Here is a 140,422-nt window from a genome sequence, read left to right on the forward strand (position 1 = left end):
TTTTTCTCTCAAATTATTTAAAGTGTTATAATATCCACCCTTATAGCAAAGTGCAGTGTTATATTTTAGGTACTATAAAGCAGTAAATTGTTTTATGTGATATTAGTTCATAGTATAGTTGGTGAGAATATAAGTAAACCTATAAATGCTTTAAGATCAAGATTTTTAAAGGTATTTATAGGAGGATCAAGGAGAACACTTACAAAATAAATGAATGTAAGTGAAATTTTTCTGCAATCTAGACCTTTGGTTGACTTATGGCTAATATGAAGGCATATAAAAATGATTGTAAATATGGTTGAAGGGAAATTTTCATTTCGCTTGTTTTTGTGTAAGGCCATTCCAACTAGAAAAGACACTAATAAAAATATTATGATATTTTGTTACGAATTAGATTTGCACTAATCCAGACGTAAGAAAATTATTAAAATTTAAATAGTTGTATCCTTAGCTTTGATTTCACCTAAATCGGAAGTCAAGATGAAAAGTTAAATAAAACAGTGGAGATAGGTCAGAACAGAGCATAATGGTAATATGCGACGTTGCGGTAGTCGTCAGAGGGTGGTAGACAGTCAAGAGTGGTGATGGACGACCATAGGGTAGGTGGCTCCTGGAGAAAGGTGGTGGCTAAGATTTGAAAGCATTGGAGGTTCTATGGTTATAATTTACTCCTAAAAAGATAAAGTCATCGAGCGGCTACGATAAAAAATAATGACGAAAATAATAATTTAGCTAAACTCAGATTTCTTCGATTCAATGATTATTATCAACACATGTTCATCCATATTAATAGGAGTAAAAATTTCTGGATCCACATACAGATTATCCATTTTATTTAAAATTTAAAATAATAAGAAAAAGCTAAGTAATTAATTTGACTCGATTTAACCCACTGTGATCGGATTGTAACACAGTTATAATAAAAGTTTTAGAACACTTAAAAACAAATGTGCTAAGGATTGCGATACTAAATTGTTTAATATGAATATAGATACGAATAGGATATCAAAATTTTATTTATAAACTCATACACAAATTTGAGAAAATAAATTAAATAAAGAAGTAGATTAGAGTTCTATAAAAAATTATAATATGTTATCTATTTTTTTTACAATGAGTAAATAGATAATAAAAGATACGGCTGACATATCTCACCAAAAAAAAATCTTAATTCTAATACTCTGTTAGAAAACTAATTGATTCGGAAACTTAAATTATTAAACAATAGACTAATAATAAATATCATAGCATTTAATACCAAATTATATAATGTAAGATTAATTGGTTCACTTGGCAGATGATAAGTATATATATATAAAAACTTTCGATTATTTTATTAATTAAAAAAAAGTCAATGTATTGTTCTTGCTTATACGGATAGAAGTAGAATAAGTCTAGTCAAAACTCGACTACTACTAATATGATTGCATTAGAACCGAACCAAATGCTACTGTTTGTAAAGAGAGAAAAGAAGAAAAGAAATCTTATGAAAATTAATAAACAATCCAGTGGAGAAAGACCTTTCACTAGAATTGGTTAGGATGAGCGTTTCAGAATTAGATGATTGGTAGGTGAGAAAGTGACTGTAGAGCTGCAGGCAATGGCATGTAGTAACCAAAATTATTCTTGAGGACAAAGCTAGCTTCAGTTTAGCTGGGTTTCCTACTAGAAGAACTCAATAAAAAGGCTACTTTTGAATCAAACTGTCAAATGAGCAGGAGAACTCAACTGAAGTGATGTCAATTCTGGTGGAAGTGTGGGAGCAGAGGGGAGCACTGCTGAAGGCAAGTGAGAGGCCTGGCTCTGCAATATTAGTAGTTGCTTCTAACTCAATTAATTCATCAAAATTCCAGTCAGTGAAGAATTAAAAGAATCATTGAAGACTGCAAGAATTTAATAACATCTTTTAACAATTTTGGGTTACAGCATGTATACCATGAGACTAATTAAGTTGCTCACTGGCCAGCCAAATTATATATATATATATATATATATATATATATATATATATATTTTAGTTTTCGTGAGACGATTCGGAGCTGTCTGAGTTTTAAACCATTTTTTCTAAAATTATGCTTGAGATTGTCTTATTCCCGGCCCACATAAGATGTATTTGGGCCTTTTTTAATGAGAAAAAAAAAATCCAACCTTCACAATGGAAAGGGTTTAGGGTTATTTTTCTTATCTTAGTTTAAATTATCATTAATGGGAGGGGGTTCATATTATATGAACAAGTTTCTGAGTTCAAATCTTGACTGTGCTGGTTTAAATTATAAACCTCTTTATATTAATATAATAATAAAATAACATCTTATTTTAATACTAATTTACTAATGTATAATTTTCTCTGCTCTTCTCTTTTATCTAATGTTTTTTATATTTATCAATTACTAATTTATATTTAAAAAAGACAACACTTCAATTAAAGTTTAGTGTTTTTTAAATTAAAGTTTAGTGTTTTTTATATTTATCGATCCGGTTTCTATAACGTAAGCCGGCTATCGAATTATCTGGTTTTGACGATAACTCTCTAAATTTTTTTAGGTTACAATATCTCCAAAATTTTAAAGCAAAATAAAACGACTAATTATACTCCTAATAAGTAAACAAGTTCATTAGCAAAATTAGTAAATTATCAAAAATAGTCTCAACTAACTTATATAATTTTTTAAGTAAATTACCCCATTGCCATTCCTATCTCAAACCGACTGCCCATTCCTCATCTCCCCACCTTCCCCTCCTCCCCCTTCCTTGCCTCAATTCAGCGAGCTTGCGAGAAGCCAAAGATGAGGAAAGGGGAGAGGGTGATTCCGTCGACAGAAATGGCGAGGGCGAGGGCGAGGACAGGCCAGGCGGTGAGGGCGAGTGCGAGTGAGTCCATGACCAAGGAGGGCATGCCCCGGCGCCGTTGCCGGATTCCCTTGATCGGCGTTGAGGAGGGCGAGGATTAGGCTCGCTGGTGAGGCGGTGAGGGCATCCACGGCCGAGGAGGGCGAGTGCCACAACCTTACCGATGTCGCCCCGGATCTCGTGCCTCGACGTCACTACCGGATTTCCTCGATTGTCGTTGAGGGCGAGGGCGTCCACGGCCGAGGAGGGCGAGGGCCACAACCTCAGCGGTGGCTTCGCCGCCACGGCCCTTGCCCTCGCCCTCCCCCTCGCCCTCAACGCTGGCCCCTGAGACCCGCATGCGCAGTGACCAATGATGTCAACGGTGAGGCGAGTGAAGGGGGAGGAGGGGAAGTTAGGGGTGGTATGCTTAGGGAGGATTAGATATGAAGGAAAATTAATTATCGTAATTTAATTAAAGGGTTAAAATAAAATTATATTAAAATCTCTATTAATTTGATTGAAATACACAACGATGACATCTAGATAACACACCGACAAAGAATGGAACTTATGAAAACTGAGTATAATTTATGGGGGTATAGACATAATTAAACTAGCTAAATTAGTATAAAGCGAGTATAGTTTAGGATGTATAGACATAATTAATCTAAAAAAATATAGTATGGAAGTTAATCTACACAGGTGAACATGAATATACCCAATCTTTGAGGGCAGTAGAGAAGGAAGGAAATGTAATGAGTAATTCGGAGGTGGAATATTGGAGCCACTGAAGTCAAATTTCTCTCACAGAATCCAATACTTTATTGCATGGATTGAAATTTGAAGGAGACGCCCAAATTAAAGGCGAAGGAATTCTCGTTCTTCCCGTACTTCTCTCTCTTCTTCTTTTTTTGAACTTTTTGAGGCATTAAGCATCTTCTTTTCGTTAAAAAAGAAAAAAAAAAGTGGTCTTCTATCAGTTATGGTTATATTCCTTGGTTAGACTATTTGCGGCATCTATCAATATATTCTGCTACTTCTAAATTTTCTTTTTTTATAATTCAAGAGTCCAAAGTCTAGATATTAGCCGAACAAAAACATTCCATCAACTTTTAGCCAATATACTAAATTGTGTAGTTTAGACTTCAAACCGTGTGCGTCGTCGGTTTATTACTCTGAATTAAATACCGTTGAAATATATTCTATTGCTTCGAATTAAACACCGTTGAAACATATTGCTCTAAATCATTGTGCTACCGAACTGCTCTTCCATGCAAACCGTACTCTTGAGCAATTAATCAAGTCATGTCATTGAGCCAAACTGAATAATAATTGTTTGGAATTAGAGTCGATCTTATGATCTTCTTAATCATGGAGAAGGTACTTACCGGTTCTATTAGAGCATGAGAATAATATTATACAAACAATTTTATCCTCTAGAGTTGCATTTTGCATCACAATTCTTCTTTTTGGGAACGAAGTGGAAGCTTAACGAAACCTAATTCAAATCTAAAAATACTCTAATAACAAAAGTCTCTTTAGACCATACGAAGTACTTCACCATTGACGCATTTGCCTCCCCATCTTTTAATCATTAGAATGCACTGTGCTAAATATCTTTAGCAACATACATGAAAGTTATGCTGGTTTCTGTGACATCATGCATATCCAAAGTGACTATAGATCACCTTATCCAGATGCATGAATATTGTTTCTCTTCCATCTCTCTGTTTGACTATGGAAAGAGTGCCTCTTGCTTTGATGTAGACACGGAACCCTGGGTAGAGAAAGATGATGTTGATTTCTTGTCAAAATACTAGTGGATCTTTAATCTAGTGCCACACGAATCATATTTTTGCAATTTGGTCAAACAACAAGTGAACAAAGATTCGATGTGAATCAACCTAGTGCAAGTCAATCCAAACAAAGGACTACGATAGCCCGACTCTAATCTTATGGACTCATGTCTCGAATCTCAAGCATGACTACAACTTATAGACAGTGCACAATTGTTATAGGAACGAGTTCTAAAGCACATCAACCAACATTATATTGAACTGCAACACTAAAAAAAGTACCCAATCTTAATAATAACTTTTCTACTTTTGATTGCAAAAAATTAAATCAAAATAATAACTTCTTTTTCTTCAACATTCTTAACACATCTTAGACTCTGGGATTCGTTTTGTGTGGCGTGCCTCTCCTTTTCAAACACAAGAATCCTCCTGGAACTTGAAGGAAAGTAAAAGAGGAATCCACCTGGGACCCCTAGGCAAAGATAGAGAGTCAAAGCTGGTCAAAGCTCAAACCCCACGGCCGGAATCCTCTCTCTTGCCTCGTTCAACGTCTGACACGTGTATGTGCAAATGAGGAGTGAAATAAAGAGACGTGTGTGAGAGAGAGAGAGAGAGAGAGTGGTATAATTAAACATGGCTAACTTGGATCTGGAAGGTATCTCTTAATTTAACACATTGCTATACCATTACTTAATTCTCTAAAATGATCTAAAGATGATAATTATATCCTTATGTTTTTATAAAGCAAAATTAACGTTTAAAAAATGGTGAAATATATTTTATCACCTTATATTTATGTCTAAAGTTACTTTATTCTATGACTAAAGAGTAACTATTAATTTTTCTGTTAAATTTAACTTTGCAACACAACTATTTTAATCATTTATGGCATTATCTTGTTTAACAAACATGATGAGAGTATTTTAATTACTTTGGCACCATTCAGTTAAATATAATAAAAAAAACTAACAATCTCACTTTAATCATAAGCATAGGAATTAATTTGAAAATTTTTAAAATACAGAGAGTAAAGTAATTTTAGATATAAGATCATAGTGATAAAATATATCTAGCCCCTAAAAAATACTGGATCTTTGCATATAAATACCCATGGCCTCACCTTCTCTTTTCTCACCAGCAGACTTGCATATTCTAGTCTTGCATCAGAACCAGTTAACATGGATGGCAAGGTAGAGTCCTCAGAGACACGTAGGTATAACATTTTGCTTCCATCTCTCTCTACATCTATCTATCTATATCTATATCTATATCTATCTATCTATCTATCTATCTATCTATCTATCTATCTTCTCTACATATTTTGCAAACTAATGCATTAGAAAAGAGTGCATGATGATTTTGTACAAGTTTGCAGTTTCATATATTCGTAACCCCTACATCTATCTATCTATCTGTACATATTTTGCAAACTAATGCAAAGAGTGCATGATGATTTTGTATAAGTTTGCAGTTTCATATATTCGTAACTTACTTGAGATAGGCAATCTAAGAGAGTAATCTTTCTGTGTATATATGGTAGTAAGCTTATGATTTTTTAACTGTCTAATATACCAAGAACGAATTAAATTCACAGTAGGAATTACTTGCCTGGGCCTTAAATTCTTCTTCTTCTTCTTCTTCTTCTTCTTGCATCATGACATGGATAAGTCGTGTATCAGCTGTGTAACTTCAGTGAACTCAAACTGCAGGAATAAGTGTGCAGCATGCTTCAGGCAGTACAACAAAAAGGAGCATTTGGTGGAGCATATGAGGGTCTCATTTCACTCAGTCCATGAACCAAAGTGTGGGATATGCCAGAAGCATTGCAGATCATTTGAGTCTCTCAGGGAACATCTCATAGGTAATGTAGCAATTAATGTAGCATCAAAGATCTAGTCCCTGCATGAGAAATGCATTATTCCTTTGCTCTGAATATTCTAAGACCCTCCTCCTTAATTGTAGGGCCACTGCCGAAGATTGAATGTGCTCAAATATTCAGCGTTCGCGGGTGCAACTTGTGCTTGAACATCTTCGACAGCACGAATTATCTTCAAGTCCACCGCAGAATGTGTCAACTCTCTTCTGCTGCCCCTGTACATCCTCTACAAAAAAATGTTTGATTTACAAGTTTATCTCTCTGTCTTTCTCAGGGATTTAAAATCCAGAGTTAAAAAGATAGTCTTCAATATATTAGAGTAGATTCCAACATTTCATCTTCCATCCAAGTAAAAAAACTTACTTCAATTTTCTAGCAGAGTTACCATTTCTTGCATGTCAAGATTCACCCTGCAGAGCTCCTTTGACAACAACACGCATGCAGGGATCCCAGGTGGTTGCTTTAGGTTGTAAGATGGTTGGAGGAGGAACTGATGGTTCGTTAGACCTCTGTGCAAGGGTTTGCCTCATAGGAGAAGATGAGAACATCATCTTCCACACTTATGTCAAACCCCAAATGCCGGTCACTAACTATAGGTGAGATAAGTCACCTTTTACAATTACTTAGACCAGGAAATAACTTAATCAGAAATATGAAAATGGCATCTACCAACTGTAACCAGTGAAATGTAATCATTCTTAAAGCAAGAGTAATACTTCTCATGTAATCTTTGCTATTCTAATATTTGAACTCCTCAGGTATGAAACAACAGGAATAAGACCAGAATATTTGAGAGATGCAATGCCATTGAAGCAGGCCCAGAGGTGGATCCAGGATTTCCTCTGCAATGGCGAACCGATATGGAAGATACAATCAAAGGGAGCGAAGGCAAGGATCCTTGCCGGTCATGGTCTAGATCATCAACTCAAATGCCTTGGAGTTGAGTATCCTGCATTACTAACTAGGTAAATGACATTCAGATGCGAGATGATTTTCTTGGCACTTGTGTATAGATGCATTGTTAGATCTTCTCATTTTATTTCAACTGATTGACAAATGATCATAGGGACACAGCCAACTATCCTCCATTAATGAAAACAAGCAAGCTCAGCAACTCACTGAAGTACATGACACAAACCTATCTTGGGCAAGTACCTCCAAACCTCTCCAACTGACACTGTAAGTCTATAACCATATTGAAAATACTAAATATGGAGAAAATTTTCCTCTACTAATGACTCAGGTATGAGATTGGCATACGAGATCCATATGAGGATTGTACTGCTGCAATGAGGCTATATAAAAGGATGGTTTTGCAAGCTCACCCACGGGACTACTCGTCTGGGTCAGGGGATGCCCAAAATTGTAAAAGGTATCCATTGTGGAGGCAAAGAGAATTTGAAAGGATGACACCAGAAGCCTTGCTGGAGATTTCAGCATCTGATTACTATTGTTGGTGCTTGGACTCTTCAAAATAGATCATGGAAAAGGAAATGATATAAGGATAAGAACTATGGTGCTAATTTCAGTCTCTCAATAACAAAGTCATATAATCGACAAGCATAAGTAATAATATCAGGGGACTTGGGTGCTATGAACTCCAATCCAAGCTTGATATGCACTGCTATGATATATTTTAATTCTTCTTTTGCACTGTATCTGTTCCACAATTTGTGAACGATGTAATAGAAAGAACTATAAAAGATATACTACATTACAGGTCATGTTAAATATTATAGTTCTTTTTTTTAAAAAAAAAAAAGAAATATCTTGTTGTCATTCACATTCTGTAGTAACTCTTCTAATTAAATGCAACTCAGTCAAGCAAGTTATCTGGTTGGCAAATAATTGCAAACTAAAACTAAATTGACGGAACGGCATAAAGAAAACAAAACAATGTCACCAAATTGTCACATGATCCAGGTTTCTGCTGTTATGATTTAATCCATGCATGATTGATTAACAAGTTTCATAACAAGTGCTCTTTTCTTGATTTTGTTTATGATGAAAGAGTCGGCATTTTTAAATCAACTTTTTAAGGTTGATGATTAGGTTTCAACTTGCAATCAACTTTCTAAGGTTGACGATTAGTTAATACAATCTTATTGACCTAAATTTAATTTTTGGATTCAAATGAAATTTATACAATACAGCTTTAGTACCACTGTCAAAGTCCAGTAACTACCTTTGTACATAGCCAGATAATCACATAACTCTATGCAGATCATAAAGTACAGACGTGTATAGACATGCAATTTGAGAATTCTAATTGAAGGACTCTGACAAAGAATAAAGAAAGTCTGAGATCCCTCACTGTCCATTTGCCAACGGTGGTCTTATGCTGACTCTAGTGGCCCTCGTTGCATGCCGGTAGAGCTTGACAAACTCAAGGCATTGTCTGATAATTGTTAACACCGTAAAGTGCGTGTCGAAGTCATTCTCGATGCATTGGGGATGGCGGATATTGAGTGTGTTACTAGGAGTGTAATTCTCGATGAAGTAGACACTGTCGGTTCGTGCTCTGAAAGAAACCTCCCGCCGCAGCTCTTCAGCTTGTTTCAGTGTCTTTATTGCTTTCTTATGAGTCAATACAACAACCAGATGTAGACCTGGAGGTAATAAATAAGATAAGTTGGTGAAGCTTTCGATGAATTTCAATCAACCAAAAGATGTTCTACATGGAGAAAATTGTTGAGGTTGGTGAAGCAGCAAGTATCGTGAAATCATTTCAATCAGCCAACAAAAGCAATGTATCACTCAAGCCTGTCAAATTAGATCAGGAACAAGGTAATAAATCAAGCTAGTTCTTCATCTATGTCACGTCAAACCAATAGGTAAATGGATGAAGTCATCAAACATGTTCTCTGCTAGGAACTTTCACATATCTGATCTATTGAAAAGCCAAGTGATATTTGTATACGTACTGACATAAAATTCGCATCCATTCTTATGCCAAGCATTCAGAAATGAACTATCATGTTTACTGGATGGGCATCAGAGCTAGGTACCCTGTAAGCTATAATACAAACAAGCATATAAGTGTATAGTGCAAGCGAGAGGCTGATAACTTTCCACTATTTAGCATTTTACTACAGGGCCTTCAACATACACGCAAAAAGCTTTCAGATGAACTAATTGTATACTTGTTATTTATTTTATTTTTTTTACTCGTAGGATATTATGCTTAAGTTCTCAGTAACAATCAATGAGTAGAAGTATCCATCACATGATAAGATCAAGATGAAGCATATTATTAATATAAGAGGATGAAACAAGTGTTTGATTTGTTCAGGGCCTAGATAATGAGAAGAAAAGAAGAAAAGAACCAACAGAGAGCAAATTACAAGTATTTAGGTGGGCTGCTTCCTAGAGAAATGCCGTAATATTCCGAAAAATTATGGATTTATCAAGTAAATGTGGCTGTTTGTCAAACAAATATTTCTTTTTAACTGTGAACTCAAATGATTACATGGCTAAAGCAACCACAGTTTTATGTTAGGCCATATATTTGCAAAGTAACAGAGAGAGCCATTATGAGACAAACTTAAGATATAATGCCAGCAACTGCGATCTCGATTTATGATCATGAACTAAATTTGAAAAAAAAAAAAAAAAAAGAGTGGCTCTTTGCAGCTAAGCTAAATGCAGGTAGTTATTTGAAAAAGGAAACGCAGAAAAAAAGAAAAAAAAAAAAAGAAGAAGAGAGAAACGCGTTTCCCACCTCGTTCGCGTATCACACCGGCGATATCCGGTAGCTTCCTCACCGCCATTTTCCGCTCCTTCGCCGGGCCCCCGCATCGCAACACCAAAACCACGCACTCCGGCGCCACCTCCCCTCCGATCGCCACCTCCACGTCAAGCCTAGTCAAGTCCGCCGCCTCCGGCAACGGCGGCGCGTCCACCATCTCCACCACCGCATCCTCCTCCCTTTCCTCCTCCCCTCTCTCGTCCGCCGCCACCGTAGCCCTAACCACCTGCCGCACCACCGTGCCGGCGCCGGATCCCGGCGGGGCCGTCTCGGAGCGGAGGAGGAGCGGCCCCGCCTCGCTGCCGAGGGCGCGGCACGCGGTGTTCACGAGCGAGCTCTTCCCTTGGGCGTGGAACCCGGCGACGAGCACCGCCGGCGGCGGCGCGGCGGAGGAGTTGGATTGGGAGAGGAGGAGAACGGCGTCGCGGATCTCACGTCGGAGTGAGGCGACGGCGGAGTCACGCTGGAGGCGGCGGAAGGCAAGGAGAGCCGCCACGCCGGTGGTGCCGGCGCCGGCGAGCTTGGCAAGTAGGGAGAGAGAAGGTCTCATGCATAGAATTTTAGCCGCCAGTTCTTACCGGAGAAGTACTAATACTAAATTGGGGATTGGAGCTCTTTTTAACCTTCTTTAAGCGTAAAAAAAAAGAATGTATCCTTTTTACATTTTCCCCCCAATAAAATCCCTTAATTCGTGTCCATACCCCCTTTTTTTCTTCTTTCTGGATAACAACTATAAATTCAAATACAAACATTTAATCATAGTTTAAATAGCACAGATTTTTCATCTATTTGCTAGTAAAATTTAATTCAAGTTATACACAATAAAAGCAAAAAATAATAATAATAATTTATAAGGGTTTACCGATAAATAAAAAATTTGAAGAGGGTGAAAATGCAAGAGAAAAGCTCCAGGTCAGCTCCAGGTCAGCTCCAGGTCATGGGGAAAAATGAAAGGGGAAAGAGGAATCCAGAGAAAATAAGAGCAGGGAGACAAAGGAAGAGATTCTTTGCCCCTCTTCTCTAAATTGGAGAAACTTTTATTCCATATATAATATGTTTTGCTTCTGAGGTGTACTTTGACATTCAATCCTTCCTGCACTTGAGATGCTTGCATGAACTTTTATGACTAGGAAAAGTAGTTCCCAATGTGTGGGATTAGTATTTAAGATGCTTGCATGAACTTTTATTCATAATTTATATTTTCTATATATATCTATAATTTAATACTTATTTATACTCTTTTTTTTTATTAAATTTTGTATAAAATATGTCACTCGACTAATTATACGTAATGGTGCGATAAAGTTATACACGTCTATAAGCAAGATTTTTATTATTTAGAAAATAGGTAAAATATCCTCCGGTATATTTAATCATTTTCTAATTTTCACTTTTTTTTCTTAAAAGTGGCGGGCGAGAATATATAATTCTATTTATACATCAAGTTGCAACTATTTAGATTCTCTCATTTTATTTTTATCTCAAAATAATCTTATAATTATACTTAGTTTAGTAACCAAACAATGACTTTATTATAATTTTATTTATATTTTATAGTTAAATAATAAAATATAAGTAAAGTTATAGAAGTTTCTTGCTTTGTACTTAGGAGGTGCAACTTTTATTTTATTTTTAAATATCCAAAGTAGTGAGAATATACTTTGAGAAACCTATTGCCTCAGTCCAATCCTTAGATTCCAATTAAGAGGCGTATGATTTGATATATCTTAGAAAGTTGTATTTATAGATATATTTTCTAGGCTAAAATTAAAAAAAAAAATGTGATCAAAGTAATCTTCTAGATATTCGATACAGGAGGAGGCCGTTAAAAGAGGTCGGAGATTAGGATTAGTAAAATTAAAATCTAACTGTAGCCATTAAATTAAAATCTAATAATTAATTTATATATAATATATATTAATATATATATATAATATTAATAAAATATTATATTTAATTTGAGCCTATCGAGCCAAATCTAAGCAAGTCGACTTCACAGCTCAGACTCGAGCCACCTAATTATTTTGATACCCCTTCGAATTTAATTTGTCAACTGAGTTAGAAATTCTAGAACAATTTCAGAGACAAACAAAACCTAAGTCCTTATTTTTTGAAATTAAGGAGCTTCATTCAGCTGGCTTGGCCCGAGTTAGCATGCTAACCCGGGTACTCATCCCCCAAAATGGTACATAGGTCGGAGGGAACCGGGCCAGCCAGATCCAACCTAATAGTGGCCCCTGTCACCTTCCCACGATTGGCTGCCCAGTCCGCCACTCTATTTGCCTCTCTAAATACATTAAGTACATCCCACTCCCCTGCACTCACTAAGCAAGTTTGGCATTCTACTATTACATTCTTAATTCGCCACCGAGGGCTCTTCTCATTTCGCAGGATTTGGGCGAGCTCCCGGGAGTCAGTCTCGAGGGATACTTGACTCACTTTGCCCAGAAAAAGTGCTGTTGTTTCCGGAGTGCTGTTGTGTCGTGCTCTATAGCACCCTAGTCGCACTCTAGAGCACCTCTGCCACGCTCTAGAGTGATTTGAGATGTCCCTCCAAATTGTCTCAGGTCCCACAAGTTTAACTTAGTTACAACCAAATCTAGGAGCTTGACACGTTAGACACTTTTGGTGGAATTTTAAAAGGTTCCGTGACAAGTAGCCAAGTAGGTCTTCCGATCATACTCGCACGTGTTGGAAATGACGCCATTGATTAAACCGGTGTTCTCCGGTCACTGGAGAGGAGAGGAGAGGACAACGAAGAGCCTAATTGAACGCTGCGCCTCGAAGTCGTACCATTACCCAAATTTTGACGGCTTTGATCATATTATTTCAGATCCTACGGCTAATAAATCATGCCGTTCTCCTTAAAGAGCGAGTTTCCGAAAGGTCGACAAGGTCTTTCCGTCTCTCTCCTCTCCCGAGATAGAAAAAGGAAAAAGGTAAGAATTCCGAAACCCTAGCTCTTCCGATCTCTTCGATAACCTGCCCGAAAGTCAAATTTCTCCAAATTCGCTTCTATATTACGGTTTTCTAATTTGGTTCGTGAGGCTTCTTCTTCTTCTTCTTCTTCTCTCTGAATCGTAGTCGAGATATCTTTATAATTGTTTACCTGATTGGCTATTCGGAGGTTCGAGCTTATGAGATTTTACTATCTGATCCTTATTTTCGCGTTAGATTGTTGTGATATTATACTTGTGCCTTCGTCGTGTAAATAGTACAATATGCTACTCAAAACAATGATAGTATTTCAAATTTTTTATTTTTGTTAATGGACTCGAGCCTATTTTATAGTATGAAAGGTGCTACATTGTTCTGATGCCCATAAATTTGTGGTAATCCTATGTATGATAGTATGTTGCTTCAGGATGAAGTATTTATGAAGTATCTCAGGATGACAGTATGTTGCTTCAGACATTCTTGATAACAAGATATGTTCTTTTTCTTTTTCTTTTTCTATATTTAGGTTTTCGTATTCTGAACATTGGGATTTTGTGGATCTCGGATTAGTTGAAAACTTTGCTGTACTATATAATAAAGGACAAAGGTTTAAGCGGTCATTAGTTTTCTCTGTGGAAATCTTTTTAGATGAAGAAAGTTAGTTTCTCTTTGTAGCTTTCTGAAGGGTATCAAGGAAATGGCTGACTCAAAGTCCGGTCTACGGAAACCAGTCTTTACCAAGGTGGATCAGCTCCGTCCTGGCACAAGTGGCCATACAATCACAGTGAAGGTGGTGGATTCGAAGATGGTCTTGCAGAGAGGACGATCTGATGGACCGCAAGGTCGGCGAACTGCCGAATGCTTGGTAGGTGATGAAACTGGAATGATCGTCTTTACTGCAAGGAATGAGCAAGGTATATATATTTCTTGCTACTCAGCCTGGTAAAGACTAGTATACGGAATGTATAGAGTGCAATAGTCTTATGAAACATTGAAATTACCTACAGAAATGATGGGTGGTGCATAGTGTATGAGTTTATTATTTTGTTGGCCTCAGACACCGTAATATTGAGATCTTTCTATTTATGTGGGTTATTTGTATTGGATATTTGTCATTGGAGGACTATCACAATTAAGCAGGAAGATTGAGGAAATATTTGGAGAGGGGACTATTTGTGATGAGCTAGAATGATACAATTAGAGTTGTTGACAAGTGAATCCATAATTGAAAATGTTAGTATACTTTTGAATGGTTGAGAGAAGGTCTCTAGATCTTCCAGTATCTTTAGATTTCTGGTTTATGCGCCTACTATTTTGTGTTTCTAGATATGCAAGAATGGAAACTTTGAACTTGTGCTGGGGTTGCAATTTGGTTTCACATGTAAAAGTCAGGTTTCCCATTCATTTACATGCATTGACAATGAGGAGATATAACTTATCCCAAAAAGTCATGAGATGTATGAATGTGATACAATTAGTTTCATAAAAATGTCATTCTATGGCTGGCAACTAGTGTGCAAGGATTGCCATGCCAAAGGCATGGGATTTGTCGACCTTGGCTTGCCAAAGTACGTATTGTTGGCACGTGTTGTGCTAAGCCAATTTGCTATTGGTATACTGAAATAGTCTTGACATGTTGAAAATATAAATTTTAAACAAAGGGCCTTAAAATAGGTTTTAAAGGCTAACATAAAGTCTTTTGACACTATATATTAGTGTAACATATGCAATTAGTTAAATCTCATCATTTTTCCTATTTCTTCTCCAATTTTATAAGTTAGGGCAATTAGTTAGGGCAAATAATTTTGGGAAAATCAAAATTTTCCTTTGATTTCTAAAATTTGAAGTATAATCTATATAGAGGCACCAAAATGCAAAGAGATATAAAAAAGGATGAGATAGACACCAAATTAGGTTTATTAAAAATAAGATATGCTGATATGCTCAATTTCTAGTTGCATGCATCGGCACAGGTGGCCGGCCATAAATACTCCCTTTGTATTGGTGCCAGTAATTTACTGGTGCCATACATATTGACCCATGGTGATGAACACGACAATCTGGCATCATGTGAAGTTTCAAATATAGCAGAGATTAGTTCTAAATTTCGAAAGTTTCATTAGTTTTTGACTGCATCTATCCTATTCTGGTCTGATTCTTTTTTTAATTTTTTTATCTGTCAGTGGCTTTCTTAAATTTGAATACTCTTTTAGGTGGGGATGAGAAAATGGCAATTTAAGTCAGAGCTTTTAGGCTTGGCTTGGCACATATATTAGCTTATTGAACTTGAACAGAGCTTGAAATGAAGCTCTAAATCACTGCTCACGCTTGCCTCTTAGCCAGTTAACTAAGCTGACTACTGAGGCTTTTGAGCCAAGCAAACCTACACAGACTTGCTTCTTAGCCAGATAGCTTATTGAACTTGAACAGAGCTTGAAATGAAGCTCTAAATCACTGCTCACACTTGCTTCTTAGCCAGTTAACTAAGCTGACTATTGACCCTTTTGATCCAAGCAAACCTACACGGACACAAAAAGAATTAAAGAAAAAAAAAGAACACTCATCTTGCTTCTCTTCAAGGTTGGCTTTCTTATACAAGAGCTAAAAATGTGGGCTTGGGTTTGCTTGATTTATAGATAAACCCACCTCAGTGATGCTTTTTGTAAGCCAAGCCTAAGCTATTCATGAAGAGCTGCTCATTGATAATGATACCTATTCATTAAGAGCTATAAGGTTGGCTTTCTTATATAAGAGCTAAAAGTGTGGGCTTGGGTTTGGCTTGATTTATAGATAAACCCACCTCACTGATGCTTTTTGTAAGCCAAGCCTAAGTTCTTCATGAAGAGCTTCTCTTTAATAATCATACCTATTCATGAAGAGCTGCTCATTAATCATACCTATAATATACACCAATAATTTTCCTTTGTTTTCTTTATCTGGTTAGATTGTGTTAGATAAGGTATCAATTATTTTGCAAGTGCTTTATATTGTTTTAGCACTTGCAAGGTTTTCGATTTATTTAATGATTGTTATTAGTGGTGGAGCTAGGATTCACCATTGGTAAAACTTGTAATAGGTAAAAGGAAAAATGATGGTCTACTTTTTGCTAAGACTTGTGATCTTTCTTGAATGGTTTTATATTTGGAATTGAAAACAATGGCAAGACATTGGTAAAATCTTCACAGTTATTAGAGTCCTAGTAAATTATCATATACTGTTGTTTAGATTTATAGAAAGTCTCTCAATTTTTCTGCAACTCAATTACATAAAAAATATTTTAATCAAACCTTTTTTATTCCTTATAAAAATAATAAAAAAATAAAAATTTATTCTTACAAAATCAATGAATTGGAATCTATGAATTTAAAAAGTAGTACAAATTACCATATACAATAATTTGTGATGCAATGTTCTTGATAATTGCTCCTTGTTTAGGAATTCTATTATACATTGTAGATCTCTCAACAGATATGGAAAGATCATGGAAAAATTAATTCAGATTATTTAGAGATAAAGATTATAAAAGATTTCTGATGAGAAAGAAATTAAATTTTCTAATCTTTTTGAAATTACTATTATATGTAAGGAAAGTGGAAAGTTTCAATTTATTAGAGAGAAATACAAATAAAAGATTTTTAGTATCTCTTTGTGGATAGAGATATGATAGAAATGAGAAAGAAATTAAAATGTCCTAATCCTTTTGAAACAAACTATAGGTAAAATTTTCATAATTTATAGAGGGCAATTGCCACAACCCCCCCACCAGTGATTCCCGTAATTTTATTCTTCTTTAGTGGATTTCAGCTGGGAATAAGTGAAGCACTAACAGTGGAGCCTTGTGCCTCATTTGAATTCATAGGTTTCATGAGTCCTAAGCTATTGGACTTTCTTTCAAGCAATCTCTGCTAAGGTCCATCATATGTTTCCTCTTTGATGAAGGGAAAAACGTTCTTATTTGCACTTTTCTAGTTTACCAGTCATCGGTTTCAGTAGTCGTTGTTCTTTCTATACTTATTTAGCAGGTTATGTCATATTGAATATCATCCTGGATGACTATTTTCTAGTATTTTTATCATATTTCCCTTTTCAAGTTAGAGGACATACTAGGATAACATAATTCTCTGAAAGGACATCTCTCTCTCTCTCTCTCTCTTAGTTTTTATTTCACTTTATATATTTATGATCCATTTGACTGTTTATATAGTTCCTTGTGATGCCTTTGTGAAGTATCATTGATTCCACATTTGCTTAATTTTCCATGAGCTCCTTTCGAGTCTATTTCTATGTATTGGAGCCTAAAGTTAATTACACAATGGAGCCTTGGAGTAGTTAGAAATGGTGCAATGACTTTAGGTTAAATGGGAAAGAAGAATTCATTTAGATATTATAAGATCTCACATTAGATGCATGCACCTCACCTGAAACTTTGCATTATCAGATATAATAAGTTCATCAACTCTATTAAAATTTCATTTTTTACAACATACAGTCGAATTTTGTTTTTGTGTATCTTATACTGCAAAAAATGATATATTTTTTTTTCTAAATTTGGGTTAGTTTGATTATTAATTGATTATCAGCACTCAACTTGCAAGTTGACGAGCTTATTTGGTACCCCCTACTGACTATTCAGAATTTTGAGGAAGAAATTGAGGTCAATTGAATATTTATCTGAATTTGAGCCTTATTCATGCCTAAGTTTCATTTGTTCCAAAGCTAAAGCTTCTGTTTTTACTGCAGCATATAAAACAACCAGAGTTTGAATCATTCTGCTGATATGTCAGAGAGCTTTTCATTGTGAATTTTTTTTTATATGTTCCTTTTGCACATTTCTACATATATTTCACATTGTGGTTGTGAGAGAATTTTGAAAAGGTTTATGGTTCTTCAATTTTGATGATTATAGAAATTGTCATCTCATTTATGCCACCTTTACTCCTCAGAAGCACGTTTACATATGCTTGGAAACAGTCATAATGTTGTGTAATTCTAATTGACTAAATCCTTAAATTAGATAATCTTTATCGCTTGCCAATCATGTGAACTGCATACTCAGAAAATTGCATGATACATTAATCAGTCTCCTCAAGACAGATTTCATGGTTTAATTTCATTATAATTTGGGAGTTGTTTAATTTCTTTCACTGCTTACTAATCTTGCATATCCTTTAGTCCCCGAGCTTCCTAGTGATGCTGACCATTATAAACTTCTAATTTTTCGCACTAAGCTAAGTTTTTTACTTTTATATTTACTATCATTATGATTGATTTTAGCTTTCATGGTTTTCTTCTCCCAGTGGACTTAATGAAGGCTGGGACAACTGTTATTCTGAGGAATGCAAAAATTGACATGTTCAAGGGTTCAATGAGGCTTGCTGTGGACAAATGGGGCCGCATTGAGGTCACTGATCCAGCTGATTTTTCTGTGAAGGAGGATAACAATCTTTCTTTGATAGAATTTGAGCTGGTTAGTGTCGTCGAATGATAATCACGTCGAAGTATCACGAGTGCCATCAGGAAGTCAGCCGTGACTCCGTTTTCTTTTAGAAGGATGGTATGCCAATGGAGAAAGCTCTTTTTAGGATGGAACAATTGGGTACAATCACAAGAAGGTACCGGCAGTAATTTGTAAGACACTCGGGTTGCAACTCTTACCAGTATAAAACCTATGGTCAGGCAGAAGATGGTGATTGCACCCTTCTATCTAATTTTTAGTTGAACGTAGCGTTACGATCTTAGTTATTTAATATTATACTGAGACTTCTAGTGCTGTTTACACATCGTAATTATGTCAATAAGTCCCTTTTCTGATTACTATGTCTTGATTTGCATTCTTTACTGTAACTTATTCTGTTCGCTAGTAATTTGTCACTTTATATTTTGAGAGCAAGGTCCGTAGGCAGGAAGGCGTACTTCAGTCCATTCCATATAAACTTCATCTTAAGATGGTAAGACTCGTGGTTATGTTTACACAGGCGTGGATTCAAGCTAGTATGGAATAATGGTTCTCCAACGTCAACAGGCACGGTCCATTGATTGACAACTTGGGAACTGCTCTCTTAGAAGCATACCCCCCTCGGAGGAGAAGGAAAGCGTGGGTACTCCTGGTGAGTAATCAAACATTATTATATATATATTCTCATATTGCAATTTTATATGACTTAGCATTTATATTTTATAAATTTAGTAGTAATATATTTTGATACTGTTTATATGACATTATTATGACACTCTTATTATAAATTCTCTCTTATATATCTTTAGATTTTTTAAAAAATAAATATATCTTTTTTTTGCTTCTAAAAAGAATTAAGACTTATTAAGTCTTATAATGTGATTACGGATTTACTGTGTTTCTAAGCCTGGAGAATAGCTCACTGTTAGTTCAGCGATGCTTGTGGGCTTACAAATGTGTAAGCCATTAAGTTCGTAATAAAATATGATTTTTTAAATATATTTTTAAACTGTAAACTAATTGATTTCATTTAATAAAAATATTTTAATCCAATATCATTAAAAGTCAAAAGTCATTTTGGTTCATTAATTTTATATATCATCTATTTCTATCCAAAATCAACACATTTTTTTAACTTTTCACATTACATAAAAAGTAAATCAGGAGTAAAAATGAAGTTAACTAAACACATTTACACTTAAAGACTCATACTAAACAATATCATATATATATATATAGTGTTTAAGTCATTCAAAATAGGGGCAAATAGAATTGGGATTTTAATATAAAGTACAATTTAAGTGTCTATGGGTGAATGAATCCAGTCCATACTATGGTTTTACAAGCTTGAGAAACTAGACCGGTTAATTCATGCAGGCTCATGAAACATATCATAATCCTAAGCTAATACAAAATTTACGTTTTGCATTCACCCTAAACCCTAAGCCTTAACAGCAGAAAGAGAACCACTAAACATCCAACAGCCCTCTTGCTTAAGGAGCCCTTTCACCATCTCCAGACCTTCCATGAGAGCAAATGGCTTCCGCGTTAAGATCCAAGTCGTTCTTTTGTGGCTCAGGCTTCTCATGAGCATTGGAGGCAAATCACATTTGTATCCACCACCTCCATCATGCAGATCACAACACTTTTGTCCTAGCAGTGTTCATACAGTTCCACACGCTTTAGATCACTCTCCAAATAGCAATGGTGGTACGTGAATGGGGGGCCCTAATACAGTATTAGTGATGGTTCTTTTGGATCATTTGGATCTTCTCTATTCCTCTTGCTTTGCTTTTGGTGGCCTGAGGAAAATATCATTACTGAAACCTTTAACTATTAAGAAATCAAAACGCAAATCTATAATAAGATATATATAGGATTCCTTGGTTGGGTTTGAATCCTAAAGAGCTTTTTTAGTGCCTAACATATGACAGTCTATAATATTGGCGAGAGAACGTGGGAAACAACCAACGAAATTTGGCATCTAAATCACAAGCAGTAGAGTTCATATACTTGTTTTATTTGCGTGTTTGAAGGTCAACATTTCACGCCCCTTTCATAGTTGTCTACATGGTTCTCCACTACGAGCTTTAGTAAATTATTCTCAATGATTTTAAGGGTATAATTAAGTTTGGAACTCTAAACTATAGCCTATTTTTATATAGATATCCTTCTCGTTCTTCTAACACTCAGACTCCCTTAATTATCTAATATCTCTCACTCTATCCCAAATGATGGGTAAAAGGTTAGAGCTCGGTTCCGAAATAGCTGAGGCCGCTGCTATGCAAGAAGACCTTCGCTTTTAAAGGACAAACATTGTACTAATATTTGGCTGGAGTCCGATTCTAAGGAGTCAGTCTTGATGATATTATTAATTTAACTAATAATTATCAAAATCTTATAATTAATCATATTTTTCTTCGAAGCTTCTGTCTATTTTGTTCTCCGACTCTAATCTATAAAGTATTTAGTCCTCTTTATTATAAAATAATCTCTCTCCCGACTCCCGACGGTGTTAATGAATTTTTTTAAAAAAAAAAACTAAGTTCGTATCTAATCTAATAGAACTAATGCTAATAAGCTATAGTTAACAATCCATAACCTGATATTTATCCATGGTTTTTCTATTCCAACTTTGAGTTCAAAATAATAGGGAGAAAACTTAAGCATGTTTAAGGTTGACAGTGATAAATACTAAAATAATTCTTAAAAGCAAAGGACACTTGCACTTTTAAGAAAAAACTTCAATAGTATATTTTTGATTTTTGGCCTTAATGGTTCTCCTTATTCATATATTAACAACTAAACATCTCATTTCTAGTGATTGTGATTACATCCACAACTCTAATATTATAAATTTAGCAACCCTATATACCGAGGGAGAAAGGAGGAGATAATAGAAGTTTAGAAAGAGAATAGGATGATAATATATGGAACATATTAGAGTTAATTTTTTCTTGTATTTTATGAGAAACTAACACACATTGTTTGGCTTAAAATTTTGTGTTCATGGTTTTATCAGAGAGTTTTCAATATTTATACTTTTGTATAGCAAACTTGCAATAGAGGGCTTAAATATTATTATTTTATGCCTCAATCTAACACACTATGTAACAATTTATAAATTAAAAGGCCGAGCTATGAAATATAATGGTTGAGTTTTACTAGTCCATTTTATACTAGCTAGAACCCTATGACGGCATTTGATTTATGTATAAGAGATATTTAATCATAAATTATGACTTATTTAAATATATTTTACAACTAAATATTTATTTATATATTTTTTGGTTAAACATTGCATAAACTAAGTTAAGTAATAAATTATGCACAAATTCTTATCACATGTAGAATGTACGATAAAGTTTATGCACGTTTTCTAAGTAAAACTTTAATACAATTAACATACTTATTTATAGTCAGTAAATAAACACAAATTTTTATATTAACTTTTCAAGGTAATTATCATATTTTACAATTAAATAACAAAATTTAAGTATAATTATAGATGTACCTAATTTATATTTAAGAAATATTTGTAAAACTATCCTTAGAGAACTTCATGCATGAACCAAATATATATATATATATATATATATATATATATATATATATATATATATATATATATCCATAGTATGAGTCCAGTATGGCCCTCTTATTTTTAGGATTAGCAGAGTTGTCTAATTACACGTTGTAGAAAGCTAACTCTCTTGTTAAATCTATAATTAATCTATGAACACATGATCCATAAAAAAGAAAAATAATTTGTTGCTAGTAACAGCAAGGTCTAAATCTATCTAAGAGAAGAATGAATACAGACGTGACAAATCAAAGTCTTCTAATGGCTCAAAGGGATCAACATGTACATGTGATATAGGGTGCTCCTGAAGGATTATCCTAAGTAGATTATGATAAGTCTAATTCTTATAGGATTAGGGTGCTCCTAAAGGATTATCTCCTATAAGTCATTTCCTTATCAAGATAACGATTTTAATCGCAAGTATAACTCTATCCGAGGGCATTCTATATATATAATGTGAAGGGGCTACAGTATTAAAGAGATACTATATCTAAAGATTATCTCTCTTATATTACTTTTTCTCTCTTCATAGCAATGTTTTAGCTACCATCCAAGCTTAGGATTTAAAAGATGAATAAGTGTGTCATTCTCACCCAATGGGGTGTTGTTCAATATCGATCATCAGCTCAGATCAAGCCAAATCGAGCCTAGACTGAGCCGCATTTTTACATCCCGAAGGGTAGATTTTATGAACAGGTATAATAATACAATAGTTATTACTTACTCTTTGATTTAATATAAAGTAGATTGATGAGATAGATATCGAGAGTAAATTTTTATTTGGGTTAGTGTGTAGTATAAGATATAATTTTGATAAAAAATATTTGTATTCCCGAGGCTATTCTAATATTTAGTTGTTATTCTAAAATAAGAAGTCATGTTTTAAATTAAAAAAGAGTTAATTATGAGATGAACGAGAGCTTACTCTTTTTCCAAACTTAGGAGTTGGTATGACATTTTATTTTTTAATTTCATCTGACTACTTGATGCATAGATTAAGATTCAATAAATAGAGATTAAACTACTAAAATTGAGAGATGAGATAAGTCAATTAAGTGGCTTTTCTTTGCAGAATCCAATTCTGAGATTTAATTAAGAAATAAAGACTTTGTCAATCCCTAGAGAGTGTGATATCCTAATCATCAAGTTGTCTCGATTGACCAAATGAGGTAGTTGTACTTGCTTAGTGCAGAAGCATTTATGAATCAATCAAATATGTTATCGAAGGGATATATGCTGCTATTTTAATTCTACGTTATTGTTGTTGGAATATAAATAAAATAAAAACTATAATTTCCTAACGGATTTAATCCCACTAAACTTACCCTGTCAATTAAATAAAAAAACACTTTTACCTACTTAAATCAAGCCCATTTCTTTGGTCTACAAAGAAAAGTTTGAATACATTTTTACCCTTGCCTACCAAAATTAACTTTACCCTCTTGATCTTTAGATTTTATATCACTCTATCTCCTTGTATTAAACTGCATATATAGACATATTTAAAAAAATAACAAAACTACCTAATGATAGTGCTTCTCTTAAATGAATATGTTCACAAAATCTCATGATGGTTTAATAATACAAACTAATATTTTAGGGGGTTAGATGATGTTTAAACCGTTAGCAAGTTATAAATTAGAAAATCTTGGTCGTCGTTAATTTGAGTTGAGATGAAAAATCTAACAGTTGCAACTTAGAGCAAAGGTACATGGAGACGTAGTAATATAAACGCAAGTGGGTTAACCAAAAATAAAATAAAAATCTAAGCATAAAAGTGAGAGGAAGTGTTGGAAACAGAAGTTAAAAATAATTTCAAAATATGACTACCTAGGTATAGAAAAAATTTGTATTACAACAAGCTTAATTTGCTTGATAAATGATTTTATACTCATCTCTAATTTCACTTTTCTTATCAAAAAAATCTGAAATTGTCTAACATTCTATAAAATTAACCACTTACCTTTTCAAGAGCAAATTAGTCTCTTTATTTCTTCTCTCTCCTAAGTCATTCAGAAATCAGAACAAATTTCTCTTCCATAAGATGACTTCCTATATCTTCACAAGACATGCATTCTCTTTTTATAAAATAAATGGAATGGAATGGGACCAGTAGGTCAAGTCATGTGTTTAGAATGACAATATTATCTCTTAATTGATCAAGAGATAGAATCATCTTGTTTTAAATATTCTGTTGGTATGGCAGCTCTATCAATATGCTTGCAAATTTGTATGAGAAATGTAAACAGATATAACAAGAGAACATTGACCTTGTACATAATCTTATGCTCAATAGAATATAATCCACTCTTTTGTACGCTGATAATAATGCACAGAACGATTTCAACACGTTCATAATCCTCTACTAAATCAACAGCCATGAAGGATTTGACCATACCAATTAATGACTATGTACATCTCTCTCTCTCTCTCTCTCTCTCTCTCTCTCTCTCTCTCTCTCTCTCTCTCTCTCTCTCTCTTTGTGTGATGCAAGTTGTGCCAAATGAGCTTAGGTTAAAGACAAAGGCAACGCATGCAGTGCTCCAGTTGTCCTTTAGGTGTGAAGGAATTGAAAAGTACTTGCATGATATTATATTTATATATGCCAAGTTGGATGGAAGAGAAGTTAATTAAAGCAGCACATAGGTTAGAGGAGCAGTCATGTGATGTTCCTTAACTACTACAGATCTATCTATCTATCTATATATATATAGTACACCCGTCAGGAGAAGTCTCTAGAGTAGTTTAACATATATTTGCAAAGGGCTATCAGCATCATTTGTTCACGGGAGATCATGTATCTTGATTAACTTGAGCATGTTATTAATTAGTGTATGTGATTAAGGATAAAGCATGGCCTACTGGATAATTAAATAAAGTGTTAATTAAGTCATGCATTAAACTCGCCCTCTCGTTTCGTTTTTTTCGATTCCTCCTCTCCTTTCCAGACCCCCATGGGGAAGCCTCCCAAGAACTGGGCCCACACGAAAACGCGGTTGGCGTACTCTTTATATATAGTACTGCTCAGCCACTCCATTAACACCCAACCACAACTGCAACAATCTCCTCTTCCTCCCTCGTTTCAACTGTCTCTAACTTTAGTGTTCTTGGCTTCTTCTTCTTCTCTCTCTTCTGTAGTCTTCTTTTGGCTAATCGCTAGCTAGCTATTTGTTTTGAGAGGATAAAGATCTCTCTATCTCTAGAGAGAGAGAGAGAGAGATGAAGAGCAGTGGAGGTGGGGAAGGAAAGATGGAGAGGAAGACAGTGGAGAAGAACAGGAGAATGCACATGAAGAATCTATGCCTAAAGCTCTCCTCTCTCATCCCAAAGGATCAATATAACACCTCAAAGGTACCTTACTTATGATTCTTAATTCTTGCCTCTTTTTTTTTTTTTTTTAAACCAAAAAAAAAATCTTGGCAAATAAATGACCAATAATTAATAATGTGCTATGTATGATACCCACTTTTGCTAGCTAAATTTAGTTTGTGCAGTTGAACTTGAAGTTGGTCATAGCTAGATTTAGTTCAAGTTAATATTAAAGGGAGTGAGGATGTGAAGAGTGATAGCATAGAAGAACAGAAGGGCCAAAGGTTTTTATATGCTTATGCTTCCTCTATTGGTAGATCTATCTAGCTCTCAGCTTCAATTTATTTTTATTTTTATTTTTATTTTTCGCTAAGTTTGGATGATTGGATTGATCAGCTCTCTTTTTGGTCCTTTTGTTCTCTGACTTCTTATTGCTCTTTGCCCCTCTCTCTCTCTCTCTCTCTCTCTCTCTATACATATTTTATCTATCTAATGATTAGTCTTTGGACTCAACCTAATTAAAAAAAATAATAATATTCTATCACCATGTAGCTAGCTTGGTTTAAATTTACTTTATAAACTAAATTTAAAGATACTCATTAGACATAAAATAATAATATCAATCAAATTTTAGATGATAAATATATAAAATAAATATATACATTTATTAGATCTTTATCTATAAGTATTATTTTAAATGCGTTGAAAAGTTTATTCAATTATCTATAATTTTATCTCTTCAAATTTGATGTATAATTTCTTTGAATAAGATGAAAAATAATAATTTTAAAAGATTAAAACGACAAATAAAATGATTAGAGGTTAAACTCTAAATTTAGGCCTAACTATGTACAGTTGTATAATATAATTTGTCCTAAAAAAAATTAGATAATAGTAGTATATCTTGTCTTCTCATATCTTCCACTTGGCTTTCATAATTTAATTATATTTAAAATTTTAATTTAGCATATAAAATTAAATGTATATATTTTTTTATAACCAAGTGTACATAATTTTATGTATACGATGCACATTAAAGTCTATTTATAAATAAATAAAAAAAACTAAATACAATTAATTACAAACCACTGCAGAGACAAAGTTACAGCTATGGGTTACCATTTCTATTGCCAGAAATTATGCTGCCACCCATACTAGGGTAGCGTTACAGGGAGCAATATATAATTATATACATCACCACTTGGACAATTGTAGCATGAAATCAATTAGAAAAATAAAAGAAAAAAGAGCAACGATATATGAATAATAATAATAATATTTGGGAATAAATTTATTCGCCAACTACTTCAGATAACTAGGAATTATTTTTTATTTGCTAAGTTTTAAATGCCCTCGGTGCTGTTTCCAGCTCTGAAAGAGACTTAGATTTTTCTTTTTCTTATTCGAATTATTTTAGTAAACTGATATAAAATTTAGACTTAGTCCATGGCAATTAGTCTCCTATCATGAAAAATATTGATGTATTAGAGGGCAGGTTAAGACATGCATGATATACAAGTAGTTTTTTAGGCTATTTCTTTTCTTTTTAAATGTTTAATAGTTGAGATCCATTGTTACTCCCATCTTGAGTTGTAGAAATTGTCTGAATCTTTTTTTGATGTGATTTAGGACACACTGACACAAGAAGATCACTTGGTTCAAGCTGCATCATACATCAAGAAGCTAAGAGAAAGGATTGAGAGGTTGAAGGAGAGGAGGGAACTGAACGCAAGCATCAAAAGGATCAACAGGGATATCAGCAGCGAGATGATGATCGGATTCAGATTACCGGTGGTCGAAGTACGGCACGACGACGCGAACCTGGAAGTGGTCTTGGTAAGCAGCCTTAACAAGACGTTCGCCTTCCATGAGGTGATTAGTGTTCTAGAGGAAGAAGGTGCGGAAGTCATTAATGCTAGTTTCTCCGTCGTAGGCGATAAGATCTTCCATACAATTCACTCCCAGGTATATATATTTTTTGTCACTTAGTCTATTTAGTTTGTAGAACTGCAGCATTAGAAACCTTACAGTGCTTTATTTTTTAATTTCTTTATGAGTCTAGTGATCAAGGAGAGAGATGCTAATTTCTGCTGCGTTTTTCTGCAGGCTATTAGCTCTCGGATCGGCGTGGAGTCCTCGAGGATATTGGAGAGACTAAAAGAGTTGATTTCGTGATCATCGTCTACAGACTCTGAGCAAGAATGTAGGAGTTTGAGATGGTATACAGGCAACCATAGCGTACTGGAAGAACAAATTAATTGATCACTGGATAGCTTCAACTATTGACTTCAGTTCAGATGAAGCTCTCGGGCCGGCTCCCTTGTTACTTTGCATATATACCTTCCTCAAAGTGGAGAAAGAAAAGAAAGCGAGGCTTGCTTCTCATGTAAATTAATCTGAAATCTTTTCTCATCTGAACTGTTTGGTTCTATGAACGTAGTTGAGATAAGCTTGATTGATCCATGCGTGAGCAATACTTTAGAATCCTCTATTTGAATGATGGATGGAAGTAGAAAAGGTTAAAAAGTTAAAAAGATCCATTAGAACACTGCCTTTGAGGTCACCAGATCAAAGCCTTTTGTGAACTCTTTGCATTGCATCCCTCAACTCCTTGCTGCTCTAGGGCTCATCGAGTCCGGGCTAGATTGTCGACCTCTACAAAACTTTGTGCCTTAGCCTATTCTTTTGCTCGCTTTGTGAGGAGATCCCAAAACGCAATCATCTAAACATTCACCGTCAAAATACACATGCTCCTCACGTAGGGAGTACCTATCTAATGCTCATATGATCCGTTAGTTAATATTTCCACAAAGTATTTAAACAATAATACTTAATTTTACTAAGAAGAAGAAATATATTCGAACAATAACTATAAAAAACCAAAATAGGAAAAATGTATTCAATTATAACTAACAATTGCCAAAGAAGTGACTGTAACTACATGTGAATCATAGGGCTATGTTTTTATATATCATAAATCTGTAACTCAGTCCAAAAGTGAGTTAAAGATAATAAAAAATATAGCAAAAGAATAACTCATGCTTAAGAGTACGAAAACAATGTGCAATCCAAATGACTAGTAATTAAATCTTGTTCATGTACTTTTCATGGCTTATGAAATACTCTGTATCATGTGTCATATTATATTATGCATTAATTTATATATCATACTATAGGCTTACATAGAGCTTCAACTAACTATTGCACATCATATCTTAATTAAGCTCACACCGAGTCTCAACTAAATATCACACAATCTATTATAAGCTCGCACAAAGCATTATAAATCAAGAAGAGATATGAATAACTAGCAAAAATATCACCCATACATGCCTATTGAGTATTGACAATACATGTGGTGGGTTATTTGTAGCTAGCAAATTAAAGACCCATGCTATAAGCCCATATCCATTATCTTTATCATCACCGTACACAACATAAGTAGAGCATAAGACAAAAAAAAGGATGTACTAACCCTACATCACTTAGTACCGCTAGATCTATAATTTGTACCTTTTATATATATATAATTTTTTTATCATAATTATTAAGCATATTTAATATATCTAATTAAAGCACACATGATTCTACGATATGTGGATCATATGATAAAAAAATATAGCAAGCACAAATGCAAACAAATATGAATGTAATGAATACTATGAGTGTTGCATTATAATAATACTCATATTTGTCATATTAAAGTTTACATTATCCCTAGATTACGAAAGATTCACTTGTTAAAAAAATATATCTAGAATATGACAAGCTCTACACAAATGTTGGGCTCCTTTGATAAAAGTTTTTATATTTATTTGTCTACGTCCTAATTAATAATATTTTTGGCAGTCTTCTTCCTCGGTGTTTTCCTCACGACGCTAGGGTATGCAACAAAAAGACGAAGAACAGCGGGGCGACAGCAAGGGCAATGTGAAGCTTTGCAGTGATCCATAGAAGACAAAGGGAGGGGTGTCGTGTATCACATCCTTGTGCCATGTGTCAGTTCAGTTCGGCACACCCTATGTTGATCGGCATGATAATCTTTGCCAAGAAAGAAGAAAGCGTTAAAAGCTTTATCGAAACACAAGAGGTTGCTAAACCACCTAACATTAGAGAAACAACTAGAATTCGATTCCAACAAATAGAGGGAGTCTAGAAAAACGAAGATGTAAAGGACTTGTTTGTTAGATGGGGAGTAACGACATATCCTCTATGGCCGGCAACACGAGGGCATATCAAATAGTATCACAAGATTTCTCATGTAGAAGGAAATGTGTTGAAGGATGCGACTAAGATAAACGGTGTTTGAATGTGAGTTTGAAACTCAGATGTAGAAGGCTATATAGTGTAGCCTCTTTTAGAAGCTTGGATAACCCATGAAGGTTACCCACAAGATGAAGATTCCTAGAGCGATGCACATCGAGTTGAGGTCATCGTAGATGGATTTCTCTAATGAAAGGATAATAACAAAATAGAAGTCAAAATGCAACAAAGATTGACAAATTCTAAATTAACTAGGTGGAGAGAGTCGAGACTCCCTTGGAGATTGATTGACGCATTTGGGTTGCTTTGGTAATCCATCATCAACGTGCACATTACGTCGAACACTTATGGTAAGTAGGAAAAATAAAGGGCAAAAAGAAAAATCGGAGATGACAACCAAGGGAGAGAGGATGGATAGGGTTAAGAGGGGGTTTTAAAGCTGTGATTTGGGATCTCCTTTGCAGCAAATCTGGAAATGATGCGTGGAGTCATTACATTAAGTAACTGTTCGAGAGCCATTATTTTTCTACTTCTTATAGTATCAAGTATCAACATCTCTTCTTTTGACTTTTTTTTGAGAGTCTTTTATTTCTTCTTTAGGTTTTTCTTTCTAAGTTCCGAACTTGATTAGTTAGTCTTATTTTTTAATCTTAATTTTTTAAAAAATAAATTAGATAGAAAAAAAGATAAAAATATATTAAATCTATAAATTAGGTTATGGTCCCTGAATCTAACCCTCTCTGAACTCAAACCATACGGATCCTTACTTCCTTCGTTGCTTCCCACTTACTAATCTTATGGGAAACGACGCACTATTATGGAGTGAGGAACCACGGGATCTTCTGACATCTCTCTCCTCGATATTTGCAGGCCGTAGAAATCCTCTCTCTCTTTTTTTTGTTTTTGTTTTATAGTAACCATGATAATAAGGCATTAGAGAGGTTATTCATGGTCCAGCCCAATGCAGATACAAAAGCATAGGAAAGCCCAACATGGCTATCTACCTATAGAAGATCTCCAGGGCCAAACAAACTCTAAACCTGTAACATTTAGTGTGTATTAATTAATTAGCCGAGAAAGGGTTGAAAACCTTTTTAAGGGCACTTAGGCCCACCTCTCTTGGCCTTCCAGTTGTTGTAGCAGGAGCAAACTTGCTTGTCGCCATAGTATCCAGGAATCACACACAAGCACTTCCTGCAGCACTTCTGGCAGAAGAACATGCACGCCTTATGCTACTGCGTCTCTGCGCATCTCCTTGTGCACTCACCAGCGCACTCTACAAATTGACACCATAACCACAACCACAACCAATGATGTTAGAAGAGTAAAGCTTTTAGAAGAAGAAGAAGGAGGAGGAGGAAGTAGTAGTAACTCAAGAGAGCTTCTTAGGCTGACTATTGGGTCCCTTTTTATTAACTTCTCCTGCAGTACTCCCTCATGTGTCACCACCAACCTCAGATGAGAGACCATGGAGGCCAAGGTGAGAGGAGCAAAAGGAACAATGCAAGTAGAAATCCTCTTTCCCACCGTCCTCGTCTGTCTATTTTAAAGATTCTTCTTTATTATCTGGCCAGTAAATTAGTAATTTTCCTTATATTTTTCTCTCCCCCTACCCCTCTCTCTTCCCTCGTCATTTTGTTCGATGAATAAAATTTAACTTGACTGACCCACTTTTCTCAAATAAATAAATAACTTAATCTTCTACAGAAATTCCTCAATACTTTGCAGCCAAATCCTTGTAAAGAATTGACAGCCAATCAAGGCATAAATTGATCTAATTGGAAGCGGTTTTCTGCACATATGCACAAAAGATACGTAGACAATTTGGTCACGTTAAAGCGGGTTTCCATAATAATTGGATAACTGAGGTGGTAATTTGCATAAATTGACAACAAACTTTTACGGAAAAACGTGGGAGAATAGTTGACCGTTGTCCGGGCTTTCTAGGCTCGCATACGTAGCGCCTCTCACTAACACGTAGTTGACCGTTGCCAGACTCAACCCATCGCCGCCGCACCTCCCTGCTCCCTTTTGATACTTTCCACTCCTCAAATCGATATATCTCGCTTAAAAACAGGAAAATTCTTAAATTCGAATTGGATTCTCCCCCAAATTGAAAGATACCCTCTGGTTTGCGTCTTCTTCTTGATCATAATTTGATCCTAGAGAAATTTTAAAAAAAAGTTCTGGTGGAAATTAAGAGATCTTTCGAGTTGGGTCTTCTCAATTGGATAAAGAATTGAAGATATCTTTTGTTTCAGGTACGTGGATTTTTAGTATCATCTTCGTTCTATAAATTATGATACTCTTCTGAATTTTTTGGTATTTCTGGAAGAATTCGGCAGCACGCACTCTGATCTCTCTGTTATAGAAGATATCAAAATGGTGGTTTTGACACCGGGAGTCTTGTTGAAGCTCATCAATGGCATGAAGGCCGGAAACAAGAAGCCGATGGGCGAGCACCGGACCGCGGTCCTGCAGGTGACGGACATCCTCCCGATAGACCTCGACGAGCAGGATCTCCGGCCGAAGCACGGGTTCTACGTCAAAGTGTCGGATTCCTCGCACTCCATCTATGTCACCCTGCCATTCGATCAAGATGAGCTAGTCCTCAGCAACATGTTGCAGCTGGGCCAGTTCATCAATTTAGACAGGCTCGAGCCAGGATCGCCGGTTCCGGTCATCGTTGGCACGAGGACGCTCACCGGGAGACACCCCTTGGTCGGCGCACCGGAGCTCATAGATCACACCAAGTTGGGTTTTGAGGAGACGACGCCGATCAATGATCGGTCGCGAAGTGCGTGGTTTTCGTCATCAAGCTTGAGACCTGATGAAGAAAACTTACTTTCAAGACGCCAAAGTCGTCTTATTTCAAAGAATCCACATTCGACTGTAGGTACACCAACAAAAAACTTGTTTCAAAGTTCATATGGGCATCATTCGTCGACATTTTGAAAACGTTTCTTTTGTTCACAGGAGAAGAATTCAAGGTCTCGTGAACATAGGAGTTCTATTGGTGGTACCCCCAAAGCACTGAAAGGAAACCTTGACATACTCTGCAAAGTATAGTATCAGCTCAATCTCTTCATACTTCTTTACTAGATGCAACAAAGTTAAGATCTTGTGATCTTTCTAGGAGGCTATGCAGCAGAGAGAAGTAGCTCACAAGGTGGCTCTTCGAGCATTCCAGGATGCGTCTGCCGCTGAAACTGTGGTTAGGATCCTTAGGTAATGCCTGTTCACCTTGAGATTCTTCAACTCCCAATCTTAACATGCATTCGAAGGTATTCGATAAAATTCCATCGTAAAACTTGCAGAAATTTTTCAAAGTTGAGCAGAGATGCGAGGCCAGAAGCTGCAACTGCTTGCATTGATCAGTTCCTAAGTTTCCATCAAGAGATGGCACGAGCCGTGATCAAAATGGAGACAGTGCAAGCAGCTACTTCAATGGCTGTAGTAAGTGAAAGGAAGGAGATAAAGGCACAAGATGGTGTGGCTCATGATGATCACAAAGTTCTAATGTGCAGCTTAGATAGCTCAATCAGATTGGCGAAGAAGATAAGAAGTGAAGCTGGAGATTGGTTTGTGGAGTTCTTGGACACGGCAGTGGAATCAGGATTATTTAAGACAGCGAAAGGAATCATGGGTGATGATAAGAAATCACTGATGATCAGAGTCATCGAATGGCTAGAGATTGAGCAGAGCTATGGTAGCAAGAGACCTATTAATCCAAGAGCTTCACAGATAGCAAGAAAGCTTAGGATAAGGTCCAGGAATTTTTAATTTGCACTCAATTAACATCATCGTTCAACTACTTTGTTTTTTTATTTTTTTATTTTTTACATGTAACTGCAGAAAGAACCTGAATTCCTTCAGTGGGTTTAGTTGTATAAATTAAGTTGTCTGGTAGATATTTTGACAACAAAGAAATTATAGTTTATACTCTGTATATTTTAGTATTTATATTTAGGATCAATAACTTTTTGGTATATTCTTTCTCAATCTTATTTCATATTTTGACCATCTAATAATGCCCCAACTGATATAGACGTAGACTCTGGAGAAAGATGGTAGAAAACATGGATGGCCATGTCGGTGCACGGCACAAGAGGTGCCACATGATATCTCTTCTAATAGTTTCGTCGTTCGCCGTCGACCTTATTATCGAGCTATCTGTTGCCAATCGCTGCTGCTGCTGTCGTCGCCCAAGCACGTCGGGTGCCCTAGCCCGAGGGAGAATGAGAGATCGAGAGAGAGTAAGAGAGAGATATTTATGTTCTAATCCAGATTTGCAACTTCAATTTCTCTCTCACTCTCTCTCTCTCCGTCTCTCCTTCTCTCTCGGGCTAGGGCACCCAATGTGCTCGGGCGACGACGAATGTGAAGGCCAAGGTGAGTATCTCTTTTTTCTCTCTCCTCTCACAGCACGGCTGGCAAGTGCTGCGACATGTGTCAGCCGGTGATCGACATGGGGATCGTCGGTGCAAAGAACACACTATAAAAAAATAAAGATCAATATTTATAGAAGGATTAATAAAAATAGAAATCGAAGATTTCTCACCCAATTTGGGTTTATCAATCGGTCGATAACTCAATTCGAAATTGGAGGATTTCATATCCCAATTCCTCCACAAAGCCGAATTAAATCCAAGTTATTAATTTAAGCTAATTTCGATTTATTAGTCCGAATATAACAAACAAAAATTTTCAGATTTATTAATCCGAATCAAATAAAATTTTGATCTGCGTCACGAAACATTATTCGTTCGCATAAATCCACCGTTATCTCGTCCCGTAACGCCACAGCCACCAGCCGAAACGCCAGAGAACAGGACAAGCCATCACATTTCGGAAAGACGAAGATTAGAATGAGGAGGAGGAGAGGGAGTAGCTTGTGGTTGCAAGAAACCCCCACAGTCGAGGTACTTGGCAGTTCCTTAACTGGCTTACAGATTAAAACTCTTTTTTTAGCAACCCGTCACTATCCGCCAAGTACACGACTTCAGTAAAATCGTGCTTTTGAGGCTGTAGACGATCAGCTACCGGGAAGGTAAAAGAGATATTCCCGCTCGCAGTACATCCTCCTCCCACTTCTTTGGCGGCGTTCGGTTTGTCTCCTCCTCTCTTCGTCTCCATTCCCCTCCCCGCCTATAAATACCCCCACGAAACCCTAGCCTTCTTCTCCTCCACTTGTAGGGAGAGGGAGAGAGGGAGAGAGGGAGAGAGGGAGAGATTTCTATAGGGGGAGAGATGGGAGAGTTCTGCGGCAGCGATGGGGTGGCGCTATCGCAAGAGCAGGGGAGGACGGTGCCGTCTCATCCCGTTGACCGCCGTTTCTTGAAGCAGGTGTTCGATAACGTCCACGGGAACATATCTCTGGATCCGGTAATTGGAATCGCATCTCTTCTCGATGCTTCTTGTTTACTTTTGAATTCCATTTGATAAGTATTGAATTTGTGAGCTGACTTGGTTGGATTCGAATTGGTAAGGGTTCTTATTTGTTGTAGAATATACTTTTCTTTTTGACTTTTGGATTGGATTCTCTGTTTTCTATTTGGAGGACTATGAGATGGTTGGAGAACTCCTTCTTGTGCTGGTTTGAATTTTTACTCCTTTGAGCGGAAGTCTGGCTCCTAGGGCAATGCTGTATTTGTGTTGGATTTTGAATTACGAAGGGTAGTACAGGAAGGAGCGCTCTTTAGTTGTTCGATATCATGCTTCACTGCAATCTTTGGATTGTCTTGCTTTGGGTGTTGCTTTATTTACTTTTGTTTCTGAGTCTTGGTGCAATGAATTGTATATATATATATGTGCATATCTCTTGCTGCTCGTCCTTTATATTATAGCAGCAATCAGTTAAGTTTTAGTTGATCAAAGTCACACTTCGTAAAGTGCTAGAATATGTGTTGGCTAGACAATAGAGCGTTATGTTATCAGTCTGGTCTGAGACTACAGAGCACTAAGATACATATCTTCCACCATTTTCGCAGTATGCAGTTTCTCTCCCGAGTTATGTGTCTTCTCTTTCTGAAGATTTTTTTTAAGCCTTTAAGCTTTAACTTCTTTCATGCTTATTATTTACCCTTGCCAAAATGATAATGAGTACAGAGATTCTGTACCAGTCATCGCCTTCACAAACTAGAGATACTAATAGCTAATACCCTTTTTCCACTACTTCTGTTCTTCTTTGGCTTCGTTTCTGTACACCTTGTCTCTTTCCTATTACTTGATCTCCTCGTTATTTGACTATTGCAGCTCAGTTTGAAGTTCATCGATACTGAACAATTTCAGAGGTGATATTTACTTTCCCACGTGTTTTCGGCCCAATTCTTACATCAGTAATTGCTCGCTCACTACTCAGTGTCTTGTATGATTCAGGTTGCGGGATCTAAAGCAACTTGGTGAGTTGCACTAAACATTATTTTTAAACCAGAATATCTAACTTAGGGACATGGTCTGGGTTAAATAATAGTTCTAAAGCAATTTTTTCACTACCAAGAATTTATCTACCCATCTTTTGTGAAGTCATAATATTATTGGAGATGGGCTGGTAGTGTTCTTGATGATTTTGTGCAAAAACTTATCTTAATTGCTAATGTTGTAGCAATCATAGGCCTTTTCATAGTAAATATAACTCCTACTGAGGCCCATTTGATGAAAATTTTAGCTAATGATTCAACCACTGTGGATTATCTGTTCAATGATAACACTATATGTAATGAATCTTTTTTTCCTTAGTCTTTTACATGAGAATTGATGGTAACAGGTTAGATATATTTTTTAATTATTATTATTTTTTGTAAGGATATAATTTTAATTAATTATTTGTTGAGTATAAGGATGTTTGTCATAGAAGTTGTTTACAAAAATATGATGAGTTTAACACATTCTATATACTCTACACTGAATAATTACTTTCCTGAAAAGCATGACATTATGTGAACAGCATTAGAGTATTGCTAATTTGCTGTGTGAAGTTAAATAGAGCTGTTTCTGGCAAAGAACTTTACATAAATAGAGCTGAATTGAAGAAAAGTATTCATATACCCGACCTCAAATAGTTACAACTAGTGACCTCAAACAGTTATATGTTATGAAGCTGTAAATTTACAAAGATAATTGTCATATAAATTTTACTTTTATGATATTATGCATCCACTGGAAGATTGCCATTGTGAATGATGAGTTGTAATTATTATTCTCTTTCTATATTAGAATATACTGGAGTGTCAGGAAGAACAATTTCTTTTGTTATCTTAAATTTCTTACTCACTCTGAAAATTCTCTATATGTTTTCAGGTCTTACATACATGGTGTATCCAGGAGCGGTGCACTCTCGTTTTGAACATTCTTTAGGGGTTTATTGGCTTGCTGGGGAGGCGATTCAATCCCTCCAAAACTACCAGGTCTGAATTTATATATTTATTTTCTTCATATACCAGAAGATTCAAAATGTTTATTGAGGCACTACTAGTCTACTTGTTCTGTTTGCAGGGTTCTGAACTTGATATTGATCATTTCGATATACAGGCTGTGAAACTTGCAGGTAAGTAATCTGGAATAGTGGAATCTTATCATCAGTTTGTCAAGCAATTTAGTTAGTGATGGTCTGACTACCATATTTTTCAGGCCTTTTGCATGATATTGGCCATGGACCTTTCAGTCACTTGTTTGAGCATGAGTTCCTTCCTCGTGTCCTTCCAGGATCAAAGTGGTATCTCCCATTTCCATTGGTTTTACATTTTTATCTATTCTAATCCTATATGTTCAATTTAGATATTTCAAGGTTAGTTAACCAGACAGAACTATTAGTAAACTTTTCAAAGATGTTAAAGGTAGAAATTTGCCATTAAAAGATGGAAGATGGAAAAGTCATAGTAGAAGTTTAAACTTTTGTTTGAATAGATACTTAACTGTTCTTCGGATGTTCTCAATTTGAATTTTGAAATGTTCATCAATTAACATTTATAGACCTGAAATTTCTATGAATATTGAGTCCAAGATTCCAAAACCTGAGATTACGATTGGCCATCCGAGCAAATGATACATGTTGACCGCTCATATTAGATCAGACTATTTTTTAATTACATAAAATTTTAAATATTATTTAAAATACTGAAAAATAAATTCACTAGCTTATTATATTTATCTTTATCATGAGATTTATGCAAATTTAGTCCTTCAACTGAAATTCCGTTGTTTCTCTGTTTGAAGAAGCAAATGACTGATCTGAGATGAATGACATTTATTACCACATGGTCATGGTCATGATGATAATTCTGTACATAGCTTCTCCCGACTACCTTAACATTCTTCACATTCGCATAAACAAAAGAATTGTGTCCTTTAGTCTTTCCTTTTTGACTTGTACTTAGTTTTTACTTTTGTAGGACTCATGAGCAGATGTCAGTGCAGATGGTGGATTACATCGTTGATGAACACTACATCGACATTGATCCGAACAGCCTTAAGATTGTTAAAGTAAGATGGCGCTTAATCAGATCTATTGTAGAGAATAATACATTTGCACTAATGATATTATGGTCTATATCTTTGAATCTTTCAACAAGTTTATTTGTTTAAGAATTAGTCATTTAAGCAGAACCACTTGCTTTTGCAGTAATTATTGTATCTGTCGTGTGCACAATAGCAGGTGGTTTGCCTTTATCTGCTGAATTGATGCAGTGACCATAAATAATACACTGCAATTTTGCAACCTATTTCTGTGTTTGTTTACTTAATTGATGCAGTTACCAAAATATCTTCTTCTTTTTTCATTCTTCATTTTGTATTTTCCTAGTCATAGGGGCTAACTTCAAACTTATCTTGGCTATTACTTCCATGCTTGTTTTCATGAAATAACATGAATACCTAACGACCAAGTAAATGAAGTGTCTCAGAGAACAATTTTTGCAAAGTCAATGATATGACATTTGAAATTTTCTTCAGGAAATGATAATTGCAAGCTCTAACATCGCCACAGAAAAAGTATGCCGCTCCTTTATTCTCTGTAGGAAAATTGTACATTTTATAATACCTTCTTTGATTCCATGACTAAGACTGTATTGGTCATACAGAGTGCGAAAGAGAAACATTTTCTTTATGACATTGTTGCTAATGGTCGCAATGGAATAGATGTAGACAAGTAAGGGACTATTTTGATTTTTGACAAGATAAAGTGTGAGATTTTTTTATTTAAACATTTCCCTATGTTCTCAAGGCGTTCATTGGTTTAGGACATTGTGGGTACAGGTTTGATTATATTGGTCGTGATTGCCGAGCTTGTGGTCTTGGTTGTAACTTCCAGTTTCAAAGGTATTTTCTTGTCTTACGATTTCAGATTTGTTACTTGAGAAACTTGATTATTATTTAGCATGGCAACTTATTTCCCCAAACTTGACCCCCCTCCCCCCCCCCCCCCCCTTCCAATAGGTGTTCATGTATCACTTTCCTGAAACATTTAAGACTATTGTAATGGCTTTCACTATCTTTAACAGTTGTTTATCAGTTACTCTTTCTTGTTGAATGAGTTATATTGGTTCACTTAAGTTGGAACAATCTTGGTAAGGGGGACAATGTTCAGTGGAGCAACAGCCTTCAAAATCAGGAAAGAGCCAAAGATGGCTTATATTTCCAGACTGTTTCATCTACTTACCCTTCTTGACATGAAATGATATGTATAATCATGACACCTCAGATGGAACTTTCTGAATTTTGGAAATGGACACGTGTGCTCATTTTATCTATCTCAGTCCTAGTAAACAGACATGACTTAATAAAATTAAGAGAATTTTGTATGTCTGTAAACATGCATAGATGGTATTAAGCGAATCTGTCTATAAGGGAAGATACATTCTAACATTGACCCCTTTAGTAGCAGTCTTACTATTTAGAGTCACATATATGAAAATTTGAAGTAATTTAGGAAGTCATGCTTCATTTAATTTTTTTCTCTTGTAATGTCGAAAATGTCGAAAAAGTCTGCACTTCCAAACTCAGTATTTCCATATATTTAGTGAATACTTTTTGTAGTTGCTTATATGCATCTTAACTTCTCTTGCAGACTGTTGGACAGCATGCGTGTTATGGATGACGAAATATGCTACCCAGCGAAAGAATGTAAATAGTTTGTTAGACGTAAACAAGATTATTGTAATTCTTTTGTCTTATGGCCATTTTTGGACCCAGATCTTACCACTCACAAATTATTTGCAACTCGTGCTGACCTTCACCGGACTGTCTATACCCATGCAAAGGTGAAGGTACTGTCACCTTCTAGACATTCCTTCTAAGCACGCAAGTCGTGTGACCAGTTTATCTTCTTGTGTGCAAATGGACTTTTTAATAAGCTTGCTTATGTATTTTCTGATTTTCTCTTATATGCTATTTGTACTGCTACTAATATCTTAATAAAAGCACATAACTGTACACTATTGTGAAACGATAGTTGGATTACCCTAGATTGGGTTGAAGGAGAAGAGAGAGGAGAAGAGAAGAGAGGAGAGAAGAGAGTGGTGAGAAATATTTTGTATTTCACGTTTTATCAAAGAGGGGTTGACCCCTATTTATACAAAGTCAGCATGAAATAAGATAATTAGATAATTTAAATCTAATAACTCTAATACCCCCTCTCAAACTCAAGGTGGATCATAAACCGAGAGTTTGCCAACTAAATGCGCAAAGCGCGGAAGGGGAAGAGACTTCGTGAAAAAGTCGGCAATCTGCTCCTCAGTGCTGAGGTGATGGAGCGAAATGATGCCAGCTCGATATTGCTGTCGAGTGTAGTGCATATCAACTTCAATGTGCTTCGTCCTCTCATGAAAAACAGGATTTTCAGCAAGCTTTTTAGCACTATCATTGTCGACATGAAGATGAGTTGGAATGGGTAAGGAAACACCCATATCACTAAGGAGACGACGGAGCCAAACAATCTCCTTAGTTGCAGCACACATAGCACGATATTCTGACTCAGTACTGGAGAGAGACACCACATTCTGTTTCTTGCTACGCCAAGAAATCAGAGAATCTCCTAGAAAAATGCAGAAGCCAGTAGTAGACTTTCGATCAGACTTGTCACCAGCATAATCTGCATCGCAATAAGCTCGTAGAACCAAAATGGAAGCCGATGGCATGAAAAGAGAGCGAGTGATGGTGCCACGAAGGTATCGAAGAATACGTATAAGAGCAGTATAATGAGTAGATCGAGGAGCCTGCATGAACTGGGTGACAAGACCAACTGCATAAGAGATATCAGGCCGAGTAATGGTCAGGTAGACAAGCGCCCCAACCAGTTGACGATATCTAGTCGGATCTGGAAGAAGCTGACCGTCATCGGGCTGAAGCTTCACATGGAGCTCAACTGGGGTAGCAGCGGGACGAGTGTCAATGATAGTAGCACGACTAAGAATGTCTGTAATATACTTCTGCTGGGACAGCAAAAGACCATGGGATGACTGAGCAATTTCGATACCCAGAAAGTACCGAAGAGGACCAAGGTCCTTCATCTCAAACTGACTCTGAAGATGCTGCTGAAGGGAGCGGATCCCGGTTGAGTCATCTCCGGTGATAATCATATCATCGACATATAGAAGGAGGATGACCCGACCCTGTGTAGAAGATCGTAGAAACATAGATGGCTCAGAGGAGCTCTCCTGAAATCCGTAGGCTGTGAGAACACTACGAAAACGATCAAACCAGGCACGAGGGGCCTGCTTGAGCCCATAGATAGCTCGCTGCAATCGACAGATGTGACCTGGAGGAAGAGGGAAGCCGGGTGGAGGGTCCATGTATACCTCCTCGTCAAGAAGGCCATGAAGAAACGCATTCTTCACATCCATCTGATGTAAAGGCCACTGGCGACTGGAAGCAACAGCTAGAAGAGTGCGGACAGAAGTCATCCGGGCAACTGGAGCAAAAGTCTCCTCATAATCTATCCCATATTCTTGAGTAAAACCCCGAGCAACCAGACGAGCTTTATACCTGGCAATGGATCCATCAGGTCGATATTTGACCTTGAAGATCCATTTGCAGCTGACAGGCACAATGTCTGGTGGGCAAGGAACAACATCCCAAGTATGCATCTGCTGAAGGGCCTGAAGCTCATCTGCCATGGCCTGCTGCCACTCTGGAACTTGGACTGCCTCACGATAGGACCTAGGCTGAGGGGTGGAGTGGATGGCTGCAAGAAAAGTGTGAAACTGGGGGGAGTATGTAGTGGAAGACATCAGAAAGCCATACCAGTCGGGAGGACGATGCTCACGCTCTGGATAACGACGAGCGGGCGTAGGAGCCGTCATAGTAGAGGATGGGACGATCGGAGAGATACTACCAGGAGTGGGGGGCTCATTTGTGGGAGGAGGACAGGACCTGCGAGTATAGAAGTAGGGCAAAGTCGTCATGGGAGGGGGGTACTCCTCTGGGGGGGTTGGGAACTCAGCGAGAGAGTGGTCTGGTGGAGCAGAAGGAACTGGTAGTAAAGGCGTGTCGATGGGTAGAGAAATTTGAGGCATGTGGGATATTGATGGTGGGGCTGAACCAGGCACCTCGGAGGGGATGGAGGATAGGCTAGGAGTAGGGAGATCTAAAAAGGATAAATCCGATGGAGCTAAGGTATCAGTGCTAAAAAAAGGTATCTCTTCCAGAAAAGTGACATGACGCAATATCCTAAGACGATGAGCAGAAGTGTCATAACAACGATAGCCTTTATGCTCAGGACTATATCCTAGAAAGACACACTTAGCTGCTCTAGGGGATAACTTGTTACGTTCACCTGGAGGAAGAAGAACAAAACAGGTGCACCCAAAAACACGAAGATGACCATACGAGGGGGAAGTACCATAGAGACGATCGTATGGAGTCGAACCATCAAGGACAGATGATGGAGTTCGATTGATGAGATAGAGAGCAGTAAGAAGAGCCTCAGCCCAATAAGAACGAGGAACAAAAGCCTCAAAAGAGAAGAGCTCGAGTGGTCTCAAGAAGATGACGATGTTTTCGTTCGGCAACTCCATTCTGAGCAGGGGTATAGGGACACGACTGTTGAGGTAGAGTACCGGCAGAAGCATGAATGGACTGTTGAGGTAGAGTACCGGCAGAAGCATGAATGGAACGAAACTCAGAGGAAAGATACTCACGAGCACCATCAGATCGGAAGATCTTAATAGACCGACCAAACTGAGTATGAACCATAGAAGAGAAATCACGATAAATTTGACACACTTCAGAGCGCTGACGCATAAGGTAAACCCAAGTGAAACGAGAAAAATCATCAATGAAACACACATAGTAGCTAAAACCAAGACCCGAAGGGAGTGGAGCGGGTCCCCAAATATCAGAGTGCACAAGGTGAAAAGGGGAATCAGAGATATTTGTACTAAGAGGAAACGGAAGGGCCCGGTGTTTTGCCAACCTGCAGCCAGTACAAGGGGACAAACAAGAAAAATGACCACTGCCTAAACATCCAGACCGGGACAAGGTCTTGAGACGCTGACTCGATACATGACCTAGACGCCGATGCCACAAGTCTTAAGGAGAGAGAGGAGTGACTGGACAAGCACTGGGACGAGGTGATGGAAGGTGAAGCTGATCCAAGTAATAAAGCCCGTGTATTCGACTACCGATCCCAATCCTCTGGCCTGTAGACGGGGCCTGCACAACACAAGAAGTAGAAGAGAATGATACAGTGTAACCAGAGTCAGAGAGCTGAATAACAGAAATAAGACTCATGGTTAGGCCGGGGACAAGCCAAACATCAGATAAAGTAAGACAACTCGTGGGATCCGTGGTAGGAGTAATGTAACCAATATGAGAGATAGGGTAATGGGTCCCATCAGCTGTATGAACATGAGGAAGAATGATAGGAGCAGAGGTGAGGCTAGTAAAGATGGAAGGGTCACCAGTCATATGATGTGAGGCGCCAGAATCAAAAATCCAGGGCTTAGTCATACCAGAGACAGCAGATGCAGAAGTAGAGGCACCGGTGAAGCTGAGAGCTCCATGAATGAGCTGCTGAATCTGCTGGAGCTGCGCACTGCTGAAGGTGAGATTGCTGGAGTGATCAGATGGACTAATATTTGGTGCAGCGGTAGAGGAAGCTAAGTGATGACTCCTGTCCTTGCTTGATCCCCCTTTGCTAGAACGGGGAACAAGCTCAGGATGAAGTCGATAGCAGCGAGCGGCAAGATGACCAGGACGACCACAATGAGTGCACATAGGACGCGACGAGTGGTGATCTCGTCCAGGCACATGAGTGATGCGAGCAGCAGTCGAAATATCAGGCGTGACTAATATAGGAGCAGGAGCAACACCAAGCACACTCTCTATGGCTATAGAAGGTGGTGTAAGACGCTGCCTAAGCTCCTCAGCCTGTAACTCAGCTATAGCACTGTCCAGGCTTGGCAAAGTGGAACGATGCAATAAATGACGAGTCAAATCCCCAAATTCCGGACGAAGAGCATTTAGAAAATCCATTAGATGATCCTCGTCACGGTGGCGCTGAGCAGACATCGAGTCAGAGGGGTGGCTGAAGGTGGGCTCCATAGACGTAAGCTCACGCCATATGTCAGTCATGCGGGCGTAAAAGTCCTGGATAGAGAGCTGACCCTGTCTGACCTCCTGAGCATCGCGACGGAGCTGAAAACGACGCATCAGACTCGACTGAACAAATCGACGACTAAGATGAGCCCAAATGGCCTGAGCAGAAGACAAGGTCTGAAGCTGAGGTCGAAACGATCGATCAACCTGCAAGATGAGGTAGGTGCAAACCTCCATGTCACGTAGCTCCCACTCACCATATTCTGAAGACGGAACCTCCGACTGAACAGCCTTGGGTGTGTCAGACTCAGTAGAGGTCACAGTGGTGGTCTGAATGATAGTGCGAGGGGGAGCACATCCCGTGGAGATGCCGTCAATGTGCCCGAGAAGACGTCGCCCGCGGAGGACTGTCTCAATAGAGGATGCCCATGTGATCCAATCCTGCTGGGTGACAAGTAGAAAACCGACTAATGATACACTCTCACGACCGACCGGAACATAAGATGCCATTGGAAGGAACGACAATTGATCAGCTACCTTGAGAGTGATGTAAGATTTTCCACTTAGCCCACTCAAATCTTTCGTCGAACACCTGGTGAGCGAAAAGTTTTGAATAGAACAGCAGAAAGAGAGCTGAGAGTATAGTGAATTTTCGTCGAATACTTGGTGGGCAGTAGGTGAAAATATAATGCTGCAGGTGCAGAATCAAAGAACTTCAGAAAAAAACGTGCTGTAGAGGCAGGGAACTTTCGTCGAACACTTGGTGGGCGCTAGCCAAAACAGTGGTGCCGAGCTGTGCTGCTGCTGCTGCTGAAAACAGAGGCAGCTGCGACTACCGTTGTTGCTGCTGTAGTTGCAGGAACTCGCGAGGAAGAATGGATGTGCTGCTGCTGCTGAAAACAGGGGCAGCTGCAAGCTGCCGTTGTTGCTGCTGCTGCTGCAGTGGCTGCGGCTACTGCTGCGGTGGCTACGGCTGCTGCTGTGGGGGCTGCGGCTGCTGCTGCAGTGGCTGTGGTGATGGAGGCTGCGGCAATGGCTTCTATAGCATCAGCGAGCTCGAGGAGTGAGGCGGCAGCTCCCAAGCTCAACGATGGTGAAAAAAAATGATCCAAGAGGGAGATGACTATTAGATAGTGAGAGCTAGAGATCGGAAAGCTCTGATACCATGAAACGATAGTTGGATTACCCTAGATTGGGTTGAAGGAGAAGAGAGAGGAGAAGAGAAGAGAGGAGAGAAGAGAGTGGTGAGAAATATTTTGTATTTCACGTTTTATCAAAGAGGGGTTGACCCCTATTTATACAAAGTCAGCATGAAATAAGATAATTAGATAATTTAAATCTAATAACTCTAATATATTGCTTTATGTAAAGTCTGACATTTTTTTTTATATCCAACCCTGAACTCTCTTGCCCAAATTATATACAAATTCCCTGGAGAATCTTTTATGCTAATTTGCCTACATTTAGATTCACTGTATATACATTTAGCTATCACTTCTTTATAGTACCTGTTTCTTTGTATACTGTACAATACTTCCAAGTTCTTTTATTATTCTTTTAGGCTGTGGAGCTTATGCTTGTGGATGCGCTTACTAAAGCCAATGATTACCTAGAAATCTCTTCATGTTCTTTGGATCCAGCTGAATTTTGGAAGGTCTTATTACTTATTCACTGTTTTGGTTATATTTACGCACATTTGTACATTTCTTCAATCTTATGGATCTCTTTTATTTTGCAGCTAGATGATACAATATTTAAAACCATTGAAATAGCAGGTAGCAAAAAGTTGCAGGAATCTAGAAATATCATCCAACGTATTCGCCGAAGAGATTTATACCAGGTAAGCTCCTGTATGCTCAAACTTTGTTTCTGCACCATGTTGTCTGTCTTATGTATCTACAAGCAGTGTAAATTAATTGATAGGTTTTCTTTATGCAGGGCAGATATATTTGTGTACATAGACATACATACATACATTACACCCAACATATTGTTGTTGATTTTACAGCCACTTCCTCTCTTTTCTTCCACCACTGTTCTTTGATTGTTCTAATGTAAAAGACCATAAATCTTGTTCTGCAAAAGTTCTGGTGGGCATTGCATATCCTGGGCATTGTATATCCTAGTGAGTTCTGCAGCACTAATGAGATTTAATCACTTTGCATAACTATGGAGTTCCCTTCATATATTTTTTCCTTTTGTGGTATCAAAACCATGGAGAGCTTGATTTGGCCAGCTAATATCAACTTTTGAATTTTGATGTTAAAAGAAACAGAACTCTGGGCATCGTGGTTATATGAAAGAGCAAACATGACACTTTTTATTTTTTAATCAATTTGTAGATTGGCAGGTTAGTCACCTATGGCCTGTTGACAAGAGATGGGAAGAAAATCGTTGAATTAAAGTAGAACTAAATAAACAATTTTTTTTGTAAAGTATTCCTTATTTTAATTTTTTTTTAAAAATTAACAGAAGATTTTAGTGTGTACTAGATGAAAGCATCTCCTGAATATGAAAGTCTCAAATGAATATTGTTATCAATTCAGAGTTATTATGCTGGACAGAAAAAATGCTCACAAAATTTTTAATAAATTCATACTGATATAAAAAACATCAACTTCTAAAGCTGGGTTTGGCACAGGGGAAAGCCATCCTATTATGAAATCCTGGACAACTAAAATGCTTTAGGATTGGGTACTAGGATTGCATAAACTTTGAACTTTTGTTCACAAGGTTGAGCTTAGTGTTCTCCCAATTAGAATTCATGCCTCATATTGTAGGTAGCGAGAGACATGAGGCCTGCATGTATCTTGTGGAAGGGAGCAACATGAGCTTTTTGTGGCTATGTAAAACCTGAGTTTTGTGAGAGTTTAACAATTGACCATCATGTCTATGAGATATGTTAAAGAAATGCTGTTCAATTGGATATAATTCTATATTTTTAAATCTAGATATCATGCTGCTGAATTATGTTTTATGTATTTTTTTGATTTTTTAAAATTTGACATGTAGAGTTTCCGTTGTTGTCAACTCTTATTCCTAACTATAGGAATTGTGCTATTAGCAATTTTAAACTTTTCCCCCCTCTGCATCACAGTTCTGCAATGAGTATGCTGTTCCAAAGGATAAATTAGAGCATTTCAAGGCAATCACTCCGCAGGACATTATTTGCTCTCAGGTCTGTAAGGATATATTTTTGTTTTAGTATTGACCTGACTCACATCTTATATATCTCATTATAATTTTGCATCTTTGTAGAGAGCAAATGGAGTGCAACTGAAGGAAGAGGATGTTGCCGTTAGCAATGTCAAGATTGATTTGACTCGCGGGAAAGATAACCCTATTGAGTGGTACTGAACAAACACATGCTGCTTCTCTATGATGATTTTGTATCTTGTTTAGTTGGAATATTAATAACTTCATTTTCTTTCATGTGTCATGCACCTGTATCCAGCATCAATTTCTTCAAGGTAATTGTTGTCTTCACTGATATCTTAGCTGCAAACTTCTTGTACTTTCAAAAGATATTTTTCTGTTAGCAGTCAGAGGTACTATTGTTAGGACTGGCTTAGAGTTCTTTTATAGGATGGATCATGAGTTTTTTATTCATTATATATTTCTTCTTCACCTTTTCCCTAACAATGAATTAATTTTCTCAACTGAATTTTGTAATATGTCTAATCCCATGACTGATAAATATTGACATATTATATATCAGATGCTGATATCATCACAGTAAAAAACATGAAGGCAAGTTTTTTATTTTATTTTATTTTATTTGAAATGCTTAATTGCTTACAAGTTGAAACTTAAAAGTTAATATATGGAAGGACTCAAGTTACTTGGCGACCAGATACATTTGTTTATAAATCTTAGGTCTTTCACTAGATTTCCCTTGTGAAGATATACCTTCTGTCTACTTGACCTCAACCTGATGGATCATGCAAACAGGGTGTTTTCCTTTTTGTATGTTTCAATAGGATAAGTGCCTGACAAGCTGAAAATTTATTTCTTTTCGTGTGATTCTGCAGACTGATATTTTTAGCCTATGGCAGTTGGTCATGAGAGTAGTTTTCTGTCATCAATGCCTAAGAATGCATCTTGTCAATTGCTTAATCGCCAGCCTCATCTGTCAATACTACTTGATTAACAATTCTTGTGCTACCATTATCTTGAACCTTGTACATAAAAGTTGATTCAGTCAGCAGCATGAAATTTCTACTAAGATTGACAGACTGATTGCTTATAATTATCCAAACCTCACAACAGTTGGACCTTAGCTAAATTACTAGGCAATGTTATTTTGTGGCAATACATTACGCACTTTTAATGACCACATTTTTAAATATGAGCCCTTGGCTACCCTACTTTTCAGGTTTTTGAGATCTTGTACCTTAATAAGAGCTCTGTTGTTTGAAACTCTTGCTAAATATTTTTCTGGTATCAGGACTATGACAGCAACAAGAAGTTCTCCATCTCAGATGACCGCATCAGCCACCTTCTACCTACCTCTTATCAAGACAGGATTGTGCGGGTGTATGCCAAGAAGCCTGAGTTGGTTGGTCCATTTCACAGTTACACAGCACCTGAATCTGTTTCTTACTGCTCTCCAGATTCATCTTCCTCTTTTGCATGATTGCAGGTTGAGGCCATATCTGAAGCTTTTGAGAACCTGCAGTTGAGAATGTACGGCATCAAAGCACAAGTGCATGACACACCAGAGAAGAAGAAACGCCGGAGGTAGTCTCCCATATTCTTTTTTCTTTTCTGTTTCCTTTAGGCCTTTGTGTCCATATCATATAGTTCTTACTCTATTGTATACCAAGGAATAGTGTTTACCATCGATCATTGATATAGTTTACTGTATGGTGCAAAAGCTGTACAGAGGAACGTATCCATCCACATATAGCTATAAGATAATTTTCCACATTCTCTGGGGATGATCATGTGAGACATGATTTTAAGCCCATAAAAAATTGTGTATTACTAAGAAATTCTTTGATCATAATATTCAGGTATTGAAAGTATCACCTTATGTGATCCCACTTTTGAGAAGCTTGAATTATGTGGTACAGGCCTTCACAGAGTCGTTTTGGGTGTATTCTTTAACATTGATATTACGTTATAATTGGGCTGAGTCAGCCAATTTTCCTACAGGGATTCACAATGGGAGTTCAAACATTAATAACAGGTCGTCCCATTTCCAGCAAGATACACTGTAATGTTAAGAAACTTGATTGTTGCATGCATTTGCTGAGCAACCTCTAACATATCCTCTAGTCATCGTCACAAACATGGGAGGTAAAAGAAGATAGATGAACTCTTTTACTTGGAAAGAAGGAATTGTGAATGAAAGCTACAATCTTTCTTAATAATAAAAAAGCATGCCTAATCCTCAGATATCTCATCCCCATCTTGATTCTAGATATTTGACTCGAAGACTTTAAAAATCTACAACAGGGAAGCAGCACATTAAAATCTTTAACAGGGATATGGGTAATTATTAATGTGTATGTACTTTGTATACGTATATTTGGACCTATTGATATGATTACTAAACCGCATGTTTGTAAATGTTATTAAATAATTATAACCACGTCATATATATAAAAGAATATGAGCATGCCATACATACATACATATATATATATTGGCTTTATTATTATTAATTAACATTTGACTAGATTATATTTTCACCTCCTGCACTATAACTGAATATTACATATATCAAATGAAAACCTACAATTTGCTCCTCGTTTTTTTTTTAATTATTTATTTTGTGAAGGTCATTCATTTCCATCTGTTTGTTTTATTTGAAACACTAAGAACGTGCATCTTGGAGAGTGGATGATATTGTTATATCTTAAATCCAGATCAAGAAGATGATTGTATATTTTATTTTTCAGTGGTGTAGTAATACTGAGCATATTTCAAATGGTGAGACAATAATCTAGTCTTAATTTAGTCTTCACATGAAAGTAGATAGAAACTTAAAACAGGAAAAGAACACCGTAAGTAGAGCATGGGGACGACGCGGAAGGAACAGAGAGTGTACGTGGAATAGAATAAGACGAGTTTAGCGGGACCCATTGTAGTGATTGCACACGTGGCATCACTTCCCTCCTCATTTTGGGTAAAATTTCATTGCTATGATAACCCATAGTATTTTAGCTATTTTCATCTGTTAAGTTTATTCTGGATATATATATATTTATTTATATAATAAGCTAATCATCTTGTATAATATTTAACTAAAAGTTCTACTAAATAATGTTCGGTTATTCCTCGCAAGAGGTTTAGCTTACAAAAACTTGTCCATTATGTGCGAATAAAAGGTGGTATTTTCTTTGTTGTCAGGATTGATCGGGTTAGGAAAAAGAAATACTTTTGTAACCACGAAAGTACGATTTATAAGCTCTAATAAAAAGTAAAGTTGTGCGTCCTTTCTCTTTTATCCCTATGAGGTCACGTACGTTAACAGGCAACCAGTAAGTAATCACGTACAATGATTTTGTATGAGAAACCCTTTTTATTTTTATTTTTATTTTTATTTTTATTTTTTCAACGTTGCTCTCTTCTAATACAATGGGATGGGTTCGACGGTCTGCATTCTTTTTTGAGTTTGAGTAAAAGAATTAATTTTTATTGTTTTTAATAACATAAAAAATAAAAACTATATATTTTTCCATATAGCCCACAGACTTCCTACTTTGTTTTTATGGGCAAACTATATTTAGGTTTCACTTCATTTCTATCTTCTTCCACTAATCTCCTTTTAAGGTTTGTAGAAAATTAGTTCTATTACATCGAGACGGTCTTGTGTATATTCTCTCCACTATTAATACTTTACTAATATAATATATTTTACTGTTAATATGCGTATTTTACAGTTATGAAATATTTCGCCTATGTTTATGTACTACATTCAATAACCATAGGTAGGAAAGGAAACAAACAATGCACCCACTTAGTAAGGATTAGTGGGACCATTGGTTGGTTTTGAAATTTTGTTGTTTGTGCTATTTTAACTCATAGGTAGCTTATAGATTTTGTAGTTTATGCACATCTAATACGCAAATAGTTTACAATTTTCACAATTATTAGTCTAATAGTTCATGATTATTGACTGTAATTTGTGGTTACTATATATTATTTTCACATTTATATTTTCTGTTTAGTAGTTAGTTTAGAAATTTCGTAGTTACTTAGATATAATGCATAGTTATCAATACATTAGTTTGCAATTGTGGCATGTAATTCAAAGATAATGTATTTTACTTCTTACTTGTATTTTAGATATTGTAGAGCAATTATCAAATGCTTATATATTTATTAATTGCACAATTAGTTACTTAGTTCTTAGTTTATAATGTTGTAATTTGTAATTAATTTGTATAATTCATATTTATTAGTCCATAATTATCAAATATAATTTGTAGTTATTTGAAATATTACTTAGTAGATATTGAACTTAATCATCGTCTTTTTCTTTTGATGTATTATATACATGTTTGTCTAATTTCGCACTTAGTTTTCTTAGTCTTTGTTCAAAATTTTTTGTTCCTATGATTTGTGTAAATATTTTGAATTATCTACACGAATAGCAAAGACCAGAAGAGAGACTATTTGATCACGGTGAAGCTGAGTAGCAAAAATAAAAATAAAAACTAAAGATAGATGAAAATAGATAACTTCGATGAGAAAGCACAACCAATTCAAACTCTACCACACAGGAAAAAAGTTAAAAGTGATAAGGTGAGGAGCAAGACGAAGACATAATCTCTCTACAAAAGCCTAAAATATATGCTTAATAATATATATATATATATCCACATTCAGCCCATTACAATTTTCTTACAAGTTTTAGAATTTCTTTTTTTAAGCTCACTAAGGTTGCCATGTAATCACTTATATGATTCCTCATAATTGCTTGCATGGAAAATTGCCTTCGATCTCCCAACCTTACTCATGGCAACCTTCCGACCGCCCAACAACCCCGGCCGACCTGCCTAGGGCTCGAGGGCGAGCCATACAAGAGTAAGTCGAATTCTTATCTTATTTTTTCTTTCGTTTAACGTAATATATATTATAGTAACACACTGAAACTCTGAATTTTTTGTGTATATACATTTAAATCATTTTTTATATATCTATATTTTTAGTAATCTTGAACAACTGCTTATGCACTTTATTCATGGAATGAAAAAACTTATGTATTGCTTATAATCTCTCACATATATTTATTATTTTGGATTATATAGAGGAGTAAATTAATGACTATCTTTCTTATTTTTATACATATAACTTTATCATATCTCCCTACCTCTACAGTGAAGTTTCATGATAAACTATCACAAGATCTATCAACATCAACATGTGTATAAATGGTTTTTTGTTTGAGTGTATACAAGGGAAGAAAAAAAGCCTCCTCTTTGGTTTTTGCACTAAATGAATTAAACAAGGTGGAGAAAACCACTCTAAGAGAAGAAAGAGAAAGGAGAAGTGCAACAAACATGTTTGCCATCTTGACTCGCATGAATTATTTATTTTAAGTTCAGAAAAAGGAAAACACATAGAACCAGCCAATTGCATCAAACTTTTTTTATTAGATTAGACCACCTCGAATTCACATCGATATCAGACAATTATTATAAAACAAAGGTTTATTCCAAATCTTGTGATTCTCTGTAGCAGAAGGCAGGAGGGAAGCGACTAACACTTTTGAATCCTGTAATCTACTTGCAATACATAATAAAAAAACACTGGGTCATCGTCAACCTTCTCTCTCTCTCTCTTCGAAAAATGGAGACAAATTGAGTTGCAAGCACGTTTCCTTGCGAACCAGGGGAGAAGAGAAAGGATAGAGGACAATGTGATGCTTTTAAACTTCTGACAAGTTGCTATCTTGGATGCTGCGGGAATGCAGCATTTGGATTGGAAGTCGTTGGATTTTGGTTTAGAAGACTATTTGCGATCTGGGTTTGTGTTAGTTTGATCTCCTGGTGTGTGATTTTCGGAAAAGGTGGTACCTTGAGGGGTTTTATTTCAACAAGTTTTGGGTGTTTTTTTTTTTTTGTTCTCTTTCTTTGGGTATAGGGTTCTGCCATTGTTGTCTGTCTTGCTATATGATTCTTTTCAAGAGAGGTGCTGCAATCTTGTAAAAGAAAGTCGATAGATTTGGAATTTGCTATGTTATTCTGTTCTGAAGATTTATGTACATTTCTGGTGATAGAGAAGTTTACTGGAAATCAATAGCAGTTCTGGTGGTCTATTTAGTTTTGGAGTTCCTCTGGAGAAGAGAAGAGAAGAGATCTGGGTCATGGAGGTTTGATTTTTTCTCTATAGAATTTGTAGATTGAAGAGAAGGTAGTAGTAGTAGTAGTAATGGCCTCTGCACCAAGTTCCTCAGATTCTTCACCACCGCCACCATCACCTTCTGCCCTTTCTCCTCCTCCCTCTGATGCGTCCCCACCACCACCAGCATCTTCTGCTCCTCCGCCTTCCAATTCTTCTCCTCCTCCTCCGCCTCCTGATTCTTCTCCACCGCCACCTCTGCCGGATTCCCCACCGCCGTTAGCCTCACCGCCCCCTCCGGATCCCAATGCCCCGCCGCCAGTTTCCTCCTCTCCGCCTCCTCCCATACTATCGCCTCCACCGCCTTCTGATCCTCCTCCTCCTGCCGCATTGTCTCCTCCGCCGACTTCCGCTACTCCTCCTGCGGCATCGAGTCCTCCTCCACCGCCTCCACCGCCTCCACCGGATACCCTACCACCTCCACCATCTTCCAATCCTCAGCCGCCGCCACCGCCGTCGGACATACCGCCTACAATTTCACCTCCACCACCGCCATCAGCTCTACCACCTCAAAGTTCTCCTCCACCGCCAACTGCGCAGCCGCCGCCGCCTCCAGGGACTGCAAGTCCTCCTAAGCCTTCTGGGTCGCCTCCTCCTGTTCCTTCTCCCTCATCAAGTCCTTCAAACTCTTCTACCGGTAAAACTCCCCCTCTGCCTCCAGGCGGTCCAGCTACTCCAATCAGCCCGAGTTCCAACTCGTCGTCGGATTCTGGCGTCGTTCCAGGAAGTAGTAACACACCAGACAGTGGGCTTACCTCTGGAGCTGCTGCTTCTGTTGCCATAGTGGTAAGCCTTGTGATACTTAGTTTCGTAGGAGCAGCAGTGTGGTTTTTGAGGAAACGGAAAAAGCAAATCGGTGGTTATCATCCAGGGTTTCAGATGCAATCACCTTTCACATCATCACAAATGTCAGGTAACAATTCCTATCCTTCTCATCCGATTCTACATTTTCATCTTTCTTTTTCTTTTTTATTGATCTTGCTGAATTCTTACTGTCAGATGCTTGCAACTCTGAAAATGCAAAAGTAAATTTTTCGCTATAAGTCTTGTTAATTGTTTAATCAAACCAAAATGGTTTTCATCAGGAGAGTCGCCTTTCCCGAGGTCCCCCGCAGATCCTGTTTCATACAATTTCAGCACTGGAAGCCAAGGATACAAAGGCTCAATGACTGACATAAACATGGGCAATACAAAGTCATGGTTTACATATGAAGAGCTGTATGACATAACTAATGGCTTCTCACCTCAGAATATTCTAGGTGAAGGTGGATTTGGCTGTGTTTACAAGGGTTGTTTGTCTGACGGAAGAGAAGTTGCGGTGAAGCAACTCAAAGATGGTGGTGGACAGGGGGAACGAGAGTTCCAAGCTGAAGTTGAAATTATCAGTCGTGTACATCATCGCCATTTGGTTTCACTCGTAGGGTATTGCATAGCAGAAAGCCACAGATTGCTTGTGTATGACTATGTGGCTAACAACACTCTTCATTATCATCTTCATGGTATGATACATATATGTAACTTTTGTGATGAAAAGCTAGCATTATTTCTTTTTTAACTTCACAAGAAAGGAAATGTTAGCTTTGGATTTGCATTTGTAGCAAAAGGAAAGGCGCCTATGGATTGGGCAACTAGGGTTAAGGTTGCAGCAGGATCAGCCCGTGGTTTAGCCTATCTACATGAGGATTGTAATACTCTGTCTTGTTCTTTTATTATCTTAGTTTATTCACACTATCTACTTTACATGGCTTCTTTCCTCATCAGGTCATCCAAGGATTATACACAGAGATATAAAGTCGTCGAATATTTTATTGGATAACAACTTTGATGCTCAGGTCATCCTTCATATAAGACTGATCTTGGAAAATATGTTCTTAATGATTTTACCTATCATATTCTTTATCTTGTAATTGATTATGTCCATGACTCAGGTGGCTGATTTTGGGCTTGCAAGGTTAGCTATGGATACCGCCACACATGTAACTACTCGTGTGATGGGGACATTCGGGTAGGTGCATCATTTGAAATTGCTAAGGACTATGCTAAATGTCATGGAGCTTTTGACAATAAAAGAAATGACATGATTTTCTGCTTCCAGGTACTTGGCTCCAGAGTATGCATCTTCTGGAAAATTGACCGAAAAGTCTGATGTATTTTCTTTTGGGGTTGTTCTTTTAGAGCTCATTACTGGAAGAAAACCTGTTGATCAGTCCCGTCCTTTGGGTGATGAGAGCCTTGTTGAGTGGGTAAGCTTTAATAGTAGTTACTAGTTCGCCCTCTATATTTTACCTTCAAAATTTTGTTTGATTATCTAAAACAAAATACATGGTTTATGTAAGTTCACATATTTATCCAACTTCGTAATATGACTAGGAAGATGAGCACATGTAAAACTTGTTGAACAAAGTAGCTCATATGGTTATAAATCATGATAATATTTTATGAAGGCATAAAAAATAGTGGAGATTTAAATTTTCATTATGTATAGTTTTAAGAGCATATAGGGTCTTGTACCTGTTGTACATAAGTTACCCAATCAATCTAATGTTATGAGAAACAAATCCATATGCTTCAAATATATCACGTACAAGCATTCTATATATAGTTTCATGTAGTAGCACAATGACCAAGTGGAGGAAACCAATTCCAGTATAGTTCATTTTTCTTTTCCAATTTTTTCATTATTTTAATTTTGGTATTATCTCTCGTATCAATATTTGTATGCTTTTTCCGAGCAATACTATGTGCCTTATTAATTCATGGTAGGGGTGTAAACAAGTCGAGCTTGAGCAAGCTAGGGCTAGGTCAGCTCGGCTTGACACTAGTATTTTCTTAGCTCAAGCTCGAGACGAGCTACAAAAAGGCTAGCTCGACTTGATTCGACTCAAGCTCGAGAAAGCTCGAGCTCAGCTCTTTAGCTCGATGAGGAGGTTGGAGAGCTTGATGTCCCCATGGACAATGAGGTGGGAGTGGATTTGGTATTTACAGCGAGGGTTTTAGCTTTAGCATAAAATTAGCACAAAAAAGTTTTAGCATAAGAAAGCTTTGGCACAAAATTAGCTTTAGCTTTAACACAAAATGTAAAAGGACACAGTGAGGGATCCATTGTCCATGAGCTCAAGGATGAGGCAATATTGCTGGATGAGGTGGGGAAGTTGGTGTGGCAACAAACGATGAAGGGGGAGTCGGTGTGGAGGAGGATCTCGATGGAGGCGGTATTGCGGAAGAGGGGGAGTCAGTGCACAGGGCATAGATAGAGCAAGGGGAATTGGGCGAGATGGGAAGCGGAGTGGGGAGTTGGGCGAGATGACTAGGGCTTTGGATTTTAGATCATATATATACGCCATATCATCCGTTTGATCTTGGATCTAATGATTCTAATTTTTGATAACTCGATTATATATATATATATATATATATATATATATATATATATATATATATATATATGAAAAGCTATAGTATTTGAGCCTAATCAAGTCGTGCTCGAGCGAGGTCAGTCTAGCTTAACTCGACTCGATAATTATTTCGAGCCTAATATGCTGGCTTGGCTCAGCTCATTTAGAGCTTGAGTCGAGCTCGAACCGGATTCTTAACAAATCAAGCGCTCGAGCCTCATAAGCCAAGAGAAGGTTGCTTTTGATGAATCGTTGGAGAGCAGAGTGAGAGGTAGTGGAGGCAATGGTAGGTGGAGACGAGGACGGAGGCACCGCAGCTGCCGTCAAACGGTTGCGGCTAGAGAGATTGGAGAGAGATGCGGGCAGAAAATTTTTTCTCCTTTCAAAAGGATGAGGTGGCTGAAGAGATTGGGAGGGTAAGTTAGGATTTAAGGGATTTAGGGTAAGGTTTTTAGTTAATTTGTATATATATAATAGATTGACGAGTTCACAAGTCGACCCAACTCAATCCGTATACTTAAACGGGTCAAAATAAGTCAATAGTATAAACCTAAACATAACCCGATTATTAAATGGGTTAGGTGAGTAGACTCGTTTACGACCCGAACTTGATTATACTAAACCCAAACTCAATTAAAAGCCGAGTTATCGTGTCGGATTAAATTTTGTCACCCCTATCTGTAGCATATTTTTTCAAATTACTCATACATTTTTTATGACATGCAACACAATTACTCATATATTTAACTTAATGCATGTACGAAGCATTAGTAGAGTTACCAAATTCTCCAATTGAATTACAGTGGTGTTCTCCTTAAAGTCTTTAATCTTTATTTTCCTTGGAACTTGTTATATTCAATTGTTCTGGGACATCAGTGCAGCACCTTCACACTGTGCAAGAATAACATTTATGTAGAAAAGCTTGCTATTTGTCTTGGGACATGAGTTCTCGTAGTTCAAAATTGATTTACAGATAGTCAAGGGCAACTTACAAAACTAAAAAACTTGACCTTTAGATAGGAATAAAAGCTACCGATTTGTTGTGTGTAAAGAACAAACAGAGCCTTCTGATTGCTGAATGATTCTTGCAAAAATGTATTCATGATTGAGGTTGAGATAGTAACAGCGACTACTAAAATTTCTCCTGCAAAGTTACATTTGCCCTACTAGTGTTGATTTGACAACAGAGAACTTGGGTAAACTCTGAGCAAATTGTGTGTATCTATCAAATTGATTCTTTCAAGACACATACCTGGATGAGGTCTTCATTCTAGTCTTCGTTAAGGACCTTCTTTTGAGTATGCTAGAAAAGAAAATGACTTGTCTCGTGAAACAACTTAACTGATTCTGAGAACAGTAGCTAATCTGCTTTCATTGCATGGATCTTTTGACCTCTCTTTGATCGAACTTTATTAAGAATATCTCTGTCTAACTGTCTGTTCAAAAATTTTCAGGCAAGACCACTGCTGAGCCGAACGATTGAGACTGGAAATTTCGAAGAGTTGGTTGACCCTAGACTGGAAAATAACTATAATGAAGTTGAGATGTTTCGCATGATTGAAGCAGCTGCAGCCTGCATTCGTCATTCTGCAGCAAGGAGGCCCCGATTGAGCCAGGTAATACCTGATTATCGAAGAATCCAAAAAAAAAAGGGGGTTCCTGCAGGAAACTTTGATTAATTACATATAATTCTCTTTGATCAGGTGGTGAGAGTACTTGATACATTAACTGAAGCTGATATTAGTAATGGCGTTCAACCGGGCAAAAGTGAACAATTCAATGTGGCAAATACAGCAGATATCAGAGCACTGCAGCGGATGGCGTTTGGTAGCCAAGATTACAGCTCTGACTACAGCCATTCGAGTTTCGCTAGTCGAAGAGATTTTTGATCTGCTTCTCATCCACGTAAAGAGATAATTGATTTTGTTTTATTTTTATTTTGATATAGTCATTCTTTCACATACAGAAGCATGATGTATTATAGGTTTATTTTCATGGTTTTTTCTTTTTCCAAGTGGCAAGAAGTCTATTGCTTCTTGAATTTGTTTACATTAAAGATACATCATTGATCATATAATTATGCTGCCAAACTTGAGCCATCTATATTTGGTATTAAGTTTAGGGCGTAAGCTATTTCGGTAAAAACAAATCGAAAGTAGGTCTAATTTGATTAAAAACTCGAGAAAGGATGTGGAAATTTCTTTACAGTCTGGTGGCACTTGGCGACCGATGATTGGCTGATGATGCAGCAGCCAATCAAGGACTGCCAAGTAAACCAGACTGCAGGAAATCCCTACAGTCTCCTTAGGGAGCCAGACAAGCAACCAAACTTTAACGTGTAAGAAATTGATATCCAGGGCACCACCACCTTTGTCATTTGCTCCTCAAAATCCACCAAAGCTTACACCTTTTGATCCTTTTCCATAACATCCAAAGAGATGGATAAAATTCTTAGTTAAATTGAATAACTCCATGCGTTTATACACATAGGACTCTTGATTAAGGTGCACTCTAAAAGCTTAATCGACCATGAAAACTACCATCATGGATACCATTACAAACATTAAATACATCAATGGGGATGTATAGTCAACTAGAAATTAAGATGATATTTGGTTTCATGAATTAGATCTCTTTTAAATACAATTTTACAATAAAAGAAAATTCACTTATGCCATATTTTAGTTAAACATTGCATGTTTTTGAGGTAAAATTTTTATTACAATTAAAACAATACTTACTCATAGTTTAATAACTAAATATAAGTTCTTAGTCTCACAAGTGAAGCAGTTAAAAAAAGAAGAGTTATATATATATATATATATATATATATATATATATATATATGTAGAAAGTTGGCAAGGTGACTTTTGGTGCAGTTACGACCTCTAAATTAGGCTTGTAGAAAAATATTGCCTACTTCCATTTCCATCACACAAACCAGCTCATTTATGAACTTAGTTGGTCAACCCTTCTTGAATTATTATGAGATATGAAGACCACCTGTTTGTTTGTTTGTTTGTTTGTTATTTAATTAGAAAGGGAATGCCTTTCGTTACCAAAGAAGTTGTCTTAATAACACAAACCCACACGTCTTGACCATCATTTTGTAACATCTAAACTGCTACGATATTCTTAGTTGTATTAAGTAATCAATTATCCTAAAAAACTTGAGCTGTTATAGATAACAAATTAATAATATATTGCATAACTTAATAATACGTAATGGGATTATGACAATGTCAAGCAGCGTTATCCTTTTCAGACCTAGAATAATTCTTTTTAAGTTTAATAATATTTTGTTATTATTATTATTAGTATTATATTTTTATAAATAGATTAGACAACTAGATTAAACTTCCTAAGAGACATGCTTACAATGAGTTCAAAACATGCACATATAACTTTGTGATGAAAAAATTTAGTAAATATTAGTTTTAGTATTCATAAGATGATTCAAAACTTATGATCTCTAAGTAGAGGAGTGATAGGAATCGAGCTTCAAAGTTATAATTCGTAGGACAAATATGAGGGTATGAGTCATGGTCCAAAAGAAGGGCAAGAAGGTTGGCTTAAGGAATCAACCAAAGCAAACTGCTCAAAGACGTGGCATTCTCCCTCAAGTCACCTTCCCCTCCAAGCCTTGTATTCTTAAGCAAGTCTTGCGTCCTTCGTTACACCTCACCAGAAACTCCCTACGAAATGTCTCCTCCTCCTCCTCTTCCTCTTCTACTCAGTTCCGATAATGTCTGGCGCCGTGGAAGAGAGCGAATTATTCGCCGTCGACTGCGTCGTGGTATGCTGCTGCTGCCCCTGCTTGGTTCTCCAGCTCACAGTCTTCCTCTTCATCCGACTACCTCACAAGCTGGCCGTGAAGTCGAAGAGGACTTTCAGAATGCTGCGGAGGAGATCAAAGGGAGGTAGAGTCGTTGCAGAGGTAGAGCTGGAGAGGGGAGATAGAATGGTGGTGGACCAAGGAACGCATGCTCTTCCCTTTGAAGAGGAGAGATGGTTTCCTGATGAGAGGACATCATGGATAGAGGCTGACAAGGTATGGGAGGAGTTGGTGGTGGAAGAAGGGATGTTTTGGTTTGGGAGCTTCTGGGCAAATGGTGATCATTGACGTACTTCATAATTAAGATAAGGCTTTGTACATATGTAGAGTTAAAATGAGTTATATGAATAAGAAAGAGCAATTGAAGCAACTCATTAACCTTCTTTTCTAGAAGTATCGTTATTGTTAATGTTAGTTTTATGAGTTCTCTATACTAATTCTTATGTAAAGTTAAGCATAAGTTTGTAACCTTCTCTTCTTCCTTTTTTTCATTCCTTCCTACTCCTTCCTTCCCTCTTTCTCAAGACACCTTTTTAATTCCATAAAATAACTTCTCATTAATGAAAGCATTATGTGAGATCTCTTCTGTAATAATTAGCAGTGCATAATGTGAAATGTTTGTCCCAAAAGCCTTATGACCGACTTCTAATTCGTGCTAGTCTCGGTAGAATGATCATCACCAGCAGGAGCATCTCTTTGAAGAAGAAGAAGAATTGAAAGATATTATATGGTTCATTGATTATTGAATCAAATTTCTAGTTAATTTTCTACAAAACTGTATTGAAGGAAGTATTATACTGCTTTTAAAATTTTTATTTTCCTCTTTTGAGTAAAGCTAATCATGCAAGTTTAACTCCTATGAGGCAAATAAGGTGTAAGGAAGTGTGTTCACTAAGATCATATGAATTGTATACCTTTACTGTTTTGGTTTAACTATTATAGAACAGCCTTCCCTTTCTAATGTTTGCTTAAGATTATACTCTCTTTTTTTAAACCTTTTCAATAATAGTAGGAAACCAAAAGAAGGTAAAAAAAATATGGACTAAATGCACAAGTGTTATTTTAATATCTAAAATTCACTATATTATTCATATTGGTCAAGTATGATCACAACTTACTCTAGTTAATTATTTTATCACTGTGTGCAACTAAACTGATTTGAATCCAAGTTTAGCTTACCTATTATTTCTCCCCTATAGATAAAAATTATTTTTTGTTCTTTTTTTAAAGCTTAAGTTAAATTTATTACTTCAAAGTACTTGGCCCAAAAATGAAATGAAGATCAAGATTATCTACTGTTCCATAGAAACCTATGAATTTTTACTGTGTTTAATTAACAAATTAGCTGGTTGGCTCACACTCTCTTCTGAGCATGTTTGTTATATTGCCCTAATTTGTGCTCTTATTAATTCTTTTACAGTCAATTTTTATCTTCCAGACATGACTCTATGTTCATCAAATATCAGTCTCAGCATTCATGAAAAAAATTCAAATTCATGGGCCTTCTCATGGATTAGTAGGACTTTGACTGCTAGTTTACAGTTCTGACATACATTCTTTTTTTCTTTTTCTTTTTTTGTTTTGTTTTGCATATATGGCTTTCGGAAATCCTTTATTTATTTGTATTCCCTTCTTAAGTCCATATTAGCATTTTAGAACACAATTTTTGTATATATAAACTTTAATTGTTTCTCTTTGTTATAGGTATTCATCTTCGTTATTTCCAAAATAAGATATTTATTTAAAAAAAAAACTATTCTTGTATTCACTTGTATTCTAAAATAAGAGTGTAATAATTATCTTTGATGTGATATAAAGTGAACGAAAAGATATTTTATTTTTTTATGAAATTATCATATATATTTTTTGATTTAATATAAAGTAGATTGATGGGATATATAAATTAGTAATTGAGTTAGTGTGTGGTATAATATGTAATTTTGATGAATTGTATAGTGTATGTTATAAAATGTAATTTTGAAGAATAGTATTTGTATTTTAAAATGAAATTATTATGGTGTTCAGCTGTTATATTAAAATAAGAAAAAAAAGAAGTTATTCCTAAATTGATCGGAGGCTAAAATTCGACTTTTTGCATGAACACCCCCTTGGAATTAATTAAGAGTTAAAATTTAAATAATTTAGAATAAAATTAATCTTATTTAACTGTTTCATAAATTTATCTTAGTTAAGGGTAATTTTATCTTTTTCTATTAAATTATTGAGATCAACTTGATGAGTAATCGGGTATGTATCTATGCACATTAGCATATATTTTTGAAGATAATACATACAAATATCAACGGAAGCTAGAAGAGCAAGCTACAGTTAAATGTTGGGAGTTCCCTGGGTCTTGTGCATGGGGGTGGGTTGGGTAGGACTAGTACTTGATCGACCCATTGACTTGCATCTTCGTAGCAAGAAAAAGAGAGAAGGCAGGATTTGTACAAGTCAACGTGGAGCCGAAAGATGATCTCAAATAATCAAATCCTGTAACAATTAGCAGGTCAGGGAGAAACAACGAGGTCACTTGGTGTCATCAACAAACGCTGAACTATAAGACTGGAGTGAGGGCTATATATATATATATATATATATATATATATATTGTGTTGAGAAAACCATATCTATATATGTACGTGGTATTGGATCTCAGATTTGGAAATAAAAATAAAAAATAAAAAAGACAGTTTGAGGAAATTTCTGACAAGAAGATCATGTTTTGTTCTTGTAAATATGTTCACATTATCAAGATTTGTGCAGCAATATACCAGCTATGTTTCAAATTTTATTTATAAAAAGTTGTTTAAATTAATATTTCAACTGTTACAGTAAAGCTTTACTTTTATAAAAATGCTTATCTTGATAGCATAAGATGCTTCTGAGTTCATCATTTTATTTAGGACTACAGTAAAAAAAATATCTCAAGTTTGAAATGTGGTCTATTTTGGTAAATAAAAATTTAGAACAGGGTAAATTTAGTCAAAAACTCAGCAATATCTTCAAATCAGTTTTGACAAAGGGTGCACAGTGCTGGACCTAGCAAGTACTAGACTCAATCTGAAGTTGGACAGTATGCAAAAGAAATGTAGCATGTTCAATCACTTGAACAAATCGACTTCTGTTTGGATTTTTCACAGCTTAATGCTTTTGATGAAACAAAGAAATGAATGTCAACACTTTTATAGCGTTGTAGCCTACGAGGCCATAAACAGAGTGTACACTTCTCTTCAAGTATCTTATTCCATGGCAAGGGCTAAGTAGCAGTTGCAGTGAAAGATATCATGTTGAAGCACAGTTGAATCAATAGAAGCTTTCAAAAATGAAGAGGCTCCCTCAAGAACTTCTCCATCTGCTTTGCCCTAGTTTTTATCGACATGTCGAAGACCTTCTGCCCAAATTCAATCACCAATCCTCCAAGGATGCTGGGGTCAATCTACAGAAATGAAAAAAAGTTTAATTAACTTACTCTCGACAAAATTCATCCCACTTATCTGTGCAAAGTAACCGAAAAAGAACATAAAACAATCAAATTCAATGTCACGATGAAACAAATAAATGTTGGTACCAGAGAATTTTGAGAAAAAAATTGAAAAAGTTTTTTAAAATAAAAACAAGGAGAGTACAATACTTACAAATTGAGTCAGTACTATTGACTTAACTTCAAGTGTGAAATTTCATAATCCTCTTTTAACACTGAAAATAATGAAAAACAGTACACATGCAACATAATGGGTAAATGCCTTCCACTCTACTATACCAAAGGAAGGAAGGTGCATCTCATGTAATGGACGCAGCATAATTGGCAAAGTCCACAGAAGGTACTAATGTATTTGAATTTTGAAGTATGCTGAGAGAATTTAAAAAGTCACGAGAATTAAGAGAACCGTTTTTCCTGTGTATGCATGTATACATGAAATCAAACAAATACCTTCTGTTCAAGCTTGACAGTTTTCCCTTGTCCAAGAATATCTTGTAGGGTCTGCTTAAGTTCTTTTTCCTCTTCTGCAGGTAGCGGCTGCAATCACAATTTAAGATGAATGAATTTAAGTGGGGGACAAGCAAATATAACTAAATTGACAGCAACATCCAGGAACAAGTGACCATAAACTTACAGAGGTTTTCATAGTTTAATCACCTTGTTGGCAAAAACAAGATGAGGAAAGGAAGAAAAAACTCGCATATTTATGTGTCAAATACATATTTAACTCCATGTATAACTCACTAGAAGGTGGTAAAATTTTTTAGACATTATTAGCTCTATTCATGTATTACATGGTTCAAAAAAATTGTAAATGCTAGATTTTCAAAAAAGGCCAAAGAAATATCTAGAGAGAAAAGTGAACAGATGCACTATTTGTTTGATACTATAGTGGCAATTGCATAATCCATCATATAAAAGAACTGAACCGATAATAAAGTTCGACTTACAATGACGGATGTCACAATGACATTCACCTCGCCCTTGTGTGCCATAGTCAAATCAACAAAACGCCTTGCAATGCGCTCCAGATGTCTCAGCCTACCGCTATCCGCTAACACAGCTTCACATATTACAAGATAAAACCAAACGATAGAATCTTAAATTACTGTAAAGTAGTCCCTCTGCAAATTATGGACACTGAAATACAATGGCATTCTAATATTATCATCCTCAAGATCCATAAAAATTATAGGTGAAACACTTTTGCTATAAATTCCCAACTCTGGCAATAGCATTTATAAAATTGGAACAGAAGCATAATTCATTATACTGATCATCGAAGCAATTCCATTTCATATGACAAATTATATAAATAAGCTTAAAAAAAGAACCTGTTAGACAAACATCATAGTAGAACAGTAAGTGTCTGACATTTAAGGCATAAGTAACTGAAAGATGGCCTAACTGAGCATAATGGATGTAAAATAGATAATTACATATGACACCAATAAAAAAACAAAGAAAAGAAGGAACAAGATATGTAACACAAGCAAGTGGAATAAACTGAAATAAACTTCAGAACAGGAGGAACCTATAATTTCCAAAAAGAATAAATCACCTCACATGCATCTGATATTTTTTCATTAAATTGATCATTTCACACAAGCATTAAGTCATAAAAAACCCAATTTAAAAATTCCAATTAATCAATATTTTCATGCACTTCCTTTTAAATAAGATTGAGGTCATAGTTCAAAACATGTAACAAGAACTCCCTCTCCAATTAAAAAAAAGAGAAACAAATCAACCCTCCCATTGTGTCATATAGACATACTCCAAAGGTCAATAGGTGATAATATGCATCCAATGAATATGATGCATTAGGAATGCAAAGTAATCTGGTATTAATGGAAATTGGGAAGCAAATTAACTTTTATCACGTGAACTATCATCTCAAGGTACATAAAGCGAACTAGGATGTAGGAGCAACAACACAACTAAGAGAAACTCCCCTCAGATTTTCTCCAATTTATATGAGCTTCAAGGGTCAATACATCTCCACAACCTGCTTCTTCAGCCTAAAGGTTTATGTTGACCTTTCAAATTATTTTTATTTATTTTCCATTAAATTTTTTATTTTTTCCAGCTATAAAGTATATTATCTTGTAGAATGTAGAGTATACCAACTGACAGATTTAAGAACTTCAAATCTTGATTGATAGAAGAAAAGTTTCACTGTGAACTTTAATGTTTTTAGTCAACTTTGATTTTATTATAACGTTTAGTAAAAGAGTCCCAGTTTAATAAAAATTTGGATTGAGAAAGATACAGATTAGTTAGAATATTAATTTTGAGAAATATGTATCTATGGATGCTCGAGTATAAAGAAATACTTTTCTAGGCAATAAATCCAGATAATATTACTTACAGTGCAAAACTATTTGAAAATTCACATTTTTTCGGTGGATTACATGTTCATGATAACTAAACAGAAAATGGACAAAACAAGACGTTACTCTAACAAACATATGATTGTTGATTACAAAATGCTGATAAATGATTGACCATATCCAAGTATCCAACATAATGCGGTAATGGAGTATACATCATAAAAAGCATGATGAGTTCAATCTTTTACAACATTCTCTATTTGACTGTTTGTCAACAGTAAATGTTACCAAACATGTAACTGAAGCCAGTAACATAATGCCTGCAAATATTAGCATATCTGTAGCATTTCTTTTAATTGTTGGATGAGATATATCATACCAAATTATCCTCTTGCATAGCCTATTTGTACCAAAAGGGGTCTAAGTGCAACTAGATAGGACATACCCATGAAATTTTTGGTGACATTTGAAAACCCAGCTTCAGAAAATATTTCTTGTACTGCCTTTACTCTGGTCTCTCTTGGCACAGACAAATCCTTCATGAATTGTGAAAACAATGGACTCTTCTTAGAAGCGTCAACAATATCAAGGATTTCAGATTCAATCTTGTCCAACATATTTGCTTTGGAGGCTGCGAGGAATAGCGCAGAAGCATAATTTCCTGAACCGCCGAAGAGTGATAATGGCACCTGCAGTTATATGAGAAAAGCAACAGTGGAGATTAACATCAAACTGAGATTTGTCAATACAAAAAGAACAGATTGATTAAGGACTTCAGAAATCATTAAGTACTGTATCACCTACCGGATATATTGCCATAAAGAAACTTATTAATGAAAAAGGGAAAAAAGGTAGGACCATGCATTGCATGATGAACTTAGTCGTTTGACTAATAGAAGAAAAAAAAATCCTTTTAAGTTATAAGAATAACTACAATAAAAACAAACACACAAAAAATGTAACAATGTCACTAGAATACCATGTGGGATTGTGTAAACAGTAATAGGTAAAGTGCCTGATATTAAGCTTATACATATATATACATATGTATGTATGTACGTTCGTATGTAAGCTGGGTACGATGACAAAGTAAAAGATTGCACAGAAGTAAAAATTAATGGAATAAAAAAATAAACTATTTATGTACTGCCAAATAATTGAAAATAATAATCAATTCATGTTTCCAGGATGTAAATGTTTGAAAAGTATGATTTGATGGCTCAAAAATATCACACTGCAGTTTCGAGAGCAAATTCAAAAAAAAAGAAAATACAAATTATACAACAACAATAACGGCAGTAGGAGTACCAAGCTTGGATATATGGATCAATTTCTTCCATTATCTTCTATTTAGTATAAGGAATTTTTTTAAGTTAAATGATATAGTGTCTAATGTCTATTCTTGCTACATCTTGCCATGCCACATTTGGTGACTTGCTCCTCTTGACTATCATTATACCATGTGATCTCCATTGTCTAAATCATCTCAATCAATTCTTACAAAACTTATCTATAGGTGCTACCGTCCTAACTTAAATTACACTCAATTTGTATTCTATCTCATAAAAGCAACCTCTTATTCATCCATCTTAACATACTTATCAAAGCTAAGCCCAACTTTTGCATGCCTTGGTTCCTAATTGCCCAACATTCTTATCCATAATGCATGCTTAGTTTTATAGTTGCCTTATCAAAATTATCTTTAAACTTAAGGGTATCAAATAACACAACAAAGGCATTTCTCCATTTCACTGATCCTACCCTATTTCTATGTGAAATTCCACATGGATCTCCCCATATATCAAATCAAGAAAGCAAAAAAGAAAGAAGAAAGTTACACGGAAAGAACTGATTCATGAAAATTTTAGGCATCTCAGACCATGTCCTTAGATGGCCTTCTTTATGTAAGAACTATCTTTAATCAAAGAATTATTTGATTCCCTTGGTATCTTCTTTTCTTTATTTTAATAGGATTCCTCAATTATCAAGATCACCTTTCCATCTTTGCATTAGATCTCTTACTTCTCTAAATCCATCTTCCTTATTTCAACCATATCTTGTTGATCTTTAAACTTTTCTTCTTATTTGCATAAAATCTCTGATCGTCCAAGTTTTATCTTTACTAGGATGAGATCTCTCAAAACATGAACATATTTTTTCCCCCTGATCCCATTAAATGTTGTCAAGTGGCAAAACTTATAAATGCATAACATTAATTAGGGAAGTTTATAAAAAACACCGAACATTTTGCTTTTATTATCATTCACACACTACCATACGAATATTTATTATTCAACCTCTACATTTTCCTTTAAATTTTGGGAAATTAATTAAAAGCATCATGTGTTTTTCTTTTATTATCATTTACATCCTACCATATCGGTATTTATCAATCAAACCCTGCATTATGGATTTAATCCTCAATAATATCCTGAGTTAAATTTAATCTAACAACAACTTACGAAATAGAGAATATTCTGTTAATTTCATAATAAATAACTTAAATATTTAAATCACCCCTCTTATTTCTTCTCCTTCCTTTTTTTCTTCTCAATGCTTCGCTCTATCTGAAGAACCCTTCTTTCTCATTTCCAAGCCAACAAAACCCTTTCAACCCCAACCCTTCTCTAAGACCCAAAAGGCCAATCTCATGCCAAAAACACTAGAAACTTGTGTCTCCATAATCTGTGTGAAAGTTGCATCCTTTCACTATCTTAGGGTCGACAATGAGGATGAAAGAAATGTTCATCCAAAGCAGCTTGCAAGTATCAATGGTGATGGATCGTCATGTATGTTTAATGGAGATGATCAGATTGAAGTTCCTTTGTTAGAAATGGAGAATCTAGTTATCAATATACAAGACTGCTCATGTTGTTCAGAGTTACTTAGAAACATATCTATTGTGCATAGGATGATCTAAGGTAAAAAGATTGATCAGGAAACTAATTGTGGGATGAGTAAACAAGGAGGACTCAGTAAGATAAAGGATCTCCAAGCACCCATTAGTGGGTGATCTCCAAGCAGAACTAGAGAAGACCATCAAACCCAAGCTAGATTTCTTTGCCTGCATCAACTATTTGGACTCTGATGTCACCACCCTCATCTTCGGCGACCACAATCTTAAAGACGGAGGAAGTGGGAATGGGATCAATGTCATTATTAGTGGCACAACAATGCTGAGATCAATTTGGGGGCCAACGAAAGCAAAGAAGCGAGAAGGGAGGAGGTTGGTGGGGAATGACGCGAGGAGTAGAGAGGAGAGTGGAGGAGGTGATTGGAGTTGAGAAATAAAGGGCACATCAGTCATCTTGTAGCTAAAGTTAAGTTAATTTATGTATATGGTAATCCTCGATTAATAAAATTAATGTTGGGGCATTTTTGAGGAATAAATCCTTAAAGGTAAGGTGCAAATAATAATAAAAACAAAATGCAGAGCATTTTTAATCAATTTCCCCAAAAAATTTAATACCTTAAAAATTACCTGAGTTAATTTTCACCTAACAACAACTAACAGAACAAATAGTTTTTCCATTTTTCAAAAAGTAACCTTAATATCTGGTTGCCCTGTTACTTTTACCTTGATTTTGAAAAATTTACTCAAAGGTATTAAGGTCATTGTACATCTACAGTTAATTTATCTCACCTATAGTTATACTAATGGCATGTTGTTTTAAAGAAATTAAAGGTAAAACACAAGGGTCAAATGATAAATATCTATATAGTAGAGTGTGAATGATAATAGAAGCAAAATGTAGTGTTTCAATAAATTTCTCAATTTATTAATAACTAAAATACCTCATTACTTTAAGCAAAAAGTTGGTGACTTAGAGCAATCTTGTCACATGACTTAGATCAATCTTGTCACCATCATCAGAAGCATCTATCAATTATCTTGTGTAGAAACTCTCTTCAATGGATTGTGTAGAACATGCTCCTCAAATTTCACATGGCTTATCTTCTACCTAGATTTTAGTGTCTTTGAATTCCTATTCATGGACACTTATGCTGTTCAACTTGTCTGTGTTCTTGTTATGCGCAGTGATTTTGAAGCAGCTTCCCTCTTTCATTAGGACCTTCCCTATAAGTTTTGTCAGATCTTGATGGATAGAGGTACCATTCAGTAAAGAGTTCTGCAGAAAGAACATAAGTAGCTCCCACGTACATCTCCTTCCTTTCATCCTAATAGGTAATACTGTTTTTTTCATAGAATCAGGTATATTTCCACACTTCATTACAACATATATGCTCTTATTCTTTCAACTATTTGCAATAAATCTGAATCCCATCAGATGTCAAATAATTCAAAATAAACTCCTAGAAGATAACTCATTCCAAAAATTCACATGACTTCATTGGGCAAGAATGATCTTGGTCAAAAGAAATTCTTTTACACATTGAATAGAGTATAATTTCCATTTTACAGATTAATCACTATGACACAACAAAGGTAGCCAAGGGAAGTTCTCATACTGAATGTAATGAAGGACAAAGCTTGGGGTTGAATATTCTAAAGAGAAAATGTACCTGATGATTTTGATGTACAACTAAGGAATCGGAATCTAAGGAAAAAAATTGATTAGGAGATTAACGCAAAAGTAGAAGCTTCCTGGAACTGTGTTTCAGATTATAATTTTCAAAATTACATTAGACTATGAATTGGATGAGAAAATTAATCATGCTGAATAAGAATCACATACAACTGCCAAGCTTTATTAGAAAAATGCTATTCCAAAAAGCCAATTAGCTATATCTAAAGCAATAAAATAATATCAAGAAAAAAGGAAGAAGGAAAATGATAGTTGAAAGAGTCGCTCCTAGGATATCAGACCTAGCCAGCACATACATCACTAGCACGCAATATGAGAGAGTACCAACGACACCCTTCCTCTCGCCCCCTAATCTGCAACAGTCTGAAGGTTATTTGAGGCAAAGGAGGGACAAAGGAAGCTATTTGGGGAGGTCAAGAGGCAGCAGAGATGGAATTACAAGTGATGGAGAAGATTTCTGGCGGTAGAGCGTTTGTAGAGCTTGGATTAGCTGAGGAAAATCATCTAGTGAAATGAATCAATTTTTTTATCCTATGCCTCACACACAAGAGAAATCAATGAATTCAGAATAAAATCAATTCAATTCATTTTATGTCATTTTAACACCTTACATTTTCTTTTTCCTTTCAAAATTTGTCAAGCATTTGAGGAAAAAAAAATAAGAAAAACAAGGCAATCATAAAACTTAAAGTCTTAAACATTCAGATAAACTGCACCAAGTGACTGCTAGGACTGAAGATGCACAAGTCTCATCATTCTTCTCCAAAATCTCATATATTTTCAAGGATAAACATGTGGTGTATTATAAGTACTATGCAAAAGGAAAAACTTTAAAAAAAAAATAGACAGTATTATCAAAGTTTATAATGCAAGATTGAAAAATAAGAAGCAACCAATATAGACAAGGATAGTACTGACTACTTAATGTAGAAATGACCAAACTGTTGGGTGAAAAGAAGTCTTGGAATGCAGCACTTCACATTTATAGCTCAATTAGCATATCTCATAAGCTATCCATACCTTTTACCCCCATAGTTCGCGCAATTGTTTTGAATACTATAACCCATTACTAAACAATAGTCCATTAACATTATCAACATTTATTATGCAACTTCTGAGGACTTCAATTTAATGCATCTTTTGGCAGCTAATTCCGACAATCAGCTACATGAATATCCAATGTTAAGGAACTCAAATATTTGAAATGTACAGGTAACAGTGATTACAAAAAATTCCGTCATATTTTAAGACATTAATGAAAAAATAAGGATAACTAATTACCACTTTCAAGGTTTCAGAAAATAACAAGAAGAACTATTTATTATCTAAAATGCGGCACATAAAGAAAGGTCTCTCCTTTACCTTAACTTTTGCTTCAGTGGGCATCGTCTGAGTCGCAAAATTCCTCGAACTCTGCAATAAAAAAGCACATCCATCAGCAACAATATCACATAAAATAAATACATTCATAACGAACTCCTAATGAATCTTCATCTCAGTTCTCTCTTTAGCAGAAATCATTAAAAAATCAATAAGATCAAAATGCATCCATCAAGAATAACCGGAATTCCGGCAAATATTAGTGACCATCGAAGAGAAAGGGAATTGCAATCAAATCCCTACAGTTGGAATTCACCTCGGAGATCGGGAGATTAGGGTTTCGGGAACTCGGATCTGCGATGGTCCGTAGGGGGAGGGCGGATTCGGGTGCGAGCAGCTTGTGGAAGCGGGGAAGACCGGATCTGAGACTCCTCGAAAGCGCCATTTGAGGAAACCCTAGTCCTTCAATGCAGACGGCGAGGAGAGCAAAATGGAGTTGGGACGAAGAGAGGAAGTCCTTGAAGTCGGGGGAGATGGTATAAGTGCGTACGTGGCGAGCCCTTGGAGCAAGTAGCAAGGTTTTTGGTGTAGCGAGTCGTTCAGCTGATCGGTTGGTATTGGACCCGGTAACCCGGTAACCATTTCGGACCGGATCACTCCATCGGTTTCGGATCCCATATGAGATACCCGATAAGATACCACAAACGGCTCAGCTCGAGCCTCAAATAATCAAGCTGGCTCGAGCTCAGCTCGGCTCGGCTCGGCTCAATTAAGCTCGAAATATAATTGCACATAAATTCAAAACCATTAGATTCAAAGATACAAAGATTAAATATATCCTCTCTCAATCAATCTTCACTTAACTTTTTTAAAACTCTAATCTTGAATAATATATTGGAGAATTTGGATCGAGGCTCAGGTAGTCTTTAACCGGATTAATTCTTGAAAATTGGATTCCTTTAGATTTTTGTTTTCATTAGAAAACGATTCTTTAATGTTACTATTTTTGTTTTTATTTAAAAGAATGGTCAAATAAATGATAAGAGGAAGCAATCAGAAGGGCCACACTGAGGTCCTTTTTGTTTCATGAATTATCTTCTCGTTTCTGTTTGCATCTTAAGCAGAATCTTCTCAGAGTGACGTAGAAAAGATTTAGCTCCTGACACCCATTAATCCCTTTTTGTAGACAAACACCAAAATGGCCCCCCTCAACATGTTTGCTTTCTCCTTTCCATGTTGTTCTCCACTTAATCACAAAAGTAGGCTCCTCGCCTTTATGCTTTACTAATCCATCCTCTAATCCTTTTGACACATTCGTTAGCTTTACAACTCTACTAACTCCCCCCTCATACCATTCTATAGCTCAAGACACTCTCACTTTCTACTGAATGCATATGGACTCTGCGGCAGCGACAGCGACAGCGACGGCGACGACAGCACCACCGATACCGGGTGGGCTTCGACATGGCTCGGGATCCATTGGGCCTTTTTTCGCAGTCATATCTGTGGTGATAGTCCTCACAGTGATGTCTTGCGTCGTCGGGCGGATATGGGCGGCGCAGGCAGAAGGTCCCGATACGCGGTACGACTGCATGGCGTGGGCACGCCGGCGGCGCTGGCGGTCCACGTTAGGTCGTAGGAGTATAGTTCAGGAAGCGAAGGCAGCGGTGGCGGCGGAGCTGGATGCAAAGGCAGGCAAGGGTGATCATGCTGCTCTACCAATGCCACAGCCATGAGTTAGCCGGTGGTAGTTTTTACTCACAGGTTCTTGTTCATTTCCTATTGTTGTGAGGCCTTTTAACTTCATCAAATTTATGGTTTGTGAGTAACTGGACTGGTTCTTGGGTTTTGGAATAAAAGCTTGTAGTTATGCTTTCACTAGTTTGATGGCATGAAATTGAATCTTTGGTACAGAAATTGAAATGATTGTATTGCCAAGATTATTACTCATAGATAGATGCAAAATAATATCATGAATGCTAGGTGTGATGTCAGTTTCTGAGTTGATGGAACTTATTGAGCCACCTACCAATAAGATGCAGCCTTGTACTTGGAAAGAGATGTAAGATGACAAGGGATTCTTCATAGGAAAAGAATAAAGTAGATAGTTGCCAAGATCTTAAGCAAATGATAGTTGCAGCAAAGCAATTCATCATACATTTACAACTCCATGTTTCAGCTACAGATAGTATCAGGATAAATACTCAAGCAAACATATGAAGAGAAAAAGATAAAAAGAAGCAAAGACTGTTCTTGGCTTCTCTTTGTTCATTTGAAGAAGGAAATTTTCAGGAAGAGTTTAAAACTCGAATCCAAAACCAAAAGCTCAGTGTCACACAGTCTGCCAAATAATCATTTTTCCAAAAGGTCTACAGGGAAAGCCATTTCTTCCATTCATGATGATTGAACTATACATTCAAAACTAGCACAGAGGACCTAACATAACCATGGCGTTATCTGTTTACAATTAACTCAGGAGAATATTATAGAGTAAAAGGAGGGACATAGTGAACAAAGAAATTTTTTGTATAAATGAGGCCTGTGGGGAATTGTGGGGTGTAAAAATAATTAAATAATGCGACCAGAAAAGGGTCAAGAATCTAATTTACATCTCTCCTGTGGAGCTTCCTCTCGCATACCTCAAAAGGACCATACACGGCAGCATCACCCAGCACCTTAAAGCAATAGCATGCTTACAGATGCCATCCATGGGAGAAGCGCATCATTGGGCGTCCAGTTTGATGATGAACAAGGCATTGGTCCTTTTCAGCACGACCGGAGTTCAGAGCCAACAGGATGAGAGAATAGCTGTACAATGAGTGATGACGAATTCAGAGGAGAGCAGTTATGGTGAGTGAACTGCATGGTGGACCCTTGCTAACTGACTAACCTTTGCATCAAGACGGGCAGAGACTCCAACTGTTGTCGGCCTCACTGACCTCTGCCGCACTACATGGCAGTACTCAGGATCGTCAGCCCGCCCGTCAAACCGTATCCACTGAATCATGTTATGGTACATCGGGAAGAAGCGCATTTGAATCGCAGCATAGGCAATGTACGGAATAAGTGTAGCAATCACCACAAAGAGAGTCACAATCCAATAAGATGGCGCAGGGGCCAACCCCTCCACAAAAACCATGAAAGCAGTAGTCGAAAAGCTGGTTGGCATGGCACCATATATCAGGAGGAAGATGTACCAAAAAGCAATGCCACCCCAGATGAAGATGTGTTGTATAAGTGTGAAATAGCTCACTGAGAGTGCCATTTGACAGTTTACGACCCAGACCACACATGTGTACATGGTAGTCCCGAGGATGTCTAAGCTCACAACCTCACCACCTTTCCGGAAAGCCTGATGCTGTAGTGCATTTGTGCAGAAGAAGAAGATTATGATGCCACTGACAATACCATTCAACATCCAACCAATTATCCGGGCCCAGCTAAATAGGACGTTTTGCACACCTTCCTGGTAAAGCATGGGGAACTGCAATGTAGCAGACATAAAATTCAGAATGGACTTATTATATGAATGTTTAATAAGTGAAGGACGTTAAGAAATTGTGGGAGTTTAAAAACATAATATTAGGAAAGGTAGTACTGGTCAGGGAACTTATGTTCAATGGGAGTCTATTCACTGCATAGTTTCCATGCCATAGCAGGAATCAGACTTCTAGCAAAATCATCGCTACTTTTAATGGAAGAAATTTTCAGGTATCTTCGTAGAATGATAGTTGATGAACATCACTAGCCATATGACGCTTATGGTTGTACACTGAAAGATTGTTGTCTTTCTAAATGATAGGATAAGTACCTTTAGACAAAACCGAGCAGAAACATCCTGGTCAAATACACCCAAAGCAATCACTGGAAGCGAGGTGAAAAACACGTTATATAGTGACAGGAACCAATCATTATATGCAGGTTGCCCAGAGAATGAAGCATATGCCTCATACAAGAAAAGGGTGACACCAAATGTGAGGTTCTTGTAGAAGAAGTAACAGATCTGCAAAGCAGAATAAATTATTCGTCAGCACCTAGCAGTGAGAAAAAGGTGAGAACACCACCACACAAGAACAGCTTATACCATTGATGAGATCCTTCGGTAGCACCAATGCCCATGCACAAGCAGTAACCTCTCCAGAAACCGGAACTGAGCAATGGCAATGTCACTTGACATAACCGCCTGAAAATACGCATGCCCCAGGAAACAATTAGATCAACAAATGGCAACTAGCAATTGAATTTCAAAATGTTATCTTCTACTATTACAGGGCCAATTCTCCTTGAGGAATGGCATTATCCTTAATGGATCATGACAGAGGCATGCCCCCATGCAATGCATGTGCCCTGCAGTAGTAAGGAGATACCAAAATCAGATGTTACAGTACTAACCTGCATTCCTTCAGCACCACTGATTCCAATCCCTATGTCTGCTTCTTGAAGCATGCCCACGTCATTTGCACCATCACCAATTGCTAAAGTCACTTTACGGGTGCCTTCTTTAACAAGTCTAGTAACCTACATTTTTCAGAAAAAGAACACATTAGAATCGATATTAAGAAACTAAAAAGTATATATAGTTTTCAAAGGATTATTGAAACTCACAAGAGCTTTTTGTTTGGGGGAAGAACGACAACAGATGACTGATCCACAGCTAAGAGCAAGCTGTAGGAACAGATTCTTAGCATCATCTTCCAGAGCATAGGCAAGTGATTTACCATCAATTATCAAAGCATAGGATGCAGTAGTGGACGAACTCATCAGTTTCTTCCCCTCATTTATTTGATGCACAACACTCTCCTTTGATGCCTACAACACAACAAACTTTTTGTCAAAAAGGACTACCCTTGCAACTTCAGTTATCAGTTGGAAACGACATCTAAAGTATCTGTAGGTAAGAAAGCAGGGGCAGGTACAATCAGGACTCTAAGAACACCCAAAAATTAGGACAAGAAATTGTTTCAGTTACTGTGATCATTTCATGTTTTCATATTAGAACAATAATCGAGACATAATTTGGCAAGGTGGAATTAGTAATTTTGTATTAAAGTACAAAAATTTTAATATGGAATATCTGTAGACTATGGAGATAGAACTGAGCTCGTTGAAAACTGCCATCATTAATGGTTTCTACAGCCAAACAATATTATGGTTAAAATAACTTTCTTAGTAACAGTATTCTTGTCCACCACAATTTATCATGTTGTAGCGAAAACAATACTAATTAATAGAGAGTAATTCAACACAAATACACTTTCCCACAATAGTCAATGAAGTGATTATCATTTAAGGGTTAATATCAAATACTGTTTCTAATGGGAAATCACAAACAGAAGAATGATCATTTCTATCTCCCTCCCTCTTTCCCTCCCTCATTCTCGAAGATACCACATAGCCATGTGGGTAGTGTTCTCACAAGTGCACTAGCAATAATGAACTTCTAGGCATAATATTATTTAAACCGAAGGGCTGCAGCTGATTTACCTTTAATACATGAGAAATTATTTTTTTACCTTAGCAATGGCATCTTTGTTCCCACCCTTCTCCAGTGCAATAATATCTGCTGATTCCAAAGTGATGATTATCTGCTTCATTCCTTGTCTCAGTAGACTACAGGCGAAGCTGCAAAATTGTGATAAAGAAGAAAATTGTAAAGGAAATTAAATATGATCATACACTTCAAACCTCTGCTTGCATATGATAATAAGGAAACAAAGGCATACCCAATATTGATAGCAGTCTCCATCTTGTCGCCAGTCAGCACCCATATCTTGATTCCAGCTTGTGCAAGCTTGTCAATGCATTCAGGTACCTAGATTTATAAGAAGGAATAAAATATCAGTATACACAAGTTCACACGATTAAAAGAATCACATAGCTATCCTGGAAAGCCTTGGACTCACCCCATTTTGGAGTTTGTCTTCAACAGCAGTAGCACCAAGAAGAATCAGATCTCTCTCTATCATATCTGCAGCTTCCTCAATTTTGTCATCTCTATCAGCACTAACAGAATTTTTGGCTGACGTAAATCTTTTGTTAAAATTTTCATACTCCTTTTCATCAAGTTCACGATAAGCAAGAACCAAGGTTCTTAAACCAGCATCAGCATACTCATTAATGTGTTCCTTAGTCACTTCCTCATACTCACTTCCATTCTTAGCAAGCCTTCCAAACATTACACTGTTTATGTAAAAAGAAAAAATTAGTCTGATATTCTTACAAGAGAAGAGATAATGAGAACGAATAAATTCTCAGGCATTTAACATAGCTTCTCACTGACCTATCAGCACCTTTGCTTAGCAGCAGTAATTTCCCCTCCTCATCTCTAACTATCACAGACATCCGTTTCCTTGAGCTGTTGAACTCCAAGATATTTAAAAGCTTATAGGATCTGCAAAGAAACAGGCACATACTGTGAGAATATTACATCAATTGGAATTCAAAGGTAAGTTAGTTGAAATCTAAGTTTTTCTTACTTCCATGAGAAGAGGAAATTATTACCTTTCAACTATTCTGCCTGACCTGGGATCCAGTTCATGCAGAGAGATTCCCATCTGAGTTCTCCGATAAAACTCAAAACCTAGTTCTCTTGCTGCAATAACAAAGGCAGCCTCGTCAGGAGACTCAGCTTCATAAGAAATCTTCCCTGATTCTTCGTCTATTTCAGGTATGCAAGTGTGACAGACCGCCAATAATCGGAGAAATTTCTCAATGATATCAGAATGACGCTCTTTAATCCAATTCCCATTCATGACTCGTGAGTCCTTGAAATTAAATCCTTTAATTGGAGGTACTGTATCAACTTGATTCTCCTCAAATTCTTCTGGTTCATATATCAATGGAGACCCTTTTCTTCTAGCCATTGCTTTCTCAACTTCTGTGACACCACGGCCATAAGCAGTGCCAGCAATTGAACATTTAATGAACTCCATTGAGTTGCAGGTCAATGTTCCTGTCTTATCTGAAAGAATTGTATCAACTTGACCTAGTTCCTCATTCAAGTTTGAGGTACGAGCATGAGATGGCTTGTCTGAGTCCTCATGGTACATTTGCATGTCTCGGTTGATAAAAAGAGCCTGCAAGCTCTTGACTATCTCAATGGAGATATACAAGGAGATTGGGATGAAGTAACTATACAGCATCATTGCTGTCAAGAAGTGAAAAAATGCTGCAAAAGACGATCTCTTTGGATCAAAGTAGATATTAGAGTCATCCGGTCTAAGATACCATCGTTTCATCCTGCCATTTTTCAGGTCATTCTTGGTAAAAATTCCAAAGAAGATTGACCCGATTAAAGAAATAATGACCAGGGAAGCAAGCAAGAGGTAAATAATTTTATCCATCTTCCGTTCAATTTTGCTTCTTTTGGATGGTGGATCTGTGGCATTTTGCATAACTTTTGTATCATGTCCTGTAAAAATTACTATCCCATATATGTGGTCAGTGTTGCGCAATTTCGAGTCTCTAAGAAGAAGCTGCTGAGGTGAGAGAGGGTACTCTTGGTCGTCGATTTCTATGGTTCCAACAAAAGAATATAGATTCGCATTTGGGTCCTCACACTTGACTATTGCTTTGAAATTTTGAAAGTTACTTTCTTCTTGTAAACTTGAAGTTACCTCCAGCGACTGTTTCAATTTCAAATTTGTTTCTCCATCAAGGTTCATTGTCTCCACATAACAGATTGCATCTTCATAACTGGAAGAAAGCAAAATCAGGTCAGCAGGGAAGAAGTCATCTTTCTCCACCTTCACCAGATCACCAACTCGCAGATTCTTCCATTTTGTATACTCAAAGTTGCCATCCCCTCGGTGCACTTTGACCTTTCTATTGTTGACCTCATTATCCTGAATAAATAAATTGTTTGTTAAGCATTAATCTCACTAGTCTTTAAAATAGTAAGAAGACAGGACTAGCATTAGCAAAGGATTCAGAAGATTTCAATATAGAATCCCACATCCATTTGTGCAAGAAAAAAAAATAAACAAGAAGTCTGATTTCTTATTCTCTAGTCAAGAGACTTGGAGATCCATATCTTGTTAAATATCCTCAAGTGAAGCTAATCAAGTATGTATCTCCCATAAAAAGGTTTTCCAGACAGGACTCAATATATTAGAACAACATGACACAATATTGTCGAATTGTACCCGTGACACTCCATTTTAAGTACCAAATTAATATTCCCACTCTTCTAAACAGCTATCTCTCTCCTCCTCTTTTATGCATTAGACTGGTGGCCTTCCATCAATTTTCTCTCAAAAGGAGGAGAATGAAAAAGAAAAAAAAAAACATTTCTTTTTTTCTAGTTTTCCTAATTGTTCCTCTATGGAATCTGGGAACCTTCTGAGAAAATATAAAAACCAAAAATTATAGCAAAATAATCTCTTCCCACTTCCAATAGAATCTGTTTAAGTTTCAAATTCTGCAATTACACCACAAATATGCTGCATGCATTTACTATTGCTACCATGTCAGTAAACATGAAGATTGTCAGCAAGAAATCAAATGGTTACTTTTTCCATATAACAGCTGCATAAAGCTTTAAGTACCATATAAACAGAACTAAGACACTAAGATTCCTATATTCTCTTTTCCTTCGCTTATTAAAAGATAGGGTGAGAGAAAAGAAGAAAAAAACCTGTTGCTTCCTCCTCCGATCTTCAATACCCTCCTTCGCCATGGTTGCTCCGATCACGATGAGCAGCGGAAGAATCGCGCTCACTGCCGTGTAAGGAGCCAATGGAGTTAAAGCTAGACAACCTGTGATCAGGAAGTAAAAATTGGCAACCCTCCTAAACTGCTCAAACAAGGACTTGGGTATGAAGGTAGCCAACGTATACTTGGTGGTGGAGACATAGTTCCATGGATAGTTTAGGTTGGTAGCCTCAAAGCAATCCGGATCGTTGGCGAAAACAATCCGAGAGAATCCCGGGCCTCCAATCCGAGAGTGGTCGTCACCATATCTCGATCCACAGGCAAAACTGTATAAATTACTGAATCTAAACTTTCTTCTTCTCCTTCCAGTAGTCATATCCTCTTATATAAATCTAATGAGAATTGCAGGAGAGATTCCCAGATTACAACCTTGAAAGACCTTCAACCCCAAGAATCCACAAATATCTGCGAACTATAGAGCTCTGATAAAAGCCCAGAATTTGCTACCCCTCTCTTGATTGGTTTAAAAAGGAAAAAAAAATATATATTCCTCTCTATCAGAAGAACACCAAGCACACTACCATTAACCCACACGCAGCTGCAAAGGTCAAGAACAAGCAAAGAATGCCCTCCCTCTTCTTCTCCAAATCTAAACGACAATAGAATAGAACAGGTATCCCGACCAGGAAAAGGAGAGAATATACCGCCAAAACCCAATTTTTTTCCCCCCAACCAGCTTATCCGACAAAGACCCAGGCCCCAAAATCGCTCCTTTTTTATCTTCGAGGCACCAGAGATCTCACAGATTACCACCTTCCGGCCTCTATAAAGGACATGGCTCAGGAGAAGCGAGCCCTCTTCTTTGAAATCTTCGTCTGGGCTTTGGACAAGGTATGGAACCTTCAAACTGAGCTCCCAAATTCATCTTTGACTTGGACTTTAAGACGATTAGAGAGCCAAACTCATGTGGGTCTCTGGAGAAACTCTTCAAAACGTGCACGCGCTGCGGAATAATACACAAAGATCGAAACTTTCGGGTCTTCGGAACCTACAGCCAACTTCTAGAAGGTCAATGAAATCTATGCGGCTGCGGTCATTGCCGTTAGGCCCCAAATTTCTCTCGTTTTCGTTCTCCGAAACTTCTTCTCGTATGCAAGAGAGAGAGAGAGAGACGACCGGTGACGCAAAGGGGGAAAAGAAAACAATACGTCTCCAAACGATATTACAAAGATAAAAATAAAAAGAGAGAGAGAGCGAGAGATCTAATAATAAATATTTCAAAGAGGTGTTTGGATTGCAAAGGAGAGTAAAGGATAAAACTTTATATCACTATTTTATTAGGACATGGAATCTAAGTCTGGTAGTAACATAATCTTTTGCAAGCTATAAGAGTAAAATTCCAATATTTTAACATATCATATAACACCACCTCAGATAGGAATATACTCCTCTATCTAAATAAAGCTTTTTCTTAGCCTAGAATAGAAACTTAACGGTATCCCAATTAAACCGGTCATAGGATTGAAAAGAAAAGAGAAAAAACTTTGTTGTAAAAGATATTTGAGTTTAATAAAAACTTGTTCATATTTTCTCTTCTAGAAAAAAAAAAGAATAATTAAAAAGATTCTATCCAGTTTTTTCCCTGTCAATTGTCGCCTTCAATTAGGTGATGGTCTATTTCTTTCTTGACTTCTTAATTGTTCGGGCACGAGAAAAAAACATATATATGTCTGTTCGTAAGAAATTCTTAAGAAAAAAATAAAAAGAAAAGAAAAACCCAACTAGTTGACTTTCAAACATGACCATATATTTGAGAAAGAATTGACTTGATCTTAATAGATTTTTTCTCCCTTTTATATATATATATCATTTATTATTTATATAAATATCCTTCGAAAGTTGATATTTATTTATATAAAATCTCCAAGGATATATAAATAAATGAAAAGTTTAAAAGAAAATTTAAAAAAAAATCCCTAGATTTTTCTTAGGGTTTGCTTCCAAGACAATTTATTTTTGCATGTATTGGCTCAACACAGTGCTTAGTTTAAATTTAATTTTTTAAAAACAAATTAGCCTTCAATTAATGCACTTTTATATTGCACAAAGATCGAAATTTAAAAGAAAGATATTAGAAATAAAATAAATAAATAAAGAAATGAGCAGATGCAGCTGGCCCAGCTTTAATTAAAGTGTTTAAAAATGGAATAATCTATTACTCGAATTAAGTAGTTAAACACACGCTTAGGGTTATTATTATAACCCTCCCACCTTCTAATTCGGAAGCTAAAATTCTCAAAGGGAGTTTTTATTATGAACTTCTCAATTAAATAGTAATTATTAACTAATTCATAATAACTAAGTATTTTTAGGAGACATTAAAAGATAATGTTGAGTGTTAACACCTATTATAATGTTTCTTAGAGACTAATTATTTACCTTGTAACGTTAAAACCATAGCTTAAACTAGATTAATATATATATATATGTATAAGGGGGGAGGGGAAACGAAGCACGCCAATTGGCTTAATTATGCGCTTAAATTAGTCCTGCAGAGAATCCTAAGCCGTGGGGTGCGGGATCTACACGCTTCGTCATTTGACCAAAATACCCCCCGTCTATTCCACCCAGAGTGGCCCCTGAACCAGGGGTAGATTCGGAATTTACTTGGTATCGGGATCGTGGACGTCATAAATAAAAGAAACTCAGGATCCGGGTAGGTACGGGCGCCACGTGGCAGCCAACCGGTCCCGGGCGGCCAACGACCATGGAAGGGTAGTTTGGGGATTTACGGCCAACGACCATGGAAGGGTAGTTTGGGGATTTACGGGATTTTTGTGTGGAATAGTGTGGGAGGTAGCAAGTGGGAGTTAAAGTTTACGACCAAACTAGAATATTTTTTTTTTATATTTCCTTTTATCAAAATATAATATTATTTAAATTAATTATTAAATTGGATCTAATTCATTATAGCCGTAACAAAAATGCCGATCAGTTCAACGTCTTTATTGTCGGATATTCTTTTTATTTTTAGCCGCTAAAAGACTAAGTTAAAGAATTTATATATATATATATATAATACTGATCAATTCAATATTTTTTATTTTATAGTATGTTTCAATAAAGAAACTTTGGAACGGGGTTAGGGCTAGTTTGGTCAAAAACTCTAATAGGAGATGTTTTTTTATCCCGTTGGTCGGATAAATTAGAATTTATTAGAGCATTTATCCGCACTACTCTCAATTAGGGGTTAAGGGGAGTCGATAAAACTATAATAAACTATGGTTTAATTTGGTCTTATGTGGTTGGATTTTATCGAATGTTATCTATTTCATTATGAGTAATTAATGGAGGTGTTAAATAAGTTGGCCTGCCTGCCTTGCCTGCTTGCCTCATAAGGAATTAATTACATGTGACTATTTTGTGGCCAAATTAATGCCAACCCTAACCGGTTAAGCTTTTAAATCAGAATTATTTGTTATCTAAAAATATATAAAAGAAATTCTTTAATTCAAACCTAAATAGAGATAATTACTATCATAATTTTTTTACATTTATCTTCTAAATTTTTTTATAAATTATATTTATGTCCCGTAAATAACTTAAGATTTTAGAGCAGTTACCGGCGGGCAATTATTGAGAAGATTTTTAAAGCAAAACCATAGCTTTCACTTAGACTTTTCTTTTTTTTTTTCCTTTTGGCCCCAGGGTTTCACTTTCCAAATAGTAAGTATGAGGAAGTTTGCAAGAGATCAACATCATACATACATTTGGCATTGGTCCTTTCCCCACATATTGATGAAATAGGAATAAACTTAATGGCCACAATGGGCATGCACATGCATGGATGGAATAACATCATCTCAGGGCATTAGCCATTAAGGCTAAGAATATCCTTTCTCTATTTCAACAAACTAAATAGACCCACACAGAGGAGAAGATAAGAAAGAAAGAGAGGTGGTTCTCTTCCAGAAGAAAGGGATGCCTTGGTGGTGGTATCAATGGACAAGGGATCTATTCAGACTAAGACTAAGGGTGTAATTCTAATCTAACCTTAGAATTACAATAACTTTAATTCGAATCAAGCTCGGCTCGAAATTAATTTCGGTAGATTCATCTTGAATAGACTTATTTTTAAGTTTGACGGCCCTAATTCAGACTTCACATTTAACTAGATTTATAAACTCCGGTAGAAAAAGACCCAAATAAAATTTTCTTTTAAGCTCCAATGATCCAATAAGGGGCTTAGAGAAGAGGATAGGTGGGGATAATAAGCCAATGGTTCTAATTAAACTGTTGCTGTTATCCACCTTCCGTTGACTTTTTTTAAAGGGTTTTCTTTTTTCAAGTTGATAGAGGAGTGGGTAGTCTTTTTTTTCAAATTTATCTAGAATTAATTCTTTTTGAAAAGGATAATTAATAGTACCAACCGAGTTGAAACTAGATCAAAAAGGCCAATTTACATTGCCAAGATTTCTGGCTTTGACTTTTTGTTCTTGTTTTTTTGTTGAATATTCATTATTATTCGCCAAAACTCCAAATGTCAAATTTTGAAACAAAAATCAAAAATTTTTCTTCTAGAGACAAAAATTTAAACCAAACTGAAACCAAAACTGAAAATTTGAACCAAGGATTAGACTTTAGTAGCAGCCTCTATGATTAAACTAAGTGATAATTATATGTAGATCATCTGAATTATTGTTAATTTTCACATGACACTTCTTTGTTTATCTTTTGTAACACTTTGACTCTCTTAATTATAAAATCTCTCAGATACTCCTTTCGTTAGTTGCCGGTTTAATTTTTTATTAAAAAGTTGGGATGTTTATTATCAAAATTGCTAGTAATTCTTTCAAAATTGTCATTGTGGTTAATTTTTAACCAAATATTCCTGAAGATGCCTCTTTTAAGTTTAGAATGTAAATATTTATAAACGGTATTAGGTATAACATTGATTTGAAGACTAATTTATGCGAGGGTAAAATAGTCCTTTTCGGATCTAGGTTATGTTTTAATCATGATTAATTAGATTTAACTAACATAATGATATGATTTTTGAAGAGCAATATGATTTCGGTGGCAATTATAAAAAAAAAAATCTCTAAAAAAATATTACATGACCGTTACCTGATCAATTTTATGCGATCTTCGTTTAGGGGGTGTAATCATAATTAACTCTAGAACTAATTTAGTTTTCAAATCAATATCTTCCTGATGTAGAGTCAATTAAGGCTAATCTAGAAGCTCCACAGACACAAAAGTCGACATTAAGAACACAAATGATGCTACTATTCTCCATCAAATTAAAAGACAAGAGAATTTTAGGTGCATTAGACTCCCATTAGTACAAGCTTCTAGACAGGAGAGGAAATTCTTATTCTATTTGATCTTATTATGAGGTTGGATTTAATCTTATAATCAACTTTATGCCGAGGAGAATCTCCCATCTCGACGATGGAATGTGTTAAGGTTTAGGTGGGCTGTCTATTAAGGAGTTGCTTGATTGAAGAGGATTAGGTTTTGGGGGTTATTAATGTTGTTTTCTACTTCTAATTCTATTAATTTTGTTCAAAGAAGAGGTTTTCTCAAAGAAAATTGCCTGAAGAAAGACATCCAAGATGGTTGGAAAATATAGGTTCAAAAAAAAAATTAAAAAAAATTAAAAAATTGGCTCTTAGAAATAATGAAAATTTCGAGCCGAAATGGATTAGTTTTAGTTAATTATGATTAAAACAAAGCAAGGTCATAATCATGAGTCTTGTTAGTTTAATTCTTTACCAATAATTAAGTTATGATCCTGAGTTTTTAACAAATTCCGATGGATACTTGGAGTAAAATTTAATCCATTGTTGGGAAATTGATTTGATGTTCTTGTTTTTTCTTTCCCATTTTTTTTTTTAAATTTAGGGTTCTTATAAATGATCCATATTCAAGAAAGATGTTGCTATCTTAAAGCACATAAAACCATATGGCTGCTTAATATCTTAATACTCCTTTCATATAATCCATGATGAGCACACGTTATCAGGTTGAGCAAGACAATAATTTATTAGTGATTATTGACATCTATTTGTGAGCTTCAACAAGAATATAAGAGAAATATAAACTAAATTTGGAGGTACTTTTCATGTTAATTTTTTTTAATTAAAAAAGAAAGATTGTACTTCTAAGTGATTTAATTCAGGGATTGGAGATGATGTCCACACTTAGTATTATAATATATATTTTTCACTCAGCAGATAGGAAACTTCAATTTAAATAATTTAAAGGATGTACGACTACATCTACATGGTTGAAATAATTGAGCAGTTGTAATGCTTGTATTTATCATGCAATAAAGTCAACAGCAAACTAACAGGCTAACTTGCATGACAAGAATATTGAAAGGTTCTCGTCGTCTAGTCTTTGACTATTCACCATTATTGCAAATATTATAAGTCCCAGTTCCCTAAAAACCTTGATAAGATATTAGTGGCAAGATATGCAAAGGATTTATATAACCATTCAAAAGTCAAGCATGCATTTCATAATTCATAGTGTAATAAATACACGACAACATTGACCAGATGAGAGAGCTTTCTTTACTTGCATCTCCATCTATTTTGTTTATATTATCTATTGCAAGGACTCCATCAAGAGGAGTAAATGGATGCAGTGTTCTAGGGGTTTCAATATGGTGAAATAATGGATATCCATGTAAGAAGGGGGTAGTTAACCACCCTAGAAGTGAGTACCATGCAAGCCTTCAATTGATAATCTCTTGGGATGCCCTCATAAGAGGAACACTCCAATGCTGAAAGCTCTGCTACATGAATAAATAAATTCTATGCTTGTTTGAACAACTACAACAATCTTGAGATAATGAAATTAATTCATTTTAAAAAGAGAGGAAGGTAAGAAAGTGTCCCTGCTTATGCACCTAATCATCACATCAATATGCATTTGATAAGCTGATTTCTAATCCAAACATGTTTGCCATCTTTTGGAGCTAGAAATTGGAAGATTAGGAACTCAAAAGAAAGTGCCAATCTTGCATAAACTTCTTTTTTTTCTTTCTAGGTGATGATTAATAGATTCTAATCCAAAAACTGGAGGGCAATACATCACCATCTTGTTGGCCCATTTGCTGCCACTATAGTTACTTTACAATGTGAGACACTCAATAAAGTGCCAAAATAATGGCCAACTCCACCAACACTATAAAATTATAAAGATTAAGAAATACTCAATGAATCTTAGAATGGGTTTGGTTACCTGCACCTTCTATCCAGAATTCTGATGGCATCAAGAAACATAGTGGCATTAGTTAGGTGGTCTCATTCAGTGCAGCTCCATGTAATTGCCAAGAGGCTCATGTATTTCCTAACGCATCCAACTCCTGCCAGGGATTACTCTCTCAAATGTTTGATCAAGCTGTACTAGTTATTCCCATCAGAAAGAAAGCACCACCTCATTATTTTATCAGTACATTGACACCAACTCGTTATGTCTTATTATGCAAGCTATATGCATCATTTAGATACTCAGCAGGATACATTGTTGCAGCATAAAAAAATGCAGTGCAGAAAGAGTCAATCTAGTGGAGCCACTTTTCTTTTTCACAGAATATAAAAGGGCTTTTCTAAATAGTACGTCAGGTATAAGAAAGATTCTATCCACTGCTCTATCAGGCATATCAGAGACGGATGGTGACTTCACATAAACTGCATAAGATGCAGGCTACAAACAAAAGGAGTCGTTATTTTCTCCAAATCTCCACCAGAGTCTAGCAAGATCTCCTAGTGGAAGATTTAAAAAAAAAAACCTTTGAGATAAAACATAGTCTAGAAAAGTACTGCAAGAAGCTCAATCTAATCTAATTCATGTCATATTTAATTCTTTTAATTATGTCATTCAAAACCATCACCTGTGAACATACCATTTATGTAACACCGATGTCACTCAACACTGAGATTCATCAACTCCAATTTGCAGCAAGCATCAACTATATTGAAGAAAGCTGAAAGCTACAGCCTACTTGAAATAGATGACTGGTTTGTGATTAAGCCAATCTAAGAAAAAGCTACCGGTGGTGACACAAAGAAGAACAAGAGACTCTAAACATGATGGCATAAGAAAAGTGATAGCCAAAACGGAAAGTATTAAGTGGCCGTTTGGATCGTTGCATCTGTAAAAGTGGCGTCTACAGATGCAGCATCTAGTTAGAAAGTAATTATAGAGGCCACATATGAGAAATTGAGAAAATACCCCTTGTACATATTGAAAATATAGATTAAATGTTACAAAGAAGAATAAAAATCTCAGAACTTCTCCATAATTCAAGAAGCGCAATGGAAAACCTAGGTACCAATAACAGTTTGCTGAAGGAAGGTTTACTTATTTGTCTCCTTCCATTTTTATTCTACCAAGTAATAGTTACCAGCATATATCATTTATATCAAGGAGCTCTATCGACATATCATCCAATCATCCCTTCTTTTATTCTAGATACCAAATTGTCAGAGTGCAACATCATCCCTCCCTCTCTAAACTATGTACAAAACAGATATACAATATACAACTAATAAAACAATAAATTTTGATTTCTAAATTCAACATCTTCATATGCACACATTTACTATTATATTTATGTATTTCCAAATACAACAAACAAAACAGCACCTCAGAATTTCTAGACTGAGTGAAATTGCAAAGGAAAGAACAGTTCTTGATTAGTACTAAATTACTAATCATCCCAATGCATGAAGACAAAACAATCAGAATAGATTCTTGATTCTTATTAATTTTGAATCATAAGAATCAGTAAGTTGTAACCAGCGGGACAATTACAATAGGGCCCAATTAAGATAAACAAAGAGCTTCTTGAGAAACTTCTAACTTTGCCTTTGAATTCTCATTTGTCTGTTAATTCAAGGATGGCGTAGCATAGCTCGTTAGTTCATAATTTTATGTTTTAGCATCCATGAAGCATAAATCTCTATTGTCAATATGTTGATCTACAAGATTTCCTCAAGCTTCTGAATTGCTAGAAGAGCAATGACAATTACATGGTCACCTGTACAGAAAGAAAGAGAGAACATACTTGATGGTGAAATTAAGCATTAACTAATCAGAACAGATAAAACAAGGAAAAAAATATTAATAAAGAGTAATGATTACAGAAAAAATAAAAATGACTTTATAAACAAATAATGAGTGCATGAATTACAATACTGTTACGATAATAAAATTTGTTATCTTAGTGCCATTCTCTGGCTTCGATTTTTTGACCTACCACCATATTGATTATTGCATATAGATATGTATATAAAATTTACACTTGAAACAGTAAATAAATAAATGTCCAGTTATTGACTTTTTGCGGGCAAAAGAACTTTCCACATGAATGCTCTTTGCCTCCAGGTTATCTTTGTTTTTGTTTCACTCATTATATATATATATATATATAAAACTCGGAATATAGATATGTAACTTGCACTAGTTTGATCAAGTAATACTCTCTACATTTAATACTACAAAAACACATCATGTGCTTAACAAAAGAGGAAAATGCCAAACTAAGATACAGATGATCACCAAACTACCAAAACACAAACCAAAATAGAGGCACATACTTGAAGAATAGAAACCGCTTTAAAACTAGAAGAGGTAGTTTTGGCTTCTGCTTGCTTCGATGCTATTCTATGACCATCTGATGTTGCACAAACAGTTTTGAGCTCTCCTTTCCTCTCTACTATCACAGTACCAATTATTTTCCCGAGTATCTAATAGGAGAATCTTTTCTCTTGTGTTTGTGGTGTCTAGATTTTTTTCTGCTTTTCCCTTTAGATGATGATTTTTTCCCTCCAGATCTAGAGTGTTCATGTGTTTGCTGATCACTACTAGAATCAGTATTTGCCGTTCTGCTCCTGTGATGTCTCGCTCGACTTCTATTTCTTTTAGCACGACGACGCTCACTAGAAGAATCCGTATCTGGAGATCTACTTCTGCTTCTGCGATGCCTTGAGTGAGCTCTGCTTTTCTTAGCCCGATTCTGATCACTAGAGGAATCAGAATCTGGAGTTCTGCTCCTGCTTCGTCGATGCATCGACCTTTTCCTCTCAGATTTATGTTCCATTTTCTCACTTTTGTCATCTTTGATGTCTGAAACACTAAGACCAGTCACTGGAATATGCCCGTCTCCATTAGTAAAAGGAACTTCTAAATCGTGCCTTTTGATTGAAGAAGCACCAGCTTCGGCATTGTCTACAGACCTTGTTTCGTTAACCTTGCCCTTGTTTTTAGCTATACTGGAGTTTCCAAGTGCTGCAGTAGATTTGGCAGTTCTTGATGAGAAATCTATATCTCCTTTGCTAGCTGTTTCTGCGGGAGCCAAACTATGAGCCCTGAAAGCTGGGCCAGGTATATCAGACGGAACCTCTAGTCCCAGCTCTTTGCCCAAAGATTCGAGAAAATCACCAGCTACCAGACGGTTTAGGGTCATGTTAGCACCTTCATTGGTCTGCAGTGGATCAGCTAGTTGGCTAGGATTAGCATGATCCTCATCGTCATCTGAGTCGTCAGAGAAAATGGCCTGCATCCATGAATTGTCATGTATACATCGTCCACATTATGCCAGGTCATCATAAACAGTAAAACATTAAAGTTGACAATTTGGAGTCATCATTATGCAACTTCAGTAAGTTAAAAGTAAGATACTGAAGAAAATTGTTGTCACAAATAGTAACATATAAAAAGAAGGGGCACATAAAAAATATTGGGAACCATAATCGCCAGCCCAACCATGGTAAATACTACCTTAAAAATTATCAATAAGCACTCAAAAGCATCTTGGCATAAAGAAAGATAAGTACCTTATACAAATCCACTGGTCTCTCAACATTCATAGCACTTGGCTCAATGTCAGACTCCTCCATGGTTAGTTCTTTCTCAGCCTGTTGAGATCCTGATTGAGATACATGCAAGGAATCTCTATTGGCTTCTTCGGCCTCATCTGTCTTTGAACCCTTGACAGATTCTGTCATAAAGATAAGGGTATCCACTCTGCTTCTCGGTTTTTGCAATGGGGGTGGCTGCAAATAGGAGAAAGCAATTTTGATTAGATCGACTAGAAGTTGATAAAGTATTTGCGTAGTCAGCAGCAACAGACACTATTAACTTTCTTCTATTAACACCAATATTTTGCAGAGCAGGAATCACTATTAAAAAAATTTGTCTGAAACAACAATTTAAAAATAATGAGATGAATAGCACATTAAATTGAAGGATTTTTCACAAGATCTGCTTATGTAATAACCAGTCACTTGTGCATCTATTATTATGCCACATGAGATGGAATATGTCTATATTTTTAACTGCTAGGTCCTTACAACATATTATTGGTTGATGACTAGCCTGGTACAAAATCACCAACAACATCCTACTTCTATTCAGAGAATAATTATAACTGCCACAGTACTAAGGATAATAATTATCACAGTACTACTTGGGCTAAGGCAGAGCATTTACTTTTAGTCACAAACCACCAACAAGTGTGCAATTTATTTTTGCCCTTCACATCCAATTTTTCACTGAGCTCTATGAAACAGTATTAGTATCTCATACGGATCCTAACACGCATAGAAAAAATGAATTAACGCTTCCTGTTAACATTGGATAAATAAGAAGTTTAGATCTATTTCATACATTTGTTCTCACCACCTTTACTAAGTTTTGGCCTGCATTATAGTAACGATATATCTCAAAGAATTTCCATATCTACATACTCATATGCTAGATATAAAAAATAAAGACCAATTGGTTAGTAATATCAACTGTGGCATCAACATGCAATTTGATGCATCACGACTTGACTGTGTGCAATTTACTTATGCACTTGCCATGCAAACTAACGGAACACAAGTATTTTGAGCACTATGTGAGGGAAGTAAAATTAATATGTTCCTTTTGTAGAGTTTGTACTATTTCTTCTAATGAGCAGTTAGATTTTCATTTAATAGTTCAAAAGTTTACCTAATAGTAAGGCTTACAATAGCTCTGATGCAAATCAACTTCTATTCCTTTGCTCCACCCAAAATCTACTTTTTATGAAGTTTCAAACTACCCGAAACTACCCTTCTTTACCAATAGAAAGTCCAAGGATGGGAAGAATGCAGCATTATCCACAATACTTAAAAGGATATTTAGATGGCTCTAATCGATGATAACTTGAAGGAAGGAGGCCAGAATTACTTTCACATTACATGACGCCCTTAGCCCTCCACATACGAAAGAGAATACCAACTCAAATTTGAAAACAGAAAATGCAACAACAGTAAAGTCGGAACATAGGAAAGATACATGAGGGGAAAACAAAAGTTAACTAATGAATTATTTGTCAATTTAATATGTGCGCTGTCATGAAGAATATAAAATTCCAATGACCCTTTCAATAAGTAATGCACAAAGGAAAGAATTAGGTAAAGTCATTGTTTTGAAAAGCAGCCCTGCATATGTATTATGCAGTCCTCATATGAGATTTAACCACAAATGAGAACCACATACGCATATGCCCCCGCATGTTGATCGCCAACAATCGCATATGCACCCTCATATCCATATGAAAGTGCTATGTTAATATCGAGATATTCTAGCACTTCATAGTTCATACTTATTTTTTATTGATTAATTTTGTTGGTGTAACTAATCATAATTCAAAAAATATTTATTGAGTAATTATATAATTTATAGTAGCATTATTAACAGAGAGAATATTATGAAAATGATTCTCCGTATATTATTTTGCAACTTTTACTTAGTCATTAGCTTGTTATGCTAAAACATCCAATATGCGAGATAGGTCTAATATTTTTATTGCTAGACTGATAAAAATAAATCAACTATATCTGCTTGGCCAGGAATTATGGCCGGCATAGAAGTTTCTTGTGCCCACATACCACATAGGCACTATGTGGTCACATGACTGCCCACATACCGTCGACGCTTTTCGTAACATTGGGTAAAGTATTGGTTGAGAATTTATAAAGCAATATATTCTACTGAAACACTCATTAACAATAAAAAAAATAGTGAAATACCTTCCCCATAAAAGGATCAATAATATCAAATCGCTTGCATAAAATGGGTGAAGGTCGCCACTGGAACTCTTCTCTCCTTGGATACTTCACCTTTTCATCAATCTGAGGTTCTCCATGTTTTTGTTTAGTATGTTTAATCGACATCGTAAGTCAGTCTTGTAAAGCATATAACAAGAAGTAAATGATGCAAGCAAAGCAAGAGGTTTCCTACCATTACCTCTCTAGATGATATGAACTGCATATCTCCGATTCCAGGCAAATCCTTGAGCTGCTGACCTGAAGAGAGGCCAGTTTCAGTATTCCATTTACCTTTTTCAATTGCCTCAACTGCAGCCTCGAAATCCAGTCTCTCACGAGCACGATCGCCCTCTGACATGGAATTAGCAAGTAAAGACTGTGCAGAACGAAGACCGCCTTGATACTTCTCCTTAAGAAATTGTTCAAATCTTTCTTGCTTTGCAGGGTCACTTTTAAAAGGCTTTGCAGATTCTGATGATCCGCCCTATATTCCAACAATACAAACTAAGTTCCATTATTCAAAGAACCTAAATTTGTCAATAGAAAATTGGAAGATTAACATGAAAGAAAATGTGACGAAGCATTAGGGATAACTAGAAAAATTACAAGAGATATTGGCTTGGTGAAGGTATCTATAAGATTGGACTGAAGATGAATGGCTTCTTTAACAGGAAAAGATGGACTAGTGACTTTGGGGCTTCTATCAAGTGGCTTTTCACCGAGAACTTTACCACGATCTTCTGCTGTCATCTTTCCAACATATGGCTTGGACTTTACATCATCCTGTCTTTGTTGACCAACATATTTTTGCTTCTGCTCCCATAACTTCCTCTCATAATAACTATGGCCATCCCCTCCACTAAGAAAAAGAAATAACGGATTTGTTTTACCCTTTTCCTTGTAGAGATCTTCAATGAATTTCCCACAACGGGCAACCATAGCTGCAGACCCCTCAATCAATAATCTCAAGTTACTATCTTCTGGAGGAGAAACCTCAGGAGGAGGACATTCAGTAAACTTATCTACAGTCTCAAGTGGAGTGAGAAACTTGTGACGTGGCTCAAAATCAGCTGGAATAACAGGAGGATGAAATCTGAAAGCAGTTACCAAAAATTTAGTACATAACGTCCATTTTTCAGCTCCAGAATAAAAATTTAGTATGCTATTGAAATAGATTTTGCAGAGATTTTCCAATCAAATATTTACAGTGTAGTTCCTAATACAACAGATGCTAAACTGAGAAAAATAATGCATCATATTCAGCAAACCTAAAGTAGTCTCATTACGAAAATATAATAAATTCTTTTAAAGAAAAAGTTTAAGAACATATATTAGGAGAAGTTATAAACTTTCACAAATAGTCAAAATACCTTTCAAGTTTGTAATCAGTATTGGATGCAACTTTGAAACCAAGCAGAACACCCAGTTTTCTATCTTCCAGCTTGTACTTATTATCACTAATCATTTTTGAAGGCTCAACTTCTTCAACTTCTGTTTGTTCAAACTCAAAACCTAAAATAATAAATAGAGAAACAGGGGAAAAAAGGGAAGTAAGCCAACAGATTTTATGATGATAAAGATATGGTATAAAGAAGAAACATTCATGTACTAATTTGACAGGAGAAGTAACTTCATCACATGGCTTGAGAATTCTTGCAGTGTCTTATAAGTTACAACATGCCTAATCAGAATTATAGAACTAACCAATAGTCTACAATATTAATAACAGATGTCAGAGCAGGACGAAACAGCACACAAAAGCACTTTGGCACAATTTCTCAGTATGTGAACAAACAACACTACTTTTCACCAAAATCAGCACTACTTTTTTCATGTAAACTATGCAAAGCGGCACCAGTGCACAAAGATATACCAGAATACACCATTTGGGGCTATAATTATCCCACAGAAGTTCAGGAATCGTCAACAAGTCTATCTTAACTGAAGGACTGTTTCTGCATGTCTTGAGAATTCGATGAAAATAAGGTTCTATAGTTTCCAAAAAATTTGACAAGTGATCAAATGCAAATAAACCAACAAAATCGGTTGCTCAGATTCTGACAAGTCGAAGGAAAACACCAAATCTTCCAGAAGTAGTGATTACTACATCATTTGACCTCAAAGTCATCGTGCCTATAAATTTAATGACATACCAATACTTGCCTGATGCATAAATATCCTCATCTTCAATATCAAGTTCCTCAAGGGCTCCAATTCCAAAACCAGGGGCATATTTTCCTGCTGATGATAGAGCAACCAATTAAGTTCGGAAATGTGGAGAATATGTTAAAAATAACAGGAGCCTATCATAAAGCAATAAAGTAAATGAGATAAAATTATCTAAATATTCTGAGAATTGGAAGACAAAAAAGTATATAAGATGTGCATGTAAATAATGGTGTCTTACAGTTAGACATCAAAAGATTTCCCTTGAGTAGAACCTTACTTTTATCACCACCATGGGCTGTACTTTTGGAATTTTGCAACCTTTTCCTATCTAAGGAAAAAAGAGAGACAAGACAAATATTACGTACGTGCAATGGAGCAAAAATAAATTATGTGCCTCAACTGAAAACCATTACCTCTGAATTCAGGAGCAAGCCTGAAAGGATCATAACCTAATCCATGTAGGTCCTGCTTCGGATTAAGTACATACACCTAATAAAGGGGATATAAGAGACAAATATTAGTCTGCAGAATGATAAGAAAATGGATTAATGTCAATACCAGAAATAGGAAATAAAATAAAACTATAAAAGTATTAGACTAGTAAATGCAAAATTTTGTGTACTAAATTATAACTACGGGCATCTCTATTACTTTTACCGACAATAACTTGTGAAGTAATGATAAGATAGAAACTCTTTTTATCACTAAAAAAGTTAATCATTTCAGTTATTCTACATGAAGATAATGAAGAAAATAAGGGTTTCCAACTCTTCAATTCACCAACAAAATAAAGGAACTTCCTCATTTGGAATTGCAGAAAAAAGTTCTATTGCCAATATATGAAAGAAATTCTGAGAAAACGTCAACAATTACTGGCTCCTTTCTCAAGGTTAATAACAGAAATTAACATAAAAGAAATTAAGCACTTGGAAATTGAAAAGCCAAAACCTCGAGCGTACAATTACTAATTCATCCTCTTCCCTTCATCCTTTCAAATTTATTTAAACATTACTAATCCATCATGTAGTAAATTGTAGAAGGGTAGAAATAATTGTATTCGAAAATTAGCTGGGAGAAGAGGGCCCACTAATAAAGGCTTGCAACAAAGATAAAACTACCTGCTGCAGGATTAAGCACGAAAGTCAATATAAGAATATTGAACGAACCTATATATAGATCCTTAAATTTCAAATGAGAAAGAAAAAGGGAACAGACAAAAAGTTCTCAAGTCAATGAACCTATCTAATACCATGATAATACTAGTATTAGAGCTGTATGAGGCATAACACTACTTAATACTAAACAAGCTACCCAGAAAATGGTGCGAGAATTAGTAAACAAGAACAAATAGCAATTTATGAGCTAATAAAACAATTTCTTGACACTGATCGAAGTCAAACTACAAAGAAAGCTAGAATCTTAGACCAAACAATGTACATCACATATTCAGAAACATCACGCATAAGGAGAAGAGCTCATTCATAATGCCTACTTGAAAAGCAAGGTAAGGGAACTCTAATTAATAAAATCAATTACTCACTGGAGTGCTTTCAGCAGTACATAACAAATCACTAGATTTTTCAGGATATGCATCGGTATCCAGCCTGTTCGATTCAGTTTGAGCAAGTTCTGACCCTTCCTTATTACCAGAAAAGGCTAGAAATGCTTTTCTAGCTTCTCTACGTGATTCTAAAAACATAAAAGGACCGACAATCAGATGTATAACAAAATCCAGCATATCACGATATCAATAGAAGAAAACAAGCAACATCACACATTGAAGAGGCTGTTCAAGCTGAGGGAAGAAGTTTCTATCAGGCAGTTTGTCAAGGAATCACATAAGTGGAGTTAGATCAATACTTATCAATCATGAAACCATTCCTGCTGCTTATTCACCAAACGAGGTATCCCACAGGACAACAGGACATAATGGTGTATCTATTGTAATATCACAAAAAGCAAAACATAATCATAAAAAAGAAAATAAGATAACTGAGTAAGAAGTTCTACAGAAAGGTGATGAAGATAAAAGGTTCAAATATTAACAGTTCATCACTTTAATAAGCAGAGAACCATAACATGCTACAAAGCTGGTCCTAACAATCTTACTGAAAATTAATAAGAAAATGTCACTTTAATAAATGTCTAAATTCTATAAGGAATAGCTTTTGTATGAAAGAATACTGGATATAACATCATTCCAGGATCTAGTAACATCAATTCAACTTATAACTAAATAATCTTTATAAACAATCGAAAGATGTTCTAACTATAGCAGCATAAAATGAGATTAGCAAAGAGTAAGAGAACAGAAGTTGCTCTCCAAATTACATTAGTTAACTAAAAAATCACCAATCAAGTGATATACATGCCAATCAGCCATCCCCATTCTCAGTCAGCACAATGGCAGAAAATGTAATCCTAGGCAATTCCAACTACAGAAAACTGTACAATTCTTACAATAAGAATAATAGCATCTTATTGCACAAAGCTTATAGCTATGAAGGCACAAGACAGCCTCCGCCTTTGATCAAGAGGATGCCTGCTTGACTTGAAGTGGCAACCATAGAGCTCATAAGTTCATCACATCACCTTAAGAGACAGCTAAACAATGATGACTATTTAAATTAATGAAATGTAAACAAGAACTACACAAAGTTGTGCAGGTTAAGCAACAAGGCAATAGGAATTTTGCAAATTCATGTATTCAGAGATGAAAACTAATGAGAGGGACATAGGCATGAAGAGAAACAGGCATCGTACTAGCATTGAACAGAAACATCTCGGAGACCACTATGGGTAAACTAGAAATACCATATAAGAAATCAGAATTTGTCTCTTTAATTGAACGACCCTGGCGCCATCCCATCTTCATCAACAATTTCACACCTGTGGGAGATAAGGATAAAGTATAATATTGTGAAAAATTACCTTTGGTTACAAAACTATTCTTATCGCGACAGAAGAAACAGCGAGAACTTAAAACAAACCGATAGAATTTGCAGCAGGAAGGACTAATTCATCAGGAACAGGCCCTGGAATAGCTGAAGGTCTGCAATATAGAAATGCAACATTCAATGCCGACAGCACCATATTTAATATTCAACATCAAGAACTTCTACCTCATAATTTAGAAAGCCAATGAAAATGGAAAGGTAATTGCAGCATTGCATGTAAAAGACAAAAAAGTTAAATAACCCATTCTAACTAAAATTGAATAAGAAAATAGAGGTAAAGAAACCATGCACAAATGAATTTATTTTGAAACACACATGGACACACAAAAGATTAAGCTCAATTTGATAATAGCCCATTCTAAGTAAAATTGAATAGGAAATGGAGGTAAAGAAACCGTACACAAATGAACTTATTTCAAAACACACACATGAAAAAGATTGAGCTCAATTTGATACTATTTCAGAGCATATCCTCCTAACAAAATCTTCAATTGCATGCATTCAATACTTTTTTCTTTACATAACTTAGATATATGCCCAATAATAATATTGAAATATTCAGTAGTAGTTGTCAGAACTCCAACATAAATTTCAAAAGCAAGATATGAATTCACCTACATTTATCTACAGATTGTTTCTAAAAGCCACATAGATAGCATGTACAGTGGTGAGTTCTAATCATTACATGCATGTTGCTATATTTTAGGATGGGATATCACGAAGATGGTTAACAAAAATATCCAAAAATAGAAGTTGATGAAGCTCCTATCACTTACATCTAGAAGGGAAAGAAAGTCAAGAGAGAAAGCATAATGATATATGATGTATCTTCAAAATTGTGCCTAGCATAGATCAGACTATAATGGTGAAATTGATGATGGTAATGGATTTTATATTCATAGAATCATAGAACCTTGCAGTTTGTAGGCATGTGCTTTGATGCGTTAGCGATCACAAGAAGCAGCAGGGCAAATATAAATACACTTGCAGACTCGTGCAATGAAAATGTGAGAGCTAGAGTATCAAACTATAACTTCTTAGCAAAAGGAACAGGTCAAATTAGTTTCAAACAAAACATATGGTACAGGTATGATGAAAGCATATTTGTAAAGATTACAAAGCAGACACTGTATTGGCAGCATAACACTTCTTGCTGGTTGAAATAGAATATGCCATATTTCACACAGTATGACCAATGTGTTGAGATACATGAGATTAAATTGGCTATCGTGCATCAGAAAAGCTAAACTATTGAATGAGAAATTTAAGTGACCTCTTTTCCTGTTCCTTCTCTGCTTGTTTACGAGCATATTCTGCAGCAGTGAATCCAAAGGTGTCAAAATTCATTGATGTTTCTAACGCATGTCCTCCCATATCCTGTTAGTCAAAATCATAATCATCACAGAAAGAAAAACAATAATCTTCATTACCTGAGAAGAAATACAAACAAACACATCTAGAAACGCCCAAATTGCAGCCACATGTTTTGGAGTAAGTGGTTCCAGAGCACAGCTATTTTATGCATGATTAAGGATTCCAAAGGACATACCAAATCACTACTATTGTCCTATCAAAGTTCATAAGGGCAGTATATCCTTGTCAAGGGCTCCAGGGGATCAATATATTCTGGTTCATTCATATGATGGCCAGATCATCCTAGTCTTTTTTAAATTAGAGGCCTGTTTAGGAGCATTTTCAGCCTGTAAGAGCTAACTTTTGCAAATTAGGATCCTATAATAATATTTCCTTAGGAATGACTCTTATTTTCGTATTTTTTTGTCTGGGCATTTAAAGGATTTTTTGGATGGTGAGGAAAGGAAACAGAAAATCCATGAGAGATAGAAAGGCATTTTCCCACTGTTATTGATCAAGCTATGACAGGAAAAATGCTCCACCAAATGGAGAGGGGAAGAGAGTGTCCCCCCAACTGTGTCAACCAAGCCGTGTTCTGGTCATGCTCCTCCAACAACCCTATGGAGAAAGAGGGAGAGAACCAGGAGGTCCTTTCCCAATAAAGCCAACAGACCATGGCTGTCAAAGTGGTGTGCTTGGACGGCATGCTGACAAGGACAAGAAAGGAAGAAGAAGAATTAAAGGGTAGTAGGGATTGTAGCTTCAACAAATGAACGACCTAATTCAAAATTTTCAAAGAAGACCAACCTAACTCAAAAATTTCAAAGTGGACCGACCTAATTCAAAATTTTAACCTAATTGTGAACATCTCCCATTATAGGAATCTATCCCCATTAAATGCTTCTGAAACAGCTATCAGGAAAAATACCTACCCTCCTAATATTTTTCAAAGGAAAGCACTCCTATAGGAATTTCCTATATCAAAACAGATCCTAAATAGTATTTGGCAAGGAGATATGCCAACCCATCTAGCCAACATAATTAGGCACCTATCTGTCACGATAGTTAATCAAGACAACGGCATACAACCAGTCCTATACAAATGGATGGTGTGCCTTAATTTACTGCATGAATGAGACGTATAGAACATCATGTACACATTACAGGCTACCATATATTAACTGTTTTTATACACATATGACTATAAAATCACAATGTAGATAGAAAGCACATGCATGTCATCAATCAGTTGACTCAACTGGTATACATCTTTATTACAATGGAAAGAAGGCAATTGTGAAAAGAGTAACCAAAATTACGATGTGTTATAAGTTTGTCTATATATCTAAATATGGTTTACCATGAATGCAGCTAATACTTAGTCAAAAAATAGTATAAGTCAGAGTGTAAAGAGTGGTCTCTGCACTTTTCGTTAGACAAAAAATCTCAACTACTCAAAAGTTCATTCATTAGTACCAAGGTTCAAGACATCGTGATCAGGATCGGTCTTCTGAAAAAACGATACATATCGGTCGTATCGGTCGCCTAGATCGGATCAGATTTTTTTTTAATTATATAAATTCTTAATATTATTTTAAAATACAAAAAAATCTAAAAATTCTGAAAAAATAACAAAAAAAATAAGAAAATAAAGAAAGAAAAACTATGGTGAGACGAAAACTAAAAAGAAGAGGAGATTAGGAAGAGAGTCAATGAAAGAAAACCAAAAAAAAGAAAAACTATGGTGCAGTGAAGAAGAAGAAGAAATGAAAAAAACTGAGAGAAAAATAAAGAAATAAAATTAAAAAATTACATACCGGAGTTCGCCAGAGTTAAATCTCTGTCGCTAGAGTTAGATCTCTCCGTAACAAAAAAAAATAGCTATATGATAAAGAGAGAAAGAGTGAAAAAGAGAAAGAGAGAGAGAGTTTGAATTGGGCTTGGATTGGGGTCGGGTTTGACCAATCCCGAATAGGATCGAGATCGGCTGATCCAACAAACCATGGTTAGTACCATACCTTCATCTAAAGCTACTTACACCCTAATCATTTAACCAACACATAGATTGTTGTCAACTATGGTACATCAATGACATATGTTGAATATGCTCCTAAATGAGTCAAAAGTCTATTTGACATTCTAAAGGTACAAGGAACCAAAATCATCTCTTGATCTTCTAGCCATGCGGCATTCTAGAGTCTGGTGCTAAGTCAATATAAGAAAAAAAAAAAAAAAGGAGCTCTTGAATCTTAATACCATTGCCGACATCATATTGTTTGGGGAAGGTTGCTTAATGATGACAACAATAATGGCTTTCCATGAGTAAATAATTAAATCACTCCTTCAAAATAATTCTAGGTTTCAAGATTAAAGCCACCATGGCCTGTATGCGCAAGGTTATCAAGAAGATCAATATCCCCTATAACTTCCAACCCGCAGATGTTCCTTCACTTTTTGTTGGCCTAAATCAAAATCAAAGTATCAAACCAATACTATTTGTAAATCAAGTGACAAGGAATCAATTCAACTTTATTACCAATGTATAAGATTGCAATGTCTAACTACAAGAACCTTCATACCCTAGCCAAGCTATTGATACTAACTAAAACTATCTACCAGCAAAATTTCATCAACTATTAAAATAGACTATTCCTCAATCACTGTGTCTATTCCAAAGACCTCAATGACTATAAAATGTCAAGCATGGAATTCAACATATTGCCGATACAACTTTATCATGAATAAAGTAAATAAACCAATACAGTTATGTGAATATTTTTCTCCTCGGTAAAGTGGATTAAAAAATCAATGAAGAAGACTATCCACTTCAAACTTGATTATCATTTATCAAGTATTAAATAATCACATTGAGGCCACATACCTCCTGGATGCTCCCAAATAAAATAGACATGAATGACATCAATGATGTACTCCAATCAAGTGCCTCTGCTATGCTTGTTCTTAGTTAACAAAAATATCTAATAGAGATTAGAGAATGACTTGACTCCAGTTGAGCATAGCACCATTAGATACAAGAATGCGATAAATTTGTTTACAACAAAGTTCAATGAGGATAACTAAACCAAAAGGAGAAGCATTTTGTTCAAATTGAAGATGTCACTGGTATAGGGTGGGGTGGGGTGGGGTGGGGTGGGGTGGGGTGGGGTGGGGTGGGGTGGGGTGGGGTGGGGTGGGGCTGTTCAGAGATGACCACAAAAGCATTAGGAAAATATTTGATAGCCCTTTAATCTAGGAAGGTATGGGCTCAGATAGAGAGTAATAAAGGATTCAGGTAGCCAACCTCAATCAACTTAGAGTAAGGTACCGTTCTTCTAGGGTTCATTTGTTTGCTTCAATAAGAGTATTGAAGTATAACATTATTTGCATTTATTTATGTTCAAAATGTGTACATGTATAGGTTATTCTTTGGTGCTTTACTGTAAATAAAAATAAAAGTCTAATCATTACCTTAGATAAATACAAGTAGAAAAATGTACTTAGTTGTCATATTTGCGAATAACAAGTCCAAATAGAGGATGTGTTATGTCAAAAGACTAAACTACCCTTGATGGATTGACAAAGAAAGAACAATATAATAATTATTAATTACTCATATCCTCCATCGATCTGCTGCTATGAGATAATATCACACTTAGAAAAATGTGTATAATGCATGGAGCTATATAAGCAATGACTGGTTAAATGTGTGCAATGCAGATTTTTATGTACACAATATATGGAACTATATAATAATGTCTGGATATATATATATATGCATAATCCAGCATAGAATAAAAAGTAAGAGAAGTGGTGTCCTATGACTATGGAAAAGAGAAAGTGGGGGCAATCAGATAAAATGGAAAATAAGCATGCGGCCAACATTATATTAAAAATGCTACATATGTATATATGTACAAAATAATATGATTAGAAACATATAATATACAGAAACAATATTTGGTAGCATCGTGTCTTTATTGAATATATAAAACTACAATGTCAAATGGTAATAAATCGAGAAGTTAACAAAGAAGTAAAGGACACACTAGCCTCATTTTTTTGTTTTTATATTGTCTGACAGATTTGCCTACCCACACCTGCTAACTTTATATGCCTAATCTATCAAAGAATGGCCGCCAAAACTGCATTTGGTAACGCCTTAGCGGTCCACCAAAAACCACATACGTATGCAGCTGCCAAGAACCAAATTTTAGGCACAAACTGAGATAGGAAAAACATAATAAAGTGTCACATGAGATCACTTATCCTAAGTTTGACCAAAATTAGTATAATGTGTCTTTGGTTGTAACTCTAGAAAAGCGTGTGTCCAATTTAAGGATTAAGAACCACTTGTACTACAGCCAAATGACACCATAGTTATTTAGTTCGTCATCAAAATTGTGCCTGTGTTAGCCAGCACATTTTTCCTCTGAAGTCACATGCTTGAAAGTTAGTTATATTATGCTTCTAAACATACATATAAGTACTGATAAGATCAAATGCAGATATTCTAAAGGTCAACCTACTAGATTAACACGTCAAAATCTATACATGATTACAACATACATATTCTCGAAACCCACAATTCAAAAAAATAATATTTCTCTAATAATAGCAAGAGAGCTGATAAAAAGAAAAAGACAGAACATACCTTTAGGTCATCCTCGTCAAGAAAGTTATATATACTCTGTTGTTTCACCTCACCTCTACTTTTGCGGGATGATGTAAATGTCTGCGGAGTCCATCCTGAATGTCATTTGATTTAGTCCCATAAGACCATTTAAAAACTATATTCACAGGAGTTAATGAATTGAATAATAAATGCAGGTTAAGAACAAACCCTCTTTTGAACCAGCAGTGTTATAGTAACCAGCAGAAAATCCTCCAGTAAACGCACCATGAAATCTTCTTCGCCCTCCCTCATCTCTTACCTGAAAAGACCAGATATTTTCAATCAGTCATTCAATTTTGAGGAAAGTAAAGGAGAAAAAAATGGCTCCTTCAAGCATATGGTATATAAAGACACAAAGGAAATAGTGAAATCTTACAAATATAACTGATAGTGGAAGACCTTACCCATTCACCATAGTCATTAATACAAACAAGTTTATCACTAGATTGACATAAGATTAAAAAAAAGATAATAGAAATATCAATTTCGACTTCTGTAGTTCTATCCCCATATACAAGATGAGCCCGATTATGGAAGTTTAGGCTCATCAGGAAATCCCCGTTTCGATTTTAAAAAAAATACTTTCCTACACAAAAATAGGTATGGATCCTGTAGCATCCTTTTGATAGTATCCACATCATCTTTAATCTCCCGAAGCTACCATTTACAAAGAAAAACTACGAATTCGAGCTCAAATCATCTTTTAATCTCCACAAGAAACGATAAAGTAATAGGAGGTAAAGAAAGGAAACCTCTTGCTTCCACGCGGGAAGTGTCCGAAGCTGTCCAGCGTCGGCGATGGCTTTCCTCTTGCGAGCCGAAGTATCCTCCTCGCGCTCGATGGGGGTGCCGTAGAAGACGTAGTCCTCCTCGTCCCCGTCCATGGTGGAACCTCCGCTCGCAACCCTAATTTCAGTAGAAGGTGAGGGAATCCTAAACCCTAATCACCAGCGAGAGGGAGAGAGGAATGCAGAAGACGATACAATTACTCAATCAGCGATTCTTCCAGTAAATATAATCCAATTAAACTCTTTAACATCATATGTATATACATGCGTTTAACACTTCAGACCCTACTTTCCGATATATATATAAATCACACCCTCCGTTTTTCTAGGTATGCAAAGAAAACACCTCGGAAAGTCCTGCAAATTTTAGGTCATTTTATGGATCACACCTTATATTTTATAATTCACACCCATCTTTAGAATTTTATAACCCAAACTTCTATTTCCTTATATTTTTTTTAACACCCTAACAAATTAATATTTTATTATAATATACTAAATATTTATAAAACATCTAAATTACTTAGGTATTCTTTATCCTCTAATTCTCTCCATCTTTTTAATAAAATTAATTGGAGAGGAGAAAATAGAAGAAAAGGAGGAGATGATAGATGACAGCAACCACTGAAAGAGGTGGTTAAGGGAAGATTGTGATATTTTAGTAATTTAATTTATATCAATTATTTAAAATAATGTCAGTGTTATATAAAAATTATTAAAAAAATAAGGGATTGGATTATAAAATCCTTAAAGAAGGAGTGAATTATAAAATAGGTATAACATAGGGCGTAGTTTGTAAAATTTTCAAAACGTTAAAATGTACCCGTTAAACCACTAGTTCAGTATTGATCCATTTGAAAATAGTCCTTTTGTATTATTTCTAAAACTTATTTGAAGTTTTAGCAAACTAAAAGAATCTTTGCAATAAAAATAAAATTATAAAAACCAATTGTATAAAACTTTGAATTACAATTTAAGATTAATTACGTTGACACCCTCTGAATTATACCTGGTTTTCACGAATAAATTCTTTTAAGTTACAATATCACCCCTAAATTTATATATAAAAAATTACTGTCATTCTTCTATTAGTATACCGACATATAAATTGGGAGAGTTAGTTTATATAGCAGTCCCTTTAGATGTGAAACAACATAAATGCCTATGTTGGAGGAAAGATAACTTTATTTTGGTCCAATAATAATGGACAAATATGTCCTCATTGTCCTTTTCTCTCTCGTTTCCTCCTTCCTTCTATTCTCTCCCTCTTCGACAACGCTACCGCCATAGCGCCAACAAGGGTCTCCACGATGCAAAGGCCTCCCTCTTTCCCTACTTCCCCACTCTCGATGGGGTTCTACAGCAACGCGTTTGCGTTCATGGTGGCAGCGGCCACCGTGGATAAGGATCACGGCGTTGGGACCTCCCTCCTTCCCTCCTTCCCAGCTCCTAGTGGGGTTCTACAGCGGGGCCAGCTAACGGTGATAGGGGAGCCATCCTTGGGGTGGCGGACTACTTGGTGCTCAACAGGTGATGGCACTTTAGGGTGGCGCAGTCTAGGGGTGTCAAGCTTGTCGAGCAGCTCGGGCTTGGCTCGGGCTCGGCTCGACTGGAGCTTAAGTCTGGCTCGACTCAGTCAGAGCTGAGCCGAGCCCAAGCCGCTGAAAGAGGCTTGAAATCAATATTGAGCTAAGCCTGAGCTGAAGCCGGCTCGCTCAAGATCGGCTCAATCGGCTCAGTATAAAACTAAATTAGAAAATCCTAATCCCCAAATCTAAGTCCTACATCCCCTCCCTGCCTCCTACCCCAAATCTAATTTCCCCCTGCTCGTCCCCTCGAACTGCCGTCGCCTCTTCCGCCGCCTCCTTCGGCACTTGACAATTTGCAGTTCAAAACTTTGGTAGTCGACACCCGTGCTAGTCGTCTCCTCGAGCTACCACGGACCCGTGGCAATAGTTTCCTATAAGCTCTGCCTCACCTTCTTCTCCAAGCCGCCGCCGCGTCGTCCTCCTCTTGCAGCAGTCATCTCCTCTAAGCTCTACCTCACCTTCCTTCTCCAAGTCGCCGCCGCCGCGTCGTCGTCCTCTTCTCGCAGTAGTCGTCTCCTCTAAGCTCCGCCTCACCTTCCTTCTTTAAGCTCGGCTTAGGCTCGAATTGGCTCGGTCCAGCTCGAGCCAGCTCACTTGAATGAGGCTTGATAATAAACTTGTTTTAGGCTTGGGCTCAACTCGGGCTCGATCAGGCTCGGCTCAAGCTCGGCTTGAGTTGAGGCGAGCCGAGCCTAAGCCCAATAAAGAAGCTCGAAATTAATTTTGAGCCGAGCCTGAGCAGCAGCCGGCTCGCTCAAGCTCGGCTCGTTTACACCCCTAGCGTAGTCGACATTGTTGACTCCATTGCGGTAGTCAATGCTGATGCTGTTGGCGGTAACAATCTGATTCCAAAGAGTCACAATAAATTCGATCAAAATAATATAAATAACTTACAGATTACAGAATATAGAATTCTGAATAGTCGAGTCTAGTGTTGGACACTATCTCCTTAAGACCAATTCGCCCTCCACCGATTGCTTCTAGAACAGTGGACGTCGGTCTCCCAGGATACAATGACTGCCTTGCACTGGAAAGGAAGCAGCTTTCTAATACCTTGATTGAACCAGAACTGTGCTGTACTCTCTTTCGGATGCAAACTCGACTCTAGAAGAAATGAACCAAGTTTTCTTCTCTGATGTTATATTTAATTATGCAGACTAACAGCCTATTTATAGAGGTAAACAGGCTTGACGAAAAGATGAAAAATGTCACCACTTCGACCCCGAACCAAACCAGATTTGAACCCGTATCAGGGAAAAAATTAAAATTGGACTTGACCCGTGCGTGCGAACCGAACTGAGCCGGGCGGCGCGCATGTATGTGAGTTAAGTTGCATAGTAACCTTTACCCACAAAATAGGTACCCATTTTGGGGCTCAAAGCCCATAAGAAATTTGTTACTTATATACCATACTAACATTTCTCAAATATCCAATATGGTACTAAACTTCATTTTCTTTATTTTCCATTGTCATGATACCCACTTTAGAGCCAATTTTCATTCACTTCTCTTCATGGATTTGACTAAGTGAATATTTGACAATAAAGTATACTTTGAGCTAAATTAATTTCACCATTAAATCATCATTAATAATGTGTGGGCCCCACTTAAAACTTAGCTCAAAGTTAATAAAAATTCATGTCAAAAACATAAAATTACTAACAATCCCCCACATGAATAAATTGGCTGAAAATGCATATGAAATGCAGACTTGATTGAGAGTACAACGAAAAGTTACCGCATCAGGATAGGTAGCTTTTGGCTTTGAACCTTCCATAGTGAAGTATTATCGGATTTATTCGCTAACCAGTGAACATGATGTCTTGAACTGTTCAGCTTTTGTATAAACCAAGACAATAATACTCACACGGCTCTTTTCAACACAGTCGGTTCTATATGTTGTGTCCATTTCGGCCTTGGACGCGCTTGATAATTCTTTGAGTGCTCTAGAGATTTAGCCTAGTCATCTCATAGAAGCGGCCCACTTCACACTCACATAGGTGACCTCTTATTAAAAGTATCCTGTCATACTCCACTTAGATTTCCAAAGTATAAGAGTCATTAAAAGCATTGCTTACCCTAACACTTAGTACAGGTTTATCACTATGTCATCATAGGAAAGGTGTAGGAAATTTAATTCCTTAGTGATTTCAGAGAACGCCCCCACAACTCGGTTGTCCCTTTGAACCTAGATCTTGGGATCTCCAGTCAACTAGGTTGGGTTGCCGTTGTGTCGTTACTCTAGGTGGTAGGCTTCAAACTCATTCCCCTCGATGAACAATATACTTGATCTCTTGTTAAACCTTTAGTTAATGGATCCGCGATGTTATCCTTTGATTTTACATAATCAATGGATATTATACCATTTGAGATCAATTGTCGCACTGTATTATGCCTACGACGTATATGTCGTGACTTACCGTTATACATTTGACTCTGTGCCCTTCCTATAGCTGATTGACTATCGCAATGTATGCAAATTGTGGACACAGGTTTTGGCCACATAGGAATATCTTCTAAAAAATTTCGAAGTCATTCTGCTTCTTCTCCAGCCTTATCTAATGCTATGAATTCAGATTCCATAGTAGATCTAGCTATACATGTTTATTTAGAAGATTTCCATGAAATAGATGCACCTCCAAGTGTAAAGACATATCCGCTCGTGGATTTGGTATCTTTTGTATCAGATATCCAATTTGCATCACTGTACCCTTTAAGTACTGCTGGATATTTTGAATAGTGCAATCCATAGTTAGTGGTGTATCTCAAATATCTGAGTACCCTAACTATCGCCTTCCAGTGATCACTGCCTAGATTACTTGTATATCTACTCAGTTTACTCACGGAGTACGCAATATCCGGACGAGTGCAATTCATGACGTACATCAAACTGCCTATTATCCGAGAATATTCTAACTGAGATATACATACACCTGTATTCTTTGTGAGATGAAGATTCACATCTATAGGTGTTCTGGCTATATTGCTACTATCTTTATCAAATTTGTCGAGTATTTTCTCAATATAATATGATTGAGATATAACATACCCTTCAGTTGCCTTAGTGATCTTTATACCAAGAATCACATCTGCAACTCCCATATCTTTCATATCGAACTTATTAGCCAACATGTTCTTGGTAGCTTTAATGACATTAATATTGCTACCAGTTATTATCATGTCATCCACATATAGACATACAATGACATAATTATCTGAAATGCATTTCACATAAACACATTTATCACATTCATTAATGTGAAAACCATTTGACATCATAACTAAGTCAAATTTTTCATGCCATTGTTTAGGTACTTGTTTAAGCTCATAAAGAGACTTAACTAATTTGCACACTTTTCTCTCTTGTCCTGGAGCCACAAACCCTTCGGGTTGTTCCATATAGATTTCTTCATTTAATTCACCATTCAAGAATGCAGTTTTCACATCCATCTGATGTATTTCCAGATTATATAATGCCGCAAGAGCAATTATTAATCGGATAGACGTTATTCTTGTTACAGGTGAATATGTATCAAAGTAATCTATTCCCTCTGTTTGTCTATATCCTTTGACTACAAGTCTCACCTTGTATTTGTCAATTGAACCATCTGCTTTCATCTTTCTTTTGAATATCCATTTGTAACCCAAAGGTTTACATCCTGGTGGAAGATCCACCAATTCCCAGGTATGATTTTGCAAAATGGATTCAATTTCACTATCAATGGCTTCTTTCCATAAAAAAAGCTTCAGGAGTAGACATTGCTTCCTTATAACTCTGAGGTTCTTTTTCTAACAAATATGTTAGAAAATCAGGACGAAAAGACGTAGAAGTCCTTGCCCTATTACTTCGTCTAGGTTCATTATCATTTCCTTCTTGCATGGACTCTTGGTCCTGCTTATTTTCATAAGTTTTTTTGAGAGAACTTATTTCAGATGTAAATTTATATGGAAATATATTCTCAAAGAATGATGCATTCCTAGACTCAATAATTGTATTCTCATGTACTTCAGAATTATCTGATTTGTGAACCAGGAATCGATATGCACTACTGTTATGAGCATAACCAATGAATATACAATCAATAGTTTTAGGTCCAATTTTTGTTCTTTTAGGAACTGGAATTGCAACCTTTGCTAGGCACCCCCACACTCTTAAGAATTTATAGCTAGGTTCTCGACCTTTCCATAACTCATAAGGTGTTTTATACAATTTCTTACGGGGTAACCGGTTGAGAATGTGATTTGCAGAAAGCAAAGCTTCCCCCCACAAATACTAGGGTAAACCAGAACTTATTAACATGGCATTCATCATCTCTTTCAGAGTTCTATTCTTACGTTCAGCAATATCATTTTGCTGTGGAGCGTAAGGAGCCGTTGTTTGATGAATAATTTCATTTTCTGCACATATTTGTGCAAATGGTGACTCATATTCACCACCTCTATCACTTCTTAGCATTTTAATCTTTCTGCTAAGTTGATTCTCAACCTCTATTTTGAAATGTATAAACATTTCTAATGTCTCATCTTTGCTTCTTAGCAAATACACATAATAGTATCTTGTGCAATCGTCAATAAAAGTAATAAAATACTTTTTTCCACCTCTAGTTTGAACAAATTTCAAATCACATACATCAGTATGTATAAGTTCTAGAGGTTCTGTACTTCGTTCGATGGAATGAAACGAAGTCTTAGCCAATTTGGTTTCAACACATATTTCACATTTTTTATTTAAATCAATTTGAAAATTAGGCAACATGTTAAGATTAATTAATCTACGCAATGTACCATAATTAATATGTCCTAATCTACCATGCCAAATTTCACGAGACTCAAACAAGTAAGAAGAAGATTCCCCTTTATTTATTTTTGGAGTTACAGTCATTATATTCATCTTAAAGAGGCCATTTGACAAGTAGCCCCTTCCAACATACATGTCATTTTTGATAAGTACAAACTTATCAGACTCAAACACCAACTTAAAACCATTCTTACTCAATAATGATCCCGAAACCAGATTCTTTCGAATGTCGGGCACATGCATTACATCATTAAGAGTAAGTTCTTTTCCTGAAGTCAATTTTAACACAACCTTCCCTATTCCTTCCACCTTGGAAGTTGCCGAATTGTCCATATAAAGTTTTCATCTGTTGTAGTTTGATAAGACGAAAACATCCACCTATTGGCACAAATGTGTTGAGTAGCTCCAGTGTCTACCCACCATTCTTTAGGATTACCACCAATTAGGTTTACTTCCGAGACAATAGCGGAGAGGTGCATATCATCGACATCAGAACCAAGTTTTCTTCTCTGATGTTGTATTTAATTATGCAGACTGACAGCCTATTTATAGAGGTAAACAGGCTTGAGAGATGCAAAATGTCACCGAAAGGATGCACCAATTCGGGTCAGAAACTAATTTATAGTTACACTATGAAGGGATGCACCATTTGGGTCGAGTTCAACCAACTAACTGAATTGATTAACTGTTTATCGAAGGGACACACCACTTCGACCCCGAACCAAACCAGATTTAAACCCGTATCAGGCAAAAAATTAAAATTGGACTTGACCCGTGCGTGCAAACCGAGCCGAGCCGGGCGGCGCGCGTGTGAGTTAAATTGCATAGTAATATTTACCAACAAAATAGGTATCCCTTTTGGGGCCCAAAGCCCATAAGAAGTTTGTTACTTATATACCATACTAACATTTCTCAAATATCCAATATGGTACTAAACTTCATTTTCTTTATTTTCCATTACCATGATACCCACTTTAGAACCAATTTTCATTCACTTCTCTTCATGGATTTGACTAAGTGAATATTTGACAATAAAGTACACTTTGAGATAAATTAATTCCACCATTAAACCATCATTAATAATATATGTGCCCCACTTAAAACTTAGCTCAAAGTTAATAAAAATTCATGTCAAAAACATGAAATTACTAACAGATGCTGCCTACGGTGAGGCAAGGCAAGGGAAGGTAGAGGAGATAAGCAACAGGGGGTGGGTTTGCAATAAGGAATGCAGTGGGGTGATTTATTTAAAAAACCTGTATAAGTTAGTTGAGGGTATTTAGATAATTTTAGAAATTAATTTCTTTTTACTGGCTAAATTGATGACAAAACTTTTTTTTGTTAGAAATATAGTTGGTCATTACACTACACGTTTTTCGTTACTATCATTACCAGTTTCACTTTGCTCTAAAGTTTACGAGTAACATTGTAATATAAAAAAGTTTAAAGAATCTTCGTGAAAATTGGATATAGTACAAGAGTGTCACCGTAAGTAACCCCACAATTTATAATAAAGAGTGTAAACCATGTCTGAGTTGAAAAATATGAATAAGACATGTCTATCATACAAATTGAAATTTCTAAACAATAAGGCGATTAGTTAATTAAATACTTTCTCGGGTCATAAATTTACATAAATTATTTGAGCTATAACTTTTAAACAAATTTATTTGACTTATATATAGTTCTTTTATATTATAAAATTAGTTTGATGTTATTAACAATTTTTTTCTATTATAAATTAATTATTCAAATAATAAATATATTATCGCACCATAGTCGAGTTAAATGAATTATTGTATTATAAATACATTGTAGTGTCGAGTCATAAATGAGTTTATATAACAAAAAATAAATATAATTTAATTATTAATCGGTTTAGGTACATTAACATGTTAATAATCCAAGGATCAAACTCGATTAGATTGATCTCAAGCATGTTAAAAATCAAATTATCATGCTGATTATCGAGAGGATTGAATTCTAAAAACTGTAATACGAGTAATATTATTCTCTTGTAATTACTAAGTTATGTACAAATTAGGGATCCGGATCCACAAAATTAATTTCATAATTGTACATGAATGCTAGTCAGCTATGAGTCGAGCTTGATCCAGCCGACAATTTGCTATTAGCACCCATCATTATTTTTTCCTCTCCTTCTTTTGTCTTATTTTTTCTAAGAAAGATAGGGCTTAATGCCCTAATTAAAAGTTCATTAAGGTAATAAAGAAATAATAATAATTATATGAACCGAAAAAAAGGAATTTTTACAAATCACGCCCTATATTTACCTATTTTGTAATTCGCATTTCGTCTTTAGACATGATTATTAGGGCCGACTTGCCTAAATTCGGCCTGAAACCGCCCAGTTTTAATCGGGTTAAGCACGACTCGAGTTCAATATGGTAGTGGGTGCCATGGGCTAAGCCTTTGCCTACTCGACCTGGCCCGAAAGTCCAATTCATTACTCTCATCTATGACCCGACCCATAATGTATGCATATTCTTATAATTTTTTTAGTTCCGCATTGGATATTTAGTAAACTATATATCAATATATAAGTATGTTCCTATAAAAGATAACTAAAATGTCTTCATATAAGCCCATTAAACTCAACTTAATAAGATATAATATTTTTATATTTAACCTATTATATCTAACCCGAGCTTAATATCTAATAAACTGGTGGGCAATAATGGGTTAAAATATTCTAACTTGGCTCGAGTGATTAGTGGGTCGGGCCATGAACATATATTGAAACTCGGTTGGCCCAAACTTGGTCCGGCTCCATCCAATAATCTCGTCTATCTTAAGGATTTCACCCCTTTATTTTCTCTATAATCCTTATTTAATACTTGATATTATTTTGACTAATTAACATTAATCAAATTACTAAAATACTCCCGCAATTCTCTCTCATTTTCTAGCCTCACATCATCTTCCCCACCTATCTCCTCTACCATTGCTGCAGCCACCACCTTTCCTCATCCTTCCCCTCCTCTTTTTCTTATTCATCTTCTTTTTTTTCTTTTTTTTGGAAGAGAGACATAGAATGAAGAAGATAGGGATAATTTAGTATATTATAATAGAATTTTTTTTAAATACTGTCAAAAAAAAATCTAGGGTGTTAAATGAGAATTATAGAGGAAAAAAAAGTGTCGGATTATAAAATATATAAAATATAATGTGTAATTTATAAAAAGTAAAAAAAAATATTAGATTTCGTATCCGCCTCTCGCCAAAAGATACTCTTATGATTATCTTCTTTCCGAATTAGCCACCAAGTAATACGAGTTTATATGTGGATTACTTGCTTTAATGTCAAGTAATAATATTTCTCACTCTACCTCTCAAATCCCACCATGACGAAATCGCAGGAAGTCTAACAACGGGAGATACGAATCACGAACAATCCTGAAGGTCTTCTAGTTCTTGGACTTCACCACCCCCACTGTGATCTTGTACATCCTCTCCTCTATGATCCTCGACCTTATCATTTACCTCCTCCTCCTCCTCCTCCTCCTTCTTCTTCCTACGGAGGGATTCTATGAGTCCTCGGAGCGCGGCCTCGCCGTCGTCGCTCCTCATCAGCTCCTCCGCGACCTCCGCGGGCGCGACGTCGACCGCCCGGATCAGCCCGTCGACCTCTGGGAAGAGCGGGTGCTGGTCGAGCAGGTGGTAGTTGGCGGCGAGGATCCGGAACATCGCCGGGGTGCAGTAGCCCATGTGCACATGCACGTCCATCCGCCCCGGCCGGAGCAGCGCCGGGTCGAGCCGCTCTTTGTAGTTCGTCGTGAACACGATGATCCGCTCGTCGCCGCAGCTCGACCAGAGCCCGTCGACAAAGTTCAGCAGCCCGGACAACGTCACCTAAAGTTAGAGAAACAAGAGGAGAGAAATAAGACAATCTTTTCATTTTTACTGTTCCATTGCGACATTTTAGCAAACACGTTACCTTATCCTGCTCCTCCCAAGGAGGACGATAAAAAGGAGGCGCCTCTCTGGTATTCTTGTCCTCGTCCCTCTGTTGGAGCTCGGTCGAGCAATCGATGTCCTCGATGGCGAGGATTGAACGGTTGCCGATGGATACGAGCAGCGACCTCAGAACGGCGTTACACCTGACATTGGTGAGCTCCAGGTCATACACATCAAACCGGAGGAAATTGGCTATGGCGGCGATCAGCGTCGACTTCCCGGTCCCTGGCGGTCCGTGGAGTAAGTACCCTCTCTTCCACGCCTTCCCGATCCTCTTGTAGTACGCCTTCCTCTTCACGAACCTCTCCAAGTCCTCCTTCAACGCCCGCTTCGCCTCCTCCTCCATTGCCACAGATCCGAAGGTCGCCGGGTGGCGGAGGTTCACCGGTTTCCACGAGACATCCTCGTTGGTGTACAGATTCAGCGTCCGCGCCTCATCGCGGATGGCTTTCGCCCGAGCGAGGACGTACGGGAGGTAGGACTTCAAGGCGAAATCTTTGTGCTTCTTGTGGAAGGTGAGCTCGAAGGACCGGGGTTCGGCCGGGGGGGCGTCGGCGGGCGGGTAGTAGAAGTGGTTGAATTGGGGGCGGTGGACGGGGGGTGCGAAGTCCAAGGCGGGCAGGCCGCGGGCGATGAGGCGCCAGGTGAATGTGATGCCCTCGAACTGCTCGACGATTTGCTCGCCTCTGTCCATGCAGACGTCGAGGTCGTCGGCGTCGTCGAGCTTGGAGACGCGGAGGCGGAGGGAGGAGGAGGTGGTGGTAATGATGGAGGCGAGGTGGGTCTCGGCGGCCTTGAACATGAGGTTGGGGGAGAAGCCGTTGGACTCGTCGACGACGACGGTGAGCACGGGGGAGAGGCGGGCGAAGAGGCTAGAGACGGCGGAGAAGAGGTAATGTTGGATGGGGAAGGGGATGAACTGGGACGCGAAGGTCTGGACGAGGATGGCCGAGGCGGCGAGCGACGTCGCCGCAGAGAAGACCATGGTCTTGGAGGTAGCCATGGCGATGAAGGTAACAATTACGGAGATTCCTCTCTCTCTCTCTCTCTCTCTCTCTCTCTCTCTCTCTCTCTCTCTCTCTCTCTCTCTCTCTCTCTCTCTTATAAATTCTAAGAAACCTTCGTTTTTCTCTAGTTGACCCAATTCGTAATCTTGGAGACGAAGGTAACAACAAATTTAATTAATTTAGAGTCAAGTCAACCTACGGACAGCTTCTTGTGAAGGATTAGATTTATAAGGACAGAGAAAAATAATAATTATGTAAAGAAAGAAAACAAACTGTAGTAATAGTATTCGTTTTGATCGAGTTTAAGTTTTTTAAACCAATTTAGTAAATACTAAACTAGCCAGATTAAACCTAAGCAGAACTCAAACTAAGTCCAATCGAAGTTAAGCCGAGCTTAAACCTAAACCTAGACTACTTTCAAATCAAAGAGTCGAGTATTGAGGACTCGAGCTCGGCTTGAAATTCAAATCAAGCTACTAATTTATTTTGACACCTCTTACTCTTCACCTATCCATTTTAAAGAGTATTTAATCGTTTGAGATAAAAATATCTCCTAAACTTACTTATTTTTTTTATATCGCATTAAAGATAATAATTATATTACTAAATTAGTTATAATCAAACATCTAAATTTTCTAAACTCATTTAAGATACCTTATTAATGTTAAAAACAAAGTAAGAAAAACTAGACTAGTTTTGGATCCACACTCAATCCAAACGCTGGACAAGTTAATCCAACATCATAATCAAGTCCATAGGTCTTCTTAATTATCCATTGGCAGATATATCCTAGAATGAAGATGGCCCAGTTGCTAGTCATCATTTTTGAATAAGATTTTGTTTATCTACTAACAAATACCTTGATTATTAGTAGAGGTAGAAAGGGAGTGGAAGCTTCACTAAACCTGCCTCCCAAAAGAATATTTGGATCACTCACAGCTATCATGCATGCATGCATGTGTGTTAATTTTGACTTCACATGCATGGCACGTACCTTCCTCATTTCCCCATTGTACATAGCATGATCACGGCACTAATGATCATAGATGCTTGCCACCACCTCTCTTTTTTTTTTATCACATATACCCTGTACTAAGATATTTTTTTTAAGTTTATATGAATATATATATATATATAAGTTTAGAGGGTTTACGTGAATATTAAAAATTATTACATATCAAAACGATGATAGTTTAGAAAGGCATAATGTAGTTAACCTAGAATATACTGATTCTTCTAGGGAAATAACCACAAAAATAACATACCTAGCTAGTCATCGCTTGTTATAAACCGTCTGATTAGTTGATCGAAGAGTAGTACTTAATCTTCTCTTTGTCTTCATCATAATAGAATCCTTTGTTTGGTTCTTCACTCTATGAAGAAGAACATGTCATGCTTCCATGAGTTTTTAATCTTACATTTATTTATGAAGTTATTTGAACTGTTTGTATCAAAACTTCTTAAATTTTAGTAACAGCACCATTAAACTTTTATGTGCACTCCATTATTAAAATAAATTTATATATCTACTGTAGAAAATAAATGAACTCAGCTCCTAAGAGGCTAATTTTATTATTGATAATATTTAAACGCTTTTTTGATACAAATATCTCCATTTATTTGCATGCATATAACTGCATGAACTTGTGACTCTAAACTGCAGGCAAAGATCTTGTACGTACTCTGTACCTAATTTAGGTGCATTCATGGTTTAGCACACAGCTATACTCAACATTATTTTATCTCTCAATATATATATATACAAAACTGGCAAAGAAGTGGAATTTAAAAGTTCATCTGGTGAGAGATTTATTAATTAATTTGCTCACAAAATATTGAAGTCAAATCCATCGTTTCTCTTTTTGTATAATTTGTCATTAGTCATCTAGCTCCGTTCAATTCTCGAATATGAATAGAATTTTTATTATTTTGCTCTAGTAATTTAATAATAATATTTAATTACCACTGCTACTTCATATTAAATTAAAGATATTTTCTTCATTTAGTTTAAAATATCATAAATTCTTAAAACAAATTTATTATTCTTTGTTACTTTAATATCAAATTTATGTTATATCAAATATAATTATTATTTTTAGTGAATCATTAATTGGTGTCTATTAATTGTTGGACCTATTAATACATGTTCTCAGATGATAAAGGTCAGATTTATACAAGCCTAATATATATTGGCAACTGTATGCTATAATTATTCCTTATGACTAAAGCGTGTTTAATTAAGTAGATAATGAATGGAATTTTGTGAGGGTAGAGGATTCAGTATGCGCAATTCTTCGTATTTGAAATCCTTTAAAAGTAAATATTACATGCCAAGGAATATATGCAATGTGCATCTGAAATCAAATGTGTGGAAATCCTTGGAATTAAACATATAATTGTTATGGGATTTGAATTGAGTACCTCTAAATCTATATCATATACGAGTCAACCGTACAAGTTTCAAAATTTTAAAAGTTGTTCAGAGAGAATGAGTTCCGACAACTTCAATATTCGAAAATTACATTAGAGTTGGTCGGTACCTTTCCCATGACTAAGGGAGTTATGAGTTCAACTCCAATACTAATATTATGAAGAAATCGTTTGATGGTTAATAGTTTAATGACTTAGTTTGATTCGATCGATAACTTACAATACAGTTAACTTGGAAGAACAGTTTGACAACATAGTGACTTCAAGCAAATCTAAATGACGTTTGGTTTGAAATAATTGTTCGACGACTCATATGATTTGAAGTCTAGGCTAGATAACTAAAAACTCGATAGTATCTAAGTACCTCTGTATCTAAAAATGATTGGCCCTTTGTCTTAGCCCACATCTAACCTTTGGGCTTGTGAATGATAAAAGAAAAATAAAAAAATATACAGGTTTTAGAAGCCTATAATTTTCTGACTCTCCCTGTTTCATTATTTCAGAAAACAATGAACATCCTTTGCTTTATACTTTGAACAAAACTACAATTCAAGCTGGCAGAGATCAACACGGAGCACATCAACTTCATGAATACACACAGCAAATGGCAAATGGCAAATGGCAGACCAAGATACAATGAATAAAATTCATGCAATTACTCAGTGAATTTTAACTTCCACTATCCAAGTACATGATGTAAATACTGGTAATGCAATGGGGAGACATAAAATTGAGAGAGTTGAAAAACCTCCTTAATACATAAGACTAGCTAATAACATAAAAGCCAGGAGAAACAGACACTCCTAGAAGGTCATCAGCAAGTGGAGAGCTTCCAACAATTAATTAACCATCCGGAAAGTATGGAGATTGTATAGTTGCTTCATCTGATGTTCCACTTTTGCTCCAACGCACTGCATATTCGGTTTAAACAGCATGCCGCACTCAGTGGGTAATTACAAACTGCAAAATACAATGTAACAGGATTAATATCGGCCACAACAAAGGGAATAAATGACAGTGAAACTATATGGACTTTTCCATCTGTCAGCATGATAAGAAAGAAAGAAGAAAAGGAACTGCAAAAGAACAAACTGTTCATCATCATTGAGTTTGCACTGAGCCTAACAACTAACAAGATCAACATACCACAGATAATATTAGCAGGTATCTTCGTAAGAAAGATAAAGGAGTCTGAATTTCCTTAGAGACTCGGACTCTACAGTACACAGGTTGCTTAACAGTAACTACTAAAACTAGATCCGAGGATATATTAGTACTCCTACCAGTGGCAGAACTATCTAATTGGCATTGCTGAATCAACACTGTCCACAAGGACCTTTAGGACATGGACCATATGGTATTGTGACATATCACTTTAAATGGTCACCTCCAAAAAGTTATCACAAGAATTATGTCTATACTTGTTAAGCTGCAAACTCAGCTTAAAATTACATGGAAAGTCCCAATCATAAGATGCACAAGTCTACCATAAAGCGTATGATCACATAAGTTTATAAAATCATCTATGATGGATAAAAGTGCACACAAATTTCTGTCATGTTCTTAGATATCAATGGAGCAATGTTCAAATATCCAAAGCATCAAACAAGCAGATGCCCTGGTGCATGGTTGTCAGTCAGGCCTATCTCTATGTCTGACTGCCGAAAAGGCTAAAAAGTATGCAACAGAAAAGCGAGCAATAAGTCCTTCATATGAATCTGAAAATCTCAACAAAACCAATGGAAAAAAGAAAGAAAAGGATATTCTTCATTTTATGGTTGTATGTTTCTTTTTCTCTTCCATTGAGCTTCCTATAGTACAAAATCTGAGATGAAACTTCGTGTGAAAAAGTGAAAACAAGGTTTCCTTCCATCCCAATGCAAAACAAACTAGAAAGCAATATATGATAAATCAAAATAAATAAGGGTTTAATTCCACCATGCATTTATCTGCATATTCTTTCTACTTATTCCATGACAAGAATTACTGTCCCACATGCTATCCCATGCTTTGAGGTAGATAAAACAGAATGGAACGAGCTTCCTGCCCTAAAACTGGTTTCTCCTTGAGCTGAAACCAATGCCAATAGGATTACATATTCTACATGTTTAAAACTAATAACTGTTCCTGCATTGCCATTCTGACCCTTGAATTCTACATCCACCATTGTAGTTTCCTAGAACTAATAAAGCTACAGTGAATAGCACAAATGGGATAATTTAAATAAATCTACATTCATGGTAAGGCCTTAACATCAAACACTGATAATAATAGTATATGCCTGACATTTGATATTTATCAAAAGTTTCACTAGAAAAGTAATTAAAACCACAAGCGAGTGAGCAAGAAAGATACAAAGAAAGTGGATCTTATACAATCAACTAATGCGCATCATCAAATAATGATCCATATGCAACAGCCATGCTGATTGACACTGGGTAAGTGAAAAATTTTCCATGTTTTTTTAATTACTTACTTGATATAAAATCTTCCATGTTTTCCTTGTCAATCATTCCATGGGCCATAGCACCAACCTGAACCAAAGCTCTAACATGGTCAAATTTTTTACAGTGACAACAAACTGAAATATCAAAACTAGATAAGGAATCATACATACCAATGATAACAAAATCCAAAGCAACAATTTTGTCATAATTTATACATACCACAAAGACAAGGTTGGTATCATCACTAGCTGCTGCAACATAGTCGAACAAATTAACTGATCTTTCTGCACTATATGAAAGGCCTAGAAATCATAGTAGAGTACTTAGCAGTCAGATATGTGGATTTATGCTATTGTTTATGAAAAAAAAGATTGAGATTCTCACCTATTTTTCGTGAATTGAGAGGTAAATAACGAGATACAGGGTTTTTTATTACATTAAGAAGTTTCTCACGCTTCCCAACAGCAGTAATACTCAACTTCTGCAGTAATTGTGCTGCAATAAAGAAGCATACCTTGATCATTACTTAGAAATTAAAGCAGATAACCAGATCTTGAGAAGTAAACTTTGCTAAAATGAGCAGAGCAGCTTTGCTATAACTTACACATGAGGCCACAAAACCGTTTAAATGTACGCGGCATGCGCACATAGGGTTTAATTTCAAAAAGCACTCCTTTTTCTGTCTTCACGTAAACAGCTTGTAACCTTCCAGCTTTAGTTAGGGGGCTATCAAATATCGCAAGAAGTGCCTGGCATGGTTGTCAGTTAAAGTTGAAGGATCATATTAAGTAATGACAATATAGTACTTGAGTTTGAAGTCCAAAGTAAAAGCAGTGCAAAAGGAGCATCCAATAAGGCTGTTCAAACATGCCCAAATTTTAACAAGGAATGCAGATATCTAGGTAAAGGAGAACACGATCTTATAACATCTAGGCATTCTTCACTAGGCATAGAAACCAAAGAAAAAAATTTGTTAGGTACTTGGATATGTTTCTTCTTTCAGGTATTAACATCAAAAATATTTCAGCCCTAACTGCATAATAAATTATACAGGTATATTGATAGCCCACGTAATGCAACCACCTTTTAGATCATTGTGCATACATTTCTTTGGTTCAACAAAGTACTTCTCTCATAGGATAACGTTCTCAAAATGAAAAATGTCTTTCTTACACAATTTAAAGTACAGCCGCGAAAGAAACAGTACTAAGAAATCCAGATACCTGGTGAATAATGTCAGGCCTGTAATCAGCTGGATTGCGGTTCTGCTTTCTTAGATAGTTGGCATGATCATCTGAGTTCAAAATTTGGAAATTCTGGAAATAAAGACAAGAAAAGTATATGAGACATGCACATAAGAGATTGGAGGAACTATACAATATGGGTATTGTTCTATAACAAAGGCAACAGCAATCTGCTTGATTGAAGTCAATGCATTATCTCCAACATTTATTGTAATCAAATAGTATGAGTATATACTATATAGAGCTGCAAATAATGAGAAATTAGAGGTCAGCTGATATATCATATGACATAGGTTAATTTAGGAGTTAGGACTGTAATTCATCAACAAAGTAAACAAGAGCCATAAAATAAGTCTTTGTAAACAATCATAGATAATTAAGGAATCCAACTCCATTAAAAACTGAATTTGCAACCATTTATTGTATTAAATTCCACAATCTAGTGATGTTAAGGTCCTTAAGGCATTTGACCTTCAAGAAAATCCTCAATGTATATAATTTGGAGTCCTGATTTCACATATTAATAACATAGTCACAATAAGAGCAGCTAAGAAGCACAGGTTTGTTCCTTTTATTCCATGCATATCTATATTGGATACAGTATCTGATGCAATACTTGTCGGATTCTACTAGATATGTATCGGAAGCCTCCTTCAAGTATATGAATTTTCAGAATACAGTTAATATTGAAGATATCGCTCAAATACTTCCAAGATATTCCTTGGATACTACCATGATTCATGTTAAGCCAAGTCAAATTATCTGAGATTACGACATTTCATTTCCGGTTAAATTCAGAAGGTTGAGTTGTGACATGTTAACATTGTTTGTTAGTTTAGGAGACATAATTCAACAAACGGAGCTTTGGATTTCATGCCATTTACCTAAGATTTCTGGACTGAATTCCTTTGTCGATCTAACATCGTACTAACTTAAACCTAAGATTCATGAATTGGATTCATTTGTCTATCTTACATGTTACTGACTTAAATGATGCAGAATATAGTGAACAGTTTGTTAGAATTGATAATTCTTCAATCGATGGATTTGATGTGTGATTATATGTAAAGGATCACTTGCTACAACAACTTTTCAATTAATAAAATGCCTGTACACTGTTGGTTCTCCGACATAAACAAGAACATTATTTCATATCATCATATGTGCAGGTCTATTTGTAAGTGCCTAAAGTGTATTCTCTTGGATTTGAGGCAGGATGTCAAAGACAAAATCCCAATTGATCCCTAAAGCAAATAACAACCAATAAAAATCTGATTGAATCTTAGGTGCAAATAAATAGCAATCTAGCACTAATCTGCCGGACTTTTTAACTTAAGCCTAGTTTTAGCCATAACCTGGTTGATCCCTCCAGAAAACTGTGAATTCTAAATTGCAGCCACATCCTCAATTTTGATATAACACAGCAAAAATCATATCCACAGTCCACATAGAACGTTATATCCGAAACTTAATTTTTTAACATCTTCTGACACCCTTCACAACATCCAGAATCAGCAAAGTTCCACTCCCTTTCCTCTCCTTGCATTAAAGAAGCAAAGTACCATCAAACCCACAATAAACCTTGAGCACAAACCAATATAAGAGCCTCATTCAGCCACCCTCATCCCAAGGAACCTGAATTCTACTATCAACACCACTGATAAAAAAAGAAAAACCCAAATCAAACTCCAGATATAGACCCTAGTTCTGAAACAAATTATATAACCCTTGACAGAACTTCCCAATAAGAAACTTTTACTGGTCTAAACTCAAGACTCTAATTCAAAAAGCAACAAATCAGTGACAAAAAAAGGACTTTTTTTTTTTATACTCAAATCCACGAGCAGAGTAGAAAAAACAGATCAATTACCATAGTCCAAATTAAAACCCTAATGTCGACCCCGGGCACTTACCTTTCCAACCTTGCCGACCTCGAGCGAGGCCTTCTCAAGCACAAAGATGACACCTTTCTGCTTCCTCGCATCATCGATCGGCCGCGCGACAACCGGGAGCCCAACCATCTCGTCGGCGACTGCATCCTGACTCCCCTCCCCCTCCTTTTCCATCTCCTCGACCTCTCCTCTATTCTCCTCCTCGTTTACTTCTTCCACTTCTTGTTCTTCGATCACCTCTTCTACCTCTCTCTTCGGGCGCTTCCTTCGCCCTTTCACTGCGTACGGCCTTACCATCTTTCTTCTTCTTCTCCCTCTTCTTCTCTCTGCTTGGCGACGACGACTACTTGAACGGAGCCGTTCTGTGGTGGGAAAGGCGGGTAAGAACGAGGGTTTAGGGTTTACGTTGGTTTAGGACCAGGCAATCGATTTAGTGTCAGCTTGGCCAGGGTTAACTACTGGTTGAAATATTAAATACCAGGGATTAAATTTAAATGGGTTTATATAAATTATTCAAGTAATAAACAAATTATCATCTGGGTGATGAATGAGTTATTCTGGCCATAATTATATTTTATTGGGTTATAAATAGGTTAGCTACTCTTAAATAAGTTATGATCTAAATATAATTATCCTGAACCAGAACTTATTTAAAGTATCCTAGTTCTGATTTAGAATTGGAATAGGGTTGGAATAAGAATAGCAATTTGTTTTACCAAAATAATTTATTCTAAAAATAATTATTCATACATTCACTTCTATTTTGAAATAATGGTGTGATATAAAGTGAAGAATTAAAAAGAAAAATTAAAAAAAATTTAAACTAGTTTATATACTTATCACAATTTAATTTAACACACGTAAATTAACTTCTAAGTCTTTTTATTTTCTACACTGCCGTCGCTCACACTCGCCAGAAACCATCCCACCCCTCCCTCTCTTCTTTACTCCTTTCTCTAGTAGGAGGAAGGAGGAAGCGATGACGACAATAGTGGAGAGAGGTGAGAAAGAGAGGTTATTTATATTATTTTTTGGGTAAGAAGAAGAATAAGGTATTTTGGTGTATAAAATATAAGAAATCAAGGAAAAAACTAATTTTGAAAATTATTTGAGTAGGTTTAGTTAAATTTGACAAAAAAATTAGTAATCATATTTTAGTTATAAGATAGCAGGTGTAATTGTGCTAAGCTTGCTTGAATTAAAAATAATTTCAAGCTTAGATTTGTGATCAAGCTTAAATTAAAATCATTTCAATTTGAGCCAATTTCGAGCTAATTTGAATTCAAATGGAGCTTATTTAAACGAGCCGATGAGCAATTTTAAGCCTTAATTAAGCCAAATTTTGAGCCTCGTCTAGCTTGAAATAAATTAAACTTGAATAAAGCTTAAAACAAGGCCTAATTGAAAATATAAACTAATAAAAGTACTTAAAATTTTTATTAAAATTCAGAACTAAACTCTATAAGATCCCAGTAAATAATAATCCACTTAATAAAATTTAAAATATAATAAAAATATGTTATAATATGGAAAGTATTACTCATATATATATACATACATACATAGTATAATTATTTTGAGCATTATTGAGCCCGTTCATAATCAAGTTTGGCTCGAAGTTTTTTCAACCCTGTTTTAAAGATCAATACCGGCTCAACTTATTTTTTAGGCGAGCTTGGTTGAGCCTTAACGGGCCGAGCTCAAGTTGGCTTGATTATTTTGACAGCCCTAAGTAGAGTGACTAGTTTGAAACTTTTTAAGTATTAAGGTAAAATAATCTTAGGCATAAAGAGTAAAATGTATTTAACCTTATATTATTCTAGTCTAACTCTCACTCTCTCTATAAATATATATGCATATGTATGTATGTATATATATATATATATATATATAGAGAGAGAGAGAGAGAGAGAGAGAGAGAGAGAGAGAGAGAGAGAGAGAGAGAGAGAGAGAGAGAGAGAGAGAGAGAGAGAGAGAGAGAGAGAGAGAGGGGCAATGCACTTGCACACATTCTTCTTGTTGACTAAATTTTATCTACACATTACTGTTCAATAGGAAGGGAAGAATATATAAACCAAAATGGATGAGAAATGATACCATTTTACCATTTATATCACCAAGAACAAATTATTGTATACTGATTTGTATATTTTGTTATATCAAACTTGGGTACATTGGATCACTTGGAGTTATGATCAATCCTATGATCCATCTCATCAATCAAATAGTTAATCTTGGTCCACTTCATGAAAAGGCAGTGGAACAGTCTTCACAGCTCTGAACTTTCCTGCATTGTTTAGATGCTCATTCTCCAACCTAAAACATCAATAAATTTTCTGTCAGTGTGGTAACAAAATATATTCCTAGATATGAACACAAATCTAGCTGAACTCTATCAATTGTGTTGAAGAGCTAAATCAAGAACTTGTATGATTCTTTTGAGAGCACTTCTCCTCATATTTTTTGCTGCATATTTAGCAACTTCATAGTTATTAACTTTTTCTGCATCACTTTTGAGCAAATCTTATATGTGAAAAGTTCACAAGCACCTAATTCAGCACTAGGGCTTATGGTGTAACTTCGTAAGTTTGATCGATGTGCTAAAACTATGATTGATCATAGGTTATCGATCGTAGTTTAGGATCAAATTTCCATTGAGTGATATAAGATTATTAGATACTTATTTAGTTAATTTCAGCTGTATGCATTACATCTTTCAGAACCCTGGCAATGATAGTTTGGCGGCTCGCGTAAAACTTTTGTTAAGAAAACTATGGAAGTGTATATTATCAATACGTTTCGACTGTGGTTTACCTATAGAAATTCCAATGCCCTCGGCGAATCACCTCAAGAGCAGCTAAAAGGAATGAAGTTACTCTAGAATCCAAACTTCCAAAATTAGGGTGGACAACAGTTTGTAGCCAGGCAAGCCTTAAGACAAGATTCAGACCCTGCAAAATTTACAAAATTATTACCAACAACTCAGACCAGAAAGAATTCAAGATGGAAGATTAGATGATCGTAAAAGTATTATAAATCTACCCAATTGTAAGCAATTTTCTTCAGAGAAATGCTGCAGAATATAAACACTAAAAAGTGTGTGGAGTTATGGTGACTATAAGTTCTTGATGAAAAGGCTAGCTCATACCATTGACAAGTAGTATATATATTTCCTTCGAAGAATTAAATCGTTCCTAAGCCATGGATTCTTTGAATTAAACTGAAGCAAGCCCCAATCCTTTACGAAATCCCAATACAACTGGTACACGGTTGCGGTGGTCGACACGATGACAACTAGGGAGAGCCATCCAACATTCTGCTCCTTCTCATATGCTACTTTCACACCAGCTGCCATCATGGCAGACACATACTTCCCCAAGTTAATGAGGTGGCTCGTCTCTCCTTCGTCGAACCATCTTCTCGCGCACTATGACATCCAAAACATTCAACATTTAACATAGAATTCTTCAATTATCAAGAGAAGACCATGAGTGTGAATGAGATATGGACCTGCATGGCTCTCCAGTAATATGGGAGGAAGGACACAGCATAAGACAAATCTCTGAAATGCTTAGTTCTCATGCAGTATCCATAGTCTTGTGTCTTATAACTGCCAGTTATGTAGTAGCAAGCAATGTTCTCCAGATTCCGAAGCAACGGGACCTAGTTTCATCAAGAAAAGTACTTAATTTTTACTATAACACTATGATGGACTGTAGAAAAAGTCATGAGAACATAAAAATTCTTGAATACCTGGCTGCAGAGCTGATCAGCCATGAAAAAATCAACCATAATGACCTGCAATTACCTAGAGTTAGCAACGAATTCTGTTAAGTATCAACATGATCTGCTTATCCTTGAGTGACAATGGCATACCTTGTACAAAGGGGACAAGAAGATGTTCCTTATGATTCGAAGGAAGAGATAGCGACTCGATCGATAGAGGATATTGACAGGGCAAACAAGCAGTGTGATGAACATCTGTAGCAGATCAGAAAAGCATCTTATTATGCCAAAATGAAGTGCATAAGGTGGCAAGAATATTGTTGCAGTAGTCCACTACATGGATAGATTCTATATTCTTTTAGTTAGTGGTTTGAATTATGGTGGATAATCCGTTGGATCAATTCCACAAGAACATAAAGAACTAAAGATTGTTATTTAAGCTTACCAAAAGTAAAATTCCAGGAATTGCTTGAACTTCAGTAGAGGAATGCCCTTTGACAGTGAGAGTCAAGTGGGCAAGCATCACTCCCACCACTACTGTCATGGATGTAGTGCATATCAAGAATACATCCCTATATTTCAGCTCTTTTGTAGGTGAAAATTCAAATATGAATGTATAATTTATGCGCGTCTTTCTCCAAATGAAGATGTTGCATCCATAGAGAAATAAGTGCAGAAAAAGAAGGCTGAACATACTGCAGGCAATAAGGCATACAACATCAATAACTTCTCGACGAAATTAAACATTTGAATTTTGTAGTCTGATTTAGGTGGTTGGTTACCTAAGAACAGGGTAGACGGTTTCCATGTATACAGAGTCCGATCGACCAGTGTACATCCCAGCTATATGTGCCATGATGCAGTAGCCAATGAACAGTGCGATGAAGCATCCCGCAAATAGTCCTAAAGATGAATTCAATAGTATTATGAGAAACAAATGAACATTCACTAGTAATGTTACAAATTCTAAGTTATTTACCGATGAAGAAGGTGACAGCATGCGATTCTTGACGCTGTCGAGGCTTGAGATACTTCATGGCCTTCCTCTTGTTATCTTCAGCAAAATGCTTGACAAATAGCTCTTCAACCTCATCCATAAGCTTAATTGCCTGTCCATATAATTTTAATAACACATTTGGGTAATTTTATTATACTTCTGATCTAGTAAAGATTGTAGTAACAACAAATCTTGTTTCTTATATTTCGACGGAATTAAAGAAGCATCAAATCAGATCGAGGAAACTTAGTCACGAAATAATCAGAGAGAGGAATTTGCCTTGTCTGAGCTATTGAAATAGGAGCTCTCTACTACTTTCAGGTATATGGGCATGACTTCTTTTCCTGTCACCTGAGATATGAACAATTAACATCAGTTCAGCAACGGCACACATGAACAAATTCAAAAGAACTAACTTAATTCGATAAGAAGATGACGATAGATGACCTTGTCGAACTTCTTCAGAATCTTTACGAAAGCCAGCATGTTCAAGTTCCTGCAAAACATGCATCACCTCAAACCATTAAAATTCATGCTCGACTATTATTTTCTTCCGTAGATCATAAGAATCTTTTCTACGAGATCATAACTCACCGATACGTTCGAAGGTAGCCCAATCCTTTGTATAACTCAACAAAAGCCCCTCTGATCATCTTCTCTGCATGGTGAAGCTTGGTCTTATTGATGCTGACCTTATTGCCCCCCTCAAGGCCATACTTCTTTGACTGGCTAACTAAGTCTTCCCACACTAAGTTAGTGATAGCAGAGATGGTCCTAGTTGGTGTTGTGAGGGGTATATTGATCTTTAGGTTCTTCCCCTGGCAAGTTATTACCCTTCCTGAAAGGCTTCTTAGCTTCCCTTCCTCTCTTCTAGCCTTGATAAGACCTCCTGAATCATCTACCCTCTCTATAAATTCTCCTGTTTGTGTCTCTTGAATTTGTTGTTGCTGTTCTTCTTCTTCTTCTATTACGACCTGTGTGGATCCCTCTGTTGTCCAAAGAAAGAAAGAAAGAAAAAGAACTTATAATGACGCCAGAATTAATGTAATATGACAATCATCTCTTGTTCAGATATAGAAGCAATAAGAGGATAGCACACCGGATGCAACTGAACAAGATATGGAAGGATCATCCTTCGAGTCATTGCTCAGACCCTTCTCTCCTCGCCGCTGTTTGAGCGCCGCCTTGAGATCGAGGAGGATCTCCATCTGCTTCTTTAGTAGCTCTCCTCGCTCCATGAACTCACCCTCCTTCCTTTTGTAGAACTGGTTCACCTTATTGAGCTGAAGGTCCAGCCTCGCGAAGAACTCCTTCGCCGCATCCGTGTCGGCGAACCGGTCTAGCAACTCGGTCTCGTAGACATCCCCTTTGCTCTCGGAGCTCGCGAGCTTCTTGTGAACCTAAGCAAACGCCACAATGCAACACGTACACGCTAAGATCGACGTACGATGAACATGGGAACCAAGTAAAAGGAAACGGCAAGAGAGTTTGTAAGTGCCTGAATGACGCCATGGTCCTTGTGTGCATGAGAACCAAAGAGAGGGAGCTTCTTCAATGGAGAGAGGAGGCTGTGAGCCAAAGTAGGACGCAGTGGCTTGTCTTCTTGGTAAACAAGGCCATGGACTTGCATCTTTTTGAGGTCCTTCTTCAGCTGCCAGTAATCCACAAAGGCTTCCTTCCATTCTGGAACAAGTTGGCCTTCAAATTGCTTGGAGAACTTCACCATCTCTGCTCCCCTGCTTCTCCTCTGCTCCTTGGGGTTATGGGTGAGCGTTTGAGGAGAGACCCGTGAGAGAGAATATATATATATAGTTGATGAGATTAGCATGGGAAGGAGAAGAGGAGGGCATCAAGTGTGGGTGATGGGGAACAGCACATTCTAAGATATACCAAGTATAAAGGCTTTGGGTGTTAAATATACTGAGGAACTTCCACCACTTGGGTTTTGGTGCTTGGATTCTCCTAGGGAGGAGGAGGAAGAGGAAGAGGGGAGAAAGGTGGCAAGAGAGAGAGAGAGAGAGAGAGAGAGAGAGGGGGGGGGGGGGGGGGGGGGGGGGGAGGGGGTGCATGGAGTGGGCCCTGCCTTTGTTTTGTGCTGGCTTGTCACTTTATTTGGGTGCTAGAAAAAACAATCAAAAGTTCAAAATCTCCTCTAGTTCCATTTAATCTAGATTAGTTAATATAAGATCAAAATAAATTGTTTTACAATTAGAGAATTTTAATATTATACTCCTATAATTTGGTTTTGAAACCAAATATCTTATTATGTAATTCTTTTTATATATTTTACCTCAACCTAGATATGCTTATGAAAATTTTATTCTCCCCGTCATATTTGAATCTATATGTTAAATTTGGAGAGAAAAAATTGTAAATATTTGAACAAAATTTTCAATGCATCTAAAATAATATCAATCGAATTTAGATAATAAATATATTATAAAAATATTAGATACATGTATGCTTTTGTCATATCTTTATTATATAAAATCTGATACATATTATTTTATATGCATTAGAAAACTTATCTAATTATCTACAACTTTGTCTTTAATTAGTATCTTCAAAATTGATCAGTCAAAAATGATTAAAAGAATAACTATTTCGATTTGGATATAATCATAAATAGTGGAGTGACATAAATAAAAACAACGGTATTTGCTAGCAACAACATAATGGAGGCAGTCAATCAATATAGATTGATCCGAAATCTAATTCAAATCCAATATAGCACCTATGGGTACATAAGAAATGTATCGAATCGATTCTTTTTAATGAATAGATCCGATTACAACTTCGAATATGGAATTCAAAGGGGTCAAATAGGAAATGATACTCTGAAACATATAACTATAATGAAATATACGATCAACCAACATTTATCGAATTTGAAAAAGAGTCGGAAGAAATGGTTTGATCCTCTTATTTCTCGAATCATACAGAGGTAAAATATAGTTTCCCTTATTATTAATATAATTTTAGAGAAAATATTTTTAGAGCATAACAATGTAATATTGGGGAAAATGGACCCTTGCAAGTTGTATATATTTCCTTATAAAAGTAAGTACACATCTAGTACAAAAAATAAACATATTTAAGTTTAAGAGCTCAATCTTATTATTATTAAAACTCTAAAAAAAGTAATGACCCTTTCATTTTAAAAGAGGTAAAAGGCTGCTCTTTTTGAGTTTTTGACCCAAATATTACTATAATATAAATATTTATCAAACTATATCACTGTTTAAACTATTTTCTAAACTAATACTATAATAAAATCGTTGTCTCAAATAACGATTCTTAGTCGTTTTCAATACACTGAAAAACTGCTAAAAGAATTATTGTCTTAGACAACGAATTTTTTTTCACCATTATTATATAGAAAAAATCGCTTTCTCTAAAAGAGATTTATAATGACTAAAATTCACTGTCCGAGACAACGATTTCAGTATAGTACTAACTTAATATTATATTTTAGTGAATAGTTTATAGTAGCTCTTCTTTCACCCAGAAACTCATAAAGGGAGAAATTAAAAGGCTTTTGCTGATGCAATAGTGACTGACGCAGAGGCTGTGACTTGCACAATGACAAAGGCGAGGGATACTTTCTTCAATTATTGGAGGAAAAATAAAATAATGAAATGAGGACTCTTCCACTACCAAAAGGATTCATGCTTGCCTTTTTTTTAAGTTTTAAAATACATTATCTTGTGACGAGGCAAAAGAAGTTGCATGGCTTAGAAGATTACTTAACAAAGTATGCATGTTAGAATATAAATTATAAAGATTAATATATATTTTTTTAGTACCTTAAGTTTTTAGAGTAATTAATGAGTTAATATAGTGAATCAGATATTCTGATTTTAAATCCTCAGTCAAGACCATTTGTCGTATAAAATATAAATTTCTAGTTTATAAATGTTCTTAAGTACATCGATAGATGTTACAAATAACGCTCTGCTTTTGATTTTATAACAAATAAATATTTATCTTTTAATTATTTATAAATAGAGCCTTTTATTTATGAAAACGGATTAAGTCAACTACTGGGTTGATAGATTAATAGATAGATAGAATCGAATCTGACTATTAGGTTAATATATTCATAGAAAGAAAGTTACTATACTACCACCTCTCATGTATTCTAATCCTATAAGATTAATAAATCTAAAATACTATTATTAAGTCACCGTTGTCACTTAGTGGTCAATGAACCGACTTTAATTTTCATATAACCATTGGAGTTGATATTTAGTGGATTTTTTTACCTAAAAAGTATATATGCATAGTTTAGGCTTTTTATGGTTTGTCTAGCTATCCGATCCATATATCAGGAAAGGGTTAGCATACGATTAGTTTACCGGCTTGTGATATGTTAAGACAAAGAGAAACTACTATCATTTAATCTCAAAGGTTATATTAGATTAAAAAAAATAAAGCAAGGAGAGGGCTTGAATTGTAATATCATTTAAAAGGATGCTAATATTCAACTTTTTATTCCATCCCTAAGTGCTTGTTAGGCTGACTTAACTCAGGGTTAATTTTTTTTTTAACAAGGAGAGGGCTTGAATTGTAATGTAATCAAAATATAGGGTGTTATTTATTATTTTTCTCACTTATAGTGTAATCTTAGTCATATGTAATATTTGAGAATAAAGGGGGGGATGGTGTGATACAACTAGGCTAATGATAATGAAGATAGAGATGAGAATGGGTTCTGAGATGATTTAAAGATAATTAGCTTTAAGGGGTAGTTAAAGATCCAATTCCACAACAAACTTGCCGTCTTAAACTTACCTATTTGATTGATTAAGGTTCTATATATAAATTATTTGATGATATATGTGAAAAGTTTGAAGACAATGGTAAGTTAAACCGGTATTGCTGAATTCGAACCCGAGAATACTCATACAATATAAATTCGAGCATATTTTCTTTAGCATCTTTCGTCTCTCGGTTAAAACTCTGTCTATGATTTAGGGTTAATTTCTTTTTTAAACTCTCTGAATTATAACCAATTTTTTTATATTAAAACCTCTAACTTTTTATGACATTTGCTAATATTTCTTACTCTTTGTCGGTGTTAATGAAAAATATTAAATAGCTATCCTACTCTCATAATCAAGATAGTTTTTCAAAGAAAATTTCTAAGGAATAACTAACACAAAAGAGTTATTTTAGAGATTTTATATAATTAAAGGAGTCAATATGTCACGAAAAATAAATCCCGAACTTTGTATAAAAATATGCCATATTTCATATTGTTGTCTAGATAGAATTATCCTTATGATATATTAGTATCTCTTTAAATCCTATAGGAAAGAAATAAGGAAAAAGAAACACTCAATCTTCAAAATGGTCACTACATAAGATTTGGTGCATCATTGGTGCTTAAATCCATACGGAATATTTGTTGAATATTCCCTTTGCACTACTATTATAGCATAATTGCTGTAACAATTTGATAAAAAGTTGTATATAAAAGGTGTTGAATGCCAAAGCCAAAGAAAAAGGTGATGATGTGCTTCATTGACATGACACTATGCATGGGCAGCATATATATATATATATATGCATGAAATCTCTTCTTCAAAGTGTAAAAGACACTACTTAGATGAGCCTTTTAGCTCTATGAGGAGGGCCCATAAAATTAATGGGAAACTAGTCAGTTTTTCTCACAAGGATTAGGTTAACCATTTTAATGACTACCCTAGCAATTGGCCAAAAACACCTTAGAATGGAGATCTGCCTCATCTCAGTCTAATCATAATTTGATTGCTTCCTTCCATGGATGTCTGAAGAGGTTGAAACTCTATAAATTGATAGTGATTTGCATTAAATAATCTGTTAATATGAAAACTTAATTTATTACATAATTTATGCATCATGTTTTTTTATGGTGCTCCTAGACGGATAGATAATAGATAACAAGATGTGCCTTCAATGGTGGAGCTATGATTTTAATTTAAGATTGTGATTATTGGATAATAAAATTAAATATTAAAGGGCTCATATTGTATTAGCATTCTAGTAGGAGTCGTCTTCAATTAGCTATCCTTTGGCGTCTTCTTACTTCTTTGAGAGATACGAGTTCGAATATGTCCTCTGATTCACGATCCAACCTCTGATTTGGAAGCTAGGTCTATTGTGAATCTTCAAGGTTAAGACTTAAGAGGGTCCTTGAGATTCAACAAATGGATTAAAATAATGTTTTAGGGTTTGATAAATCTATCAAAATGGATCGACAAAGCAAGGCCAAGTGATGGATGTGGTGGAGCTCGGCTAGGTTTAATGAAGATGGATTAATTGAGATGTATGGTAGGTCGGAGTGTTGTGCAAGACTGAGAAGATGAGGGAATTAATGAGTTGTTTCTCGCCAACGAAAGGGGCGATCGGACGGAAGGGAAGGGAGCTCGGCCAACAATGGTGGTCGGCTAGATTAAGAGAAGGTTGTGGGAGAAAGAGAGGAGAAAAAGGAGAAGAGTCGATTAATTCCAAAGCAATTGCTTAGGTGCGCACCATAACTATTTGTAGGTTGCTACCTACAACTCAGTCGGCCTAACCCAAGTTGCTTAGTCCGACTCACAATAATTAGATACTCTTAAGCAAATGACTTGATAAAAGACTAAAAAATATTACTCCAGGTGAGTCTCTATCGAGCATTTGAATGGCCCATTAGGCATTCGAACGCCCAAATCCCTTTTTTTCTCTCCGTTATTGGCGTGCGAATGGCCTTGCAAATGTTCAAACGCAAAAATCTTTTTCCTACTTTTGGGTATTAGCGTTTGAATGCCTAGCCAGAATGTTCGAACAACAAGGCCCAACACCTACAGTATTGGTTGATAAGGACTCTTATTCTTCGACAAGCAAATAACTACTAGAAAACCAAATTTTTTTTTGAAAAGCTAGGGAACTATCTCATATCATATTCTTAGTTTGAATCACAACAATATTAGTTTAATGAAACATCTTTAAATTTTCACTCCTCTCTCTCACAAAAAAAAAACTACATTTCAATAAAGAATCTGAGTCACATAACTAAGACATGGGTTTTAAAACATTTAACGTTCGAGATTTATCTATCCTCCCATGTCACCTTTGATCCTGAAACCAATCACATAAACACATATTGCTGGATCTGAGTTTGATTGCATTTTTCTTTCAGTACTCCTTCTTGGGTTCATATAACACCATAAGAAAGCAATAACTTCATATAAATATGTATAATTGTTTCTCCTCAGTGGTATCCTAAGTAGGCTTTTGGCATAATTATTACTACTACAAAAGAAAAGACACAGCCTGTGATTAAACTATTCTTACATTGTTAAGTAACCTATCTTAGGTTTTAAGATATCTTACATTGTTAAGTAACCTATCTTGGGTTTTATATTTTTAGGGAAATTTACATATAAAATCCTATTTTTAATGAAATTACTATATTTTCTCTATTGAAATATCGAGTTATATAATTTAGCGAATATGTGCAAAAAGTATCTTAAGTTATATGTATAAAATAATGTAAGTATTTTTTTATACATGTTCACGAGCATATCTACAAGTTTTGATAAGATTCAGATTAAATTTTTTTAAGTTTTAGAGAAGATAAGTCACCGCATTGACACCGCGTTCGAACGCGAACTCAGATGTTCACATATACAGATATGGTGTTTTGGTCGTTCGAACACACTTGGGCCACGTTCGAACGTACCTATGTAACATGCAAGTTTTTGGACTTATACGAGTTCTATTTGAGTTGGATTTGTCTTTATCTTGTTAACCTATATAAGTATTGGGATGCCATAACCCTGAAGAGATAGATGATTACTTTTGAGAAGGGTTCTTGGAATTACGTTTTTCAAGATTTGTCTCTTCTTCAACATATCAAGATTTTCGTCTTAATGGTCATCTAAATGAATGATCAATCTTAAGGGTTATTGAGATTCGAGATCAATCACAGAAAGCGGTGAATCGCGGGTTTTAGCGAGCAAGACCGAGTTAATGATATTTTCATAATTTTTTAGTATAATTAACTTTACCTAGATATTTAGTTAAGTTTAACTAACAAATATAATGACATGATGTTTTTTACACATATTTATTAAGTTGTAGAGCTGGATTTATAAATAATAAAAATATAAAATGTAAACCATAATTTCATTAGAAGATAGAGTGTTATATGCAAATATTTTATATTTTAAAGAGAAATTTATTAAAAAGATTCTTCATTTTTACATTTATTATTTACATCTTACTAAATCAGTATTTATTTGTGGGCTCCTAGATTTTCTTTATTGTCTTAAAAATACACCTAGTTAACTTTAACCTAATAGCGACTAACTAAATAGAAAATATTCTATTATCTTTTAAAATTAAAATTTTAAATACCTAAAGAACAGATCGTTTGAGCTTAAAATTTAGTGTCTCTTCTATTTTTATGCCAATCACAAAAAGATTAGTATCAAGGTCATTTTGCATCTATAATTAATTTAACTCGGATCAGAGAACAGTTAATTTTCAGGCATCAAAATAGAGGGATCAAATGATTAATAATTCATATGGTATAATAATAGAGTGCGAACGATAATAAAGACAAAAACATAGGAACTCTTTTATTCTATATTAAAAGACAGGCAAGTCTAAGCATATGCTTCATCTCACAAATGATCAAAGAATTTCCACTATTTGGACAACAAAAACCCTAATTCTCTGCCTTATATGCTTATTTCCATGGGAATTATGCTCCCCAACTTCTTATACCATTCCATAGTTGACATCTTCTTATCCCTCCAGACCTATGGATTCATGGCTTCATGTTACAGTATAGGATTCCTGAGGTGATAAAGGTTCCTAAACATAAAAGAATAATCCTACTTATCTGCATCATTATTCTGTACTATTCTTCTTTAGCCCATACTCATCTTCCACCCACTCACACATAATATCCAACAGCATATATATACACACACACATATATATATTTCTCCTTTAGTATTGTTGTTCCAAAGAATCAATGCAAAGCAAGCTTAACTTGTTCTTCTTCAGGAAGACTCCATAAATTCTTTGATTACATCATACATAGGATTTGAGCAGCCATCAACTATGAATAAAATTCGATATTCGATGCTGAATTATTCAATAGATAGCAAGTTATCAGAAGTGAATGCATCACTTGCAACATCTATCATCTTTATGGTGGCTGCCTTTAAGACTTCGATTTCGCATCTCGTTTCTCACGAGCGAAATTTGCAGATTCTCATCCTGAAATGTACTTTCAGTACTGAAATAGTGCTGATAATATACTGAAGAATAAACCAATTCTGATCAGTCTCAGGGAATCGTCGAGAAGAGAACATGCTAGTCCGTTACGCGAAGATTACTTGCGGTAAAATTCTAGTTGACTTGAAAGTTTAAGTTGCGTAAATTTATCTCAGCACATTCATTAGAAGTTTACATTCTTTTCAGAAATAGAATCATCTTAATCTTCAAACTTCTCGAAGGGTCTGATGTTAATCTCATACATTCTTATCAGATTTATTTGCGTCTCAATAACCTGTTAAAATTAAGCCTAAAAACTTCATCTGCTATAATTAGAATTATATAATGAGATCTGGTAATATTCCAAGAATAAACTTTCAATGCGATTATCCAAATTTGAATGAAGGTTTGAGATACCTTGCAAAATAGCAAGCTAAATTGGATGCATCTTAGATTCTTAGTCCCCCATATTTGACCAATCTAATTTACATACGAAGTTTGAAACCTAGCAGTTGAATGAAATGATATTTACCTCATTATACGCATATTTTGCACATTTGAATCCAGAATTTATTTTCTTGGTCTGGTCCAAAAGTTTGAACAGGAATAATGTACCTCATGAATGGACTTAGTGCCCATCATTCACCTATGTATGAAGTTTAATTTTATTAATCTGAATCAAGAAGAGAAATAAAAAGTATGAATGTCATGTAGTCAACATATCCTTCTGGTGGGCCTAGCGTGGAAAATAATTGAGCTATGTTTTTTGCTCTAAAAGTTT

General features: G+C 36.0%; 15 protein-coding genes across 30 annotated transcripts; 7 read left to right on the plus strand and 8 right to left on the minus strand.

Annotated features, from left to right (window-relative positions):
* Positions 1 to 6,560: 6,560 nt before the first annotated feature.
* LOC140764250 (uncharacterized) lies at positions 6,561 to 10,829 on the minus strand. 2 transcript variants are annotated; one of them, XM_073102717.1, is made up of 3 exons: positions 10,226 to 10,829; positions 8,819 to 9,113; positions 6,561 to 6,730 (listed from the first exon to the last, which is right to left on the minus strand). In XM_073102717.1, the coding sequence occupies exons 1-3, from the start codon at positions 10,800 to 10,802 to the stop codon at positions 6,700 to 6,702; spliced, it is 903 nt and encodes a 300-aa protein (XP_072958818.1). In that variant the 5' UTR covers positions 10,803 to 10,829; the 3' UTR covers positions 6,561 to 6,699. The 2 variants fall into 2 exon arrangements, with proteins under 2 accessions (XP_072958818.1, XP_072958817.1); XM_073102716.1 differs by lacking the exon at positions 6,561 to 6,730 and adding an exon at positions 7,805 to 7,971.
* LOC140764251 (uncharacterized) lies at positions 6,756 to 7,810 on the plus strand. The gene is made up of 3 exons (XM_073102718.1): positions 6,756 to 7,100; positions 7,263 to 7,469; positions 7,571 to 7,810. The coding sequence occupies exons 1-3, from the start codon at positions 6,943 to 6,945 to the stop codon at positions 7,677 to 7,679; spliced, it is 474 nt and encodes a 157-aa protein (XP_072958819.1). The 5' UTR covers positions 6,756 to 6,942; the 3' UTR covers positions 7,680 to 7,810.
* Positions 10,830 to 13,052: 2,223 nt separating the features above from the next.
* LOC140765510 (uncharacterized protein At4g28440-like) lies at positions 13,053 to 19,006 on the plus strand. The gene is made up of 3 exons (XM_073104636.1): positions 13,053 to 13,191; positions 13,865 to 14,103; positions 18,487 to 19,006. Exons 2-3 carry the CDS (start codon positions 13,887 to 13,889, stop codon positions 18,672 to 18,674), a joined length of 405 nt encoding a protein of 134 aa, XP_072960737.1. The 5' UTR covers positions 13,053 to 13,191; positions 13,865 to 13,886; the 3' UTR covers positions 18,675 to 19,006.
* A 77-nt stretch (positions 19,007 to 19,083) lies between these two features.
* On the plus strand, positions 19,084 to 27,995 carry LOC140765509 (transcription factor bHLH162-like). 3 transcript variants are annotated; one of them, XM_073104632.1, is made up of 5 exons: positions 19,084 to 19,137; positions 19,212 to 19,296; positions 25,392 to 25,578; positions 27,166 to 27,501; positions 27,643 to 27,995. In XM_073104632.1, the coding sequence occupies exons 3-5, from the start codon at positions 25,447 to 25,449 to the stop codon at positions 27,709 to 27,711; spliced, it is 537 nt and encodes a 178-aa protein (XP_072960733.1). In that variant the 5' UTR covers positions 19,084 to 19,137; positions 19,212 to 19,296; positions 25,392 to 25,446; the 3' UTR covers positions 27,712 to 27,995. The 3 variants fall into 3 exon arrangements, with proteins under 3 accessions (XP_072960733.1, XP_072960735.1, XP_072960734.1); XM_073104634.1 differs by lacking the exon at positions 19,084 to 19,137 and having other exon boundaries at positions 19,164 to 19,296; positions 25,415 to 25,578; XM_073104633.1 differs by lacking the exons at positions 19,084 to 19,137; positions 19,212 to 19,296 and having other exon boundaries at positions 22,334 to 25,578.
* Positions 27,996 to 31,761: 3,766 nt separating this feature from the next.
* LOC140765286 (uncharacterized) lies at positions 31,762 to 33,764 on the plus strand. The gene is made up of 5 exons (XM_073104286.1): positions 31,762 to 32,060; positions 32,135 to 32,691; positions 32,776 to 32,862; positions 32,936 to 33,027; positions 33,117 to 33,764. Exons 2-5 carry the CDS (start codon positions 32,182 to 32,184, stop codon positions 33,580 to 33,582), a joined length of 1,155 nt encoding a protein of 384 aa, XP_072960387.1. The 5' UTR covers positions 31,762 to 32,060; positions 32,135 to 32,181; the 3' UTR covers positions 33,583 to 33,764.
* Positions 33,765 to 34,496: 732 nt separating this feature from the next.
* On the plus strand, positions 34,497 to 53,707 carry LOC140764657 (uncharacterized). Of its 6 annotated transcripts, XM_073103336.1 has the most exons (21): positions 34,640 to 35,184; positions 36,055 to 36,092; positions 36,178 to 36,200; positions 37,099 to 37,205; positions 37,294 to 37,345; positions 37,429 to 37,513; positions 38,190 to 38,280; positions 38,749 to 38,787; positions 38,877 to 38,944; positions 39,052 to 39,114; positions 39,863 to 39,918; positions 39,988 to 40,061; positions 45,893 to 45,985; positions 46,070 to 46,171; positions 47,429 to 47,509; positions 47,590 to 47,681; positions 47,786 to 47,801; positions 48,779 to 48,889; positions 48,974 to 49,071; positions 49,347 to 49,400; positions 49,489 to 49,574. In XM_073103336.1, exons 1-20 carry the CDS (start codon positions 35,050 to 35,052, stop codon positions 49,351 to 49,353), a joined length of 1,431 nt encoding a protein of 476 aa, XP_072959437.1. In that variant the 5' UTR covers positions 34,640 to 35,049; the 3' UTR covers positions 49,354 to 49,400; positions 49,489 to 49,574. The 6 variants fall into 6 exon arrangements, with proteins under 6 accessions (XP_072959440.1, XP_072959434.1, XP_072959435.1 ...); XM_073103333.1 differs by lacking the exons at positions 49,347 to 49,400; positions 49,489 to 49,574 and adding an exon at positions 53,564 to 53,690 and having other exon boundaries at positions 34,533 to 35,184; XM_073103334.1 differs by lacking the exons at positions 49,347 to 49,400; positions 49,489 to 49,574 and adding an exon at positions 53,569 to 53,707 and having other exon boundaries at positions 34,617 to 35,184.
* LOC140764659 (uncharacterized) lies at positions 43,309 to 45,865 on the minus strand. The gene is made up of 2 exons (XM_073103340.1): positions 43,746 to 45,865; positions 43,309 to 43,446 (listed from the first exon to the last, which is right to left on the minus strand). Exons 1-2 carry the CDS (start codon positions 44,839 to 44,841, stop codon positions 43,412 to 43,414), a joined length of 1,131 nt encoding a protein of 376 aa, XP_072959441.1. The 5' UTR covers positions 44,842 to 45,865; the 3' UTR covers positions 43,309 to 43,411.
* An 8-nt stretch (positions 53,708 to 53,715) lies between the features above and the next one.
* On the plus strand, positions 53,716 to 59,170 carry LOC140764656 (proline-rich receptor-like protein kinase PERK8). Its single transcript, XM_073103332.1, has 8 exons — positions 53,716 to 54,598; positions 54,771 to 55,184; positions 55,284 to 55,370; positions 55,447 to 55,517; positions 55,614 to 55,690; positions 55,781 to 55,928; positions 58,535 to 58,696; positions 58,784 to 59,170. The coding sequence occupies exons 1-8, from the start codon at positions 53,716 to 53,718 to the stop codon at positions 58,967 to 58,969; spliced, it is 2,028 nt and encodes a 675-aa protein (XP_072959433.1). The 3' UTR covers positions 58,970 to 59,170.
* A 1,655-nt stretch (positions 59,171 to 60,825) lies between these two features.
* LOC140764494 (uncharacterized) lies at positions 60,826 to 61,203 on the plus strand. The gene has a single exon (XM_073103081.1). The coding sequence runs from the start codon at positions 60,826 to 60,828 to the stop codon at positions 61,201 to 61,203; it is 378 nt and encodes a 125-aa protein (XP_072959182.1).
* Positions 61,204 to 64,002: 2,799 nt separating this feature from the next.
* On the minus strand, positions 64,003 to 73,269 carry LOC140765974 (ATP synthase subunit O, mitochondrial-like). The gene is made up of 6 exons (XM_073105330.1): positions 72,913 to 73,269; positions 72,639 to 72,689; positions 67,175 to 67,418; positions 65,347 to 65,459; positions 64,847 to 64,933; positions 64,003 to 64,351 (listed from the first exon to the last, which is right to left on the minus strand). The coding sequence occupies exons 1-6, from the start codon at positions 73,039 to 73,041 to the stop codon at positions 64,232 to 64,234; spliced, it is 744 nt and encodes a 247-aa protein (XP_072961431.1). The 5' UTR covers positions 73,042 to 73,269; the 3' UTR covers positions 64,003 to 64,231.
* A 1,697-nt stretch (positions 73,270 to 74,966) lies between these two features.
* On the minus strand, positions 74,967 to 82,375 carry LOC140764187 (putative phospholipid-transporting ATPase 9). 2 transcript variants are annotated; one of them, XM_073102612.1, is made up of 12 exons: positions 81,232 to 82,375; positions 79,098 to 80,440; positions 78,877 to 78,987; positions 78,500 to 78,776; positions 78,320 to 78,408; positions 78,110 to 78,218; positions 77,202 to 77,405; positions 76,989 to 77,114; positions 76,681 to 76,779; positions 76,408 to 76,599; positions 75,487 to 76,080; positions 74,967 to 75,404 (listed from the first exon to the last, which is right to left on the minus strand). In XM_073102612.1, the coding sequence occupies exons 1-12, from the start codon at positions 81,622 to 81,624 to the stop codon at positions 75,363 to 75,365; spliced, it is 3,579 nt and encodes a 1,192-aa protein (XP_072958713.1). In that variant the 5' UTR covers positions 81,625 to 82,375; the 3' UTR covers positions 74,967 to 75,362. The 2 variants fall into 2 exon arrangements, with proteins under 2 accessions (XP_072958713.1, XP_072958712.1); XM_073102611.1 differs by having other exon boundaries at positions 74,967 to 76,080; positions 81,232 to 82,374.
* A 7,530-nt stretch (positions 82,376 to 89,905) lies between these two features.
* LOC140764318 (G patch domain-containing protein TGH homolog) lies at positions 89,906 to 106,514 on the minus strand. 7 transcript variants are annotated; one of them, XM_073102826.1, is made up of 18 exons: positions 106,477 to 106,514; positions 106,246 to 106,399; positions 105,662 to 105,752; positions 105,473 to 105,567; positions 100,742 to 100,845; positions 99,502 to 99,563; positions 99,326 to 99,400; positions 98,052 to 98,200; positions 96,925 to 97,000; positions 96,750 to 96,839; positions 96,506 to 96,583; positions 95,713 to 95,854; positions 94,949 to 95,435; positions 94,536 to 94,826; positions 94,325 to 94,426; positions 92,102 to 92,320; positions 90,863 to 91,821; positions 89,906 to 90,303 (listed from the first exon to the last, which is right to left on the minus strand). In XM_073102826.1, exons 2-17 carry the CDS (start codon positions 106,375 to 106,377, stop codon positions 90,997 to 90,999), a joined length of 3,018 nt encoding a protein of 1,005 aa, XP_072958927.1. In that variant the 5' UTR covers positions 106,378 to 106,399; positions 106,477 to 106,514; the 3' UTR covers positions 89,906 to 90,303; positions 90,863 to 90,996. The 7 variants fall into 7 exon arrangements, with proteins under 7 accessions (XP_072958927.1, XP_072958931.1, XP_072958930.1 ...); XM_073102830.1 differs by having other exon boundaries at positions 96,496 to 96,580; positions 96,789 to 96,835; positions 106,246 to 106,494; XM_073102829.1 differs by having other exon boundaries at positions 96,496 to 96,583; positions 96,789 to 96,835; positions 106,246 to 106,494.
* A 9,450-nt stretch (positions 106,515 to 115,964) lies between these two features.
* On the minus strand, positions 115,965 to 117,673 carry LOC140764151 (AAA-ATPase At3g50940-like). The gene is made up of 2 exons (XM_073102546.1): positions 116,627 to 117,673; positions 115,965 to 116,541 (listed from the first exon to the last, which is right to left on the minus strand). Exons 1-2 carry the CDS (start codon positions 117,647 to 117,649, stop codon positions 116,074 to 116,076), a joined length of 1,491 nt encoding a protein of 496 aa, XP_072958647.1. The 5' UTR covers positions 117,650 to 117,673; the 3' UTR covers positions 115,965 to 116,073.
* A 3,042-nt stretch (positions 117,674 to 120,715) lies between these two features.
* On the minus strand, positions 120,716 to 126,104 carry LOC140764152 (uncharacterized). The gene is made up of 7 exons (XM_073102548.1): positions 125,688 to 126,104; positions 123,754 to 123,846; positions 123,135 to 123,279; positions 122,915 to 123,025; positions 122,750 to 122,832; positions 122,560 to 122,617; positions 120,716 to 121,043 (listed from the first exon to the last, which is right to left on the minus strand). The coding sequence occupies exons 1-7, from the start codon at positions 125,961 to 125,963 to the stop codon at positions 120,964 to 120,966; spliced, it is 846 nt and encodes a 281-aa protein (XP_072958649.1). The 5' UTR covers positions 125,964 to 126,104; the 3' UTR covers positions 120,716 to 120,963.
* A 1,654-nt stretch (positions 126,105 to 127,758) lies between these two features.
* Positions 127,759 to 132,246, minus strand: LOC140765289 (phosphate transporter PHO1-3-like). Its single transcript, XM_073104290.1, has 14 exons — positions 131,888 to 132,246; positions 131,489 to 131,789; positions 130,984 to 131,377; positions 130,837 to 130,885; positions 130,669 to 130,740; positions 130,372 to 130,501; positions 130,175 to 130,295; positions 129,838 to 130,087; positions 129,543 to 129,647; positions 129,420 to 129,464; positions 129,177 to 129,329; positions 128,815 to 129,093; positions 128,481 to 128,617; positions 127,759 to 127,982 (listed from the first exon to the last, which is right to left on the minus strand). Exons 1-14 carry the CDS (start codon positions 132,215 to 132,217, stop codon positions 127,895 to 127,897), a joined length of 2,454 nt encoding a protein of 817 aa, XP_072960391.1. The 5' UTR covers positions 132,218 to 132,246; the 3' UTR covers positions 127,759 to 127,894.
* Between the last annotated feature and the right edge of the window lie 8,176 nt (positions 132,247 to 140,422).

This window comes from Typha angustifolia, chromosome 8 (assembly GCF_048772165.1).
Source record: "Typha angustifolia cultivar Huaian chromosome 8, ASM4877216v1, whole genome shotgun sequence".
NCBI classification, from domain to species: domain Eukaryota; kingdom Viridiplantae; phylum Streptophyta; class Magnoliopsida; order Poales; family Typhaceae; genus Typha; species Typha angustifolia.

What these genes read in the sequence shown, in the direction of transcription:
- LOC140764251 (XM_073102718.1), top strand. Translation starts at nt 6,943, where the DNA reads ATGCAGGGATCCCAGGTGGTTGCTTTAGGTTGTAAGATGGTTGGAGGA. An exon ending in ATGCCGGTCACTAACTATAG is followed by an intron (nt 7,101 to 7,262) that starts GTGAGATAAGTC and finishes TGAACTCCTCAG; the next exon opens with GTATGAAACAACAGGAATAA. An exon ending in TATCCTGCATTACTAACTAG is followed by an intron (nt 7,470 to 7,570) that starts GTAAATGACATT and finishes AAATGATCATAG; the next exon opens with GGACACAGCCAACTATCCTC.
- LOC140764250 (XM_073102716.1), bottom strand. Translation starts at nt 10,802, where the DNA reads ATGAGACCTTCTCTCTCCCTACTTGCCAAGCTCGCCGGCGCCGGCACC. An exon ending in CGGTGTGATACGCGAACGAG is followed by an intron (nt 9,114 to 10,225) that starts GTGGGAAACGCG and finishes TATTACCTCCAG; the next exon opens with GTCTACATCTGGTTGTTGTA. An exon ending in CCACCGTTGGCAAATGGACA is followed by an intron (nt 7,972 to 8,818) that starts GTGAGGGATCTC and finishes TCTATTTTGAAG; the next exon opens with AGTCCAAGCACCAACAATAG.
- LOC140765510 (XM_073104636.1), top strand. Translation starts at nt 13,887, where the DNA reads ATGGCTGACTCAAAGTCCGGTCTACGGAAACCAGTCTTTACCAAGGTG. An exon ending in TACTGCAAGGAATGAGCAAG is followed by an intron (nt 14,104 to 18,486) that starts GTATATATATTT and finishes TTCTTCTCCCAG; the next exon opens with TGGACTTAATGAAGGCTGGG.
- LOC140765509 (XM_073104632.1), top strand. Translation starts at nt 25,447, where the DNA reads ATGAAGAGCAGTGGAGGTGGGGAAGGAAAGATGGAGAGGAAGACAGTG. An exon ending in ATCAATATAACACCTCAAAG is followed by an intron (nt 25,579 to 27,165) that starts GTACCTTACTTA and finishes GATGTGATTTAG; the next exon opens with GACACACTGACACAAGAAGA. An exon ending in TCCATACAATTCACTCCCAG is followed by an intron (nt 27,502 to 27,642) that starts GTATATATATTT and finishes GTTTTTCTGCAG; the next exon opens with GCTATTAGCTCTCGGATCGG.
- LOC140765286 (XM_073104286.1), top strand. Translation starts at nt 32,182, where the DNA reads ATGGTGGTTTTGACACCGGGAGTCTTGTTGAAGCTCATCAATGGCATG. An exon ending in ACCTTGACATACTCTGCAAA is followed by an intron (nt 32,863 to 32,935) that starts GTATAGTATCAG and finishes TGATCTTTCTAG; the next exon opens with GAGGCTATGCAGCAGAGAGA. An exon ending in ACTGTGGTTAGGATCCTTAG is followed by an intron (nt 33,028 to 33,116) that starts GTAATGCCTGTT and finishes TAAAACTTGCAG; the next exon opens with AAATTTTTCAAAGTTGAGCA.
- LOC140764657 (XM_073103333.1), top strand. Translation starts at nt 35,050, where the DNA reads ATGGGAGAGTTCTGCGGCAGCGATGGGGTGGCGCTATCGCAAGAGCAG. An exon ending in GCGGGATCTAAAGCAACTTG is followed by an intron (nt 36,201 to 37,098) that starts GTGAGTTGCACT and finishes ATATGTTTTCAG; the next exon opens with GTCTTACATACATGGTGTAT. An exon ending in ATCCAGCTGAATTTTGGAAG is followed by an intron (nt 45,986 to 46,069) that starts GTCTTATTACTT and finishes TTTATTTTGCAG; the next exon opens with CTAGATGATACAATATTTAA.
- LOC140764659 (XM_073103340.1), bottom strand. Translation starts at nt 44,841, where the DNA reads ATGGCATCTTATGTTCCGGTCGGTCGTGAGAGTGTATCATTAGTCGGT. An exon ending in TTCTGCATCTGCTGTCTCTG is followed by an intron (nt 43,447 to 43,745) that starts GTATGACTAAGC and finishes TGTGTTGTGCAG; the next exon opens with GCCCCGTCTACAGGCCAGAG.
- LOC140764656 (XM_073103332.1), top strand. Translation starts at nt 53,716, where the DNA reads ATGGCCTCTGCACCAAGTTCCTCAGATTCTTCACCACCGCCACCATCA. An exon ending in AGCCTATCTACATGAGGATT is followed by an intron (nt 55,371 to 55,446) that starts GTAATACTCTGT and finishes TTTCCTCATCAG; the next exon opens with GTCATCCAAGGATTATACAC. An exon ending in GGAGGCCCCGATTGAGCCAG is followed by an intron (nt 58,697 to 58,783) that starts GTAATACCTGAT and finishes CTCTTTGATCAG; the next exon opens with GTGGTGAGAGTACTTGATAC.
- LOC140764494 (XM_073103081.1), top strand. Translation starts at nt 60,826, where the DNA reads ATGTCTGGCGCCGTGGAAGAGAGCGAATTATTCGCCGTCGACTGCGTC.
- LOC140765974 (XM_073105330.1), bottom strand. Translation starts at nt 73,041, where the DNA reads ATGGCGCTTTCGAGGAGTCTCAGATCCGGTCTTCCCCGCTTCCACAAG. An exon ending in CCACTGAAGCAAAAGTTAAG is followed by an intron (nt 67,419 to 72,638) that starts GTAAAGGAGAGA and finishes ATATAACTGCAG; the next exon opens with GTGCCATTATCACTCTTCGG. An exon ending in TCATTGTGACATCCGTCATT is followed by an intron (nt 64,934 to 65,346) that starts GTAAGTCGAACT and finishes TTGTGATTGCAG; the next exon opens with CCGCTACCTGCAGAAGAGGA.
- LOC140764187 (XM_073102611.1), bottom strand. Translation starts at nt 81,624, where the DNA reads ATGACTACTGGAAGGAGAAGAAGAAAGTTTAGATTCAGTAATTTATAC. An exon ending in ATCGGAGGAGGAAGCAACAG is followed by an intron (nt 80,441 to 81,231) that starts GTTTTTTTCTTC and finishes TTATTTATTCAG; the next exon opens with GATAATGAGGTCAACAATAG. An exon ending in CTAAGCAAAGGTGCTGATAG is followed by an intron (nt 78,777 to 78,876) that starts GTCAGTGAGAAG and finishes TTACATAAACAG; the next exon opens with TGTAATGTTTGGAAGGCTTG.
- LOC140764318 (XM_073102826.1), bottom strand. Translation starts at nt 106,377, where the DNA reads ATGGACGGGGACGAGGAGGACTACGTCTTCTACGGCACCCCCATCGAG. An exon ending in TTCCCGCGTGGAAGCAAGAG is followed by an intron (nt 105,753 to 106,245) that starts GTTTCCTTTCTT and finishes TGGTCTTTTCAG; the next exon opens with GTAAGAGATGAGGGAGGGCG. An exon ending in GTACTGCTGAAAGCACTCCA is followed by an intron (nt 97,001 to 98,051) that starts GTGAGTAATTGA and finishes CCCCTTTATTAG; the next exon opens with GTGTATGTACTTAATCCGAA.
- LOC140764151 (XM_073102546.1), bottom strand. Translation starts at nt 117,649, where the DNA reads ATGGCTACCTCCAAGACCATGGTCTTCTCTGCGGCGACGTCGCTCGCC. An exon ending in CTTGGGAGGAGCAGGATAAG is followed by an intron (nt 116,542 to 116,626) that starts GTAACGTGTTTG and finishes CTCTAACTTTAG; the next exon opens with GTGACGTTGTCCGGGCTGCT.
- LOC140764152 (XM_073102548.1), bottom strand. Translation starts at nt 125,963, where the DNA reads ATGGTAAGGCCGTACGCAGTGAAAGGGCGAAGGAAGCGCCCGAAGAGA. An exon ending in ACGGTTTTGTGGCCTCATGT is followed by an intron (nt 123,026 to 123,134) that starts GTAAGTTATAGC and finishes TCTTTATTGCAG; the next exon opens with CACAATTACTGCAGAAGTTG. An exon ending in ATACCAACCTTGTCTTTGTG is followed by an intron (nt 122,618 to 122,749) that starts GTATGTATAAAT and finishes GCTTTGGTTCAG; the next exon opens with GTTGGTGCTATGGCCCATGG.
- LOC140765289 (XM_073104290.1), bottom strand. Translation starts at nt 132,217, where the DNA reads ATGCTAATCTCATCAACTATATATATATATTCTCTCTCACGGGTCTCT. An exon ending in ACCGTCTACCCTGTTCTTAG is followed by an intron (nt 130,088 to 130,174) that starts GTAACCAACCAC and finishes TATTGCCTGCAG; the next exon opens with TATGTTCAGCCTTCTTTTTC. An exon ending in ATTACTGGAGAGCCATGCAG is followed by an intron (nt 129,094 to 129,176) that starts GTCCATATCTCA and finishes TGGATGTCATAG; the next exon opens with TGCGCGAGAAGATGGTTCGA.